At 50.0% G+C, this 106194-nt stretch overlaps 7 protein-coding genes across 10 annotated transcripts in view; 3 read left to right on the forward strand and 4 right to left on the reverse strand.

Moving 5' to 3' along the window:
- Nucleotides 1–1307, reverse strand: part of Alkbh6 (alkB homolog 6) — a 5057-nt gene extending 3750 nt beyond the window's left edge. Inside the window, exons 1-2 of one of the 3 annotated variants that reach the window (XM_036184117.1) lie at nucleotides 1235–1307; nucleotides 453–531 (exon numbers count right to left, since the gene is read on the reverse strand). In XM_036184117.1, the coding sequence (XP_036040010.1) occupies nucleotides 453–531; nucleotides 1235–1275 (120 nt within the window). In that variant the 5' untranslated portion in view covers nucleotides 1276–1307. The remainder of the gene's footprint in view (nucleotides 1–452; nucleotides 532–1234) is intronic. The other 2 variants (XM_036184207.1, XM_036184280.1) reach the window with 2 other exon arrangements.
- A 384-nt stretch (nucleotides 1308–1691) lies between these two features.
- Clip3 (CAP-Gly domain containing linker protein 3) lies at nucleotides 1692–17263 on the reverse strand. Its single transcript, XM_036179441.1, has 14 exons — nucleotides 17113–17263; nucleotides 16608–16819; nucleotides 12183–12322; nucleotides 12003–12096; nucleotides 11670–11831; nucleotides 11210–11328; nucleotides 10192–10428; nucleotides 6756–6891; nucleotides 6472–6600; nucleotides 5479–5616; nucleotides 5256–5379; nucleotides 5009–5073; nucleotides 3982–4054; nucleotides 1692–3205 (listed from the first exon to the last, which is right to left on the reverse strand). The coding sequence occupies exons 2-14, from the start codon at nucleotides 16771–16773 to the stop codon at nucleotides 3151–3153; spliced, it is 1638 nt and encodes a 545-aa protein (XP_036035334.1). The 5' UTR covers nucleotides 16774–16819; nucleotides 17113–17263; the 3' UTR covers nucleotides 1692–3150.
- Nucleotides 17264–19191: 1928 nt separating this feature from the next.
- Nucleotides 19192–29160, reverse strand: Thap8 (THAP domain containing 8). The gene is given in 6 exon segments (XM_036202344.1): nucleotides 19192–19307; nucleotides 20361–20469; nucleotides 20750–21051; nucleotides 21054–21205; nucleotides 21393–21590; nucleotides 29084–29160. Coding segments are annotated over 5 exon segments (831 nt in total). The 5' UTR covers nucleotides 21545–21590; nucleotides 29084–29160.
- Nucleotides 29161–29588: 428 nt separating this feature from the next.
- Nucleotides 29589–70974, forward strand: Wdr62 (WD repeat domain 62). The gene is made up of 32 exons (XM_036188099.1): nucleotides 29589–29942; nucleotides 34965–35056; nucleotides 36186–36248; nucleotides 37357–37414; nucleotides 37646–37816; nucleotides 37895–38032; nucleotides 38538–38720; nucleotides 41401–41561; nucleotides 44099–44288; nucleotides 46950–47087; nucleotides 49107–49285; nucleotides 51867–51958; nucleotides 53813–53938; nucleotides 56287–56354; nucleotides 56426–56547; nucleotides 58073–58148; nucleotides 58828–58939; nucleotides 59023–59086; nucleotides 59499–59621; nucleotides 61112–61245; nucleotides 63511–63563; nucleotides 65695–65913; nucleotides 67129–67256; nucleotides 67547–67650; nucleotides 67933–68043; nucleotides 68231–68362; nucleotides 68635–68749; nucleotides 68867–68996; nucleotides 69077–69128; nucleotides 69263–69859; nucleotides 70397–70560; nucleotides 70653–70974. The coding sequence occupies exons 1-32, from the start codon at nucleotides 29763–29765 to the stop codon at nucleotides 70914–70916; spliced, it is 4539 nt and encodes a 1512-aa protein (XP_036043992.1). The 5' UTR covers nucleotides 29589–29762; the 3' UTR covers nucleotides 70917–70974.
- Nucleotides 70975–75859: 4885 nt separating this feature from the next.
- On the forward strand, nucleotides 75860–78218 carry Ovol3 (ovo like zinc finger 3). The gene is made up of 4 exons (XM_036185784.1): nucleotides 75860–75967; nucleotides 76042–76106; nucleotides 77012–77213; nucleotides 78010–78218. The coding sequence occupies exons 1-4, from the start codon at nucleotides 75874–75876 to the stop codon at nucleotides 78216–78218; spliced, it is 570 nt and encodes a 189-aa protein (XP_036041677.1). The 5' UTR covers nucleotides 75860–75873.
- Nucleotides 78219–78271: 53 nt separating this feature from the next.
- Polr2i (RNA polymerase II subunit I) lies at nucleotides 78272–79548 on the reverse strand. The gene is made up of 6 exons (XM_036186134.1): nucleotides 79183–79548; nucleotides 79051–79105; nucleotides 78783–78856; nucleotides 78622–78696; nucleotides 78496–78547; nucleotides 78272–78383 (listed from the first exon to the last, which is right to left on the reverse strand). Exons 1-6 carry the CDS (start codon nucleotides 79239–79241, stop codon nucleotides 78321–78323), a joined length of 378 nt encoding a protein of 125 aa, XP_036042027.1. The 5' UTR covers nucleotides 79242–79548; the 3' UTR covers nucleotides 78272–78320.
- Nucleotides 79549–79581: 33 nt separating this feature from the next.
- Tbcb (tubulin folding cofactor B) lies at nucleotides 79582–85740 on the forward strand. Of its 2 annotated transcripts, none has more exons than XM_036184833.1 (6): nucleotides 79582–80000; nucleotides 80295–80438; nucleotides 83951–84047; nucleotides 84594–84785; nucleotides 85296–85368; nucleotides 85478–85740. In XM_036184833.1, the coding sequence occupies exons 1-6, from the start codon at nucleotides 79887–79889 to the stop codon at nucleotides 85590–85592; spliced, it is 735 nt and encodes a 244-aa protein (XP_036040726.1). In that variant the 5' UTR covers nucleotides 79582–79886; the 3' UTR covers nucleotides 85593–85740. The 2 variants fall into 2 exon arrangements, with proteins under 2 accessions (XP_036040726.1, XP_036040813.1); XM_036184920.1 differs by having other exon boundaries at nucleotides 80000–80060.
- Nucleotides 85741–106194: the final 20454 nt, after the last annotated feature.

The raw sequence follows: 106194 nt of genomic DNA on the forward strand, positions 1-106194 counted from the left end.
ACCCCTTGGGGTCAAATGACCCTTTCCCAGTGATCACCAAAGACCACAGGAAAACACAGATATTTACATTATGATTCACAACAGTAGCAAAATTACAGTTATGAAGTAGCAATGACATAATTTTCTGGGTGGGGGTCACCACAGCATGAAGAACTGTACTAAAGGATTGCATCATTAGGAATGTTGAGAACCACTGCCTTAGGATGCGGCGATTTGCCCAACACGACCCTATCATGACTGAGTAACCTTTCCTTTTGGACTTGGCGTGGCCTCAGAGAGTCCAGGACTTCAATTCAAGGAGCCTGTGACCCTGGGGGTTGGAGGTGGGCATAGAGCTAGACTCTGAGGAGAGATGGCGCAGTCCCAACCAACAGACCCGGGAGTCTGTCACTCCACCCACCTCACACCCTTCTGTCCCCACATTCCTCCTCTAGAGCCCCAGTCCTGACAACCTGCTCCACCCTGAATGGCTCCAGTGCGGGGACCCTGGCGTCCTGCTCCTCCATGGTTACCAACTCCTTGTGTGCCGTCCTGTGGGGAGGGGTGGACACCCTTAAGTCCCTAAGCCTCCTATGTGTGACCAGCCTTCCTTCCACTTCATCAGGGGCTAGACCCTACCCTCAGACCTCCTATATACTTTAGTCTTCAAAACTAGAGTCCTCAGTTTCCCAAAGCCACCCAGTGAGCACTGCCCCCGAATCCCAGCCCTGCTATCCGCAGGCAGCCTACTCCTCCAAGACTCTGTGCACAGATGCCCACCCAACCATACGTGAATCTTCCCAAGCCTCACAGAGAACATTCTCTGTGCCCACACGTGAAGCCTTTCTCAAAAACTCCACCCGGGCCCGGAACTCTGCGACTGAGAGCATAGGTACCCTCGAGTGCAAGGACCCTCCTCTCACCTCAGCCCCTTGGGCTCTCTCTGAACACCCCTGCTCCCCTACTCTGAGCTTTCTCAAATTGTCGACTCCCGGCCTCCTCCGCCTCTCCACTCGGGACCCTCTCTGACCCCTTTGCCGAGCGCCCCCTTCACTTCAGCACCCCCGGACCTGAGCCAGACTGCCAAGGCGTCTTCCCCCGCAGAACCTCTCAGCCCCAGTCTCTGCGTGCTAGGATTCCACACTCTGAGCTCCCTGAGATCCCCACTTTCAGCCCTTTGGACACTCACTTCTACAGACCCTGACACCCCCAGCGCCCCCCCGCCAAAAGAAAACCCCAAACAAAAAAACCTGACCGTCCAGGATCTCCTCCAATTTCCAGACTCAACACCCTCATCCTCGCCCGCCCCCCAGCCACTTCCGCCCCGTAATACTGACGCAGGAGGCTTTAGACCACTGAGCACACTCAAAGCACCTACGGGCCCGCCCTCCAGCCAATCGACGCTCTCACTCGGTATCTGCCACCCTCGCTCGGGGATAGGCTGCGTCCTGCACTCAGGGGCGGGACTTCGTCTGGTTCCTACTAATTAGGACTCCAGAACCGAACAGACGCACAGAGCCGACCCTGATGAGAACCACAGTGAGGGAGACCCCAGGGAAGGAACCAGAAGCGCTTGTCTCCTGCATGTCAAGCTGTCGCTCCTATGCCATTAACGCAGGGAAACTACGTTCAAGAAAGGCCTTCTTCCCGCATCCTTCCCCAGCAAGGGCACAGGGTCAATGCAGCGAGCCCCCAGTGACCTGACACAAGAAGGCCATAGAAACGTCTTTATTGAAGAGGACAGGAGTCATGCTGAATTTGGGGGCATGCAGTGAAGGGGCAGTCGTGAGCTGTCCTTGGTGATCAGGGCCCCAGGTCTGCTCGGGACCGCTGGGGCCTTCAGGTTCTCCCTCAGGCTGTTGGTCTGGCCCAGGTGCTGTGAGGTCCTTTGGGGCCAATGACTCAGATGTAGTATCTTGGACCTGTGACCGGAAGGTAGATTGAGATAGGGACTCCAAGACTTGGGGTCCTGTCAGAGCACTGGGGCCCTGCACAAATTAGAAATCAGAGATTTGGGACTTGGGGGTTCCCTTGAGGCTGGGGCCCGTGGAATTTGGAGTTTGGGAGATCAGAAGATCCATGGACTAAGGGCATTGGAGTCCTCTATTCTTGTTTCAAGATGGGACTTCCTGTTTGAGTTCTCCTGGAGCCTGGGAGTCAGGTTAGAGATGTCCTGGAAGCCTGGGATGTTCTCCTAGGAACAGGTTCTTTCCTCCCAGTCCTAAGGACCTTGTGGTTGGGGTTTCCTGAGTTTGGGATGGGGGTCTTAAATTTGGGATTCCCTGGGGATTTGAAGATTCTGTGACTTGGGTAGGGGGAATCCTGGGAATTAGAAATTTGGGGGTTCCTAGGGATTGTAGGATTTGGAGGCATTGGGAATTGGGGATATATCTATATATATATTCTCTGTAATTTGAACTCCCCGGAGTTCTAGAATGGGGGTCTCCAAATTTGGGGATTCCCCCAAAGGGGGAAGTTATTACTTTTAAAAAATAGAGAATTTTCTGGGAGCCTTGGCCAGCACAGGGACTGTGGGCCATGTGGGGTGGGCTTCATACAAGGCACTGGGGGTTTTCCAGGGTGCAGAGGGCAGGAAGACTTGGGTCCTGTAACCCATGCTTCCAGGACTGTTTTGGTGTTTGTAAATTGGGGGTGACTGGGCTGATTCAGTGGTGTCTTCTTCAGGGGTGATAACAGGGTCTTGTGAATGGAGGGAGTCTCTGATAAGGAGAATAGCATAGAAGGGCTTTCAGGTGACCTCGGGGTCACAACATCTTGAGGAGACTGATGTTAAATGGGGTGTGGTCGGCTGCTCTGGAGGTGTGACCTGTGTTTAAGGGGGAGGGGGAGGGACTCAAGAATGTCCTGTGTGGAGAGGGCCAGCATCACTTGGGTGACGTGGAAATCTGTTTATTGGGGGAAGTCTGCTCGGAGGGGTAGGGGCAGGGACTAGCCTGAAGGTGCTACTCGGGAATCTCTTTTGGGGTAACATGAGGTCTGTATTTGGGGAGTTGTCATGGGAGATCTGTTAACAACGGGACCTCAGTAATCGAGGGCTGGCTAACGGGGTTTCTATTCTGGAGGTGTCACCGGGAGTCTCTATTTGGGGTAACTGGGGGCTCCTTGTGTCAGGAGATGCTAGAGGGGACTCTGTCTCTTGGTTGGTATCCTCTAGGACTGCATCTCCGCCCTCAGCATCCAGGGAAACCAGCAGCAGAAGAGTAATCTGGAAGAGGGACAGGGTCACAGGTCACACAGGGACACAGGGTTGGGGACACCTGCCTCCCCCGCCCACTCCTGTGTCTGGCATTCTGCCTCTAACTGGGCCTTTTTAGGCTTGTTCTGTGTGTGTGTGTGTGTATGTGTACATGGGGAGGTCTCTGCTTCCTTCAGCTGAAGTCTCAGAAGTCAGTCAAGCCCTCCATTCTAAAGATGGCCTCTCTTTCTCTCTCTCTCTCCTCACCCCTGGCTCTGCCTTCATTGTTTTTGTGAGACAGGGTCTCAATGTGTACCCTAGGCTGGTCTCAAACAGAGGGCAATCTTTCTGCCTCAACCTCCTCACTGCTGCATGCACTCTGCAAAGCTGGCATGGTGTTGGGTTTTGTTTGTTTGTTTGTTTGTTTGATTTTTGTTTTTTCAAGACAGGGTTTCTCTGTGTAGCCCTGACTGTCCTGGAACTCGCTCTGTAGACCAGGCTGGCTTCAAACTTACAGAGATCCACCTGCCTCTGCCTCTCTAGTGCTCAGATTAGAGGCGTTCGACACCACCGTTTGACATTCTTTTTTTTTTTAAGTAGGTTTTATGAGGCAGTGTCTAACTGTAGCCCAGGGTGGCGTGGAATTCCCGCCCCTGCCCTCTGGGTGCTGGGATTAGAGGCATGCATTACCACACCCAGTTTACTCACAACTTAACTTCCATTTCCAACCCAAATAGGGCCTTGGACACCTGTGGCCAATGGCCTTGTAGATGTCTCTAGCCTCTGCTAGATGGCTTGCCACGCACCTGGAGATGGAGTTCTCTGATGCAATGTCCTTTGGGGTCCGGACTGTTGTGAAGGTGCGTTTGGGCTGTGTCACTAGAGGAAAGCAAGGTCTCAAGTGAAATGACAGTAGGCATGTGTGTGTCATCAGCACACACACCCCACTCTGTCTTATCTATCAGTGGCTCCAGGCTTTGCCTGGATTCCTTCATTTTCAATGTGCATCTGGACCTCTTATCATTAATATTTGGCCCCCACCAATAATTATCCATGCCTCCAATATGCCCATTGAATCCCACACTTCCCAACAACTGCCTTAGGCTTTCTGAAATGGCCTCGCTGTAGTTGATGTGGTCTTAAACTCACAACCCTTCTATCTCAACACCATGAATGTTGGTCTTACAGATTTTTTCCTTTGCATTGGCACTTTGCCTGCATGTATGTCTGTGTCGGGTCCCCTGGAACTGGAGCTGTGGACAGTTGTGAGCTGCCATGTGGGTGCTAGGAATTGAACCCAGGTCCTCTGGAAGAGCAGCCAGTGCTCTTCACCACTGGGCCCCCCAGATAGTTTTGTTTTCTCAGTGCTAAGGATGGAACCCAGGGCCTTATGCATGCTGAGCCATACCCCACCCCCAGCCCCTCACTGGGAGCTTCTAAGCAATTGCTGTGTCACTGAGCCACACCCCAGCCCCTCACTGGGGGATTCTAGGCAGGGGCTCTACCACTGAGCCACACCCCAGCCCCTCACTGGGGGATTCTAGACAGGGGCTCTACCACTGAGCCACACCCCACCCCTCACTGGGGGATTCTAGGCAGGGGCTCTACCACTGAGCACACCCCAGCCCCTCACTGGGGGACTAAACTATATTCCAAACCCTCATAGCCTTGTTAACCTCCCTGTATCTACCCTACCTATCTTCCTTGGGACCCTGTCTTATATTTTTCTGGGCCACATATATCAAATTGAATGCTAGAGATCGTCACTAACATAAACCTGAGAACCTACAGCCCTTCTCCCATCCTCTCCCTGCATACCAGCCCCCAACTCACTTGTTACTTGATGCACTTTTCTGGCTCCCACACTGTCTCCAGGGGGATCGGTGGATCCACCAATCCTGGGGAGACACACAGAAAATTCAGAGCCATGAAGGGCTAGGAGCTGAACCCCGGGGAACCCACAGAAAAGAGCTACAGTGTGAGAATCCGCCATGTTGTCCTGCCGGTCCAAGATGAGGCCATCTGAGGGCAGACATGGGCTCAGGTGGCTTCCTGAGTTGAGGGGCAGAGTGAGGCTCACCTCTGGATGCGAGAGGCTGGCGCAAAGACCCCATGTCGTGGGGCACAGGTAAAGTACCGGACACCAAACACAGAGCCGTCATGTTTGCCTGTGGGCTGCTCCAGCTCGATGCCATACCAGTAACCTGCAGCAGGGTGCATTCAGGAGGCCTCAGCCTGTGCGAGGATGGAGCCCAGAACCTTACTCATCTGAGCCACACCCCAGCCCATGCTCCCACCCTCACCTGGAGCAAAGTCAGTCTTCCCGTAGAAGCGCACAATCCCCTGCTTCTGGCCTGCCACAAGGACTTGGTCTCCAACTTCAGCCTTGGCCCCTTCACGCTGGCTACCCAGAGACGGGGAAGACGGGGACTTCTTCTTCCCTATTCAGACCAAAGGAAAACCTGAGGCAGAAGTCAGGAGCCCCCAAATTTTCCTTTGACTATGCAGGGAAGGGAGCTGGAGGTGCGGCTCAGGAGAACACCACTTGCTTAGCATATACCAAGTCCTGAATGCAATTCTCAGCACCACCAAAAACTAAGAGGAGTTAAGGCATCCTTTCGAAGGATGTGTACATCTATGGTCCCAGGACTCAGGAGACTGATGCAAGGCTACTTGAGTCAACGTGTTTGAGGCCAGCCTATACAACCCAGTAGGATCTCAGCTCAAGTATGAAAATGTGAATTTGGATCCCCAGCACCCATGTGAAAAGCCAGGAGCATGTGTGCTGGCCAGCACAGCCAAATACATGATCTTCAGGTTCACTGAAGAGAGAATGTGGAAGCCGGGCTGTACATGTCTCTAATCCCAGCACTCAGGAGGCAGAGGCAGGCAGATTTCCACACAAGCATGCATACATGTATGAGAGCACCTGCCAACACTTTATGTATGTATGTGCACACACACACCAGATGAAGTTGAATTTTAGTCTGAGAGTACCTCTATTCACAAAAGCCAGAAAGTTCTGGAGCAGTAACCCCTAGAGACAAGTTCTCCCTTAAAATTGGGCCTTTGGGCCTGAGAGGAACCTAAGTCTCAGGAGGCTGGGAACCACAGAGGTCCTCTCAAAAGCTGGGTTGGGCCAGTGGTGAGCCAAAGGAGAAACCACGTCACTGAAGTGGGGAGTCAGCTCATTCTCTACAGCTGGAGTTGAGGAAGAACAGAATCACAGAGCTGAGCCCCCCACGTGATGTCCCCAAGGCTAGCTCTTCCCACTCCTGTGACTACCCACTTCTGACCTTTGTGTTCCCTCCGGCCTTTGCCAGTTACACGGGAGAAGTCCATCCGGGGAGTCCGGGGTGTGGAGGTAACAGATGACGGGGGTGCGTCCACTGCCTTGGAGATCTTGGACACAGAAGCAAAGAGACCTGGGGAGGAGGCAGAGCCTGGGTCTGGCACTGTCCAAGCCAAAGGAGACCCTCTCCCTTGGCTGTGTCCCCACCCCACCCCTTTCCCCGGGCAGCATCATCCCAAGAACTAAGCATACCCCACCCGCCGTCCCAGGCCCCCATTAGACACTGACCCTGCTTGGGAGGGCAGATGAAGTACCGGACACCCCCAACACTGCCATCGTTCTTGCCCTCCGGCTCATCTAGCTCCACACCCACCCACTGGCCGCTGGCGAACTCCGTGGTCCCGCAGAAGCGCAGTGTGCCAGTCTGGGGAGACAAGGGTGGCATGGCTTGGACAGGGGCTTCAGAGACCATAATGAACTACTTACATATGGACAGCATGGCAGGGTGGATGCAGGAAGCCAGGTTCAGTTCTCAGTTCTGACACCGCCACCACCAGCTACATAACTGCGTCTCTTCATGCCTCGGTGTCCTTCTCCACCAAAGGGAAACAAAGAGTTGTATCCACTTGATAAAGACGCTAGGGGGATTGGGATACAGAACCCAATGGTGGAGTGCCTGCCTACTGGGTTTCCTCCCCGGCACCATAAGCAAAAAATTCTGTCATATAACTGTCCTGCCCCAGTTTCAAGTCAAAACGGATGCCAGGTCTGACTCGTGCCTGCAGCCCCAGCCCTTGAGGCTGAGGTGGAGGAAGAGCAGCAAGTTCCAGTCCAGCCGAGGCTACAGTGAGACCCTGACTCAGTTGAGGTGTCGTCCCCCACACACCTTGAGCTAGGGCTGGACCTCTTGATCCTCCTGCCTTGGGCTCCCCCAGTGCTGGGACTTCAGGCACAAGACAGCACACCCGGCTAGGGCGCAGGGGAGGGAGCATGAACACAGAAGGATGCTGGAGAAACGGCTCAGTGGTCAAGAGCACTGGCTCTTCTTTCAGATGGCAGTTTGGTTCCCAGCACCCATATCAGGAGGCTCGAAACCACCTATGACTCTAACTCCAGAGAAGCCAACACCCTCTTCTGAACTCTTTGGGCACTGCACTCATGTGTCCACACTTCAAAACATACCTATACACATCATTTTTAAAAACTGCTTAGCTGTAGGAGTTCTCAGTGACATGTGGTCTCTGTAATCCTGTGAGGGTCCCTTCTTTTCACACACTTTGTATCTGTCTCTGAGTCATGGTTTCATGCAGCCCAGGCTGGCCTTGCCCTTCGAACTTCCCTGCTTTTGCCTTCTGAGAGCTAGGGTGGCAGGCATGTGCCACCACACACAGCCCTTCATTTTCTCTCCGTAGTGCCCATGCGTGTGGAGCAAGCACTCTACCACTAGCTTAGCCCTCACTCCTGCAACCTTATCCCTCACTCCTAGCCATGAGTTCCTTGTCTACAGAATAGGCTAAATAAAGTGGAGGTACAGCCGGGCGTGGTGGTGCACACCTTTAATGCCAACACTTAGGAGGCAGAGGCAGCGGATCTCTGTGAGTGCAAGGCCAACCTGATCTACAGAGTGAGTTCCAGGACTGCCAGGGCTACACAGAGAAACCCTGTCTCAAAAACCAAAAAGTAAAACCAAACAAACCAAACCAAACAAACCAAAAAAGCGGATATGCTGCTCAGTGAAAGCATGCTTGCCTAGCATATAAGAAGTGCTGGTCCTAACAGCACCATAAACAGACAGATAAACAGAGGGACAGAGCAACCCAGTTAACTCTGCTAACTTGGGAGCTTGATATGGGGACTGGGACTATGCTTGGCACACCAAGAACACTTGGTATACAGCAGGCTCTCAGGCTTTCTGATGCCCACCCCAATCTCCCTGAAGTGGGCACTATCACCTCATTTATAGGTGCAGAAACTGACAAGCAGAGAGGAATCACCGTTGCAGGGCCCATTCATGGTGATTGAAGCTGACCTGGACCTGGGCAAGCTGCTAAGCCTAAGCTAGCTGCTTCTCTAAGGGACAGTACTGGGTATCCCGTGTCTAATGACAAAGGTCTGAATCTTTTAGACCCTCTTGCAGTCTTCTGGGGTATAAAATGGGAAGAATTCAGTCATCCCCTCAAACTGTCCAGTGAGTTTGATTAGATCATATACAGGAAGTTTTCTGGATGGGGCACAGTGAGCTCTTTTAAAATGTTATTATCATAAAAAAAAAAAAATGTTATCAGCTAGGCATGATGCTGTAAACCTTTAACCCCAGGGCTAGGGAAGCAAAAACAGGTGGATCTCTGGGAGTTTGAAGCCAGACTATCTCACTGGTAATTACTAACCAGCCAAGGCTACACAGTGAGACTCTGTCTCAAAAAAAAAAAAAAAAAAAAAAAAAAGACCAGGCATGGTCATACACGTCTATAATCCCAGCACTTGGGAGGCAGAGGCAAACAGATCTCTGTGAGTTTGAGGCCAGTCAGTCTATGTGGAGACTTCTTGGACAGTCGGGGCTATAGAGAGAGACCATGTCTCAAAAACTAAATAGTGGTAGCAGCAGCAGCAGCAGCAGCAGTGTATGAGAACATGCGTGTGTGTGCACATGCCTGTAGGCTTGTAAATGATGTCTTATGAGGGGTGCACATGCCATTTCACATGTGTGCAAGTCAGAAGGTCACTTCTTGGAGTCAGTTCTTCTACCTTTCAAGGATTCTGGGGTTTGAACTCAGGTTGCCAGGCTTACATGGCAAGCCTCTTTACCACCACCATTTCATGGCCCCAGGAGCTTTTGCTTGGGAAACAGAATGTGACTTACAGAGTTTCTTACTGAACAAAAGCAAAATCTCAGTTCCTTCCAGAGCCCCACAGGCCTGATGTGATCCGGCCCTTTGAGCTCTCTGGCCCGTAATTCCTCTGCTCTCACACTCTTCCTTCCTATCTCCTGGGTCATACTTGCTGTGAGCTTTCTCAGCTTGGACAACACCTCCTCCAGGAAGCCTTTTCAGAACAGTCCTGCTAAAACCTCTCTTGCCTCCAGCCAGAGACCGTTTCCTAAATCCAGGCATCAAATGTTCTCCACAGTCCTTGCTGCCACTGGAAATGGCCTTAACCACAACTTCACCGTCTCTATTCCATTGCCAACAGAACTCCACGAGACCAGAGCTGGAGTTGACACCGCTCTCTGTCCTCAAGAACAACTGGGCTCAGCAAGAGGAACACCAGGAAGATGGACAAAAGCTGAGATGCCTGGATGGAGGCAGGCTTCCTCTGCCTCTCCCCACCCTCACACCACATTTCTGCTTCTCTTCTCCCAGGCCACGTCTTCCAGGTAGACCTCACCCTGACGCTGTCTCCAGCCCACAAAGTACCAGTCAAAGCCTTGACTTTGCACCTGAGGGTGCAGTGGCCCACAAACCTTCCCAGGGGCGGGAGGAGCCGCAGGTGTGTGGAGCTATGTAATCACTGTTTCGGCTGTGACTGCACTGGGCTGTCACTGTCAGGGGACAGGTCTGTCACCTTGCCAGAGTCAGAGCTCAGCACAGAGTAGAGCACAAAGGGAGTTTGTGGACATCAACTTCTAGAATAAAGTGCAGTTTGACTGCCAGGCACAGTCTGTCTGTGGCCCATGCACTGGGCGATGAGGAAGCTAGCTCAACCCCTCCTCACTCAGCCCCCTGACCTTCTGGCCATCTAGCAGCACTCGGTCTCCTAGGCGCAGGCCCAGCGCACTGAGCATGAGATTGCCTGGGACGTTGTCATAGTTGGGTAGTGTGACTTTGGGAAGGGTGCAAGACAGTGGTACAGCCTCTTCCAGCAGTGTCCGCAGCTCCTTGGCCACCAGTGCCGCCTCTGCCTTGTCAAGGGACATGTCCATAGGGTCTGGGACCACTTCCGCCGGTACCTGTCCCTTTCGATTCTGTGGGTCAAAGAAAACAGAGGGAATGGGGACTAAATGGGACAAGCCCTCTTTGACATCACACTTCAGACCCCCTTGGGTAAAGCAGAAGTTATGCTAGGTTACACCTCAGGCCAACCTGGGAATAAGAAGAAATGTAAAGACACAGATGTGGCCTGGGTTTAGTGGTACACATCTTCCAGGTCTACAGAGGGAGTTCCAAAACTCAAAAAAAGAAAGAAAAAGACAGAGAGAGAGAGAGAGAGAGAGAGAGAGAGAGAGAGAGAAAGGAGGAGGAGGAGAAGGAAGAGGAGGGAAGGGAGGGAGGGAGGGAGGGGGGTGGAGGGAAGGAGGGAGGGAGGAAGAAATGTTAGGGGGAAGCACACCGTTATTCCCAGCACTTGTGAAGCAGAAGCAGGCAGATCTCTGAGAGTTTGAGGCCAGCCTGGTCTATAGAGAGCTCAGGGCAGCCTGGGCTACATAGTGAGCTCTACATAAAAAACAAACAAAGCCAAACAACAAAAAACAATACAGACTCAACCTCCAAGACTCCAGGACATGTTACATCATGGATTCTGGTCAACCAGACTGAAAGGAAAGAACAAGCCACCCTCTCCGCACAGCACATCCTGGGCAAATCTTTTGATCCCCACCTCAGATTCTCCATTGTAAAACAGGCTTATAATAGAGAAGTGACCCTTTCCATAATGAACATTACGTGGATGTTGGCTGTGATTTCATCTGTTAAATGTGAAGGGAAGAGGACGGCAGGAGGGAGGAGATAAAGGGGTGGCGGCAGTACCCTCAGCGCTGGGTTGGCACCATGCTCCAGTAAACATTTGGCGGCACCCAGGCACAGATTTGAGGCAGCGATGTGCAGAGCTGAGCCATGGTTGAAGTCACTGCACGTGGAGTTCACCACTAGGAAGTGGACAGGTGAGAGAGGGGTACTGAGTGAGGGACCTCCTGCAGCGTCTGCGTGGAGCCCCACCCCCAGCTCCTGGTCTCTAGGCAGCACTCACCTTGCCCACCCTGCCCTTCCACCCCCACCCAGGCACTCCCCAGTACCCTACCTCTCCCCTGCCTCCCGTACCCTTCTAGTCCTTGCTTTCTGTTTGAATCACTTCTTCCTTCAAGATCAGGCTTCAGTCCGTATCCTCCCATCTTGGGTCTTCTCCCCTTACTCAGATCCTGGCCCTCACACTCTCCAAACCCTAGGCACCCCAGGCCCCACCCCCTCCAGCCAGGCTCTGCCTCCTCACCCCTAGGCCTTGCCCCCTTCAGCAGCACACGCACAAGGTCTGGTACATCGAAATAGGCTGCATAGTGAAGCGCATTCATGTTGGTCCAGCGGCTGCGCAGGGTCACATCTGCGCCCAGCGCCAGCAGCTGCTGTGAGAGGCGCACGGCCGCTGCAGGGTCTCCTGCAAAAGAGCCAGGGTTGGCTTGGAAGCTATTCTCTAGCGCACCCACCGTGTGGGGAAGGACTCTGGGTTCAGCACTTCGGGTTCTTGGATTTGGGCTCCAGATGCGCTCTTAGGTGGTTTTGAGGGTATCAGCGCTGGGAGCTTAGGTTTTGGGGTCTGGGCTCTCACCGACTCCATGGGCCCCAGCTTTGCATGCATAATGGAGCAGTGTCATGTCAGTGAGCCCATCACGATCATTCACATGGCAGCCACGTCGCAGAATCTGTGAGCAACAGGTGAAAACATAAGATTACCCAAACATGGAGGAACCACATCTCCTCCCTCCCCAGTCTCTCAAAGTGTTCCTACCTCATTACCAATGACATCTATCTTGTGCTGCACTTGGGGCACCCACTGGCGAACGATGGCAAACAGCTCTGGAATGGTGGTCTTCGGATCAAACAGAATTTCCTGGCACGCAGGGTCATTGGGGTCAAAGAAGGTGAAAGCTAGAGAAAGAAACCCAGAGTCACCCCAGGCAAGCTGACTCCCTTTTGCACCCTGAGGGAAGGAGACTCTAGATCCAGAGTCTCAAAGCCACAGTTGGTAGCAACAGGCCATAGCCAACCTATCGGTGTTTGCTGGAAGACCAGCAGGTTTCAACATAAAGAGGGCACTAAATGATTAACATATAGACATCCAATGTCTTGAGAAATCGGACAATCGGGTAATTCCACCCTCTGAAACAAGAGAGTGGCTGCAGGTTCAGCCCTTTCATCATACCTGCATGTTCAAGGCTCTGGACCCTGAGTTACCCAGTCAAGCTATGGGCGCAGTGAGCTGGGTGAGGTAGCACATGCAGGGCATCTCAGCACTCAGCAATCGACAAAGTCGGAACGAATGGGAATCTGAGACCAACATGGACTGACTGACTACATGGAGAATTTCAGGTCAGCACCTGTCTCCAAAATGCAGCTGTTGGAGACACAGCTCAGTGGCAGGCTGCTTGCTTAGCATGCACAAGGCCCTGAATTCAGTCCTCACACTACATGCACAAATAGAATAGACACAGCCGAGCTGGAGAGGTGGCTCAGAGGTTAAGAGCACTGGCTGCTCTTCCAGAGGTCCTGAGTTCAATTCCCAGCACCCACATGGTGGTTCACAGCCATCTGTAATGAGATCTGGCGCCCTCTTCTGTGTACATAATAAATAATAATTAAGAAAAAGAATAGACACAGCCTAGTCAAATTTCCAGAGGAGGTAATTCTTCCTTTAAAAGCCAGGCCAGAGCTCATTGGTGGTGGCACATGCCTTTAGTCTCAGCACTTGGGAGGCAGAGGTGGCAGATCTCTGTAAATTCAAGGGGTGTTTTTATTTTTTTATTTTTAATTTTTATTTATTATTTTTTCTGAAACTCAAAATATCAGGTTCTGAGGCTGGGTAGATGACTCAATGGTTAAGACTGAATGCTGCTCTTGCAGAAGACTTGAGTTCAGTTCCCAGCACCCATGTCACATGGCTCATAACTGCCTGTCACTCTAGTGCACCTGCACTCATGTGTGTATACCCATACACAGACACCCATGCACATACATAATTTAAATAATAAGGCTGGGTGGTGGTGGCGCACGCCTTTTATCCCAGCAATCGGGAGGCAGAGGCAGGCGGATCTTTGTGAATTTGAGGCCACCTTGTCTACAAGGCAAGTTCCAGGACAGCCAGAGCTGTTAGACAGAGAAACCCTGTCTCAAAAAACCAAATAAGCCGGGTGGTGGTGGTGGTGGTGGTGGTGGTGGTGGTGGTGGCGGCGGCGGCGGCGGCGGCGGCGCACACCTTTAATCCCAGCACTCGGGAGGCAGAGCCAGGTGGATCTCTGTGAGTTCGAGGCCAGCCTGGGCTACAAAGTGAGTTCCAGGAAAGGCGCAAAGCTACACAGAGAAACCCTGTCTCGAAGGAAAAAAAAAAAAAAAAAAAACCACAAAATAATAAGAAGAACTACTAATAAAATAGTACACCTTTAAAAATGTAAGCTTGTGTAGCATAATAAAATGGAGCCATGAATGAACAGGCTCTATCTGAGGCCAGTCAGGGCAGTGCTAATGGGACCTCTGCCTTCCCACGTTGAGATGTTGAGACACTGGTAAGTGTTGCTCTTGGTGGCACCCTCAGCAGGGGCCTCAGCATGTGCTGAATGGATGAGGAAATGAAGACTGGATCCCACACAGCACAGAGAAGTGACCGTGGACAGTGAGTCAGGAATCCCTCCCCATTCACTAACGTCACAGCCTTTCCTGGCTCGGAACCTTTCTCTGGCTCCCATCCCGTTTACATCCCGTCCAAAGTCGGCCCTCCTCCCCTGCCCCCCCCCCCCCCCCGTGGTGCATAAGGCTCTGTGCAATCTGGCCCCTCTATTTTCTGCACCTTCCCTTTCCCTTAGTCCCCTTCAGCCAACTGACCTTCTGTCCCTCCAACGTGCCAAGCAAATTCCTGTCTCTCTGCACTTGCTGCTGTCCATCGGCCCTGCAGAAGGCTTTGCAAATCTTTGCAAATGTCACCTCCACAGAGAGGCCTGATCTACACCGCTACCCTACCCTCCTGGATGTGCTGTCTATTATGCCGTAGCGCAGCGCGCTCCCTGAACACGGTGTGTATGCTCCTGCCTCGATGTTTCTTCCCCTACCTTTTTCTCTTTCTCACTTTCTTCTTCCTTCGCCCCTCTGCTGAAAATGGAATCCAAGGTCCTGAGCTACGCAAGCACTGCGCCCCGACCACACCCCAGGCCCTTCTCGTCTGTTTTCTTTCTCTCCCATCTTCACTTGTCACTGTCACTGGGATGTAAACACAGGGTTTCTGTCCTGCTTTCCTTATGCCTCTGTCCCCACAGCCCGACCTGCCAACATTATGCCTACGGAACACAGCACCTAGCATGCAGGAAAGGCCTAACGGGTCTCTTTGGAAGTAATATATGAGCTAGACAAACAAATGCTCCTATAGCTTTCTCTCTGGAATAAGCCACATTTCCAGATCCCTTGTTCTAAGCAGGATTACTCTGACAGCCCAGCCTAGTCACCCCACTATACCCCAAACTCCCAGATAATAGTGTGTGTGTGTGTGTGTGTGTGTGTGTGTGTGTGTGTGTCTGCGTGTCTGCATGTGTCTGTGTACACACATATGGAAAGTGTGCGCTGTGGAAAACAGGTTGACAACGGGTACTTCCTCCGTTTGTCACCTTAGTTTTTAGATAGACAGGGTCTCTTATGGAACATGGATCTCACTGATTGTCTAGACAGGACAGTCATCCTGGGTATCCTCCTGCCTCTGTCTCCTCAGCACCAGGATTACAGACACCAGCAGCCATGCCCACCTTTGTATGTGTGTTGGGGACCCAGCTCCTCATGATTGCATGGCAAAGATTTCATCAACTGAGCCATCTCGCCAGCTAATATTCTCTTTGTTTTTCCAATTAGACTGACGTTTGTCCCCCTGATCTACCTCTGGCAGGTGACACATCCACAGGCAATCCCTCCTGCCCCATTCTGGCGCTGCCAACTCTGAACCCAGTACTAGTGTCTGGATCTCACAGCTGCTAGGAATTCCCAGCTAACACCAGCCCCGGCTGAGCCCCATCTCTCTAATCAGAAGCCAGAAGGATCTTTTAAGACTGCCAATCAAGAGCCAGTGAGATGGCTGTGCTGGTAAAGGCTGGAGCTTGTCACCAAGCCTGATGGCCTGCGTTCCATCCCTGGGACTCACGTGGTGGCAGGCGAGAACTGACTGCTGAAATGTGTCCCCTGGCTTCCACACACACCAAATCAATTAAAACGTAATGACAAGACTGTCCATTGAACCTATCACTGCTCACTTTTAGATTACACACACTGTTCTCTCCTTTCACACTCAAAATACAGGACAAGTCCTTGGTGTGGCCTTCCACACCAAGTCCCTTCCAGATCTGTTCCTTGGTAGTAGTTCACTTCCATTCTGATCGCCCCTAAATGCAGTTTCGTGGGCTTCCATTCCAAATCCACTCTGCCCCCGGGCCTTTGCACTCTTCTTGGACTGGGGCTATTTCTCCAGGTTGCTTACAGCTGATTCCTCCTCACTCTCTGGGCCTCAGCCTGCAACACATCACCAGAAAGACCCAGCCCAACCCCCGAGTCTCCTATGGAAGCCTCGGCCTTTCTGAAGGAATGTGTTGGAACTCTTTGAGAGCAAGGCTCATGCCTGGATCCTCATCATGAAGCCGGAGATATTCAGTCCTCCATGCCCGTCTACCTCTGATCCTTTACGCCTGTGCTTCATGCTCCAGCTGCCGCCTCCCCCCAACTCCAAACTGGGTCTTCCCCAGATGGTTCCTCCTAAGGGAACCTTGTCTCTAAAAGACCTTGCAGCACTCTGTTCTTGACAAAACCACTGTCTCCCGTAACTTCATATTTACTGTTTGTGTGGCTATCACGGGGCTGGGAGTTCTCTCAGCAAGCCTGAGGAGAACCATGCTCTGTGCTGCGGCCCCAGTTCCTGGCCTAAGTTAGGTTCGCAGGAGCTTTCATACAGTGTTTGCTGAATGACTAAATGATTGAGTTGGTATGTCATGAATGGAAGACTAGGATTTTTCTAACCCCATTCTCCAACAGACGAGTGTAGTTAGCGAAAGGGATTGCTCTTAAAGGCTCTGCAAGTAAGACTTCCGTGGGCCACCTTCAGCATGCTTCCACTATCACCATCAACACAGCGCAGCCAAGCCACCATCACCTGAAGCTCCATACCGGATTCCAGGGTGGGGACAGTGCTTACCATAGTCCTTGGGGAGTGGGGCAGGTGCTGAGGGGTGCACAACAGGCTTCTGTCGGCGCTCCTGGGTGGGGCTGGGGGGTTCTGGGACCTGCTCATCCTCTTCCTCCTCCTCTTCTTCCTCCCCTCGGGGTGGAGGGGCCATTGGGGCAGGATCTGTCTTAGTCATGGTCCTAGATAGCCCTGGGGGGCCTGAGCAAAGTTGGGAGGGTGGCCTGGAGGCAAATCGTGAAAATAGAGGTCAGCTAGAGATAGCGCCCCACAGCTCAGGGGGTCCAAGCCCACAGAAGCTCCAAGAATCCCGGGTGGCCCCCTAGTCTCCAGCTCTGGATTTGGCAGCCCGGGGACAAGCGCCTCAACGCCTGCCACCTCCCTCAGGCCCAGCCTCCCATTCTTCTCTTCGGGTGCCAGGCCCCTGGGTCGCGGCCGTCGCCTCCCGGGGTTTGTTTATCTAGGGATGCAGGATGCTTTGCCCCTCCCCTTCTCGCCAGCCGAGCTCGCATCTTACCTCGGACGGCGGGAGTTGGAGAGAAAGGCTGGGACTGGGGAGACTGCCGGAGTAACGGGGTGTCAGTGTCGGGGGACGAGATGGGGGAGGAGAGGGAGACAGAGAGAAGGGGACGAGGCCCAGACGCTGGTGGGGGGGGATGGGGGATACAGAAGGAGGGGCGCTGGCGGAGCATGCGCAGTGACTAGACGCGGGGTGGGGGGGGGAGGAGATGCTGGGAGACAGTCGAGGTGGAAGCTGCAGGCTGCAATGAGAAGGGGTTAGGCTCTCAGGACCTCCAAAGGAAGGGGAGATGGCTTCCTGGAAGGATGTGACAGGCATAGAAATTGGAGAGAGGCTGGAAAGAGATGGGTAAGAAGGCAGGCACGGGTGTTTTCCTCCACTCGGCAAACCAGGCCGGGTAGAGCCTTGAGTCTGATGCTGGGTGTTTCCGCTCTCTGGAATCCTAGTCTTAACTCCTTCAAGCTTGCCCCACGTCATTTTCTTTTTAAATCATCTTCGTCCTCACGCTCATCCTCATCACCCAGGACAGAACCGTTAGTAAGTCACTTGCTCAAGGGATTGTAGCAAGTCGTGCTGAAGCATGAGCCAAGTATGATGGCTGCAGTGGTGCTGAAGGTGCCCATCGGCTCTGGCTGGCACCTCTGAAAATGTGTATCGCTTCTAGCCTCACACTTGGGCTGGCCTTGCCTGCTGCACCCCAAATCACCCTGGCCTGGGCCACTGCCTTCCACCCCTCTTCCTCCTCTCTCAGCCTTCATCCAGGTCCATACTCCCACCTGGACTAGAGCGGCAGCTTCCTCTGTGCTCTGTCCCCAGCCTGGCTGAACTGTCCCTATTAATGTGTCCCACATCTGCTTGTCTGACATCAACCCTGGTGACCGGCAGTGTTAACAGGTATGGTACAGGCCTACGACCAGCACTTAGGATTCTGAAGAGGAAGGCCTGCAATTCAGTTCAACCTGGGCAACACATCAAGAACCACAATCCTTTCCTCTACTGCCACCACCAGGCATGCGCATGCATGCATGCATGCATGCACATTCATGCTCATGCTGGTCCACACTCTTTTTTTTTTTATTTTATTTTTTAATTTTTTTTTTTCCAGACAGGGTTTCTCTGTGTAGCTTTGCGCCTTTCCTGGATCTCACTCTGTAGACCAGACTGGCCTTGAACTCACAGAGATCGGCCTGGCTCTGCCTCCCGAGTGCTGGGATTAAAGGCGTGCACCACCACCGCCTGGCTGTCTGTCCCTTCTCCTACTTCACCTTCTCTCACTCTCCTTAGTTCACTTCACTGCAGCTATACCTGCATCCTCATGGTCCCCCCACACACACCTGTATGGTCCCCTCCCTTCCCTCTTAATATAACCCGCAGGCGCCTTCTCAGTAACATCTTGGCTCTTCTTATAAACACTGCACCACCCCCTTAGGTGTCCTCTAGGGCAATACAGCCTTCCTTACTCTGATGACCCAGAGGGTAGGGCCTCCGAATCATCGTTCTTACACTGGCCGGAGTGCCCTCTATACAGCCCCCTCTCCGCCCAGGTTCCATAGACCACTACCACCCCATCCCCATGCCCCTATCAATCATACCTCTTCAGTCTTGGGATGCCTTGTCAGTTTGAAACGATCTGGTTTATTAGTTTCCCAGTTCACTTTCTACTCAAGCAGACATGACTGCAAAGGCAGGCATGCTTTGAGGCTATGTCCACGGCTGTGTTCCCAACCCCACAGCAGGCTTGGCACAGCACACCAGGACTCTTCAGAACCAGGCACAGCATCCCTCGAGCGAGTGACCCTCCTCATTCTGCTCAGACTTTGTTTAACTGATTGCCAAGGGTTTGAATTGGGGATAGCAGGGGCTGGAAACACCAGAGGATGAGCATCCGAGGGGATGAGGGCTCCAGGGCAACTTGGTCCAAGGTTCCATTCAAGGTTCAAGTGGACGAGAGTGGGACCCAGTGCTGGGAGCATTGCTTTTCCCCAGGTATAGGCAACAGGGCCAGGCCAAAGCCAAGTGTGGTACCTCTTCTTCCACCTTCCATCTCTCTCTCTCTCAATCCTGTCACTCTGACCCTTACGCATGGGGCATCTGAGTGTCCAGGGGCTTGGGCTTAGCATCCAGGATGGCAGGTGTATGGCCTTGGGCAAGGGTCACAGCTATGTCAGGCCTTCCACAGATGATGGTGAATCCTCAGGTCCAGGCAGCTGAGTCATCCCAGCAAGAAGTGGTGGGAACAGGGTGACAGGCAGGCATACTGTGAGGAACAGGAAGGCCAGGGGTGTCGGAAACAAGATGTGAATGGAGAGATGTGGAGAGACAGGGCAGCAGATGTGAGGTCAGAGACAGTCATGGGGAGGGTGGGAAGATAAACGCAGGAACATATGACAAAGACATGGAAAGATACTGATGAAGAGTGGCATGGGAGTCGGGGACAGGTGGGGGGTAGCAAAATGGAGACAGAAATTCAGTGAATGTGGAGGAGATGGTGAGATAAGATGAATTAGTAGGGATGGCTCCGAGGTTAAGAACACTGGCTGCTCTTCCAGAGGTTCTGAGTTCAATTCCCAGCACCCACTTGGTGGCTCACAACCATCTAATTAAATGGGATCTGGTGCCCTCCTCTGGCCTGCAGGCACACACACAGATAGAGCACCCAACACATACAAAAGGGGGAAGATGGTTTAGTAGGAGGTAGAGACGAAACCGGGACAGGGATGTGGAGAGAGACAATGTCAGCCCAGGGACCCCAGCAAGCTCCACGGGAAGCTCCAGGCATCAGTTTGAGCTCTGTCCCAGCCCCACCACACAACTGGTGCCCAGGCCACAGTCTCAAGGCAACCACACTGCATCTCCAGCTGACCACTGTCACCTGGGAAAATGGACCCAGGGCTCTTTATCTTCTGGGTCACCACAAACCAACCATTCTAAAGCACTGTTGTGACCAAACAGTCTCGCCTGTAGGGTATGTCCAACCCACCAGCTGAAGACACCTCCGCTAGAGTACTACAGACTGAACCCAGGACCTCACACATGCTAAACAAGCACTTATCACTGAGCTAGAGCCCACCTTTACCACGGAGTCATAAGCAGAGAACAAATGTCAAGAATTGATTTATTTTACACCTCTCAAAAGACCAAACTCAGCAGTATAATACTGGAGTTGCCTAGTTGCTTTAGACAGCCTGACAGGGCTGCAAACACAAGCCCCATGGTGGTTCCTGGTTCTACAGTTCTATGCCTACCGCTTTGGTGAAAGTTAGGACTCTGTGCTTTTATATCTGGAGAACGCCACCAAAGCAGCATCATGATCATAGCAGTTTTCAGTAAGCTTCGGTCTGGCACGGACAACTCCTTAAACGTGTTTCTTAATTATGCCTTAGTTGAGCAGCCATCACTCAGCTCTGATTGATGATTGGCTGCTATTAACAGATTTGTAGTGTCTGCTTATTTCTGACAGGGTCACAGATAGCATAGGCTAGCTTTAAACTTGCTAGTTAGTCTAGCCTGGCCTTGAAGTTGCTGAGATTACAGGCCTGCACTGACACTCAAGGCCTGTTTTGTCTGGCTGGTGCTGGAAATGGAACCCAGATCCTGGCTCTTACTAGACAAGCACTCTGCTGTGAGGTCTCACCCACAACCCCAAAGGCATGAGAGCTTCTTCAGACACTGGACCCTGGTTTAAAGCAGAAACTGCAGTGTCCCAGGGGCATTCGCCCAACACAATGGACCCTTGTGTACAGGCCAGCAGGCTCTCCCCATGCAGCTGCTGTGCCAGCTGTTCCAAAGCTTGCAGCTGTGCCTGGTGTCACTCCTGGTGCCTCTGCAACCTGTGAACTATCTGTTGCAGTGCCCCAAGAGTAGCCTCCAACCCAGCCTGTGGGTGCTGGTCAGAGACTCCAGGCCCTGGCCCTGTGGAAGGAAGTGGGAGGGGCAAGGGGTCAGCAGCATGGTGGTCACAGTCTCGGGGTCTCCTGATGTGGGTCCCAGTACCAGGAAATGCACTGGGCCAGACGCCATGCTGCTGGGCTCCAGGCACACAGATGAAACCTCCTGCCCAGGCTTCTGGGTGCTTCTAGTTCTTGTCTGGCTCTAAAAGACAAGATGGGGGGTGGGGGCGGTTAAAGCATCAGAGATACTCCTTTAGGCCTAAGAGCAGGAGCAGTTCTTACAGAGATCTCCTTTAGAAGGGAAGGCTGAAGGACAGAATCAAAGAGGGATTTGCCTTAGGGGAAGAGAACTGGAGTCCAGATTTCCTAGGTGGCAAGGCTGGGGACCTCCTCACTTCAGTTGATACCCTGCAGAAGATGGAGGGCACTGCATCAGGCAGTAGGTAGTGAACTCCCCTTCGCCACTGGAAGCAGGAGAGTGTGAAATGCTCACTACTCAAGTATTGGTGGCAGCTGGGTACCCAGTGTTCACGGCTCATGTGCCACAGCCAGGCTTGCAGCCTGGGACCATCCTTCAGTGGGAACCTGCAACCTATTAGAGTCAGTGGAAGAGTGCCACAGGTCCCCATGCACCCTGACTGGAGGATAGTCACACCCAAGAACCCTGGGCTCCAAGATCACCTGGGCTGCCTCTCTCATGCTCACACCCTATTTGGGGCTCCAGCATCTTTCCTCTGCTGCTCTTCTCATCCCAGCTTGAGTCCCTCTTCTGCCAGCTGGGTTCTGCCATGGCTACCCACTGCCACCCTCCAACTCTGTCTGTTCATGTGCATGAATTTGAGGCAGGAGTTTATAAAATTGGATATTAGAATATGAGAGTCCAAGGGAAATATTCTTTATATCTATATACTAGGGATTCTTCCACAATAGATCTGTGTGTATATGTACATACATGTGCATGTGCACATCCAAGAAACATCCACCTATAACTGGATATGGTATAGCACATCTGTAATCCCAGCATTAGGGAAGCTGAGGCAGGAGAATTACCGTGCATTTGAAGCCAGCCTGAGCCACAGTAAGACCCCCCCCTTTGCCCCTCCCACCCCAGAAAAAGCCTGGGGATGTAGCTCATTGGGTAGGTAACTCAAACAAATCCCTGGGTTCATCCTCAGCACCATATAAACCAGGTGTGGTGGTGCATGCTTGTAATCCCAGCACTCAGGAGGTGGAGGCAGGAGGATCTCAAGTTCAATTTGAAGGTCATCTTTGGCTACATAGCAAGCTTGAGTCTCTGTCTCAAAAAAAAAAAAATAATTAAATAAAAAAGAGCCAGCAAGATAACACAGTGGGTAGAGAGGCTTCCCACCAAGCCTGATGACCTACATTCAACTCCCATGCCCCACATGGTGGCTAGAGAGAACTTACTCTTGTAACTTATCTTCTGATCTCCTCATATATACCACACACATATAAATAAAAAATAAATGTAATAAAAATTAAATCAAACAGTAACCCAAACGTAGGATATAGACCCCTACGGGCAATAAACCATCCACGAAAAACCCCATGTAAGACATCTGGAGAGCCAGGCAGTGGTAGCACACGCCTTTAATCCCAGCACTCGGGAGGCAAAGCCAGGTGAATCTCTCTCAGCCTGATCTACAGAGCAAGATCCAGGACAACACAGACAAACACTGTCTTGATAAACAAAAACAAAAGAAAAAAAGATGGCTCAATGCTTTCTGTACAAGCATGAGGACTTGGGTTTGGATCTCCAGCACCCACATAAGAGCCAGGCAATGGCAGAGTGTAGCTAGAACCCCGGTGCTGGAGGATGGAGACAGATGGAGCCATGAAGTTCTCTGGCTAGCCAGTGTAGCCAAAATGGTGAGCTCTAGACTCAGTGAGAGACCCTGTCTCAAAACAAACAAACAAACAAAACTAGATGGGAAGCAATAGGACTCCTGATGTTGACTCTGGCACCTGAACTTGCACACACACACACACCTCTCTAGCCCCCTCATGTTTAAATATTCATTAACAGTACATAAAAGAGAAATAACACCACAAATGGAAAACTAGTGCCAGGTTAATCTCAGCATGCAGGAAGCAGACACAGGCAGATTTCTTTGAGTTCACGGTCAGCTTGTTCTACATAACAAGTTCTAGGCCAGACAGGGCTACATAGTGAGATCCTGTCTAAAAGTGAACAGCAAACATAACTGACTGAGGAGCATTTGGAGAGATGTTTCAATGGTTAAGAGCACTTGCTGCTCTTACAGAGGACTGGAGTTCAGTTCCTAGCATCCACATCAGGTGGTTCACATATGTCTGTAACTCCAGTTCCAGGAGATTCTATGACACTTTTGCCCTCTGTGGGCACATGCACATATGTGGCATGTACACACACTGACACACAGATATACATGTATACATTTTTTAAAGTAATCAAAGAGAAATAGGAATATACATTCATGTTTGCTTATATCTACACAGAGAAACTGTAGGGAATGGGGCATGGTCACATGCAACTGTGACTCCAGAACTTGAGAGGCAAAAGCAGGAGGATTGCAAGCTTAAGGCTAGCCTAGGCTACACAGCAAGTTACAGGCCAGTATAGGCTATATAGGGAGACCCTGTCTGAAAAACTAACCCACCCAGGAGGAACTATGGAAAGGAAATGTGAAAAACTAAAGACTGCTGGTGAGGAAATAGTGGGATGGAGAGATGATGGAGCAAGACAGCTCAGCCAAAACTAGATAAAGTGGGGACTACAGGTAAAGAGGACAGAAGGGCCATTCAGACACTCTCACACACAAAGAGCTGAACTGCAGGGCGCACAGCCAGGGGGTCCGGATGTCGCAGGGAGTACCTTCAGCCTCCATCCGGGAGCTAAATGTCCTCACTAGCCCCATCCTTCCCGGACACAGACAGAGACCTACTGACGCAGCACCCTTCTCCTCGCTGCACACAGAGCCTGCCAGCTGACTACTCCAATATCCACCCTCTTGTTTCTCCTTCCTAATGAAAGTACAACTTTGAGCTCATTAGCATTTTCTGGAAAAAAGAGTATCCCAGGTGAGTCACGTACTATATGTTCTGGCTGGTATATGCTTTCCTGTAGTGTGGGATGTGTAAAGGAGAAAGCACACTCCAGCAGATCAGAATGCTTCAAAGAATACAGAAGGAAAGTGATTAGCATAACAAAACCTCTCCACAACTTGGCCTAGGCTTTTTCTCTTGTATCCCTCTAGATGGCAGCATTCACGATGGGCCCTCCCTCTAAACACCTGCATTAACTGGACAAGTGTTCACCTTTATTACCTGTGTGAGGCTGGCTGGTCATATTCAGAGGATGGGACAGCATGCTCTAAAAGGTCTTTTCTTTCTTAACATAACTAGTGATTTTTTTCAGGGTGGTTAACTGTATAGCTAGAAGACTACACTCTTACCAGCCTCCTTTGCAGTTGTGTGGGACCAATAATGACAAAGCTACCACTGAATGGGGTTCCTGGGAAGGCCTTGTAAAGGGACTAGGTCAGTTTAGCATTGAGACTTTTGTTTCCTCCCCTGTAGGAATGAATGGCAGGGCATGGTGGCTGGGGCACTGGCAGTTAGTTATCTTGGAGCCTCAGGCTAAGGATGATACAACAGGAGAAGACCCTCCTCTTGGACAATGATGGGGCTGCTATACCAATGCTGGTACGCCAACCTCTGCACTTGTTTGATAGAAGAGAAACATAGGGTACTGGAGATATGGCTCAATAGGTAAGAAAGCACTTTGTCCTTACAGAGGATCTGAGTTCAAGTTTGGCTTTGAGCACCCACATTGGGAAGCTCACAACTACCTGTAACTCCAGCTCTAGCAGGATCCACTGTCTCTGGTCTCTCCAGATACCTGCAATCGCATGTATATGCCACACAATTAAATCTTAAAGGGAACCAAAATCCCGTGGGGAGTTGTACTGTTCAAAACTTATGCTCTGTTCCATAGACAAGCTGCTCACTATATATAACTGCTATTTCTGAAGAATGTGAGTGTGGTACTACAGGCCACTCCTAAACACAAAATTTCCCAGGAACCACTGGGTAGATCTCTGCATTTTCTTTTCCTCCTTTCATAAGACCCAATGTTCCAAATAGGGACAGCTCCTCCAGGCTGAGTCCCCAACTAAAATACTGTAGAGCAGGGTTAGCAATTACCTGCAACAGACAGTGTGATCAAGGACTATACCCAAGCTGTAGTAAGCCTCTGAAACTGGGGAGTTTGTGACTACTGTGTAACTTAATGAAGCTGGTTCCATAGATGTTGGTTGTTTTACTCTTTTGCTTTTAACTCTTTGGGGGGGGACACCACCCAGCTCCCAAGTAAACACATGGAGACTTATAACTACTTACGAATGCCCAGCCTTAGCTTGGCTTATTTCTAGCCAGCTTTTCCTAACTTAAATTATTCCAGCTACATCTGGGCTTTTTCCTTTTCTTACTTTTGTATATCTTACTTTCACTGTTACTCTGTGGCTGGCCGTGTGGCCGTGTGGCTGGCCGTGTGGCTGGCCGTGTAGCTGGCCGTGTGGTTGTGTGGCTGGCCGTGTGGCTGGCCCCTATCATTGTCCTCCTTCTTTGATCCCTTGCTCCTCCTCCCAGGTTTCTCCTATTTATCCTCTCTGCCTGCCAGCCCCGCCTATCCTTTCTCCTGCCTCACTATTGGCTGTTCAGCTCTTTATTAGACCATCAGGTGTTTTAGACAGGCACAGTAACACAGCTTCACAGAGTTAAACAAATGCAATATAAAAGAATGCAGCACGTTTGCATCATTAAACAAATATTCCACAGCATAAACAAATATAATGTATCTTAAAATAATATCCTATGATAATGGACTTCATAACTTGCTTAAGCCACTGTTTGTTGAGGACTTTGCGATTGTTAAGATGTAACTTCTTAATAATAGGCCCCTAGAACAAAGCTCTAAAAGACCTAAAAAGGACTAATAAATGTTCTCTTTTGCTCTTGGCAGGCTTTCAACTTACTTCCCAGAAGCCATTTCTCACTGTTTCACCTCATTTCCTACTTGGCACCAAGCCTGCTCTTGAATCTCTTTGGGAAATATTCTTTTTTCCTTTCTTTTTCTTGGGGGTTGATGGTGATTGAGATAGGGTGTCCAGGCCCTGGCTGTCCTGCCTCTACCTCCTTCATACAGAGATTAGAGTGTACCACCACATCTGGGTTCTTCTTCACTTTTTAAATTTTTTCCTGGTTTTTTGTTTTGTTTTGTTTTGTTTTGAGACAGGCTTCTCTGTGTAACAGCCCTGGCTGTCCTGGAACTCACTCTGTAGACCAGGCTGGCGTTGAACTTAGAGATTCCCCTGGCTCTGCCTCCTGAGTGCTGAGATTAAAGGCGTGTGCCACCACCTGGCTCCCTTTTTAAAAATGTAATTAATATTAATATTGAGGAAGGTAGGTGGAAAGGCACATGTCACACATGTCCACATATGTGGAGGTCGGAGGACAACTTTCAGGAGTGAGCTCTTTTCTTCCACTGTGGATCCCAAGGATTGAACTCAGTCTATTAGGCTTGTACAGTTAACACTTCCATCCACTGAGCCATCTTGCCGGTCTTCATCTGACTCTTAAGTGTCTTCTTTTGCAAGGCCAACTCAATGAAGGCTCTGAGATGGAAATGGGCTAGCCTGTGTGATGAACAGAAGTCACTGGTAGGCACCAACTCAATGAAGGCTCTGAGATGGAAACGGGCTAGCCTGTGTGATGAACAGAAGTCACTGGTAGGCACCAACTCAATGAAGGCTCTGAGATGGAAACGGGCTAGCCTGTGTGATGAACAGAAGTCATTGGTAGGCACCAACTCAATGAAGGCTCTGAGATGGAAATGGGCTAGCCTGTGTGATGAACAGAAGTCACTGATAGGCACCAACTCAATGAAGGCTCTGAGATGGAAATGGGCTAGCCTGTGTGATGAACAGAAGTCATTGGTAGGCACCAACAAAGATGAGAAGCAGTTTGGTTTTTTTTTAAAGATTTTTTTATTTATTATTATTAATACAGAAGAGGGTGCCAGATCTCATTACAGATGGTTGTGAGCCACCATGTGGTTGCTGGGAATTGAACTCAGGACCTCTGGAAGAGCAGTCGGTGCTCTTAACCTCTGAGCTACTTCTCTAGCCCCGAGAAGCAGTTTTTAAACCAAGCATGGTAGTGCATGCTTGTAATCTTCAGATTGGGAGGTGGAAGCAGGATCAGAAGTTCAAAGTTGGGCTGGAGATGGCTCAGTGGTTACAAGCATGTACTGCTCTCGCAGAGGACCAGAGTTCAGTTCCCAGAACTCACTGCAGCAGCTCAAAACTACCTGTAACTGTAGCTCCAGGAGATCCAGTGCTCTCTTCTGGCCTCTGCCAACATCAATACTCATATGCACACCCCCTGCCATGCAATCATAAATAGTATTTTTAAAGAGCTTAAATTTATTTTTAATTTCATGAGTTCAAGGTCAGCCTGAGCTATGTAAGGCCTTATCTGAAAACATACAAGCAAAACAAAATGCCCTGGTTTTTACCAAGTTATCTGGCTGCTGCACAGAGCTGGTTGTCATTGTCCTCGGTACTATTACATGCCAGGCAGTGCCTGGCACATAAATGCTCTTCATGTATATTATTGTTGTAAGATGAGTTAGTGAGCAGCTATCTGTCACTGTGTCTAGGTAAGAGGTGATGAGTGGGGGTGACACAGATATAATGAGAAGCAGTTTGGGAATGTGCTTTCCCTCACCCCCAATTTCCTAATCATTTAGTTGAGATTTTTTCCATTTGCAATTATAACTTGTACAGGCCAAGTCTTAGTGATTTTGCTGTGAGTGTTGCTGGAGGGGAGTGTTTTGAAGGACATGCTAAAAGATGAGGTAATAGCCTAAACTGGGGCGGAGGTACTGACAAAAGAAAGGATTATTGATGTCCCCTGCCTGTGTATTCAGTTCATCAATGTTTGACCCTTTCACCTATGTGGTTTTGCTGTTTTTTAGACAAGTCTCCTGTAGTCCAGAACTTGCTATGTAGTCGAAGATGACCTTGAGCTCCTGAAGCCCTCCAACTTCCACCTCCTAGGAGTACAGGTGCACACCAAGCCCAGAGACCTGTCTATAAGATCTATCATAAACTGAGTGTAATGGTGCACTCTTTTAATCCCAGCATACATGAGAAAGAGGAAGGAGGATCTGTGAGTTCAAGGACAGCCAGGTCTACACAGAGAAATCCTGTCTCAATATAGAAAAGATTCCTCATAGCAGAAACAAGATTTCTCGGGACTTTTGTGTGCCACATTGATATTCATTTATTTAAAGTTTTTGGTTTTTGAGACAGACTCTCACGTAGCCCAGTTTGGCCTAAAACTCTTTTATGCAACCTTCAACTACGGATCCTCCTGCCTCCACCTCCCAAATCTTGGAATTATAAATGTGAACTACCACACCGAGCTTTCATTTTGGCTTTCTGAGGTAGGGAGTCTCCTGTAGCCCAAGCAAGTCTCTAATTGATTATGTAACTAAAGAGGACCTGATCCTCCTGCTTCTAAGTGCTGGGATTACACGTGTGTGCCAACATGCCCACAGTGACATGTCATCATAGTGTCAAAAAACATACCTAAACAAATCCATTGATTTAGATGTAAAGACTCCCCTGACCCTCTCTACCCTGCACAAAGTTTCCTCAAAGGAGAGCTGAGACACGGACAGCTGGGCTAAACTCAAATCCTTCCAACAAATATTTGGTAGACTAGAAACCTAGGACTAACAGGAAACAAGAGACCAAAATCCACTGGCTTCAGTGAGCTGGCTGACAATGTTGAATACCTCAAACATGTGATGCTCCAGATTAGAGGAAAAACAAAACAGGAGATGGACAAGGAGAATTGTGTGTCTACACATCCCTCTCGCTCGGATTGTAGCAGTGAACTAACTACATTATCTACACCTGCATCTTCCCAGCATCTTCCAGGACTGCAGCGGGACCAAGTGTCTGCCCAGCTGCATTTCCCCTTGAGCCCCACCCCGTGCTTGCGCTCACTGGTAGACGCTCGCAGGCTGGTAGTCTGCGCCTACTTGGCCCGCAGTGTTGGGGCAGTTTGGAGCCCTGCAGTACTTAGGCACAGCTATCCAACCCCGTCGAGTCCTGCCCAGTCAGCGACAGCACTTCGACCCATCAGCCGGCCTCACGTCAGCCCACGGGGGAGCGGGTGGGAGGTCTCAACGCGTGACGGGGAAACTGAGGGCGCAGACGTACAAGATGTTTCTCGTGCTCCCAGACGATGTCCCGTCCCTACCACGCGAAGGGAGAGCGACTGCATCCGCACAAAGCCAGCCCCTCACTTGCACAGAGCCTGCGCCAAGTCCAAGCTCTCTGGCTCCGCCCTATAGCTACATCCGGGAGACTGCTACAGCTTGACCAGTCGCCCTGGACTGTGGCAAAAGACCAGCTGCGGGCTTAGCCTCATAAAAGTTAGAAGCCCTACGTCTCTACGAGCGAAAAAACAAGCATTGGAGACAGGCCGTGGCTCCACCCCCAGCTCCGCCTCTTAGCTCCCATTGGTCAATGAGCCCGCCTGGCAGCCCCGCGATTGGCCGGACGGGCTGACGGCTGCGTCCAATGGGCGGCGGCGCCGGCTTTCCCGCGGCCATTCGCTATTCGAGTGGGTGCAGGCGACAGGCGGCTGTTAAGGGCGTAACGGACGCGGGTCTTTGACAGGATGATGGCGGCCTTAGCGGCCGGAGGCTACGCACGGAGTGATACGATAGAGAAGCTGCCCTCCGTTATGGCGGGAGTGCCGGCTCGGAGAAACCAGTCCTCCCCGCCTCCTGCCCCACCGCTCTGCCTCCGGCGGCGGACGCGACTCGCGGCGGCGCCTGAGGACACAGTGCAGAACCGGGTGAGAGTCCGCTCGCCCTGCTTAGCCTGCTCCGGGCTTCTCTGTGCCGCCTTGGCCCCCCTGAGGGCCTCGGCCTCCCATCACCCTTAGGTGTTGCTGCAGGCTGCCTCCGCTGGCCTGCCTGGTCCGGAAGGCCCGCCCCCTTAGCAAAGGCTCCTCCCATTTTCCTGCTGGCTTCAGCGTTGGGTGCCGCCCATCTTTCTGGCTCCACCCAGTGCTAGCACGTGGCGTTATTTTAGTTCCAACTTTTGGGAAATTGTTTGCATTTACAAGTCTTCCCTGGTCTCACTTTCCCGTTCTGTAACCTAAGCCACTTATCTGTTCTACTCCAATGTTTTCTTGTTTTTCTTTCTTTTTTCATGGAATAGGGCTGGGTGGGCCTTGCCCACCAGGTGTCTCTGTTGTGTAGCTCCGGCTATCCACAGCAGCAGCAAGAGAGGGCGGCTGTGGCTCGTGCCCTGCCTCCTCTGTGGCGCCCCATATTTTGTTGATGTCATTCCCCTGGGTCTTAAAGTCTCTACTTGCTTCCCTTACTTGCTTAACATTTCTGATCTACCTTTTTTCTCAGCTCCTGATTTCTTCCCTTTTCTTTCACTAGAAGGGATTCTTACTCTGTATTTACAGCTTACAATTATGGAGAATGAGAGTAATGATCTGTAAAATCTCAATAGTGCTGCCTGGGGAAGAGGGTGTACAGAACAGTTACCAAAAAAAAAAAAATTTTTTTTTTCAATACAGGATTTTTCTCTGTAACAGTCTTAGCTGTCCTAGAACTCCCTTTGTAGACCAGGCTGGGCTCTGCCTCCCAAGTGCTGGAATTAAAGGTGTATGCCACCTACGCCTGGCCAGTTCCACAAATGTTGAGACACAGAAATGACTTTAGGTAGAAGGAATGCTATTAGCAAAACATTTTTTTTTTTTTTAAATAGGCTACCCCCAATGCTGAGGTTACAGGCACATGCAGCCTTGCCCAGATTTTTACATGGGAGCTGGGGATTTGAACTCAGGTCCTCATACTTTCAGAAGCAAGCACTTCTTACTCACTGAGCCATCTCCCAAGTCCAGCAAAACATTTTTTAAATGATTTTTATTTATTTTACATGCACTGGTGTTTTGCCTGCATGTATATGTCTGTGGTGAGGATTCCAGACCCCTCAGAACTAGAGTTACAAACAGTTGTGAGCTGCCATGTGGGTGCTGGGAATTGAACTTGGGTCCTCTGCAAGAGCAGCCCATGCTCTTACCCTGGAAGCCATCTTTCCAGCCCCTGCCAGACATTTTTTTTTTTTTTTCCAGAGCTGAGGACTGAACCCAGGGCCTTGCACTTGCTAGGCAAGTGCTCTACCACTGAGCTAAATCCCCAACCCAATATTACACTTTTTTTATTGGGAGAGATGGATTTTGTACCTTGGTGCATGTGTAAATGTCTGAGGTCAACTTTTGAGATTAGACCCTCCTTGTGTGGGTTTTGGGGATTTGAACTCAAGTTGTCAGCTTTGGTCCCAAGAACATCTTTTACCTGCTGAGTTATTTACGGCTCTAGAGGTGGGACCTGGGAGAATGGAGCCAATAAATGAGTCAGACTAAAGTCTCGTGCAAGAGCCAGCTTTATTCAGAACATGAGACAGTTTCTACTCCGAGGGCTAAGAGGAGTCACCTGAGCAAAGTGTACACTCATAAGGACAGGCTGCACGTGGAAAAACATGTTTCTCTATAGAGGCACATGAACAAATCACAAAAGCCAGTTGTAATGAATAGTCTGAAGTCAACTCACTCCTGTCTGCTACACCTGGGAGGGCACAAAGGCATCATCCAAGAACAATTCTATGTTTTTGAAGAAACTGAGGTCATAAGACTCTTGTCTTGGTTTCTTGGAATTTTCTCACAAACACTCAGAATTCCCCCTCACATGACTCTATTCTTGGGTTCATGTTCTGACACTGAGCCACCTCTCTGACTCCAAGGCAATAGTTTCTTGTTTCTTTTTTTAAAGGCTTATTTATTCTTATTTTTTTTGGGGGGGGGGTTCTGTCTACGTTTATGTATATGCACCATGTGGGTGCAGGATCATCTGGAACTGGAGTCACAGATGGTTGTGGGTCCTTTGAGAGAGCAACAAGTGTACTCTTAACTGCTAAGACAGCTTTCCACTCCACCAGCAACACCGAGTGGCTCTTAAGGCCAGGCGGTGGTGGCGCACGCCTTTAATCCCAGTACTGGTGGGGGGGCAGAGCTAGGCAATCTCTGTGAGCTCGAGGCTAGCCTGGTCTACAAAGTGAGATCCAGGACAGGCTCCAAAGCTACACAGAGAAACCCTGTCTCAAAAAATAAAAATGAATAAAAAATAAAAAAAAAAAGAAAAAGAAAAAGACAAACAACAAAAAGAGTGGTTCTCCAGTCATTGCTGGGCACATAAATCTTTTTATAAAATGGAGACGACAGCCATACTATGGGATTGAAAGGAGATGAAATTGTGACTGTGCCCTTCTTGGCACACACAGTGTCCAAATAAAGGGTGGATCCATGGCAGCTGCTGGTGCTCTTTTCCCTCTCTGGTGAGTTTTTGATGTCTTAGAGAATGTGTCCCCTCCACCTAGACTGCTGGATTCTAGGCAAGTGGCCCTTGCCCACAAGGTCTTTCTGTTTTGTAGCTCTAGCTCTCCTGGAATTCATTATGTAGACCAGGCTGGCCTCGAATGCACAGAGATCTACTTGCCTCTATCCCTCAAGTGCTAGGATTAAAGGCATGAGCCACTATGCCCGGCCCTTGCTTACCATAGTGGCTGTACCTTCTTTTTGTTGTTTTGGTTTTTCAAGACAGGGTTTCTCTGTGTAGCTCTGGCTGTCCTGGAACTCACTCTGTAGACCAGGCTGGCCTCAAACTCAGAGATCTACCTGCTTCTGCCTCCTGAGGACTGGGATTAAAGGTGTACACCACTACCACCAGCTGGCTGTACCTTCCTTCTATGTCCTCCCTCTCACTGAGGTCCAGCCATACTGGCCTGCTTTCTGTTTTCCTGAAGTTGCAAGTTCTATTCTGCCTCTTGGACTTTGCAATTTGATGTTTGTGTGCCTGGGTGTTTGGCTGTAGTCTCTCTCTCTGGCTCCTTCCCATTCTTCAAGTCTCAGCCTGAATATTCCTGTCCAAAGTGGTGTTCTGGAATCCTAGTCTAGAGACACCCACTTTAACTCTCCCTCAGAGGGACCTTACATGCTCCCGAAAGTGCCTTGTAACGTGTTCTTAAGCTGTGTGGAGGATAATGATAGAAGCAAGTACAGAAAGGGCACAATAAGGTGGTCTGGCACAGCCTCTGGACTCCGACTGTGATCTTCAGTACTCTGTTTCTTGTAGCAGGTTAGGAAATTTGCCATGCCTCAGTCCCAGCTGTAAAACAAGAATGATGATGTAGAATCTCACATCAAACTAGCTTTTTGACTTAATTTGTTTTGTCTTTGATACAGGGTCTTATTATATAGCCCAGACTGGCCTCAAACTTATACTCCTCCTGCTTTCCAAGTACTGGAATCACAGATGTGTGCCACCTTACCCAGCCTCCTCATAGGGTACCTTTGAAATTCTGTGGGCACACATATCTTAAGCCTCAGAACACCTGGTAGGCACATTGCGGTACTCTACTAAATACTCTAAATACTCTTGTTATTGTGTTTGGGGTGATGTTATTTATTTATTTTCTCATTTGACAGCACATCACAGAGATCATCTGGCTTACAAAAGCTGTACTCTAAAAATGTCCAGTTACTCTAAAGCCCTATAAAACTAATGAGTGTGGAAGACCATTGAGTGCCATTGCTTGACTGACTGTGCCAGAATCCTGGCAGTGGCTCCTCCGCATGGGTGGCTGCTCTGGGGCTCTGCTCTGGATGACAGTAGTGATTGTGTCATAAGGTTGTCATGTGTGTTGAGGAGCTCCACTTAGAGGTGTGAGGACAGTGCCTGATTGTGATAAGAACTCAGAAATGTTAGCCCGTACACTCCTGTGTTTGCTTTTTAATTCTGAGGCCAGTGGCTGGGCTTGAGAGTGGGTTACTCTACTGTAATTAGAAACTAGTGTGTTTAAAATATGAAAGTACCACAATTCTCTTAGTCTGTAGTTTCTTATTTATTGTTTTAGCAACCATGATGGAATTCTGGCACATGTAATTTTTTGAGATTAAAAAAATTTTTTTTTCCTGGGCATGGTAGCATGTTCCTTTAAATCCCAGCACTCAGGAGGCAGAGGCAGGTGGATCTCTGTAAGCTTCAGGCCAGCCTGGTCTTCAGAGTGAGTTCCTGGCCAGCCAGGGCTACACAAATAGGCCCTGTCTCAAATAAATAAATAAATAAATGAATGAATGAATGAATATGAATGAATGAATAAATAAATAAATAAATAAATAAATAAATGGGTTTTTTTTTTCCAGTGCTGGGGCTCAAACCCAGTGCCTTATATGTGCTAGGCAAGCGTTCTGTTATTGGGCTTGGTCTTCAACCTGTTGAGATAATGTTTTTAGGGTGACTTGTTTCTCTCCTTGTTGAAAACTCTAGACTGCTTCTGCTCAGTGCTGTGCCCACTCAGTGCTGTGCCCACTCAGTGCTGTGCCCACCTGTGTGGCCTGAAGTGCTGGCATCGGAACCAGAGCACCCTGGTGTGCACTCCCTCAGTGCCACACACCAGCTGCAGGAGCTCATGACTAGTCTGTAAACAAGGGTGCTTGTGATCTTCTTCCTTACAGATTGTCAGGCCTTAGGTCTTTCATCCATGGTCACCCTTGGCACACTTCTGAGAGGCCATTTGTCACCGGCCGTCCCCCTCCCTACAGACCCGGTCCCTTCCCTGCTACTTCTTGTCTCCCTTGCAGCAGGCAAGGGAACGCTGCCAAGTCAAGTGCCAGCTGCTGGTGACCAGCATGACTTCAGGTGTTCAGGAGTGTGTGTGGAGGGCCCCTTAGACCATGACTGAGGCAGCTGTGCCATGTGGGGCCCTCTTGAGCATGTTTTTCTGACAGCCTCTTCATTTGCAGGTGACACTTGAGAAGGTGCTTGGCATCACAGCCCAGAACAGCAGTGGGCTAACCTGTGACCCTGGCACGGGCCATGTAGCCTACCTGGCAGGGTAAGCACATGGGTGGGCTTCAGCAGCTAGTCGCTGGTTAGGAATTGGAATTGAAATCATTGCATCTTTTTGGGCCTTGACTTCCCATCTGTAGAATATAGATAATGCTTCTCCCTCTGAGGGCTGTGGCAAGCTTGGTCTCCGTCCTCTCCACAAGCCCATCAGTGTCTAGAACAGTACCTGGCAAGTCAATGCTTGGAAAGCCTTTTAATCATGACTACAAATGTGAAGGTGGTAGCAATTATAGGAAACTCCAGTGGATGAAACCCAAATTCATGTCCAGCTCTTCTACATATGCCCTACTTAGAACCTCTGCTTCTACCTACTAACACTCCACTCCATTTGGGTAGCTGAGAGAATTGAAGGAGATTGGGTTTTGTCCAGAAATGCTGATCTAGCTTGGCCCTGCTTAGGCAGTGAAAGAGCCTTCCCCCTCCCCCCCAGCAAGATAGGGCTGAGTAGACTCCTAGTAACAAGCAGTATCTATTAATGAGACCTTGGGAAACAGTCCAGGATGGAGGACAGGCTGGGCTCTTAAATCCAGCTGGGGTACATTCACATCCGCACTCCATTTCTGACCTTCTGGGTGACTGTGCAAAGGACTTGCCCTCTTTGACCTTCATTCCTCTATATCAGATCTAAAGAACCCTTGGCCTAACCAGGCAACTGTGAAGATTTAAGGCTGTTATAGCCATAAGGTCTCTGTAAGCCTGAGGCCTGCCAGAATAGTCCCCAAAAGGAAGTGCTTGTTTCTGTTTAAGACTATATTAGTAATGACAGGTGCCCAAGATTTCTCAGCGTTACTATCTGGAGGAAGGGGGAACCTGAAAGAGGATCTTCTGCCTAGAGGGAGCCTTATAAAAGCTGGAGAGGTAATCAGAGGTAGAGTGCTTGCCTAGCTATTTAAGACCCTGGGTTCCATCCCTAGCACCACCAAAAACAAAAGCTCCTTGGCACAGGAGCCTAAGGCAGGAGGAGTTCAAAGCCAGCCTAGGCTGCATAATGAGACAAGGAAACAGAAAGAAAAGGAGCCATGTTAAGACATGGATTTTTCCTTGGCGAGGGAATCATCCCTGGACCCAGTGCTTCTCCCAACCCCCCAGTTGAGACATGTTTTCCTTTTCCCCAGCTGTGTGGTGGTGATCTTGAACCCCAAAGAGAACAAGCAGCAGCATATCTTTAACACTACCAGGTAGGCTGGGCCTGGGCATGGGGTGGGGTTGGGGGACCAGGGTGCTGTCCCAAATCCTTCCCCACAGAGCCTGGAGGTATTCATGGGGGTGACTCATTTACTCCGCAATGTTCACAGGGCCTGCTTTGTACTAGGTACTATTCTGGTACTGGCAACCTAGCAATGAGCAGAGACAAGAATCTACCCTCTAGAGCTGAAATAAAGGAGGAGCAACGTTATACAGTCTGGACATGGCCTTGCTTCTAAATGGCATGCCAGCTAGTCTGGCCTTCAGTCCATGTTCAGGCTAGTGCAGGGTAAGCGAGACAGGAGCTGGAGAGGCAGCTTACCTGGTCTGTGAAGTGTTTGCTGTGCAAGCATGGGGACCCAAATCCAGTCCCCAGGACCCACAGAAAGAGGTGTGGCTCTGGAGAGGCAGAGGCAGATAGATCTCTGAGTTCAAGGACAGCCTGGTCTACAGAACAAGTTCCAGAACAGCCAGGGATACATAGAGAAACCCTGTCTGGAAACCCCACCCCCACACCCCAAAAAAGTTAAGTGTGGCGACATGTGCTTATATTTCCAGTGTGGGGAAGGTAGAGTTCAGCAGCTAGTCTAGCCTAACTGGTGAGCCCTGTGTCCCTGTCTCAAGAAAATAAGGTAGAGAGCTCCTGAGGAGCCACACCCCCGAAAGTTGACCTCTGGCCCCCACACGCACATGTGCACACATGGAGTATCAGAAACATTTGGGTGTCAGGGGTTCTAGGTACTCAATGAGTATATCTGTGCCCTGTCTACCAGTGTCCTCCAATGAGCACCACTTCAAGTTAGGCCAAGTCTACTGGACCCTGCATTTGAGTTTCAGGGTCATGTTGGGGGGGGGGTCTTGGGAAGCTCGCTGGGGAAGAAAGCGGAATCTCTATCCTGGGTCTGCAGTGTTTGGTGCTGAGGGAGGAAGAGCCCTTTGCTTTTGTAATGTTTTCCTGAGTGCCACGCTGGCTATGTAGGAGCTGCTGGCACTCATTGCTCCGTCAAGCCTTTCCCCAGCCTTGGGGACCAGGAGTGGGCAGAATGCTGAGAGCGTAGTCACCCTTGGTGGAACCAGTGATGACTCTTTCCTTGTCCCTAGGAAGTCCCTGAGTGCTCTGGCCTTCTCCCCAGATGGGAAGTACATAGTGACAGGAGAGGTGAGTCTTGCCTGAGCAGGTAGGAAAGGTCTTGGAGCTATCTCTTCTGCTTCCAGCAGGTCTGGGAATCCCTTATTGGCTCCTGGTTTTAGAAAAGGCCTGTGGCAAATATGGGAGGTGGCTTTTGGGAACAAATTGTAGCAATGTCAACTTCAGCTTAAATAGCCCCTCTAACCCTGCCTGGCACACTGTTCAGCAGTAATAATACCTTACCCTACCACCCTACCACAGAATGGGCACAGGCCAGCTGTACGCATCTGGGATGTGGAGGAAAAAACTCAGGTGGCAGAGATGCTGGGGCACAAGTATGGTGTGGCTTGTGTGGCCTTCTCACCCAATATGAAGCACATCGTGTCCATGGGCTACCAACATGACATGGTCCTCAATGTCTGGGACTGGAAGGTGAGAACCCAGTGGTCCTGTGGGCATCTGGGCAGGCAGGGAGTCACCAGCATCCTCAGTCTGCACCCACTCTTTCAGAAAGACATTGTGGTGGCTTCCAACAAGGTGTCATGTAGAGTCATCGCCCTCTCCTTCTCTGAGGACAGCAGCTATTTTGTCACCGTTGGGAATCGGCATGTGAGGTTTTGGTTCTTAGAAGTCTCCACGGAAGCAAAGGTGAGTTTTTGTCCCCATTCCAGTCAGGTCCTGGAGAGTCACTCGCAGCAGCAGCCTAGGCTAGTCTACTTAGGACTTGGAAGTAGTGGTCTCAAAAGTCATCAAGCTTCTCAGATGTCCAGGTGCTGTAGTAAGCCCTGCTGGACTGTGCCCCAGGCCAGAGCTCACCACTGGACCACTGCCTCTTGGCCTCTATGCCCAAATGTGGGTTCTGCTCTTCTCCTCCACATGGAGACTTCTTAAAAGTCCTCCTGTCGGCCAGGTGGTGGTGGCGCACATCTTTAATCCCAGCACTCGGGAGGCAGAGCCAGGTGGATCTCTGAGTTTGAGGCCAGCCTGGGCTACAAAGCGAGTTTCAGGACAGCCAGGACTGTTACACAGAGAAACCCTGTCTCAAACAAACAAACAAAAGGCCTGTCTAAGCTGTGTCAGTAAGGGCTAGGTGAGCACAGCTGAGCACTAGGCAAGGGGGTATAGTCTCTAACATATCCTTCTGTGCTTACAGGTGACTGGCACAGTGCCCCTGGTAGGGCGCTCAGGCATCCTGGGTGAGCTACACAACAACATCTTCTGTGGTGTGGCCTGCGGCCGGGGCCGGATGGCAGGCAATACCTTCTGTGTGTCCTACTCTGGCCTCCTCTGCCAGTTCAATGAGAAGAGGATGCTGGAAAAGTGGATCAACCTGAAGGTACCCACCTCACTCTGCCAGCAGTTGCTGGGGAACTACTCTGTCCTTAGTGTATCCAGGGGTACTCCACTGTGCACTGCACCTGCTGGGGCTTTCGGGAGGGACTGAGGTGTTTCATGTTTTGTCATAGACAAGGTCTCCCCTTCCTTATGAAGTTGAGTCTGTCCTCAGGCTCATGATCCTCTTTCCTCTGCCTCCTGAGGGCTGGCATAGCAGGTGTGCACCCCCATACCCCAGCACTCGGGAGGCAAGGGCAGATGGATTTCTGCTGATTCAGGCCAGCCTGGGCTACAGCGTGAGTTCCAGGACAGCCAGGGCTACACGGAGAAACCTTGTCTCGAAAAACAAAAAAACAAACAAACAAAATTAAATGGAAATACCTTCCTCAGAGTTGACAAGGAAGTCACATGAGATAATAAGCAGGAGACTTTTTTTTTAAATATCTTGAGCCTACTATTTTTCTGTCAAAAAAGAAAAGACTCTGTAAAATAAAATTTTAGACTAAAGGTCAATGTTTTAATAAGGTGCAGAGTTTTGTTTTGTTTTGTTTTGTTTGTCCTAATGCCTGAGTTTGAGTCCATGAGATCACCCTGCTCCAAGCTCAGTCACCCATTGGCAGAGGGTGACAGAGATGGGCTGCTTGCTCCTTTTCCCAGCTGGCCTCTATGGCTGTCCCCAGAATTTGCCCTCAGGATTTACAACATGCGAAAGAGTTCCAAATCTTGTCTGTTTCTAGGAACTTAAGTGTCGCTTAAAAAAAAGATGACTTTATTTTTACTTGTGTGTATGTGTGTTTGTCTAAGTGAGTGCAGGTGCCCACAGAAGCCAGAAGAGGGCATTGTGTTCCCTGGAGCTCAAGTTTCAGACAGCTATGAACTGACCACTCTAGAGGCGGTGGGACCTGGGAGAATGAGGAAGACTAAAGCCTCATACAATAGCCAGCTTTGTTCAGAGCATCAGACAGTTTATACTCTGAGGGTTAAGCAAGGTCACCTGAGCAAAGTGTACAATCACAAGGGCAAACCTCAATGGCAGAAACATGTTTCTCCAGAGGCATATAAGCTAGTAACAAAAGCCAGTTGTAATGAATCATCTGAAGCAAACTCACTCCTGTCTGCCACACCTGGGAGGGTACAAAGGCATCATCCAAGATCAATTCCATGTGTTTGTTCGTTTGGTTCTGGATTTGGGTTTTTTGAGACAGGGTTTCTCTGTGTAGCCCTGGCTGTCCTGGAACTTGCCCTGTAGACCAGGATGGCCTTGAACTCACAGAGATCCACCTGCCTCTGCATCTTGAGTGCTAGGATTAAAGGCGAGTGCCACCACCTCTTGGTTTAAACCCATGTTTTTGAAGAAACAGATCACAAGACTCTTGTCTTGGTTTCTTGGAAGTTTCAAGTCCTCAGAAGTCTCCACACACTGCTCTGTTCTTGGACTGTGTTCTGACAGTCCTCTAAAGGAGCACTTCTAGCCACTGAATCATCTCTCTAGCCCCTCAACATCATTTAAAACAAAATATGCGTTTTATTTTTAATTGTTACACTGGTAGAATGGTGAGTGTGAGTGTAGGATGACTGTGTGTGTCTGTGTCTGCACACAGAAGTACAGGTGCTCATGGAGGCCAGAAGATGGTCTAGGACCCACTGGCCCTGGAATTGCAGGGGTTGTGAGCTGCCCGATGTGAGCACTGGGAAGTTCCCAATCCTCTTCAAGAGCAGTAAACACTTGTAACTGATAGGCCATCTCTTCAGCCCTGAACATCTTTTTTTTTTTTTTTTTTTTTAATTTTCTTTTAATCTTTCTGGAACTTAAGCAACGTTAAAGCGAATTAAAAGCTATTTTGTTTGTTTTTATTTAGATAAGGTCTCATTATGTAGTCCAGGCTGGCCTCAAACTTGTAATCCTTTACTTCAGTTTTTGTAGTTATACACCACCACTACTGGTGCAAGGAAAAACACCTTCTGTTTTGTAAAGTGTGGTGTTGTACTTGGTCCTCCAACTTGGAAGGCTGAGGCCAGAGGATTGCCAAAAATTCCAGTTTAGCCCCATAGTGAGACCCCATCTCAAAAAAATATATATATACAGAAAGACAGAGAGAGCGCACTTTGAGAGAGCACCAAATGACACCAAATGACTCATAAATTAAATTAAGCCCTGTAGAAAACTGGAGTCTGTCTAAAGTCTGGCACTTATAATCCCTTTTGTCTCTATGTTCTGGTCTAAACTTTAGCCCAGTTATACTGTCAGTGACCTGCCAAGTCACTGCTGTAAATGGACTCTTCACATTTATGACTTTTAGTTTATGTGTATGAGCATTCTGCCTGCATTTATGCATGTGCACCACTTGTGAGCCTGCTGCCTATGGGGGTGAGGCGAGGGCATTGGATCCCCTGGAACTGTAGTCCCCTGGAACTGTAGTTCTGGATAGTTGTGAGGCACCAAGTGGGTGTTAGTTGACTTTGGGTCTTCTTCAAGAACAAGTGCTCTTAACTACTGAGCCATCTTGCCATCCCTGACGAACTTTGTACATACAGTTAAGTTCCTCTGTGAATAGCAGTGACAGTTCTGCCCCAAGTCAGCCTCTTGTCTGCATGTTGACACATCTTCAGTGGTGACTGTTGCTCTGTTCTGATTTCAAAATACTGTAAAACACCAAATTCACTTGAGTATGTCCCCTCAGGTCTCCTTGTCTTCCTGCCTGTGTGTCAGTGAGGAACTCATCTTCTGTGGGTGCACAGATGGGATAGTCCGTATCTTCCAGGCCCATAGCCTGCAGTATCTCGCCAACCTGCCCAAGCCGCACTACCTGGGAGTAGACGTGGCACAGGGCCTGGACTCCAGGTACTGTCCTGCACTGGGGGAGGAAGGGTGTTGGGAGTCTATTTACTGGTGTCCATCTACCTGAGTGTCCACACTGTAAATACCAATGATCACTCTTAGCTCTGGGCAGTAATGGCAGTGAATAAGGCATAAAAGTCCTGTTCCAGAGGTATTTACTAAGCAGCTGCTCAGTGGCAGCCCAAGGCAGAAAGTAGGAATTCGAGCTAGCAAAATTTCTGTGGCATCCAGGTATCGTGACACACACCTTTAATCCCAGCCCTGGGGAGGCAGAGGCAGGCGGGTCTCTGAGTTTGAGGCGAGCCTGGTCTACAGAGTGAGTTCCAAAACAGCCAGGGCCCCACAGAAAAACCCTGTCTCAAAAAAAAAAAAAAAAAAAGAGGAGGAGGGGGCTGGAGAGATGGCTCAGAGGTTAAGAACACTGGCTGCTCTTCCAGAGGTCCTGAGTTCAATCCCCAGCAACCACATGGTGGCTCACAACCATCTGTAATGAGATCTGGTGCCTTCTTCTGGCCTGCAGGGATACATGTCGTATACATAATAAATAAATAAATCGTTTAAAAAAAATTAAAAAAAAAAAAAGAAGGAGGAGGGGAAGAAGAAGGAGAAATAGAGAAGAAAAGCAAACTAACAAACAAAAAGGAAATCGCTGCCTTGAAAATTTCTGTGCCAAGAAACCTCGGCACTGGGAGGGAGTTCCATGAAAAGTACCCAGATGAGAGAATGAAAGGAAGCAGTGACTTAGAAGCATCCTGGGCGGGGCTCTGGCCACTGAGTATCTGGTATGAGAGGCCAGCAGTGTTGACAGCAAGTTAAATGCCATGAAAGGACAGCATGCTGGATGTCGCATATTGCAGGAGTAGCAAAGGGCTGTGACACTGGGTGGCTGGAACGCCGATGGGAACCAGCTGGATGAGCCTGTCTCTTCGAGGTTTGAGGGTGGCCACAGGGGTTGCATGATAAGTCCTTGAATGCAGAATCATTTGACTGCCATGTCCAAAGTGGAGAGAAGGGCCAAGCTGTTCCCTTTGTCGTAAGTCTCACTTGGGGAAAGTGTCATGGGTATGGAACAATGGTGGGCTGCTTCTTTGTAGATTGTTCGCTCCTAGGCTTGCAGCTTCTCCAAGAGAAAGCTGGAGGGGTGACTTGCTGTGTGAGGAAAGAGAAAGTTGAGCAAGCCACAGATCATGGCATATTGCCTAGCTCCTCCACCTCCTATAAGGAGCTGTGTGGTCTCAGGCCGTCAGTGTGCCCTCTGCTTCCTCATCTGTAAGACGGAGTCACTTCTGGTAGTGGTGAAAAGTGGCTAGTGCACAGCAGGAAACCCAAGGTCTAGGGACTGCTCCTCAGCACTACCCTGCAGGTTTGGGTCAGTCCTTAATGAGGCCAGGCAGAAGAGAGCAGGCCTGAGGAATATGTGCATTTTCTGGACAGAAATGGACAGGATCTTGGGGTGAATGGAATGGGAATAGAAATGGTAGTCAGGCAGTAACTCAGCTGGTCATTGTGGCACACACCTGCAGCGGATCTTTGTAAGTTCAAGGCCATCCTGGTCTACACAGCAAGTTCCAGGCCAGCTATATAGTAAGATCCTATCTCAAAACAATAAAACAAGGAACTGTTGAGATGACTCAGTGGTTAAGAGCACTGGCTGCTCATCCAGAGGACCTGGGTTCTATTCCCAGCACCCACATGGAGGTTCATAATAGTCTAACTCCCAAAGGATCTGGTACCCTGTTCTGGCCTTTATGGGTCCCAAGCATACACATGATGCAGACATTCATTAAGGCAAAGCACCCCTGCACATAAAATAACAATAACAAACTCCCAGGATTTAAAAAAAGAGCAACTTGAAATGCCCTCTTCCTTTTTAGACTGAATTTTGTTAACCTGTGTCTGTAGAGACTTGAGACACCATTGATGGCTTCTACTTCCTGGCTGTAGTAGTAGCCAATTTTCTCTTGAATTTAGCCCCCACCCACCCCACCACACACAGGGCTTCTCTGTATCCCTGGCTATTCTTAAATTTTCTGTAGACCAGGCGACCTTAGAGATCCAATTGCATCCACCTCCCAGTGCTAAGATTAAAGATGTTCGCCACCATACTTAGCTTTGAATTTATTTTCAGTGTTCTCATTGGTGTGTAAATTCCAGATGGAAGGTGCTGTTGATTATCTCACCACTGGTGACCGTGAAGTGTGTGGTCCTTGCACTACCTACAGGACAAGCCAATTTTAATCGAACTACAGTGGATATCACCACTGTCTTGTGATCTCCATGAAGCTGCATGCTTTTGTAGCTTCTCACAGTCTTATTTTCATTTCTAATGTACCAATAAATAATAAATATAGTCATTATCATGAAAAAGAATGTGCTCTCGTGGCCAGCCCTAGGCACTTTCAGTTTGCAACTTACGTTAGAAGCAAAGCAAAAGAAAAGAGAGGACAGGGCATGGGAGTAGAACAGAAAGATGGCCAGCCACAGAGACGCAGGAATGGCTTGCTGGCATCGATGGTGACTAACCCATATGGCTTCGGTAGCTTCCTCTTCCACAGAAAAGCAGAAGCAGTCTATCCAGATACAGTGGCACTAACCTTTGACCCCATCCACGAATGGCTCTCCTGTGTCTATAAGGACCACAGCATCTATATCTGGGATGTCAAGGACATCAATGAAGTCAGCAAAATGTGGTCAGAGCTCTTCCATAGCTCCTTCGTCTGGAATGTGGAGGTGAGACCCCCTTTCCCTCCTTCTCTTTGTCCAGCTGTGTCTCTACTGGGGCTCAGCTCATGTATTCCCTAGAGCTTAGAGAACCCATGTAACCGTTGTGTCAAAGGACACAAATTGAGCTGGGTTTGGTACACACCTGTAATCCCAGCACTTGAAATGTAGAGGCAGGCAGATTAGGAGTTCAAGGTCCTCCTTGGCTGTACAGGATAGTCAGAGCCAATCTGGGGTACATGTGAACCTGTCTCAGAGAAAGAAAGGAAAAACTTGGACAGGATTGATGACCCAAGTGTGCTCTAATCCTGGTATTCTGAGGCTGAGGCTGCCAGATCTCTGTGAGTTCAAGGCCAGCCTAGTGTACGTAGCAAGTTGCAGACCAGCCAGGCTGTATGGAAAGTGAAACCCCGTGATAAAGAGAACAAAAGGAAGGAAAAGATGTTCAAAAGCTCAATTCAGAGACTGAACAGAGAGGGCTCAGTGGTTAAGAGCACTTGCTGCTGTTGCAGAGAACCTGGGTGTGAATGGTGGCTCATAATGGCCTGTAACTCCAGTTCCAGATCATCAGGGCCCTCTCCTGACCTCTGTGGGCATTGTATGCAAGTGGTATACAGGCAAAGTACTCATAAGCATAAAATTAAAATAAAGTTATTTTAAAGAATAAGAAAAAGCTGACTATTATTAGCAGATATTGAGATTCAATGCTCAGATCCATTTCTTATTTTTTTTTTAATTTATTTATTTTTGTTTTATGTACATTGGTGTTTTGCCTGCAGGTATGTCTGTATGAGGGTATCAGATCCCCTGGAACAGGAATTATAGACAGTTGTGAGCTGCCATGTGGGTGCTGGAAACTGAACCTGGGTCCTCTGGAAGAACAGTCTTAACCATTGAGCCATCTCTTCAGCCCCTCCATTTCATTTTTTTTGGGGGGCGGGTGGGGGGCTGAGGCTCGAACTCAGGGCCTTTTGCTTGCTAGGTAAGCACTCTACCACTGAGCTAAATCCCCAACCCTCCATTTCATTTTTTAAGACTTATTATATGTACAGTGTTCTGCTTACATGTATGCCTGCATGCCATAAGCAGGCACCAGATCTCATTACAGATGGCTGTGAGCCACCATGTGGTTGCTGGGAATTGAACTCAAGACCTCTGGAAGAGCAGCCAGTGCTCTTAACCTCTGAGCCATCTCTCCAGCCCCCAGATCCATTTCTTATTGAGTGGTTCACTATGGGATATTCTCATGCTATTGGTTCTCTTTATTAGTTGGCCCACTCACATTAATGAGTCTCTTCTTTTTCTGTAACATTTGGTCACTTGGTAGACACTTCATGCTGGATAATGGTTGATTCTTTCCCTTTACTTCCCATTCCCAAGACAACCAATTGGTTCTCTGCCTGCTGAACATACCTGGTTGTTTCAGTTCATAGCATTATATAAACTCATATGTTTCAATATATCAGATATATTTTTGTCTATCACCTTTAACATTGTTAGAGTTCAACTTATTCATTCTGGGTCAATGGGAGCTTCTTTACATTGGCTTCTGGGGTTGGAAGCCCCCTAGTAGTCTTTAGTAGCACCTTGCTGGTGGTGAAGACACTTCAGCTTCATCTCATACATTTCTTGTCCCAGGCCTGGACCCAGCCATTTTTTGAAAACCTCTGTTCATTTTTTCAGTGGGACTGGCATGAGTATTTTTGTTGTTGTTGTTGTTTAGATTTTGCTTTCATTTTTGCTACTGAGGACTGAACCCAGGGCTTTATCTATACTATGTAAGTCCCTACCATCAAGTATATCCCCATCCTGCCAGTTATTAAATCATTAAGGACACTAAGGTTTCTCCTAGTTGTCAAAGGCACAGGAAGTTACAGAATGAGAATGTCCTGTTACTCATTTGCTTTTTTCCACATCCTATATACCAGAGTTGAAGAGTAGCAGTTATTCAGTTCTGAAAATGGTCACATGTTTTGTTTTCTTTCTATTTTTGTTTCTATCTGGGACACGGACACACACACACATACACACACACACACACACACACACACACACACACACACACACACACACACACACACACTTTTAGACAGGGTCTCACTGTATGGCCCTAGCTGGCCTTGAACTCAAAGAGAGGCATCTGCTTCTGTCTCCCAAGTGCTAGCTTACACCACTGCTCCTGGCTTTTTTTGTTTGTTTGCTTGTTTTTGTTTTTGTTTTGAGGCAAGATCTTGTCAAGTAGTCCTCAAGATGTTTTTTCTTTCTTTTTCCCTTGCCTCCCACCCCCCAAAGACAAGGTTTCCCTGTGTGTCCCTGGCTGTCCTGGAATTCACTCTGTAAACCAGGCTGGCCTTGAACTCAGAGATCCACCTGCCTCTGCCCACACCCTCCCCACCAGTGCTGGAATTAGAGGCATGTGTCATCACTGCCTGGCTAGTTTTTCTTTCTTTCTATTTGAGACAAGGTCTCATGTAGCTCAGGCTAGTTTTGAACTCAGTATGTAGGTAAGTCTGAAATGAACTTCTGATCCTCCTGTCTCAGCTTCTGACTGCTGGGATTACAGGCAGGGTCCACCACCATCTCAAGCTTTACTTAGACTTTTGCCCACATGCCCACAGTACATGGTCATCATGCATCATTCCAGCACTGCCTTGTTCTCTGGAACTGCAGGTGTATCCTGAGTTTGAAGATCAGAGAGCCTGCCTGCCATCCGGGTCTTTTCTGACTTGTTCCTCAGACAACACCATCCGATTCTGGAATATGGGTAGCAGCTCTGACACTCAGTGGCAGAAAAACATCTTCAGTGACGTGAGTTGCTTCATTATAGTCTGGTTTCTAGGAGCAGGGAAGTCTTCCCTGTGGACCAAGATGTGAGGTTCCCCAGGGGCAGGAACCAGGAACCAAGATGGGGCACTCTTGTCCTTCTGTGTCTCTTTCTTCCTCCCTTCCTTTCTGTGGTGGTGGCGTGATCAGTCTTCTCTCTTTTCCACCTGACTTCTGCTGTGCGTGCGTGCGTGCGTGCGTGCGTGCGTGTGTGCGTGCGTGTCACTGAAAATGACCTTGCTTCCAAGTCTTGCGTCACAACTCGAGGAGAGTACAATGGGCAGAACCAGGCAGAGACTTGCCTCATCTGAGTAGCTGTCACACGGGAAGTCTCAGCTGCTGTGCTAGCGGGAGCCTGGGGAGCCTGGGGAGGCTGGGGAGGAATGGTCTGCTGAAGACATTTTGGTCAGTACTGCTAGGTCAGCAAGGGAGCTTTGCTGGGTTCTCGTTGCTGAGAACCGTCACTCTGTTTCTCGTGCTTTATGTTAAAACACCGCTCTGCTGTTGTGGCACCTCCAAGTCCAGTGAGAGGCCGACAGTGACTCAATCACTTGAAGTCATGTGCAGACACCAGGGCAGGAAGCACCCGAAAGAAAAGGACAGGATGCTGCTAACGTGTAACACTAGCCCGTGCCATCGCAAGAGCCTTCCTCTGGAAGAAGCACGTCAGCCACAGTACGGGAGGGACCAGTAAAAGAGGAGGGGCAGGCTCCACACCTGGGGAGTCACTGTGCAAAGGCCCGAGTGACACCAGACTTGGTGATGGGGAAAACCTTCAAAGGTCAGTGTGGCGGCAGTAATGCAGCCTTTAGTGCAGGAGATGCACGGAACTGCTCCTTTGTTACTTTCCCTCCCCAGCCAATAGTACTGTCTTCTTCATGAGAGAAAATGCAAAACTGGCCAGACGTGGTGTCACACACCTGTAATGAGAGGTAGGAGGGTCAGGAGTTTGAGGCCAGCCTGGGCTACATGAGGCCCTGTCTTAAAAACAGAATAACAACAACAGGAGAAGAACGCCCTACAACTCTTGAGAGTGTGGTTTTCTGATGCATAAAAGGGTTTGTATTTTTAAAAGGGTGGGGATGGAGCAATGGCTCAGCAGGTAGGAGCACTGGCTGCTCTTCCAGAGGAACCAGGTTCAATTCCCAGCAACCACATGACAGCTCGTAACTGCCTGTAACTCCAGTTTCAGGGGATCCGACTCCCCAACACAGACATACGTGCAGGCAAAGCACAAATGTGCACGAAATAAAAATAAATAAATGTGGGCTGGAGAGATGGCTCAGAGGTTAAAAGCACTGCTTGCTCTTCCAGAGGTCCTAAGTTCAATTCCCAGCACCCACATGGTGGCTCACAACCATCTGTAATGAGATCTGGCGCCCTCTTCTGTATACATAATAAATAAATAAATCATAAATAAATGAATGAATGAATGTTTTAAAAGTGGGACATAATAGGCTAGAGCAATGGCTCAGCAGTTAAGAGCACTTGTTGCTCTTAAAGAGAACCTGAGTCCTTTCCCAGCACTGTGAGAGTTAACAACCAGTTAACTCCAGTTCTAGAAGATTCAGTGACTGATCCTGGGCTCCTAAGGCATAGCACATGCATGGTACACATACTTACATGCAGACAGAACACTCATACACATGTTTAAAATAGAAGTCTGGAGGTAGCTTCTGCAGCTCCAGGAAGCTCTGAGACTGGATGCCTCCCGTCTCTTCCTTCTGTCATGTGAGAAGATAGCTGTCACCCTCAGGAGCCATTGTGTCAGCCCCATGCAGCCAAATGGGGGAAAGGCAACCGATGCCTTCTCACCTGCTCTCCTTCTCAGTGCCCAGAACCTGGTCTAGTTGCAAGGAAGTAGTGAGGAATGCAGTGACTGTTGAGTGGAGAAGCTCCCCGCTCCCAGCTTGAGTTGTTACTCAGGCCCCTGCCATGGGATGCACTGAACTCAGAGGTATTGTAAGCTCCGTGCAACACTGACCTTAATCTCTCTTCCCACAGACCCTGCTGAAGGTGGTATATGTGGAGAATGACATTCAACACCTGCAGGACATGTCTCACTTCCCAGACCGGGGCAGTGAGAATGGGACACCCATGGATGCGAAAGCTGGGGTTCGAGTCATGCAGGTCAGTCCTGATGGCCAGCACTTGGCTTCAGGCGACCGCAGTGGAAATCTGAGGCAAGTGGCCCTGGTGGTGGCTAGTGTTCACCTCCTGGCCCCAGCTGGGGGTCTCAAGACACTGGGGAGGAGTCCTGGTCTTGGCACCTCAGCTGCTGGTTGGGAATAGGGGACCATGAGTAGTAATCCAGTTACCAGCAGCACCCCAGGACTTCAGCTGGGAGGGGCTCCTGAAGGCCTGAGGTCATAGTGGCTGTCAGGACCTCAGCAGATGCATGGAATGGCCTCCTCCCTGGACAGGGAGATTCATAAAACACTCTCACAGCCATCAGGCATTGAGGCTGAAGTGTCAATGGGAAGAGGCAGCTGCAGGGGGTGGGTGCACTGAGAGGGTGCAGTGGAGTAGAACATAGCAGGCCCAGGTGGTTTGAGGTTGTGTGTGTGTGTGTGTGTGTGTGTGTGTGTGTGTGTGTGTGTGTCCGTCCGTCCGTCCGTCCGTCCGTCTCCGTCCTCGGAAGAGACTAAAAGCACGTCATGTCCCCTGGAGCTGAAGTTATAGGTAGTTGTGAGCCACTCAACATAGGTGTTGGGAAGCAAACTCAGGTCCTCTGGAAGAGCAGGCTGTGCTAGCTGCTGAGTCATCTCCCCAGCACTGGTATGGTGTTTTGAGACAGCCTGATATAGCAATTCTCCTAGTCCCACCTGAGTTCTGGGGTTACAGATGTGCACCACCATGTCCAGATTTGTCTTCATTTTTATTTTGTTATTTACTTGTTGGGGGGGGACATGTAGTATGGGGGGGCGTGCATGCTTGTGTATGGAGGCTAGAGGTCAAGACTGGATGTCTGCCTCTATCACTTGATTGTACTTATTTTTGAGACAGTCTCTCTCTGACTCAGAAGCTCACCAGTTTGGCTAGACTAGCTGCCAGCAAGCCCCAGGGACCCTTGTTAGAGCGCTAAGCACTGGAGTTAGAGGCACATTCTACACCGAACTCAGATCCTCGCACTTGCTCAGCAAGGGCTTTACCCACTGAGCTATCTCCCCAGCCCTGTTTTCATTTTTGAGACAGGGTCTCATACTGTAGGTATCCCAGAATGGCCTAGAACTTACTGTGTGGCCCTGTCTAGTCTTGAACTTGTGTCAGCCCTCCTGCCTCAGCCTCTAGCATGCTAGGATTATAGGATAGGCCATCATGCTTAGCTAGTGGGTGCTAGCAGAGCGTGAGCTCTGTCCAAGAGACCTAGTTTTTTGTTTGTTTCATTTTTTCCCTGTGGAATTCTGTGATTTTTAAATACTGGCAATTGTAATATCAGTCACACATTAAGCAAGGTGAGTATGTCATTAGGTTGCTCATGGTGACAGCTGTTCTGTGAATGGCAAACTTGCCTGGTGATGGCTGAGTACTGTGTTTACCTAGTGATTTAATCCCCTTGCAGAGCCTGCTGTATGTAAGCTGTTTTATTTCTCTTTTCTACATGGGTTAATTGAGATGGAAAGACCAGAAAAGGATGGGCTAAAACTCACACAATAGACAGCAGAGGAGCTGTGTGGTAAAAACAAGGGTAGCTACATTTGAGACATTGTTGTGAATGAGGCATGAGCCAGAGGTGGTGGCGGGCACGCCTTTAATCCCCACTGGGGTGGGGCAGAGGCAGGAGGATCTCTGAGTTCGAGGCCAGCCTGGGCTACAGAGAGAGTTCCAGGACAGCCAGGGCCACACAAAGAAACCCTATCTTTGAAAAAAAAAGAAAAGAATGGACAATGAATGAAGGATGATGGTGCATGCTCTATTGAAAGAAAATGAAGTGAAGAGCTGGACAGATGGCCTAGTAGTTAAAGGCGCCTACTGTTTTCACAGAGGACCAGAGTTTGGTCTCCAGTAGCAATGTCCAATATCTCATTACTGCCAGACTTTAACTATAGCTCTAGGAGATTTGCTGCCCTCTTCTGGCCTCTGCAGACAGACAGACAGACAGACAGACAGACAGACAGACACACACACACACACACACACACACACGTGCGTGTGCACATAAAAGATGAAAACATATATATATATATATATATATATATATATTGGTTTTTTGAGACAGGGTTTCTCTGTGTAGCTTATTTTTTAAGAAATAGGCACATGCCTTTAATCACAGCAGTTGGAAACAGGGACAGGTAGGTCTCTGTGAGCCTTGGGTCAGCCTGGTCTACATAGCCAGTACCAGGCCAGCTAGGACTAAATACTGAGGACTCCCTCCACTCCTCCAATCCATCCCCACCCCCACCAAAAAAGGGGATAAATAATCTTTTTTGTTTTTAAGAAAACAAAAGAGGTAAATCCATGAATATGGTCTCTGACCTTTTCCCTTTCCCTCAGACTGCCTATATGAAATTTAGCTTTGCAGAAATGTGCAGCACAGGACTATCCTCAGTCCCTGGGGTTATGTTTTGGCTTTCGAACTACAAGAGGTTCATAGCTGTGGTCTCCTTGTCCCTCCCTGCACTGCTTCCTTTACCACAGCCATGTTCTGGATGAGAGGCTGTGGTCGGGCATCTCAGACTACTTGACACAATAAGACTGCAGTACTGGCCTAGAGCCAGGCAAGGGGCTGTGGGCAGGGTACAGTTGGCAGTGTGTGTCTCCCAGGATCCACGAGCTGCACTTCATGGATGAGCTGATCAAGGTGGAAGCCCATGATGCTGAGGTGCTGTGCCTGGAGTACTCCAAGCCTGAGACAGGTGAGCCCACAGCACGCTGAGGTCAGGTGGACTGAGCCACAGAGAGCAGAACTGGTGAGGGTCTTCAGTAAGGGCCCTGCGGCTAGACCGGGCCAGGTTGGTATGGACTGCACAGAGCAAGACAGCTGCAGCTTCAGGCTGGTCCCAGGGCCTCTTCAAGGCCCCAGCTGAAGGGGTGAGTGAGGATGTGAATTATAAGCTCGTCATCTTCTGGATGGACAGGCTGTTGGGTGTTCCTTAAAAAGTTAAATACCCACAGAAAAACTGCAAGAATATGACAGCAAGTACTTAGAGACCTTTCATCTAGATCCAGGTTTTTAATCCAGTCTAACCCTTTGTCTATCTACATGACATCCTCTGTTTTCCTCTCTCCATTGCGCTGTGTATATGTGTATGCTACATGCAGGATAAAATAAGGGCGTACACATTTTGTGTTTTTGTTGGGTGATGTGAGAGTTCAGGCATGATGTCCTCTGACCCTCCAGTACCCTAAGAAGAGCATTTCTATTCACTCATAACTGTAGCGTGCTAGGGTGTAGCTCATTGGTGGAGCATTACCTAGCATTGTAGGTGCCCTGGGTCCCATCTTGGTCATGAACATGTGTATGTATCTGCTTATATATACACACGTATAAAACACTGCTGTACTTATCAAGTCTGTTTATTCCATTTTGATACCATGATGTTGTTTAGACAATGTTCCTTACTCAAATTTGTTAGTTCCCCAGTATTGTCTTTCATAGAACCTTTGTTTCTAATCTAGGTTCACGTTCTTAAGTGTCTTGGCTTTGTTATCATCTTTATTCTGGAGCACCTCCACAGTCTTAACTTGGTATTTGGACTTTGGCTTTCTGAAGAGAACAAGCCAGTCATGTAGAATTTTCCAGTTCTGAGTCTGTCTGACTCCTCCTCATTTGGTTCAGACAGTACACCTTTGGAATGTCCTTTCGGTACTGGTTGTTCTTGTGCTGTTATAATGAAACACCATGACCAAAAACAATTTCTACAAGAGTCTATTTTACCCTATGGTTCCAGAGGGATGGAGTCCATTAATGTCAGGGAAGGCGTGGCATGTGACAAGAACAGGAAGTTAGCTGAGGATTTTATCTTCACAGAGAGAGCAGGAAGTAGGGTGAGGCTATAACCCTCAGAGGTGGTCCCCAGTCACAAATGCTCTTCCTCCAGCAAGGCTCTGCCTCCTAGGGATCCATGACCTCCCAATACAGAACTAGCCCCTGGGAACCCACTGTTCAAATGCCTGAGCCAGTATGGAGCATTTTCATTCAAACAGACCATTAGCCAATCTAGGTGGAGGTACACCCTGACATGGCAGTGGCTTTCCATGCCATGCTTCATTCTTCCATCCTCCATACCCTCTGCCCATCAGAATTTCTTTGTTTCTTGACTCTTAGACTTTCTCTGAGCTCTCCTGGCTTCAGGCTGTGTTGTTAAAAACTCAGCCCTGCTAGGTGTCAGAGCAGGCATAGTCTTGAGGGTCCAGGAAGGGGAAAGGCCCAGTGAAAGGACGGTGGCAGAAAGTGGTCTGCAAAGCCTGGCTGAGGCCTAGAGCCAAGACTCAGAGCATGCCACACAGTAGGACTCACCAGGAAGGAACGTTGTGATGTGCAAACATGTCTACTACTGGTAAGCATGGCACATACCTCAAGAATTGCCTTTACTCAGCTGGCTCTGGGGAAAGACCCCCTTAGAGCCAAGGACTTGCCCCTTCTTGGTTTGGGGCCCACTTAGCTATAGCTCTGGATCCAAGGACTGTACATCTCAGTCTACCTGCTTATGTGGAAGGCAGAGCATCTAGGCAGCCTTTGGCAACCCACTGGTCCTCTCCACTCACAGGAGTGACTTTGCTGGCTTCAGCCAGTCGGGACCGGCTCATCCACGTGTTAAATGTGGAGAAGAACTACAACCTGGAGCAGACCCTGGATGACCACTCTTCCTCCATCACAGCCATTAAGTTTGCTGGTGAGCGCCTCCGTCCCTCTTGCTGAACCTCAGCAGACATCCCCTTTGTTAGCAGGGAGCCATGGCATGCCCTGTGGTATGCAGAGGCAGGATCTGAAGACTGGGCTTCTTGGTTTATTGATTGATGAAAATTGATGTCAGTAAGATTATTTTTGAAGTGAATAGGGGCGGGAGAGATGGCTCAGAGGTTGGGTGTTTTGTTTTGTTTTTGAGACAAGGTCTCACTATGTAGCTCTGACTGACCTGGAACATATCGAGATGGAACACCTGCCTCTGCCCCTCAAGTGCTGAGATGAAAAGTGTGAGCCACACCATGCCTGGCGTGACTCAGAGGCGAAGAGCTCTTGCTCTTTTTTGGTGTTTCTGAGACAGGCTTTCTCTGTGTGGTTTTGGTGCCTGTCTTGGATCTCTATAGCCCAGGCTGGCCTCAAACTCACAGAGATCCCGCCTGGCTCTGCCTCCCGAGTGCTGGGATTAAAGGCATGTGCCACCATCGCCCGGCTAAGCTCTTGCTCTTGGAGAGGACTGAGGCTTGGTTCTCAGCATCTACATGATGGCTTACAATCATCTGCAACTCCAGTTCCAGAGCACCCTGTTCTGACCTCTGTAAGCACTAAGCACACATTCGATACACATACATCCGTGCAGGCCAGCTCACATACACATAAAATAAATAAAAAGTGAATAAGCCAGTGCAGGGCTACACCTGTAGCTCCAGTGCTCCAGAGGCAAGAGAGTTGCCTGGGCTCAGGAATCCAAGACCAGCCTGGCAGCTTACTTTTCTTGTTTCTTTGACAAAGTACCTGGCAGAAACAACATACAAAGGGTTTGTTTTGGCTGACGGTTTAGGAGAAGATACAGTTCTTGGCAGGAATGTATGACTGCAGTAGGAGGCAGCATCCACAGTCAGGGTCAGAGAGAGGTGCATGCTGGGGCTTGTCCAAGACCCTAGTCTTTATGGTGCTACCGACATTGAGGGTAGGTCATCCCCCCTCAGTTACACCTCTACAGATTTCCTCACAGATGTGTCCAGTGGTGTGGTACTCAGGTGATTCCAATCTGAGTTGGCAGTGCAGATGGACTGATACAGAGGCTGAGGAGATGGCAGGCAAAATGCTTTCATGAAAGCATGGACCTGATCTGACCCCTGACACCCACACTAAAAGCCATCTATAACCCTAGTGTTGAGAGGTAGAGACATGAGGATCCTGGGGCTGTCTAGCTAATCAGTGAACTCCAGCTTTAGTGAGAGATGTCTCAGAAATTAAGGTAGAAGAGGCAGGCAAGATGGCTTAGCTGGAAAAGGTACTTGGCACCAAGCCCAGTGACTTGAGTTCAATCTCTGGAACCCACATACTGGGAGAAGAGAACCAGTTCCTGCAAGTTGTCCTCTGACTTCCACATGCTCGCCATACACTGTCTACACAATACATTAATAAACAAGGTAGAAAGTGACCGAGGAAGATACTGGATGCAGTAGTCTTTTTTTTTTTTTTTTTTCAAGACAGGGTTTCTCTGTAGCTTTCGAGCCTGTCCTGGACTAGCTTTGTAGACCAGGCTGGCCTTGAACTCACAGAGATCTGCCTGGCTCTGCCTCCCGAGTACTGGGATTACAGGCATGCTACCACCGCCCAGCTGGATGCAGTCTTTTAACCTTCTGTGAAATATATGTCCAGCCAGGTATAGTAGCATGGGTCTATAGTCCCAGTGCTTGGGAGGTGGAAATAGGTAGATCATTTAATACTGTCTTCAGCTATATAGCAAGACTCCAGAGTATAGCACACACTAGCCTCAAACTTACGATGGAGCTAAGGATGGCCTTGAGCTGATCTTCCCACCTTCATCTCCCACATGCTGGGATTACAGTCATGGGTCACACACATGGCTTTCATCTGTTATTGTTTTGTTTATCTTGCAGTACTGAAGCCATGAGCATACTAACCAAGGGCTGTACCACTAAGCATCATCTCTGGCCCTTAGTTGTTTGTGTTAGTTTTTTGAGACAGGATCTATAGCCAAACTGGCTTAGAACTTGAGTTCCTCCGGCCTCAGGCTCCCAAGTGCTGTATTACAGAGTGCTGGAATTGCTGACATTCACCACCCAACCCCACCCCAGCTCTCAAAATGCCGTCCCCTCTGCACCCCTGGTCTTTGTTTCCTGGTGTACCCCTGCCCTGCCCAGACCTACCCACACAGTTCATGTCTTAAGAGGCCTCCCCTCCACTTGGAACTGTTCTGATCCTAGCAGAATTGGTTGTTTGCCCTGAAGTGGGATTTCCTAGCTCCCCATTTTCCTTCCTGGGTAGCATAGGGCAGCCCTGTCCAACCCCTGCCTCCTTCTCCTCCAGGCACCAGAGACGTCCAGATGATCAGCTGTGGGGCCGACAAGAGCATCTACTTTCGTAGTGCCCAGCAGGTAAGTGGGGTGGCCTTCTTGGGACTAAGGTTTGTCAGGGTGTCCTCTGAAGTCTTTGCCTGCCCTGACAGACCTCGGATGGGCTGCACTTTGTCCGCACCCACCATGTAGCAGAGAAGACCACCTTGTATGACATGGATATTGACATCACGCAGAAGTACGTGGCCGTAGCCTGCCAGGATCGAAATGTGAGGTGAGGAGTTCCTTGGGCCTTTGTTGGCCTGGCCCCAGCTTGTTTCCAGCCTGGCTCAGTAAGGTCTTACTTAACTTGCTGGACTGTTTTCTCTCTGGCTGCCTGCTTCTTCTCCCTATTCATCTGGTCCCTGAAAAGTTGGTGAGACTGATGGACCCAGCATGTCTCTTAGAAGTCTGACTTCAAAGCAGGGCATGTGTTGTAACTACTGTAGTAGCAAGTTGGTAGAAAGGAAGCTAAGGGTGAGATCATCCTTCAAATGAGCTTTTTTAGGAGAGCCAAAGGCAGGCTGGAGGGATGGCTCAGTGGTTAAGAGCACTGGTTAATGCTCTTCCAGAGGATCTGAACTCAATTCCCAGCACCCACATGTGGCTCACAACCACCTGTATCTGTAGTCCCATGGAATCCAATACCCTCTTCTGGTGTGCAAATGTACATGCAGACAAAGCAGCCATACACATAAAGTACATAAATAAAAGGAGAGCCATAGGCTCTTGGCCATAGACAGCCATGATGAGGCCCTAAGGAAGAGCCACTATGTGTGATGTGACAGGGGTCCTGAAGGTAGAGGCAGACCTTCAGTCCCCAGAGCATTAGGAGAAGTGCAGCATCATAGGCAGCACTGAGGGGCCAAAGGAGAGATAGGTCTTCCAGGTCTGCAAGGCAAAGTAAGTTCTGGCTCAAGGAGATTCCCAGAGGGGCTCAGGATGGGAGGCTTCTTATGACCCAGAAGTCACAAGGCTCTATAACAGTGGTTATAATTCAAGGTTGTCTCCCAGCTGTATGGGGGAGAGAAAGAACTCAGCTCTGTGTTAGTTGCAAGGTCAGAGCAGCTCTCTGTAACTGAGAGACTGCAAAAGGAAGTGGCCTGATTTCAAGGGGAAGAGGATGTCATTTAGGTCTGTGATCCTCATCACAGCAGAGCATGCCTGTAATCCCAGCACTTGGGAGAAACATGAGAAGCTTAAGGCCAGTCTTAGCAAATTGGAAGTCACTCTAGCCTACATGAGACCCTGTCTCAAAAAAGGGAAGAGGAGGAGGAGGAGCTTCTCCACCAGGCTTAGCCACCAGCCCTACAAAAGACTTGTGGCTCTCCGGGGACTGTGTGGGGATGGAGAAGTCACGAACTCACAGCTCATTCACCTATCTTCCTTGGGCTGGAGAATGCTACTATCAGAGCAGTGGCCAAGGTAGCCCAGCCCTTCAAGAAGCTCACAGTCCATGAAAGGGATAGTGCACCTTGGTCCAGGCTGAGATGAAGGAAACCTTGGGAGCCAGCCTGGCCTGTGGAGGGTCAGGAGCTATCAGGGTTGGCCTGGGGCTTGTTCTCCGCTTCTTCCCTGGACTCCCTCCACCTGGGGCTAAGCCCTAACTTGCTGTGTGAAAGGGAACAGATGCCAATTCATCAGTACTCCAGGGCATAACCTCAGCTTGAGGTGGGGGTCCTACCCAGGAGCAGAGGGCAGCAGGGCCAGGAGGAAAGGGTGGTGTCTTCTGCTCCCTCATGATATTCCCACTTCCCCAGGGTCTACAACACAGTGAGTGGGAAACAGAAGAAGTGCTACAAGGGTTCCCAGGGAGATGAGGGGTCCCTGCTGAAGGTGAGTGTGAGACCACACAAACCCCAACACTGAGCCCCCTCTTGCCTCCTCAGATCTGTGTACTTAGTGTTTATTGAAATGGTCACACTGAACAGCACCCACCTAGGCCTGGCTAGCCACAGGTGCTTGAGTTGGAATGGAGGGAGGGTCCTCTATTCGCTGAGTGGGCTCTAGTTTGGATGGCAACAAGGTGTGATTGGAGGAGCAGACAGACCTTCACTCCTCCCACAGGACACAGGACAGGTGGACACTTCTCAGAGACTCTGGCCCAGGGGAGTTGTTCAGAGTTCAGGCTCCTTGATAGATCCCAGCTGTGCCTCAGGCTGACCGTGTGACCGTGGGCAGGTGTCTAAACCTGTTTCATCATCTGTCAAGTGCAATGGAAACAGCTTCCACCCTAGGGTTGTGCAGAGGGTCAAGTATGCAGTACTGAGCACTTTGCCCAGGGCATGCCACCATCATTTCTGCACTGGTGGCCATGACTTCTTCACCTGCAAAATGGGAGCAGGAGTCTCTGCCCTGTTGGGTGTCATGAGAGTGCCCTGAGTTGATTCCCTGAACCAAGTCAAGTGTCCAGCATAAAAGAGGTGGTCATCAGGAGGTGGTCCTGAGATGTTTGGCCCAGGCCTCCCGATAAGGATAAAGTAAGCAGCCTGAGGTGACATGTCTCTTTCCTCAGGTCCATGTGGACCCCTCAGGCACCTTCCTGGCCACAAGCTGCTCTGACAAGAGCATCTCGGTGATTGACTTTTACACAGGCGAGTGTGTTGCCAAGATGTTCGGCCATTCAGGTAGGTGTTCGGTGGCCTGAGCCACCTTCCCTGCTCCCACAGCCTGGCTCAGAGTAAGGATGGCCTCTCTCCTTTGCTTGTAGAAATTGTCACTGGCATGAAGTTCACCTATGACTGCCGTCACTTGATCACAGTATCTGGAGACAGGTGGGACAAGTGTGGAGGCTGCCCCTGCAAGGCCCCCCTCTAGGAGTAGGTGGGCATCATCCTGGGGAGGGGGCTCAGGCCGTGTGGGGAGTGCTTCGGAGCTCCCAGCCTCCCCTGGCTCTGGATAGTGTGCACCTTGAGTCGTATCCAGCCCTAAGCTCCACCCAGCTCTCTGGGCTTTTCTTGCGGTTGTCCTTTGATTTATCACAACTCTGCCCCCAGCGCTGTTTTTCTTGAGTCTCCAGGCCCCCAGTTTGCCGGGATGCCTGGACTCTGGGCCACAGTCCACAGCCTTTGAGCTGAGCTGACAGGGCACCTAGGGAGTGGGGTCTTGGCCATGATAGTACAGGGCTCCAAGCTCAGACACGGCTCCCACATACACTTCCTCTGCTTTCTGCCCTGGTCTTTGAAGCTGCGTGTTCATCTGGCACCTGGGCCCGGAGATCACCACCTGCATGAAGCAGCATTTGCTGGAGATCAATCACCAGGAGCAGCAGCGACCGCCCAAGCACCAGAAGTGGAGCAGCGCCCCCAGGTGCTGCCAGTCCCAAGACCAGTGAAGTGGCCGAGGCCAAGAAGCCCTGAGCCAGCCCTCCCTGTAGTCAGGCCCTAGAAACAAAGTTCCAGAGACACAATTTAAGAGAAGTTTTAAGCCAGGCAGTTGTGGTGCTCTCCTTTAATCCCAATACCTGGGGGGCAGAGGCAGGCAGATCTCTGTGAGTTCGAGGCCAGCCTGGTCTACAGAGGGAGTTCTAGAATAGCCAGGGCTACACAGAGACACCCAGTCTAAGAAAGGTTTTAAAGTGCAGAATCTTCATGCTTCATGAGCATGGTGATGGGGAAGCCCCAGGGCTTGGGGGAGAGAAGGACCTACCCACCCAGCAGCGGGGAAGGGTGCTCAGGAGGGGGACCAGTGGGGACGCCAGTGGCACTGTGTCCTCCTACCCTTCAGCACAGACCTGGTCTTTTGCTTACTCGAGTCCCCAAAGCACATGTCCTTTGTCATTATGCCTCTCTGAAACTATTTGGAGTGAACTCCGATGATGATTTTTGTAGGCAGAAGTTTCCTGTCCCAACCACCTACTCCCAATTAACTGACTCAGAGACTTAATATAAATTATAAATGCTTGGCCAATAACTCAGGCTTGTTAGTAGCTAACTCCTTTTTTTTTAATGAATGTTTTTTTTTTTTTTAAGATTTATTTATTTATTATGTATTCAGCATGTATGACTATAGGCCAGAAGAGGGCACTAGATCTCATTACAGATGGTTGTGAGCCACCATGTGGTTGCTGGAAATTGAACTCAGGACCTCTGGAAGAGCAAGCAGTGCTCTTAACCTCTGAGCCATCTCTCCAGCACCAGTAGCTAACTCTTACATATAAATTAACCCGTAGATCTTATCTATGCTTTGCCAAGTGGCTCATGGCTTGAACCTCCCTTTCTACACGTCCTCAGGTATGGCTGGCTGGCATCTCTCGTGACTCTGCCCTCTTTCCCATCATTCTCCTAGTTTGATTGTCCCACCTATAATCTCTGCCTGGCTGTCAGCCAATGAGCCTTTTATTAAACCAGCCCAAGTGACATCTTCACAGTATACAAAAGGATTATCCCACAACAGATTTTTTTTATAGTCTTGCTATCTGGCCCAGGCTGGTCTTGAACTCAGGGTAGTCCTCCTGCCTCAGCCCCCAAGTAAATATGGTAAAATATGAGTATAAGCCACAATGCCTGGCTCAGGTTCTGTTTTGAGATTGAAGATGTAAGAGGTTTTTCCGCTCACTCTGAAGCTTTGCCATGGCCTTGGTACAGGTTCCCAGGTACCTGTGAGGACTGGGCCCTGACCACAACCACTGGTCCTGAGGTGGCATTGGAGATATCAGGGACAGAGGCACCAAGGAAATATGCTCCTTTTGGGGTGGCTCTCCACAGAGTCATGGCAGAAGCTGTGGACAGGCCCAGCTCTAGGCAGGTCCTCACCTCACCCCATTCACCTAGGCTTTCTTTCCATTCTTCTTCCTAAAGCCAGGAGACATATGTATCCACACCAAGTGAGATCCGTTCCCTGAGCCCTGGAGAGCAGACAGAAGATGAGATGGAGGAGGATTGTGACCCAGAAGAGTCGCTGAAAACGCCATCCAAAGAGAGTTTGGATCCAGGTTAGGGAAAGGGCCAAAACTGGGAGTGTAACAGTTGGGCTAACCAGAAAGTAACTTGGTTGAAATAACTGAAAAGTCAAGAATACTCGTTTCAAGCTTTGTTGGGCCAGGGTCAGGTGACATCAAGAGGCCAGTACTCCCCATTGAGTGTTGTGTGCTCGCCTATTAACCCAGAATTCAGTTAGTTCCATAGCAAGGTGAGGCTAGCCTGCTCAACATGATACTTTAAAAAAAGGTATCAGGTAGGGTGTGGGGGTGTATGCCTTTAATTCCAAAAGCAGGAGGATCTCTGTGAGTTCAAGGTTAGCCTGGTCTACCTAGCAAGTTCTCTACATAGCAAGTTCCAGGACAGCTTGCACTACATCTCAAAACCAGAAAGAAAAGGAAGATCTTTTTCTCCGTCCTCTGGCTCTTTTCTTCACGTTGCCTTTGTGCTCAGGCAGAACTCTCCCTTTTTGAGGGGCGAAAAGGCCTCTATCAGCTGTAGGCATACAAAACTGCAGAGAAATGAGCACTCCTTCCTAATGCTCAAGCAGAGTTCTGGAGTTGTGACTCCTATTCCCGACATAAACTATGGCCCGGTTCAGAATCTGTTCCTGTGAGCTGAGGCTTAGTCAGCTCCACTTAGTGCCTGGCCAAGGTGGGACGTGGTAGAGGGGCTAAGGAAACCCCAGAGGGTTTCCCAGGGAAAGGTAGGGAGAGCTCTAGCTCCATTTGGTAAAAGGCTAGCTGTATGCCCGCTCCCCTGCATCTGCTCTCATGCTTGCAAGATGGCTGCTCATGTTCTAGGCATCAGAGCTGGCTGAAGAGGAGAGATAGCTGCACCTAAGTCTCCCTTAAAAGATGCTCCTAGCAAGGTCTATGGTACAGGCCTGTAGTCACAGGTAGATGCTCAGGAGGTTAAGGCAGGAGGATTGTAAGCTCAAGGCCAGACTGGTTTACAGAGTGAGTTCGAGGCCAGCCTGGGGACTTAGTGAGGCCCTATCTTAAAAGGCTGAGGAAGCAGCTCAGTGGTCGAGCATTTGCCTGGTGTGTGTGTAAGAGACTCTGGGTTCAGCCCTCAGGACCACACACAGAGGAGGCCTTGTCTCAGAAGTCACTTGCAGCCTTCCCATAGATCTCACTGGCCACCATGCCCTCCCTCCACAGGGACAGACCTGGGTGCCTATAGGGTGATGCTCCCTAAGGGACAAAAAGGGGCTTCTTGATACACAACAGCAGTGTGAGAATTCAGCTGGAGAAGCTGGAAAAGTTTGTTTCTAGAAGGGTTTCTCTGTGTAGCCCTGCCTGTCCTGGAACTTGCTCTGTAGACCAGGCTGGCCTTGAACTCTGCCTCCAAAGTGCTGGGACTAAAGGTGTGCAGGTGTTTGAGAGTAAACTAATTTTTCTTGTTCTCTCCCTCACTCCCAGTCCACTGTTCCATGCTGACCACTTTCACTAGGTTGGTGTAAGTCGGGCCTTTCCCTGAGCACTAGTGTTGTGTGTGTGTTGCAGCATGTCCTGTTATGTCAGTAAGTCTTGGCATCCCGGAGCTACTGTTCTTCCCTTCCCTCTCAGAAACAGCTTACCTGACTGTGAATGAGTAAAGCAGAAGCCCCGTCATTTACAGTATTGTAGTATAGTCATCCCCGTGCAAGTGGGCATTTAGATTTCTTTCTGATTTCATGCACATTGTTGCAGAAGCTGCACCTGCCTGTCCTGGGCCGACAGGTCAGTCAGTTGAGTATTTGTCCTGACCAGACACACTGGGTCCTGACATTAGTGTGTTTTTTTTATTTTAAAAGGAAACCTCAAGAGCGCTCCAAATTCAGATGGATGCCCTATCTGAAATGATGTGTGAGCCTACGCTCACTCCCCACCACTGTGCTAGGGACTGAACTCAGGGTCCTGCACATGGCAGACTAACAGGTCTACAGCTGAGCCCCATCCAAGTCTTGGTTTTGATTGTTTGAAACAGGCTGTCACTTTGTAGCCCAGACTGGCCTGGAGCTCTTGCTTCTGCCTCAGCCTCCTGAATGCTGGGATTACAGGCACACACCACTACACGCAGCACCGCCCTAATATTTAGACTTGGTCAGTCTTATGGGTTAAATAGTGTATTTATTATCTAAGTTTGTATTTCTCTGACAGTGAGTGAGTGAGGTTGAGCATCTTTTGAACTGTGGGTTCCCGTGCTACTCCTTTTGGAAATGCCTAGTAATAAGTATGGTCCATTCATCTCTGGGGTTGCTTGACCTCTCTTCATGTGTCTGTGTGTGTCTGCAGATCCTCAGTGCCTGCTGACCAATGGCAAGCTGCCACTCTGGGCAAAGCGGCTGGTGAGTCTACTGGAAGAATGGGAGACTCAGTGGCTGGCAGAGGAGGAGCCTCCCCCTCCCCCCGTTCCGGAAGTCCTTTTTTCTTTCTGTCTCCTTTCAGTCTCAGCTGAGGCAGCCTTGGTTCATGAAACAGTCTGCCCCATGCCTGCTGCTGTCCTGGCCATAGAGGTGGGGCAGGGAACAGTAACTAGATAAACCATGCCACGTGTGGGCTGATATATGCTAGAGAGGAAAAGAAGTACTGTCCAGGACGTCAGTTCAGCGCCAGCTGGCGTCTGCTGGTGTCTCTTGGGGCCTAAGAAGGGAGAGTGACAAGAAATAGGCCAAGGGAGAAGCAGGTGAGAGTCTGGAAGAGAGGCTGGGGCCTGGGTCAGAAGGAAGTGTGGACTCCAGCGGGGTTTCAAAGGTGGGGCCATCTAGTTGGGTATGAGGAAAAGAAACCACCAAGATGGTGTTAAAGGGGTTGTTGATGTGGATGAGGCTTGCAACAGGACCCTAACCTCTAGCCAGATCCTTGGTGACATAGACCTATAATCCCAGTGACTCAGGAGACTGAGCAGGAGGATCACAAGGTTTAAGGCCTTCATGGGCTGTAGAGTAAGGTAAAGACCATCCCAGGCAACTTAGTGAGACACTATGTCAAAATAAAAAAGTAAGGTGGGTACGCCTGGGAGGCGGGGGTGGTGGGGTGGGGAGGAGGATCAGGATCTGGAGTTTAAGACCAGCCTGGGCTATGTGAAGCTCTGCCTCTAAATAAACTAATCGGGTTGGGGATGCAGCTCATTTAGCACTCACGAAACCCTAGATTTGCTCCTCATCACCATCTAAACAGGTATGGTGATGTACATCTGCATTCCCAGCACCGGATGGCAAGGGCAGGATTAGGTCATCCTCTGTTACATAGCAAGTTCCAGGCCAGCCAGGGACACATGAGAACATGAGACCCTGTCTCAAAACCAAACCAAGTAATAATAGGTGAAAACAAAAAAAAGCCGGGAAGCTGGGGTCACACCTCACTGAGGCCTTGGGTTAATTCCCAGTACTACAAAAGGCGGAATGAAAGGCTTATTAGTTGGCTTCATCCCCAGGGCCATACCTAAGGTCAAGGCCTGGATGCCAGCCCCTGGCTTTGGGCTACAGGCCCCAGACTTCTCCTTGCCCGCACATTATGGTTACAATGATATTGAACAGACCTTGACAGTGTACTTACTCCATTCTAAGCTCTGCAGTCTCATTTTATTTCCACTTGTCTGGAAATAATTCGCTGTTATGTTCTATTATTGACCTATTTTACATTTTAATTTTCTGGAAAGTAATTGTGTTTTACATTGTGAAACCATAATAAAGTTACTTTTGTATTTAAAAACAAAAAACAAAAAAACTCCACTGAAGTAGGGGCTTTTCCTATCCCTGTTTCACAGCAGGAAACTTGAGGCCCAGAGAAATTAAGCTGTCTCACAGCTGGAAGTTAGAATGTGGAATTAGCAAAGTCACAAATGTACCCCTCCAGCCACAGCTTTGGTGGGAGGCACAGTTGGATACAGTAGGAATGGGGCCGTGCTTTGGGTGGTTTGAGTGGCAGAGCTAACAGAATTTGTTGGTGAAATACAAGTGAAGTATGAGGGACAGACTGAGGGGGAGGGGAATGATGCCACTGTTGGGGCCTAAGGGACTACAGTGAACCATTGCAGCCGCAGGGCTTTAGGAGGGCAAGTTAAGGGGAGTCCAGAGTAGAGTCCCCAACATAGTAACTTGGAGCACTCATGTGGCGAGGTGCCGCAGCCTCGATAGGACGTTCAGAACCCTGCCTGGTGGCTCACACCTATAATCCCAGCTCTTGAGAGGTAGAGTCAGAAAGACTGGATACATAGGAAGTTCCAGCCACCCTAGGCTATGGGGCCAATCTATCCGAAAGAAAGGAGGGAGGGATGGAAGGAGGGAGGGAGGGAGGGAGGGAAGGAGCGAGAGAAAAAGAAGGGATGGGAAAGGTAGATAGGTTCTGGGTGGAAGTACATTGTTTCCAGAAGCTGTTTCTTAGAGGTGTGAAGCCAGGAGGCTGGATAAGATCTGTATAGCCCTTGTTGGGCGTGCTGAACACATGGCTAGCTGACTACTGTCCCTGTCCCTCAAGCTAGGGGATGATGACGTGGCAGACAACTCGGCTTTCCGTGCCCACCGCAGCTACCAGCCGCATGGCCGTTGGGCAGAGCGGGCTGAGCAGGAACCCCTCAAGACCATCCTGGATACCTGGGCCCTGGATTCCTACTTTACACCCATGAAGTCTGAAAATTCAGAAGATTCTGTTCTGGAATCATTGGAGCCACAGAACCTGTCAGGCCTGCTTAGTGAGGTACAGCCTGCCCCCCAAGCCCACCAGCAGTCCCTACACTGTGGCTGCCCACTTGGGGGAAGACTGTCCCACTACAGGGGTGAGGAAAGAGGGTTACAGGAGATGGTGGAGGGCAGGAAGGTGAGCCCAGGCCCACTATACATCATGATTTTCAAGACAAACAAGCAATCTGTGGGAGAGGGTCATTTAGAGGTTAAAAGCTTGGATCCCCAGAACAGGCCTTTCTTCTAAGTGGGTAGAGCCTGGATGAGCCCCTCCTTGCCTCTGTGACCTGAGGTAAGAGGCTTGCCTCTCTCAGTCTTCCAGGAATGGCCTGTTGTGTTCCCTGTGTTGTTGTTGGTATTTTATTTCTTTTTGGGGGGCCTTCCACCCAGCTCCCAAATAAATCACACATGGAGGCTTATTCTTAATTAGGAATGTCCAGCCTTAGCTTGGCTTGTTTCTAGCCAGCTTTCCTTAACTTATCTCGTCTACCTTTTGCCTCTGGCTTTCCCTGTTCTCTTACTTCTGTAAATCTTACTCTTACTCCATGACCTGCAGTGTAACTGGATGGCTGGCTCCTGGGTCCTCCTCCTTCTCTGGCTGCTAGATTTTCCATCTCTCCTCCCAGATTTCTCCTCCTGTGTAGCCTCTCTGCTTGCCAGCCCCGCCTATCCTTTCTTTCTCCTGCCTCGCTATTGGCCAGTTCTTTATTAGACCAGTCAGGTGATTTAGACAGGCACAGTAACAGCTTCACAGAGTTAAACAAATACAACATGAACAAAGGTAACACACCTTAGAATAATATTCTACTATACCCTGCCCTGAAAGACTCACAGATCCAGAGCTCAGCCTGTTTTTGAGGCAGTCTCAGCCTGGAACTCAGCTAGGCTGGCCGTGAACTCAGAGACCATCTGCTTCAGCCTCCCAAGGGCTGGGTTTGAATATGTGTGCCATCGTCCACCAGCTAATGCTTTGCTTATTCTTGACTATCCTGTAACAGAGTTAGGCCTCTTCTGGTCTTAGGCTGAACCTATACCCTTATCTGTAAAGGGGCTGTTGATGCCTGGCTGGGGACAAGGTCTGACTCAGCAGTGCACATCACACTCTCCCTGACATGATGTCTGGCAGTGGGCTATCGGGTCATTCCTCTGTCACTTGTGGCAGAACAGCTGGCAGCCTTTGAGGGCCTGGGTGTCCTAGCCCCCTCAGAATGGCTCTGCTCTTCACCCCCAGTCAGAGAGTCCCCCAGGGGACAACCAAGGACACCCATCCTTCCTGACTCTACAGAGGGAGTCCACTGAGACAAGAGAACTCATCCTCTGCTCCTCAGAGGCCGAAGTGACAGTCACAGGGATGCACAGGTGAATGTCCTCTGCACCCAGGGGAGCCATAGTTACAGAGAGGGGGCCCCTTGGATAGGCCCAGCCTGGAAAAACTCTGCTCTTCCAGTAGCCTGTGGGAGTGGGCATGGGTGAGCATGGGTCAGACGGACTCAGCTGCAGCCTCAGTTTCCCTGGTCCCAGATTGGATGGGGGGTTCTTCTAGGAGGCAGGAGAAGCTGAGGTGTGGTCTAGGAGCAGGGTGTGGGCCTCCGGGTTCTGGGTAAGGGCCAGCTGTTAATTGCCAGCATCACCCCACCCCGATGGTACAGTGAGTACTACGAGAAGGAGGCAGACGCAGGACCTGAAGACCAGCAGGGCGACTCCTATCTCAGGGTCCCCTCCGTCAGTTCAAAGGACCAGAGCCCACCTGAGGGTGAGTGGGGGAGCAACTGGGACCCTGTGGCATGTGGTGCCCTTCTGGGCACTGGTAATAGCCTAGACCCAGTTCTCCAATGTCCATAATATCACAGAAGAGAAATGTGTTTCCTACCATCACCTGAGGATGCTCAGCACCCAGCTGTGCCACTCAGTCCATAAAAACGTGGGGCAGGACATATCACTGCCATCCCCAGATGGGGAAACAGAGCCCACAGCAGCTGAGTAATGTGCCTGTTTTACCTAGGGCAGGCTCCTGACCCCTACTCTATTCCTTCAGACTCCGGGGAGTCAGAGGCTGAATTGGAGTGCAGCTTTGCAGATGCCCGTTTCTCAGCTTCTCGGACTGACCCTGGCCCTCACCTCACTGTGACGATGCCCCATGAACCAGGTAAGTCAGGCATCTAGGCCCCCATCAGCCCTGAGCCTCAGTTTCTTCAGTGGAAAACTGGCATTTCCTTCTCGGCCTGGTGGCAATAGTTGTATGGCAGGCAAGTCTGGATTTCTCCACTGTTTCTCCATTTCGGCCATGACTCATAGTGCTGACAACTCCTCTCTCCACCCTGCCTCCCATCCAGAGAACCCAAGTACAGAAGAGCTTTCCCAGCCTGAAGTGCCAGGCTTGGCCAGCGGCTCCTTACCCCAGACCCCTGAGCAGGAGAAGTTCCTCCGCCAGCACTTTGAGACACTTACTGATACCCCTCCTGAAGGTAGGACCTGACCCTGCACCCAGATTGTATGTGCATGTATGGGGGTCCCGTGTGCGGCATAGTGTGGTGACTCCTATCTCAGGGTCTCCTCCGTCAGTTCAAAGGATCAGAGCCCACCTGAGGGTGAGTGGGGAGCAAGCGGGCACCCTTGTGATGGCCCCTGGTAGGGTGGTGAAGGCCAGGAGGGGTAGAGAGCAGACAGTCTGACTCTCACTTCCCACTTGAGCCATGAAGATGTGAGCAGGTCTGAGGCTCCAGGGGTGTCTTCCTAGAGCTCTTTCATGGGTCAGTGGCAGACATAAAGATCTCAGAGGCTGACAACCATTTCTTCAATCCCCGGCTGAGCATCTCCACCCAGTTTCTCTCACGCCTCCAGAAGCCCTCCAGGTAGAAACTAGTGACCCCCATGCTCCCCTCTTCCCAGCCCCAAGTGGAGCCATGCCCCTCAGTGACTCCAGGGTACATCTACATGAGCCTCTCTTTCCCACCTGGCTTCTTCCCCAGATTCCCTCCCCGGCTGCCCCTGTACCTTATGAAGTCTCCGGAGGTCAAGCCTACAGGGCAAGGGGGCAGCCAGCCCAAAGCAGGGCCTCTGAGAGCAGGTACTGGCTACATGTCCTCAGATGGGACCAATGTGAGTATTGGGGTCACTCTCTCAGGACACAGGGCTGCAAACCAGGAAGCCTTGTCCTTACCACAGAGCTGTGCTTACAGGTCCTCTCTGGGCAGAAGGCTGAAGAGACCCCAGAGGCCTTGTGCCTACCAAGTAAGTGTCCCCAGTCCCCGATGAACAGCCCTAGGTGCCCCGCTGAGCCATGGGAGGTATCCATTCAGACCATGAAGACTTCCTGGGGCAAGGCTTGAGACAAGTGTACAAGTGAGCATCTGCTTCCTTTACAGCTCCTTCCTTCACAGGCCTGGATCAGAGCGTCTGTGCCCTCTCTACATGTTCCTACCTGGAGACAACTAGTTCACATGCCAAGTTATCACATAGCATTTCTCTTGGGGACAGTGAGGGCCCTGTGACAGCTGAGCTCTCCAGGTCACTTCACAAACCCTTATCCATGGGAGAACTGACTTCCCTGGGCCAGGAACCTCAGGTCATCCCCACCACAGTGACACTCACTTCTAGAATCGAAGGTCAAGAGCCTGCCATGCCTTCCTGGGGCAACCATGAGGCCCGAGCCAGCCTGAAACTGTCCTTATCCAATGTCTGTGGCCAGCTCCTCTCTTCGCCACCACTGGAGCCACCCACCACATGTATGTGGTCTCAGGAACCTGCGGATGTCCAGCCTGATATGGCAGTCACAGTAGCCAGCTTCCCAGCACCCAGCCCTGTAGATGTGAGCACCTTGAGACTCCACAGCTCTATGTTTCTCCCAAAGACCTCAGCCTCTGGACCCCTCACCCCTCCTGGCCATCCCAACAACCTCCAACTTCTAGAGACCAGGTCTAGAATGCCTGGAAGCACTGCTGCTCTCCTGGAGCCCACCCCTGGTGAGTACTGCCTTGGGATGGGTAGAGCCTTGGCCCAGCCTCTGCACTAGTTGACTCATCTCCCAAGTGGGGTACTCAGCCTAGCCACGGGACCCTGCTGTTCATTCATTCATCCATTTATCCATTCATTCGTCCATTCATCCATCCATTCATTCATTCATTCATTCACTCCTTTATATAGTTAATGAGCACATGCTGGGCTTTGTTCTGGGTCCTGGGCTCATGAAACATGGTGGCAAACAAAAGGACAGAGTTGATTCCTATGTTAGGGGAGCTAGGCAGACCAGTTTAAGTCTCAGACGTATCACAAGGTGACACAAGCTACTGAGAAGTAAGAGAAGGGTCAGCAGTGTAGCTTCAGTCTTAGGATGGCAACGAAAAGGACATAGGAAGAAGTTTATAGCCAGCAGGACTCTGAGGAGGAGGAGCCTCGGGACCGAAGACAGTGGTCCCGGGCCAACAGTCATTACCCAGCCGCCTGACCTCTCTCAGGCCATCTAAAAGATGAAACTGTCTTGGCCATTCACTCTTCTCTAGCCCCAGATACACCCAGTGTGATCCCGGGCAGCCCTGGACACTGTGGGGAGCCTGGGCTGCCAGCTGAGGCCCTGCCCCCAGCACTCCTTGAGCTGGGCGGTGTGGGATCAGTCTTACACAGGCTGCAGACTGCCTTCCAAGAAGCCCTTGACCTTTACCGAATGGTAAGCTAAGGAGCCCAGGGCAGGGTAGGACAATGGGAAGGGCTCCCTGGCGGTACCTGGATGTCCCCTGACAAGCTTGCCATCCCTTACAGTTGGCCTCCAGCAACCAGCTGGGTGCTGAGCAACAGCAGGCACAGACTGAGCTGGCCTCCACCTTCCACTGGATCCACAGCCAGCTGGAAGCCAGCAACTGGATGGCTGCAGCTAACTCGGCTCCACCCCAGACACTGCCTAGCCCAGGTCTGCGGTCCCCACCTACACTATGTCCCCTGGCCAGCCCAAACCTGCAGGCCCTGCTGGAACACTACTCAGAGCTGCTGGTACAAGCTGTGAGGAGGAAGGCAAGGGGTGACTGAGGGCCTGCAGCCTACCAAAGCCCTGCTGCTCTGGAGAAGTAGACTTTTAAGCAAATAAACTGACTGAACTAAACAAAGTTGTTTCCTGGAACCTGACCTGTCTGCAAAGCCCTCCTTATTGGATGCAGAGAGAGGGTAGGGGTGCCCTGCTTTGCTTCAGCTCTAGGCCCTGTTCTGTAGGCCTGCTGACAGGGACCGCGGGACCAGCAGTAATGAGAATGCTTGGCCTGGCCCCCAGAGCCTGTCTCTAGCATACTGAGCTACTGCCGGAGTCGTGTGTGCTCTTTGCCCATTGGAGCCCAGCTGTACCCTAGGGAGGAGGTAGCCTTTGTGACCCTACAGGTGCTTCCACACCCACTGGGGCCACCCTGTCCTCAGTACAGACTTCTGCCTGACAGCCCTAAGCTAACTCCGCACTGGGTCCTGCAGGGTCTGGGTTGCTGATATCAGTTCTGCAACAAGGGAGACGAACATTACAATCTGCAGAGCAGCCCCAAGCCACCGGGTTGCTGGGCCCTGTGATGCCCTCATCAAGAAGAGGACTGCCCAGCTTTATTCCATGAGCCTGCAGCTCCCTCAGGCAATAGGCATGCAGACACATTCCTAAGAAGGCCACTCGTGACCACACACATCCTGTCCTAAGTCCCTATAAAAAGGAACCCAGCAGAGAGGTCTGAAGCACAGGGCCATCACCCAGCATCATCCCATCCACAGATCTGATCTTGTTGAAGGTCCCTTGTGGGTAGTCAGAGTAACTCTGATTACGGAGAGAACAGCCAGGCGGTGGTGGTGTACACCTTTAGTCCCAGCACTCAGGAAGCAGAGGCAGGTGGATCTCTGTGAGTTCGAGGCCAGCCTGGTCTCCAAAGCGAGTTCCAGGAAAGGCTCAAAGCTACAGAGAAACCCTGTCTCGAAACAACCCCCCCCCACACACACACACACAAAAAAAAAACCAAAAAAAACCCAGCCTTGTTAGACCAAAGGAATAGTGCTAATCAGCAGCTTGACTCTAGGTTTCTCTAGCAACAACATCTCAGGAGCCGTGGTAGTGGACATAGGGCACCTGAGAAGAAAACAGCTCTCCCCCATCGGTGAGTCAGCCCATCCTTTGCCACCACTGTCTGTGCTCCCCTGACATCAGGACAGTTCCTAGAGAGGGAGACACCAACCTACACAAGGAACATCAATCACAGTATGAAATCCAGTTGGTGTGACTTCACTTCAGCCCCATTTCTCAGCCAGGACAGCTGAAACTCAGCCTGCCCAGCCACTTCAGGGCTAACTGAGCACAACTTGTGTGTGTCCACCCTCGGCTGACCCCACACTGAGCATGTGATCTGTGGAGATCAACACACACTATAACAAGAAGACACTTTACAAGCAATTGCCAAATGAAGCTGAGTGTGGATGGCACTCACCTGTAATTCTGTTATTCCAGCACTTGGGAGGTGGAGACTGGAGAATCAGGAGTTCAAGGCCAGCCTGGGTTGCATGAGACTCAGCATTTAAAAAAAAGATTGAAGAGTTGGCTCTACCGTTAAGAGTACAAACTGCTCTTCCAGAGGACCTAAGTTTCATTCTCAACATCCACACATGTTCACAACCACCTGAAACTCCAGCTCCATTTTTTTTTTTTTTTTTTGATCTGAGACAGGGTTTCTCTGTGTAGCTTTGCGCCTTTCCTGGAACTCACTTGGTAGCCCAGGCTGGCCTCAAACTCACAGAGATCTGCCTGGCTCTGCCTCCCTAGTGCTGGGATTAAAGGTGTGTGCCACTGCCACCCTGCAGAAATGCTTCTTAAAAGCTTCTTGAGGTGACTTGCCCAGGTCCTACACTGTGGGACGTACAGAGAAAACATGGCAAAGCTCAGCATGCAGGTGAGGAGCAGGCTTTCTCCCTTGTACCTCTAGTGAATCCGAAAGACAGACTCCCATGTTAGCCACCTTCCCATGATTATGAAAGTACCTGAGAAACAGGAACAGTTTGTTTAGGCTTGTGATTTCCAGCTGTAGTTGGCTGCCATGTTGCTGTGGGCCTAAGGCAGAGCAGCAGAAGCTGGGGCAGGGAACTTTGTGGTGGCCAGCAACAGAGAGCCAGAGAGGTCTGGGGACAGAATGTATTCTTCACAGGCACATAATTCAGAGCCCCACTTCCTCCAACCAGGCTTCACCTCTTAGTTTCTACCATCTCAAGAATGCCATCAAATTATGAATCTGTCAATGGATTAACCCATTGGTGAGCTAGGAACCCTCATGACCTAATCAGCTCTTGGCTGGATTCACCAGCCAGAGTCCAACACATGAGTCTTTGGAGGAGATTCTTGTTTTGGTTTGGTTTGGTTTGTTTCTGAGACAGTTTCTCTGTGTTGCCTTGGCTGCCCTGGAACTCACTCTGTAGCCCAGGCTGGCCTTGAACTCACAGAGATCCACCTGCCTCTGCCTCCCAAGTGCTGGGACTAAAGGTCTGTGCCACCACTGCCCTGCTGGAGAACTTCATACTCAAATCATAATACAAGGAATGCAAAGACATCTTCCCTGCAGTGGGGATGTAATTCAATGGAGCACTGGCCTAGCCTAAACCACACCCTGGCCCTGGCTTCCATCCCTAGCACCAAATAGAATGAATGTGGTGGCACATGCCTGCCATCCCAGCACTTGAGAGGTTCAAGACCATCCTTGGCTACATAGTAAATTGGAAGCCAGCTTGGGATGTATAAGACCCTCTTTTGGCCAGGAAGTAGTGGCACACACCTTTAATCCCAGCACTTAGGAGGCAGAGGCAGGTGGATCTCTGTGAGTTCAAGGCCAGCCTGGTCTACAGAGCAAGTTCCAGGACAGGCTCCAAAATTTCACAGAGAAACCTTGTCTTAAAAAAGCAAAAAAAAAAAAAAAAAAAAAAAAAAGGCAGGGGGGAGGGGGGGGGGTGTTGGAGATTTAGCTCAGTGGCAGAGCGCTTGCCTAGCAAGCACAAGGCCCTGGGTTTGGTCCTCAGCTCTGGAAAAAAAAAAAAAAAATCATCCTCAGTGAGGTAACCCAAACCCAGATACAAAGCAAAGAACAATCAGACTACAACCCACAGAACCACGGAGAAACCCTGTCTCGAAAAAAAAAACAAAAACAAAAACCCACCAAGACCATAAACAACTTGGGGGAGGAAAGAGTTTATTTCACTTCCACATCACAGTCTCTCATCCAAGAGAGTCGGGGCAGGAACTGGGTGGCAAGAACTGACGCAAGGGCCACCAAAGAGTGCTGCTCCCTGACTTGCTCTTCATGGCTTGCTCAGCCTGCTTCTATAACTCCCAGGACCACCTGCCCAGGAGTAGCACCACCCAGTGATCTGGGCCCTCCCACATCAAGAAAATTGACCAGAAGTTTGCCCACTGATCAGTCTGGTGAGGGCATTTTCTCAGTTGAAGTTCCCTCTTCCCAATGACTGTTTTGTGCCAGGCTGACATAAAACTAGCCAGCACACCAACCACATAAAGTGGAAAGTGAACCAATTCCTAAGCTCCTCTGACTCTACACGTGTTGTGTATTGCCCCCTCCGCCATAATTTAAAAAAATGAAATGTACCTTTTCTTCCCGCCAAACCTTTGTAATGACATCCTCTTTGGCTGGAATTGGGGTTCAGTTTCATCCCCAGCTACATGGGCCAGCTTGGGTTACATGAGACCCTCTGTTGAGCAGGCAGGGGAATGAGATGGCTCAGAGTAAAGGCCCCCTTCTCTCGTGAACCCTACAGGAACCCCTAAGCTGGATTGGAACCTTCTCTTGGTTCCAAGAGTCCCCTCTCCAGTTTTGCCTATTCCAGCTGTTCCTGTCACTCTGTTCTTCACAGTTGACTATTCTGGATGTCGCTGCTGTCTCCCTCATGGCCTGGTGTGCTCATTTTCAGTGCTGAACTACCTATAGTACAAGTTCAAAAGATTGTTAGATAAATAAATCAGGGAAGGCCGGGTAGTGGTGGCACTCACCTTTAATCCTAGCACTTGGGAGGCAGAGGCTGGCAGATACCTGAGTTCAAGGCCAGCCTGATCTACAGAGAGAGTCCAGGACACCCAAGGCTATACAGAGAAACTTTTTCTCAAAATTAATTAAGTCAGAGAAATAACTGGGGAAAGAGTTCACAATTCCTGACTCCTACCTAGTTCAGACATCAGATAAGGACCAATCTAGAACAGAGTGTAGTGAGTTCCTGACAGCTCCAGGGATGGGAGGAGTCCCATGCACTCACCAGGAACTGGACTGTTGACAAACCAGAGTTTTAATGCCCTAAGCCTGAAAGATGCCATATCATCTTTGGAAACCTGAAAATGAGAGAGGGAGGGGGGGGAGGGAGGGAGTGAGGAAGAGAGAGAGGGAGGGAGTGAGGGAGACAGAGAGAGAGAGAGAGAGAGAGAGAGAGCGCTCTTCCTGACCGATCTTTAAACTTGCCACCCGCCGTCATCCTACACCAGTGGCACAGAACAATCACAGCTGTCCTGAATCCTTGGACAGCTGCCGTGATTTGAATAACCAGGCAGGCTGACGATGTGTGCGTGTGTATGGGGAACGGACAGGGGACTGATTTGCCTGGTAAACAGTCCCTGGAGTCCTTCGCCCTGCCAGGCCTGGAACCATTCTTTCTTCTCTCCATCCCCAGGAATACCTAAGCAATTCTTTCACTCAGGCCTCTCTGAGGGCCTCTAGTGTCTCAGCCCTTGAAGATTGCAGAGTTCCTTGGGAGCCTGGCCTAGGAGAGGAGCCCTAAGAGCAGGCCCCAGCGCAGTGGTAACTAGAGCCAGTTAAGGCTGCTCTCCCGGCTTGTCCCAAAATTTGCATGAAGAGAATGAGGCTCCTCCGTGGGTCTCCTGACCTCACCTAGTTCTGGACAGTTCTGGGGCTGAGGTCTGACAGGCAGTCAGACAGGCTGAGGAGGCAGTCCTGTGAGGAGCCATCCTACCATCCTAAAAGCAATGCCCCGGGTCTTCCTTGTGAGGAGTCGGCGTCCACAACCCCCTAATTGGAGCCATCTGCCTGACCAGCTCCGGGGAGATGCCTATATCCCAGGTATACATCTCACTGGGCCTGGAGGTGAAGGGCCAGGGAGACACGAGCTATCACCATCTGGCTTCTCTCCCCAGACTGCAGCAGCCTGGCAGTGCCACCAGCGCACAGATCTCCTGGTCTGCGAGACACTTGGGCAGTGGTGAGTCTGCAGCTGGCAGCTGAGACAGGGATGAATTTCCACTCGCACACAGGAAGCTGGCTGCCCCTTACTCCAGGTCCTTTTTCACACTTTCCAGCCCAGGACCTGTTGTTCTTCACGTGGCATGCTGCTCCTCTCCCAGCAGCCAGCCTCTGTCCAGTCAGTTAAGACCGGAATTCCTAGGGTGGGTGGGCAGTTGTAGGGCTGCTCCAGGGATCTGTGTCCAGTGAGTGCAAACTAAGAGGTGATTTATTTTTTATTTTTATTTATTTTGTTTTTCGAGACAGGGTTTCTCTGTGTATCTTTGGGCCTTTCCTGGAACTCACTTGGTAGCCCAGGCTGGCCTTGAACTCAGAGATCCACCTGCCTCTGCCTCCGAAGTGCTGGGATTAAAGGTGTGTGCACCACCACTGCCCAGCTTAAGAGGTGATTTATATCAGAACACTGGATAAGGTAACAGGGATGGGGATGGGACTCTGTTGCCTTAACCTCCCAGGAGAGGGTCAACTGTACTGTCTTTGAAAGTGCTAGTCAAAATGGAGTGTGCTTGAGGTCATCTCAGTACCGGAGAGGCAGGCACTGGTGGAGGTGCTGAGTACCCAGCAGAAGGGACGGAAATCACTTCCTCATGGAGCTGCTTCTTGGTGGGAGCTGGAGGCACAGGCAATAAAACTAGGAAAGCTCATATTAACAAAGTGTGTTCTTGGCAGTGGAGGGACATGAAGACCAGAGTGATGGGACTTGGTTAGGGATGGTCTTGTGGGGAGGGTGGTACCTGTCGCCCGACTCACAGACCCTCTTCTGGTGGTCCTTAGCTGTGGGCACACAGACAATTCTTGTTTGCAGAGTAGCAAAGCCTGGGCAGGTTCCAGCTGGCCAGGCTAACTCCTGTATCCCTCTGGCAGTCCTCACAGGGAACACTGACCTCTGCTCCCAGGGCCCCGGGAACACTTGGCTGCCCACTTTGCCCCAAGGCCTTCCCACTGCAGCGCATGCTGACTCGCCACCTCAAATGTCATAGCCCAGCACGGCGCCACGTGTGCCATTGCTGTGGTAAGGGCTTTCACGATGCCTTCGATCTCAAGCGCCACATGAGGACTCATACTGGTGAGTGACAGCGGAAGAGAGGGTCTTCCGGGCACCAGAAAGAACGGTGACGGAATGGAACAGAGGGAGAGGCACTGGATGTGGGGCATGTAGCAGGGACACAGGTAATGAGATACCTCGCAGGAGGTGAGTATAAGCTGGCAACAAGGAAGGAGTCTGGCAGAGGGTAGAGATGGGTGCTGGCTACAGAATTCAGGCTCTGGGGCCAGCAAGATTTCTCAGTGAGTTCAGACAATTGCTGGCAAGCCTGACGACCTGAGTTCAATCCTCAGGACTCAGGAGGTGTAAGAACAGACCGCAAGTTACCTCTGACTTGTACCATGGCATTCGTGCACATGCTCGCTCGCATGCACATACAAATACATACACACTAAACAAAACATAATTAAAAATTAAGCCAGGTTTGGTGGCACTTGCCTTTAATCCCAGCACTCGGGAGGCAGAGGCAGGCAGATTTCTGTGAATTCAAGGCCAGCCTGGTCTACAGAGCGAGATCCAGGACAGCCAGGGCTACACACAGAGACCCTGTCTCAAAACGAAAACAAAGTAAGTTTTCAGGATCCATATTCAGAGCGGTCAAGGGAACTTCCCAAGTTGCTGAGGGCTCCTCCCTTTCCCGGGAGCTTCCTGGTGAGGAACGGAGGAGACGAAAGGCTGGCTCATGTTGCTCTAGGTTAGCAGATGGCTGGTGGGCCATGAATGTAAGCGTCTGCCCTGCTTGGAATAAGGACAGGAAATGCAAGGTGGGAAGCCTAGGGTCCAGGACCGTTGCCCTCTCTGCCCATCATGCACACAGGAATACGGCCATTCCGCTGTGGAGCTTGTGGGAAAGCTTTCACGCAGCGCTGCTCCCTTGAAGCTCATCTTGCCAAGGTCCATGGGCAGCCGGCCAGCTACGCTTACCGGGAGCGCAGGGAAAAGCTGCACGTGTGTGAGGACTGCGGCTTCACCAGCTCTCGGCCTGATGCTTATGCACAACACCGCACGCTACACCGCACAACCTGATTCCCTACCGGCTGCTGCTATCCACAAGACAAATAAATAAGTTAACACTAGTATAGAAAACAGTATAGTAAACTGGCATTTATTATAGATGGGGGAAGGAAGTCATTCAGTCCAGCGGTGGCCGCAGTGTGGGGCAGTACATACATAGTACAAGCGCATGGCATCCTGGCAATAAAAATGTTCAGTTAGGAAGGGTCTGGACCCTGGAGAGAGTGGTGTGGGGAATCTCCACCCCCTGGGGAACCACCCAGCTACCCAGGGAGAAGTGGTCGCTCACCTCAGCTCGGGCACTGTGTGACTGGAAGAACACTGCCTCCTTGTGGCCACACCTAAGGGGATGGTTCAGTTACTAAAAGTTAAAGACCCTAGTTATCCCCCGGGGGACAGTCGGCTGCGCACTCACTTCTGGCATGGGTGGTCCTCCGTCCGCGGCAACGTGGGGTCCTGCGACACGTCTGCGATGATCTGGGTCAGTTCGCTACAGGGATGGGAAGTGAGTAATTACGGCTGCACTGGGAGTCCCAGGACCATACCCGTGCCCCAGGCCAGGGTCCCGCCACTCACTCCACTTCGTGCGTGATCTTGTTGACGTAGATGCAGCTGTTGTCGGCTTCCTGCTGGTAGTCGCAGTTCCGGCACTACCGGAGGGGGAAGAGTGGGGGAGAGGGGTCACAAAGAGATCAGACTGGATGGGAGGGAGGACGAACCCGGGGGGGGGGGGGATGATGGGAGAGGGTGTGTTGAGGGGCAGTCAAGAGGAAAACGCGTGGGAACCCAGGGCGCGGAGAGGAGGGGAGGCGCGAACCCGCTGGAGAGGGCGGCTGGTACTCACCGCGTACAGCAGAATGCGGTTCTCCTTGTCCTCCTTGGGGTACAGCATGTTATTACTGTGGGGAGAGGGAGGTCAGAGGTCAGGCCTGAGCCAATCCTCACTGCTTTTCCACACCGGCTGCCCAGGCCTCACCATTCCTGGCAGAATCGAATACCCACGAAGCCGGGCTCGTAGGTCCCATCGGGTTCCATAGCGAAGGGGCTTCCGAGTCTTCTGCGCTTGCGCCGCCGCGTTACGGACCGCGGGAAGGGTCATACCGCGTGGCTGCGCCAAAATTGGCCGGGGGTGCGTGCGCATGCAGGTTTTCACTATTGCGGGGGTCTGGCTGACGGCTTGCTGCAATCCTTTGATACCCTCTGGTAATCACTCCCGACTTCGCAACCTTGCTTCCCAATTTACGGAGCAGCACGGAGCTAGGACAAGGGCCGAGACTATGATGCGCAACGCCGTGCGCCAAGCTCTGAGCGTAAGCGGAAGAAGCCACCGCTCGCTTCTTGGCCCCAGGCCAGTGCACATGCGCCTACATACTCTTGGCGAACCAGGATAACTCTAGCCAGCCTTTCTTCTTGGTATCCGCCTCCTCCCGCCCTCCTGGGCGGCCTCCCTTGCAGCTATTGGAAGAACCCAAAGCCACGGGAGGCCTCTCGGGATTGGCTGAATCTGCCTGGCGGTGGAGAAAGGGCGATAGTGATTGGTCAACCATGTTTGTTGGGGCGCTTGCATTGGTCGTCTTCGGGACCGGGGGCGGGACTGATATCCCAGAAGGAGCGGCGGCCACTGCGGAGCCGGTGTGAGACGGCTGAACCGGACCGCGGGCCGCTGCAGGGCGCGGCGAGATGGAGGTGACGGGGATATCAGCGCCCACGGTGACGGTTTTCATCAGCAGCTCTCTCAACAGCTTCCGCTCGGAGAAGCGGTACAGTCGTAGCCTTACCATCGCAGAGCTCAAGGTGTGGCCATGGGGGCGGGGTCCGGAGGGCGGGCCCGAAGGCCAGTGGGCGGAGCTTGAGGTGAGGTTGCAGAGACTGGTGACCAGCCTCCGAGGCGTGGGAGCCCCAGGGAAGAGTCCACAGAGTAGGGGCGGGGCCCAGGAAAATGAGGTGCTCCGGAGAGCCGAGGGGGCGGGGCCCAGAAGGAACTGAGCTGGGTGGGTCCAGGGTCTTTGGGAACATCGTAGTTGTTGATACAAGCCAGAAAATGAGGCCCCCGACAGCCTTTCTCCTCATTCTGCCCCCTTGTCGCAGTGTAAACTACAACTGGTGGTGGGCAGTCCTGCTTCCTGCATGGAGCTGGAGCTGTATGGAGCTGATGACAAGTTCTACAGCAAGTTGGATCAAGAGGATGCACTGCTGGGCTCCTATCCTGTAGATGATGGCTGCCGCATCCATGTGAGACCACCCTTCACACCACATTCACACGCTTATTTAGTCAACAATACTGTGCTCTGCCCGTTGTGGTAACCAGTACAGGCCCTGTCCTCATGGAACCCCCAGTTAAGCCTGGTGAAAAGCAGATGTTCGTTAGACAGTGACAGACCAGAGCTGTCTGTCCTGAGTTAGGGGCAGTCCCGGGAGTGGTGGAACACCGAAGAGGCGCCTGACTTGACTTGGGGTATCTGAGAGGGCTTCCTGGAGGAATGGATGTTTGAGCTGATATCCTGAGTACATCGTGTGGAGGGAGAGAGAGTACGGAACTCCAAAGAACTGAGGTGAAGCACCCTGAGCAGGAAGGCTGGCCAGAATGGGAGAAGCGAGAACACTTTCCCACTGTTGGTTAGACATCCTGTTCTAGGCCCGCCTCCATCCCTTTCTGTCTTGTGTTGTATGCTCTGTCCAAATAGTTCACTTTTCTTATGCCCACATGGGAACCCTTCTAAGCGTAAGATGTTGCCTTCCAGCACTGGATATAGTGGGGCACACCTGTAATCTCAGCATTCAGGAGGACTTAGTAGGCAAGCCGAGGATAAGTGGTAGGACTCTGTTAAAAAACAAGCAAACAAATGAAGCGGGCAGTGGTGGCACACACCTCTAAACACACACACACACACACAGACACACACACACACAGACACACACACATAGACACATACACACAGACACACAGACACACACACATAGACACACATACACACAGACACACACACACAAACACACACACACACACACACACACACACACACACACACACACACACACACACACACACACACACACACAGACACACACACACAGACACACACACAGACTCACACACAGATACACACACAGACACACACACACAGACACACACACACAGACACACACACACACACTCACACACACACACACACACACACACACAGACACACACACTCACACACACAGACACACACATACTCACACACAGACACACACACACATAGACACACACTCACACACACACACAGACACACACACTCACACACACAGACACACACATACTCACACACAGACACACACACACATAGACACACACTCACACACACACACACTCACACACACACACACACACACACACACACACACACACACACAGACACACACGGACAGACACACACACACACACTGAAAACAGTGCAAGCTCCAGGTGTGGTGAAAGTACAAGGTCTAAGCTCATTTGTCAGCACAGGAAGAAAGGCCTCCACAGGAGTCAGTGACTGTGTTTAGTTTGCACGCAGGAGAATGGGGCAGCAGTGAGTTTCCTCTTTCTTCTGTGTGAGGGCCAGGTGTGCCAGCAGGAGCCATCTTGCTGAAACCATCCTATTCTCCCCCTTTTTGCTGTTTTGGTTTGTTTTTAGATTTATTTATTTTGTTTTATGTGTGTGTTATGAGTATTTTGCCTGTGTGTGTGTGTGTATGTGTGGAGGCCAGAAGCGGACATTGGATCCCTAGAACTGGAATTAGAAGTGTTGTGGGCTGCCATGTGGGTGCTGAGAACTGAACCTGGGTCTTCTGGAAGAGCAGCCAGGGCTCTGTTTTTTGTTTTTTTGTTTTTTGTTTTTTTTAAGATTTATTTATTTATTATGTACACAGAAGAGGGCATCGGATCTCATTACAGCTGGTTGTGAGCCACCATGTGGTTGCTGGGAATTGAACTCAGGACCTCTGGAAGAGCAGTCAGTGCTCTTAACTGCTGAGCCATCTCTCCAGCACCTCTTGGTTTTTTGAGATAGTTTCATGTAGTCCTGATTGGCCTCAAACTCCCTGTGTAGCCATGGCTAGCCCTCTATCCCTGGGCTTGTCTCCACCTCCCAAGTGGAATGATAGCCCAGAATAAAAATTTGATCTCTCTTTCTCCTTTTTTAAAACATAACTGAGGTTTTTCTTTGCTCTCAGTTGTTACCACGCTGCAGCATGTCATGGGACTTTCTCATTGGTCTGGTTATGTGTCTGTCTCCCTGACTAGAGTTCCAGGAGCACAGATGTTGTTCACTGCAGTTCATGGCTGTGTCCCGGCTACTGGGATGGGGCCTAGCACAGACAAGGTCCTCTGTAAATCTCTGAGTCACTGCTGATTTGTTGAACCCCCAGAATAACACAGGACTATGGTGACTTACCTCCATTTGTGGAAGAAAAAACTCAGCTTCAAGGATGGAGTTGTTGTTTTGTTCTATTTGTTGGTTGGTTGTTCTTACACAACTTTATTTCTCTCTCTCTCTCTCTCTCTCTCTCTCTCTCTCTCTGTGTGTGTGTGTGTGTGTGTGTGTGTGTGTGTGTGTGTGTGTGTTCCAGACTGTCCTTGTCCTTGAACTCATAGTCATCTTGCAGCCACCTCCAGAGTGCCAATATTACAGGCCTGGGCCGCCCTTCCCAACACTGGAATTTACTTTCTTTTTTGTTTGTTTGTTTGTTTGTTTTTGAGACAGGGTTTCTCTGTGTAGCTTTGGAGCCTGACCTGGAACTCACTCTGTAGCCCAGGCTGGCCTGGAACTCACAGAGATCCACCTGCCTCTGCCTCCTGAGTGCTGGGATTAAAGGCGTGCGCCACCACTGCCCGGCCTGGAATTACTTTCTTAAAGGTGAACTCTTGCTAGAATTTTGACCTGGGTCTGCCCTGACTCCAGAAGCCACTGTATTCTGTTACTGGTCCTTAGAACATATATGTTGGGTTGGGAGTAGTTGCAAGCCGTAACCCAGAAGGCCTGTGTTAGCCCTACCTAGTGTGTGTGGTGACATTCACTAAATGATCACAGAACCAGATAGGAAAAATCCGTGGGGATGAGGGCAGTGCAGGAGAGCTTGGCATCCTGTGTGTTGGGGAGGCTGGCCTTCAGTGAGCTCTGTGAGGACTTCCTGGAGCAGGTGCCGTGTGAACATCTCAAGAAGAGTTCATAGAAGAGGCAGGGGAGGACATGGCCTGGGAGAGCACTCTGAAGTGGGAGGGAGCACGGACTGCCGGGAGCTATCGGGAAGGATGTCGAAGCTGGGAGGGCGCTGAACATGAGGGATCTGCTGTGCTTCCGGTGTTTGTGGGCACCCTCAGGTTGTAGTTGGAAAGCCAGGTGGAGGGCAGAACAGGGAAGCCAGAAAGGAGGCTGTTATGACTCAGGTGATGCTGGTTCTGGAGTTGGGGCTACCCTAGGAACATCACAGGGGCGTGAGAGGAAAGATGTGAGCTCTACAGCCGGTTTAGGGACATGGGCACACATCAGTGGCGTTGACGCCAGTGTGTGGAGGCTAACTGGGGGCAGATGCGGTATCCAGAGGCTCAGATGGGCGTGAAGGGGCGTGGCCGCTGTCTCTTCTGCTGGGCTCCGGGGAGGAGAGAAGTGTGGCTTCTGCTAAAGTCTCCAGACCGTGCCAGTGTGTGACTTCATGCTAGCATCCCAGGTCTTCTCTACTGACCCTGGTCCCCACTGACTTCTTCCCTCTTCTTACCAAAGGTCATTGACCACAGTGGCATCCGGCTTGGAGAATATGAAGATGTGTCCAAGGTGGAGAAATATGAAATGTCATCAGAAGCTTATGACCGGAGGCAAAGTACAGAATGCATGGACTGGGCTGAAGGGGCGTGTGTGGTCCAGAAGGCTGGGAGACAGTGGGGCCATCACTGGCTAGGCAGCGGGGATGGGGCTCGGAGGACGGAAGCTGGTGGGGGGACCTACGGTAGGGACAGGGAGATGATGGAGTGGCATGGGAGGCAAGGAGGGGGGCTAGGCAGGCAGAGGGGCCTCGAAAGAAAGGGATTTGGTCGAGGGAGTGGTCATGGTAAAGCTGGCACGTGACGGGGCAGATGGGATGTGTACCGGGTAGTGCGGCATCTGAGGAAAGACTGGAATGTGTAGACAGGGCAGTGTTTGAGGAGTCGGACGAAGATGAATGTGAGACCAGAGGGATATAGGGTCAGCCGAGGGACTGTGAATTGCAGGCATGCAAACGGGAGGAGGGAGGAAAGCAGGGGAGAGGCCAGAGCGTGGAGAGAGGCTTGAGGGCATCTGGTGGTAGAGTTTCCCCATGAATGTGAGCCCTTTGTAGGACGGACAGGTTCTGAAGGGCAGGTTTGACCCATCCCTACCCTGCCCACAGACACAGTTCGATCCTTCATGAAGCGCAGCAAGGTAGGCCCATACAATGAGGAACTTCGGGCACAGCAGGAGGCGGAAGCCGCCCAGCGCCTCAGTGAGGAGAAGGCCCAAGCCAGTGCCATCTCTGTGGGTAGCCGTTGTGAGGTGCAGGCAGCTGGCCAGTCCCCGCGCCGGGGCACTGTCATGTATGTAGGTATGTGTCTTTCTGTCGCTGTGACTGGAATAGTGACAGACCTTAAGGAAAATGTCTTTTGGCTCGAGTTTCAGAAGGGGCAGTTGGTGGCCATCTGGCCCCACGCACTTGGCCACTCCATCGTGAAGGACAGGCTGGCCTCAAACTCAGAGACTGACCTGCCTCTGCCTCCCAAGTGCTGGGGTTAAAGGTGTGCGCCGCCGCCGCTGCCGCCCAGCTCACACCAAAGCTGTGTAGTCAGCCCCTAGCTTGAAACGAGGCTTGTCCATGGCCACGCTGCCACGGAAGCCTTTCTCTGTGGCAATACCCTGCTCTGGCGGGGGTCCTGCGGGATGGGGATAGAACAGAAGAGAAGAGACAGTGGCAAGCCTGCCGTCTTTGGGGAGGAGGTGGAATGTAAGCGGTGGAGGTAGGAATCTGTCTCTATGGCAGCATCTCTACTCCACCAAGGAGCAGGAACCAGGAGGGAGCTCCACATAGAGGTTTCACTGAGATGTCTCTCCTGGACAGGTCTCACAGATTTCAAGCCAGGCTACTGGGTCGGTGTCAGATATGATGAGCCGTTGGGGAAAAATGATGGCAGGTAACATAGTGCCGCTGATGTATGTGCTTGTGCATGTATGTGGGAGTCCACGTGTGCTGCTGGCTGGGAGTGTGGGAGCCCCTCACAACTCCTTCCGTCTGCCCTGCAGTGTGAATGGGAAACGCTACTTTGAATGCCAGGCCAAGTACGGGGCCTTTGTCAAGCCGGCGCTTGTCACCGTGGGAGAGTTCCCAGAGGAGGACTATGGGTTGGATGAGATGTGACACTGAATGAAGGCTGTCCCCGATCCGGCCCTGACGGAGCCCCCCTGTCTGTCTGCCTGTGGCCCTCTTCCTCTGATCCTGTTTATTTTATTCTCTTACCTGCCATTGGTTTTTGAGATTTGTGCATTAAATTAATCAGAATCCAGGAGGATGTGGGAGTCTCTTTTCGGGAAGATCTTGGTAAAGTAGCTCATGGTGGGGTGTGATGGTACACATCCTTCATCCCAGCACTCGGGAGGCAGAGGCAGGCGGATCTCTGAATTCGAGGCCAGCCTGGTCTACGGGGTGAGTTCCAAGACAGCAAGAAGTACATAAAAAAGACCCTGTCTCAATCAACCAAACACCTGGATGCCTCCAAGAGATGGCTTTACCCCTTTTTATTTAAGGTAATATCCTGAGTGCTGAAGAGTTGACTTGTGGGTAAGAGTGTTTACTGAGGGGCTGGAGAGATGGCTCAGCCATTAAGAACACTAAGTGCTCTTCCAGAGGATCTGGGTTCAGTTCCTAGCACCCACATTTCTAGCTCACAATTGTCTATAAACTCCAAGAACTGATACCCTCACACAGACATACATGTAGGCAAAACACCAGTGCATATAAGATTTTAAAGTGCTGCTTTCAGAGGACCAGAATCCATCCCAACATGCAGTGCATAAAGGTTAAGGTCAACTTCTTGCACACACAGTATACTTACCCATATAAATTTCTCTTAAAATAAAAATATTGTGCTGCTGTAACAGCCCAAAATAACGGAGTTTAAACAAGATGAAAGCTCGTCCTCCCCCCCCCCCCTTTTTTTGAGACAAGGTCTCACCATGTAGTTTGGCCTGGAGCTCACTGTGTAGGCCAGAGATCTTCTCCTTGCCTCCGTCTCCCTAAGTGCTAGGAATACAGGTATGTTCAAACACACCCTGCAGTTTAATACATTTTCTTTCTTTTTAAAAAATACATTTATTTATTTTTATATGCATTGGTGTTTTACTTGCATGTATGTCTGTATAAGGGAATCAGATCCCCTAGAACAGGAGTTGCAGACAGCTGTCAGCTGCCATTCAGGTGCTGGGAATTGAACATGGGTCCTCTGGAAGGGCAGCCAGAGCTCTTAACTGAGCCATCTCTCCAGCCTGATTGATTTCTTTTAGAGGCTCACATATTCCCCAGGATAAAATGATCTCTGTGTGTCAGCAGCCATCTCCATGTCTGTACACCTTGGTGTACTCCCACCCTCTCCTGACTCCCACCTCGCACTCCAGGAGAGAAGGAACAGGGGTAGTCTTTGTCCTTAAGAAAGCACCAAAACCAGGCGTGGTAGTTCACCATAGTCCTAGCATTCAGGAGGCGAGGGCAGAAGGCTAGCTTTGGTGATGTGGAGGACAACCAGCGTGGATTATGATGAATTCCAGACCCACCTGGGCTAGAATACAGACCTGGGAGAGGCTCAGGTCCAAACCCTAACGCTAACCCTAGAACTGGAGTTACTATTGTGAGCTGCCACGTGGATGCTGGGAATTGAACCCAGGTCCTCTGGAAAAGCAGCCAGTGCTCTGAACTGCCGTGCCATCTCTCCAGCCCCCACTGAGTATTTTAAGAAAGTAAACAGACCTGCCATCCTCCCTGTTCAGACAGGTCTGGGCCACTGAGTGAGTTGAAGGCCTGCCTGAACGATTAGTGAGACCCGGCCTCAAAAAGCACCAAGAAAGCTGGGCAGTGGTGGCACACGCCTTTAATCCCAACACTGGGAGACAGAGGCAGGTGGATCTCTGAATTCAAGGCCAGCCTGGTCTACAGAGTGAGTTCCAGTGGTACACAGAGAAACCCTGTCTTGAAAAACAAACAAGAAAGAAAAAAAGAAACGAAAAAGAGCACCCAGCCAACTTCAGCTACAATTCCAGCGCCCACCTGGTGGTTCACAACCGTCTGTAACTGTTCCAACGCCCTCTTCTGGCTGCTGAGAGTACTGCATGCATGTGGTGCACACATAAATGTGGAAAAAACACTCATACACAAATTTTTTTTTTTGTTTTTCGAGACAGGTTTTCTCTGTGTAGTTTTGGTACCTGTCCTGGAACTCACTCTGTAGACCAGGCTGGCCTCGAATTCACAGAGATCCACCTAGCTCTGCCTCTGGAGTGCTGGGATTAAAGGCGTGGGCGCCGCCACCGCCTGGCTCAATTTTTATTTATTTTTATTTTTTATTTTTTTTTAAGTAAAAAGAGGGATAGGAATATTGCTCAGGGGTACAGTGCTTGCCTGGCATTTGGTTCCATCCCAAGTAGAAAAATGAGCCAGTGAGCACTGGAAGCAGATAAGCAGCACAATGCTGTTCTTCATGGCATTGTGTAGCCTGGCAGAGAACACTGCCCTCCGGCTTATGATGTGCGTGCAGCCCGTGTGTTCTGGAGAGTGTGAGTCACTAGGCATGGACCTGCATGTAAAATAATAACCCTCATTAGCTCCTTCAAGGGATCTGGGTAGCATGGCTTTTTGGGAGATGGCTTAATTGTTGTAATTGTTTAATTATACCTCCGAAGACGGAGGAAGCAGTAACAGCAAGCAGATACGGTAGGAAGGAACTGGAACCCCTGAGAACTCTGGGGTCCCTGGCACACAGCTGGTGTCACCTACACCCACCAAAGAGCATGTGGACTCGCTCTGATGGACTCCCAGAGACGCAGGGCCAACCCCAAACATAGACACGAGACGTGGTGTGCAGAAACTGCCTACAGATTTGCACAAGCCACACACCTACCACACATACTGAGTACCACCATACATTACAAGAAATAGGTCCATAGAACATGCTGGCACATGACCCACCCACCCCCAAGTCAGCAAGCAAGAGGTATGCCCCAACTTTCCAACCAGCTTGTTGGGCAGCTTTCTGTTGTAACAAATACTTGAGATATTTTTTCCTTTTTGGTTTGTGTGTGTGTGCACACACGTGTATATGTGTGTATTCATATATGAAGGCATATTTGCATGTGTGGGCATACATGTGGGTATTGTGCATCTGTGTGTACGGGCGTGCATAGGAAGGTCTGAGGTTACTGTTGGGAATAACCCTCTGTTGCTGTTTCCCCTCATTCATCAAGGCAGCTCTCACTGAAACCCAGAGCTCACTGCCAATGGCTAATCTTGCTAGCCAGCTTGCTCAGGAGACCCTGTTTCCCGCTTCCAAGGCTAGAATTACAAGCAGGCCCACCATGCCCACCTGACATTTATGTTGGCATGCAAACTCCAGTCCTAGACTTGCAAACACTATCCCCCAGCCCAACCTGAGATAATGTACGGAGGAGAGGAGCCTGGCTGTAGCTCGGTGACCTGGAACTTGCCAAGCACACACAAGGTCCTGGATCCAACCCTTAGCATTCCAAACAGGGAAAGCAAGGAGAAGCTCATGGTTGCAGATTTCCATCTGTGGTTATCTGACCCTTGCTACAATTACCTCAGCCTGTGGTGAGACAGTGTCAAGGCGAGGAGCCTGCGGTAATGCTGCTCATCTCAGAGTGGCAGGGGAAGCAGAGGGAAAGGGGCCAGGATCCCACCATCCCTACAAGTGTGCATCACCATGGCTTCCCTTCCTTAAGGGTCCCCACTTCAAGGTCCCACTATGAATAGTGACACAGGCTGGTGACCAGTCTTCAGCCTACGAGCCTTTAGGGGACACGTAGGATCCAGTTAACACCTACCAGCCTGCATTCAGCAAGAGAGCTCATCCTGGAGCACCAAGGAACCGAGCTCATGTTATTTCATATGATGGGCTAAAGGGGCAAGGGGGGACTGTGTGCTCTCCACTGCTGCACCCTGGTAAGTCACACAAAGATCTGCCAAACGACTGCACGGAGTTTCTGGGAGTGCTCAGAAGCCTCCCAGGCAGGGCTGGAGAGACGGCCCAGTGGTTAAGAGCACTGACTGTCATTCCAGAGGATTCGGGTTTGATTCCCAGAACCCACAGGATTAGTCAAACACACCTGTAACTCCATGCATGTGGTGCACAGATATAAGTACAGCAAAACAGATGTTTTTTATTCTCAAAGAAATAAAAATGTTATCTGGACCATGCTGGCACACACCTTTAAACCCAGTACTGCAGAGGCAGAGGCAGACAGACCTCTGTGAGTTTGAGGCCAGCCTGGTCTATGAGTTCCAGGCTGTTACACAGAGGAACCCTGTCGGGGGGGGGGGCAGTTTTTTAAATAAAAGTCCTTTTAGAAAAAGACTCGTGGTTGTCTAGTAGTAAGCTCACAGTGGAAGGGCTAATCTGTGCGTGTGCGTGTGTGCGTGCCACGCGTGAATGCTGTTGCTAGCAGTGCAATGCAGCTCCTCAGGAGCGCTAAAGTCACCCCCATTCTCACGCCCCATTCTCACACGGCTGGGTTCTGCTCACACTCTACCGCTGAGCCACACCCCCAGCATCAGACTAGTCATTTTCTTATTCATACATTTAGCTGGTTTTGTTTGTTTGTTACAATGCTGGGTATTGAACTCAGGGCATTCTACCATTGAACCAAATTTTCAGCCCTTCTTGGTTTTTGTTTAAATTTTTTAATTAGCTGGGAGGCACACACCTTTAATTCCAGTGCTAGGGAGAAAGAGGCAGGTGGATCTCTGAGTTCAAGGTCAGAGTGAGTTCCTGAATAGCCAGGGCTACACAGAGGAACCCTGTCTTGGAAAAAAAACAAAAACAAATAAATGAATAAACAGATAAAAAATGTAAAATGTGTTTTCATGATTTTTATTGATGTGTATGTGTTTGTTTCTGTATGTGAGCACATGAGTACAGGCCCTCTCAGAGGCTAGAAGTATCCAGCTTGCTCCCTCCAAGGTCTCTCTATGTAATCCTGGCTTTAATCCCAGCACTTGAGAGGCAGAGGCAGGAGGATCTTTGAGTTCAAGGCCAGCCTGGTCTACAGAGTGAGTTCCAGGACAGCCAGGCCTACACAGAAACCTTGTCTGGGGGGTGGGGGAAGAAACCCAAGAAACAAACCCTCAAAATAGCTTCAGGAAGTCCCTGAAACTGACCAGATTCACTAGGCTCCTCCCAAGAGTATATTTAATTGGTAAAGCCTGCTGCACTTTGCTCTCAGACAAGCCCAACCTCCTACAAGAAACAGAGATCAGCCGAGCTGCCTGGAAGAGGCTCAGACCACCTGAGGCACCTGGAGAGGACACTCTGCAGCCTGCTGAGTGGCCTGCAGGATGTGCAGTGGGCTCCAGGTTCCAGCTGTGTGAGCTGTCACCCGTGCTGGGGTGGCTGTGGTGATGTGGCTGTCTGTGAGTCGTCTCTGCCCCTGTGAGTGACCCCTCACCCATATTCCTGTAAATAACCTAACAAAACTCATTGGTTCACCAAGTTGGACCTCAGTGGCACTGTACTTTGGTCTGTCATGAGCTCCCTATTTGGGGTGAGTAGACGTTTGCTCCTGTCTCCCCAGGAAAAGTCTGTCACACACCAGCTCTTCCCCACTGAGCCATGTCTTCTGTCATGTTCCACTATTAATACCATAGCTGTTGTGGTATTATATCTGAATTAATTAAGATCTGAAGAAGCGCTCCAGGTAAGCAGAGCTGGCAATGTGTGAAGAGGAAATTAAATAGCCAAATCTGCCAGAGGGTGTCATCAGCCAAGGAATGGGGGTCATGCTTGAATATGAGTGCCCTTAACAAAAGGGATGAATATTTCTGGGCCTCCAGCAATCCCTCCCATGATTCCTGATGACCAGGAACCTGCTGGCATCAACCAAACACACCAAGTGCAACCTGTGGGCCGGGGCGGAGCTCAATTTCCGATTTAAGGATTTACATGCTAATAGTGAATTGCCTTTTGTGCCAACTAAGAGCTTGGGATAATTAACTGGTTAAGAGAGGTGTAATCAATTCGCTTTAGTGTGAAAGAGTGTGGACTCTGAAGTCTGGCAGCCCAGGTTCAAATCCAGCTCTGGCCATTCTGATGAATGAGCTGCAGCCTCACTCCTTGGAAGCAGGGCTTACAGCAGGACCCACACACTGAGTGGCAGGCACTGACAGCTTCTGTTAGTGAGCCGCAGTCCACAGAAATGCTTGCTCGTTATTAGAAGCACAGAGAGGTATTATGCACAGCCAGAATAGGCCACGCTGGTGGCGGCCTTGCGCCTGGTTTTAAACCATCACTCCTTTGCCCCCTAATGCTCCTGTCGGTTTGTCCACTCTTTCCAGGAAGGATTCCCACAGCTTTCCAGGTTCCCTCATCTGCAGTGACCCTAGCCTGGACCTTAACCGCACAGCTTCCACCAGGGGGCAGCAGCGCACCCCTCCGCCGCTCTGGGCCCTGCAGTCCTACAGGACAGTAGTGCCCGCAAATTAAAAGGACGTCGTTTCCCAGAAAGCATCGCGACATCTCAGCCCCTCCTGTTGTCCCCAAGCAGAGGTAGTCGTCCTACCACCACTTCCACTCAGTTCCTACGATACCAGCGGTCGTACAGTGAGAGATCAGTGCTGGCACTGAAAACCCTCTCACTACGCAGCCCAGGCTAACCTGAACTCCAGTCAGTGTACAGGGTCCTGGGACTACAGGCCTGCACCATCAAGTCACACCTGATTCAGTTTGGTTAATTGTCATCATATGGCCATCTTGTTTTGTTTATTACACATCTCCCGCTGTCTTAGTAGATGTAGTAATTTACTTAGATTTGGAGACAGGGTCTTGCTATGTAGCTGGAACTAGCCTGGTAAATGCTAGGATTATAGACATGCGCATTCACGCCTGCCTCTCTCAGACAGTGTAACATCTTATACAGAAATGTTTTTGTACAGGTCTGTAAAAAAAAAAATAAGGCTTTCTATTAAATCCTTTAAGAAGTTTCATTAAGAGGGTGGAGAGATGGCTCAGAGGTTAAGAGCACTGGCTGCTCTTCCAGAGGACCAGATTCAATTCATAGCACCCACATGGTGGTTCACAACTGTCTAACTTTAGTTCCAAGGGATCTGGCATCCTCACACAGACATACATGCAGGCAAACCACAAATGCACATAAAATACAAATAAATGGATAATAAAAAAGAAAAGATTTATATAAAAAAAAAGAAGAAGAAGTTGCATTGGTTTTAAGATTTAACATTTGGTCATTATTCAGATATTTCTGATTGTTTCATAAATGTCTTTTTTACTGTTGATTTACATACATATATACATCACACTGCTGCATTCAGATCTCTCTCTCTCTCTCTCTCTCTCTCTCTCTCTCTCTCTCTCTCCTGAGACTGGGTTTCTCTGTGTAGCTTTGGATCCTGTTCTGGAACTTACTCTGTCAAATATCCGCTTGCCTCTGCCTCTCGAGTGCTGGGATTATAGGCATGCACCGCCATCACCACCCAGCTAGGATAGCTCTCTTAAGAACTTTGGAACAGTCCCACTCCAGCTCATTTTTCTGGGATTTCCCACAATCTAAACCACAGGTTTCCCACAGTCTAAATAATAAGAATTTAGCTGGTTGCATCTCTTGATGCCTTTTAATATGTTCTTTAAAAAACAAAAACAAAAATATTTTTTCAACGGTTATTTTATGTGTATGTGCTCCCTGGTGAGTCTGTGGAGGTCAGAGGACCACTGGAAAGATTCAGCTCTCTTCTACTATATGGATCCTAGGGATTATGGTTACTGGGGATGGAACTCAGGCGGTCAGTCTTTGCAGAAGTGACCTTGACCACAGAGCCCTCTCAACAGCCCTCGGGTGTTCTTCAGTTTCCAATTAGTCTACTGTAAATTGATTGAAAAGCTGCATCAGGATTCAATTTGGGGGTATGTGAGTGTTGAATTTCACCAGCAGCAAATTCAACAGGGTGCTTGCTTTTTCTCTTTCCTTTCTTGGGAAATGGGTTTTCCTTACATAGATCAGGCTGTCCTTGGACTTGTGGCAAGTGCTGAAATTACAGGTTTGAGGAAGCACCCCAGCTTTGGTTCTTTCTGTGATGTTAAGATCCAGTGCTGGCTGGTGCTGGAGAGAGGACTCAATGTTAACCACCTTCTGCTCTTCCAGAAGACCTGGGATTCAGTTTCCAGCACCCACAGGGCAGCTCACAACCTTATCTCTAGTTACAGGGGATCCAATGCCCTCTTCTGTCCTTCAAAGGCACCATGCACAAACATGGTACAAAGACATACATGCAAGACAAAACACCCATACACATAAATACAACTTAAAATAATTTTTTAAAAAGATCTAATCCTGATGGCTTATGCCTGCAATCCTAGCACTAGGGAGGCTGAGGCAGGAGGATTGTAAGCTCACAGTGTGTCTGGGGTACATACAGAGACTCTTGTCTTTAAAAGGAGGGTGAATTCTGGGGGTGTAAGACCCTTTTTGGTGTGCATGAGGTCCCTGGGTTTGATCCTCAGAAGAAAAGGAAACAGAGACAGACAGAGAGAGAGAGGGTTAGTGAGACTGCTCGGTAGTTAATAGTACTTGCTTGCTGCCAAGCCTAAGGACCCAAAACTTGACCCCTGGGTCGTGTGTGAAGGTAAACGAAGAAAACTGTGATCCCACGAGGCCTCTGACGTCCATGTGTTCATGCCCCAATGATAATAAATAACTATTGTTAAAGAGAAGAGATGTGGGGCAGGCACTCAGAAGCTGCCCACAATCCTGTGAACAACCTTACATAAACTGCTTTCTCCACAGCTAGACTTGAGTGGAAGTGTTCCTTCAGCCTGCTGGCAGTGCCCTGTTTGGGGTGAAGAGTCATTTGTTTGTTTTCCCAGGGTAAAAATGCACACAGCTCGTGCATGTGCCGCCACATCCAGCTGCTTGCTTGGTATTTATTGTTTTGTTGTTCTTTTTGAGACTGGGTCTCACTATGTAATCTTGACCGGCCTCAAACCCACAGAAATCTGACTGCCTCTGTCTCTCAAGCGCTGGGATTAAAAGAGTGCACCACCAGGCCTAGCTGTTTGGTGTTTTGTTCTGTTTGAGGCAGGGTCTAGGTATGGCCCTTAGGCTGGACTGGAACCCATGGCAAGCCTCCTGCCTTAGCTTCCTGAGTGCCACACAGAGTCCCAGTCCTGGTACATATTCTACATTTGACTACTTCAGAGTTAGAATTAGGACTGTTTGGTGGTTTTTGTTGTTGTTGTTGTTGTTTTGTTTTGTTTTGTTTTGTTTAAAAAAAAGATTTATTTATGTATTGTGTATATTCTGTCTGCATGTATTCCTACACCCCAGAAGAGGGCACCAGATCTCATTACAGATGGTTGTGAGCCACCATGTGGTTGGTGGGAATTGAACTCAGGACCTCTGGAAGAGCTGCCAGTGCTCTAAACCTCTGAACCATCTCTCCAGCCCTATTTGGTGGTTTTTATATCATAGTCAAGGAGGGCTGCAATGTAGCTCAGTTGGTAGAATGCTTGACTAGCATGCAAAGGCCCTGGGGTCCATCCCTAGCACCCTGTAAAAGGCACTGGTGGTGACAAGAGGATCAGGAGTTCAAGGTCATCCTCAGCTACTGAGAGCATTCAAGACCAGTTTGGGATACACAAGACCCTGTTTCAAAATAAACAAAGGCTGCTGAGATGGGTCCTGGGTAAAGTGTAGCCAAGACTGATGATCTGCTCAATTCTAAGCGCCCATATTATGGAGGGAACGTCCTGACTCTGCGAGCTGTTCTTTGACTCTCCAGCTTCCACGTCTGCACCATGGCACCCCCCAACTGAACAAATGTATAAAGATAAAATGTCCAAGGGCTGGAGAGTTGACAGCCTCAGCCCAGAACCCCGTCATAGCAAAAGATGATAATGAGTCTACCTAGTCCCCCAGTTCCTTGGTACTTAAGCCTAACTAGTCCCCCAGTTCCTTGGTACTTAAGTCTACCTAGTCCCCCAGTTCCTTGGTACTTAAGTCTACCTAGTCCCCCAGTTCCTTGGTACTTAAGTCTACCTAGTCCCCCAGTTCCTTGGTACTTAAGTCTACCTAGTCCCCCAGTTCCTTGGTACTCTCTTCTTTAAGAGCCTCCCCCCTCCCCCCAGCATGACAAGGCTGGATGTCTAAATGACTCAACAACTTGGCTGTAGTGATGCCGGATGCCGGCCGTGCCCTGGGGACCGTGACTAGGAGACCTCACACGGCCTTCCAGAGAGGCAGCCTCTGTGCAGGTGGGTTTTCAATCTGAAACCTCCACAGCCAGTGCTCTGAGACAAGCTTCCAGAAGCTGCATGGCCTTTTCAACACACCGTCAGGAGCCACACCTTGTCACCTGGACACAGTGTCACCACCTTCAGAAGCCACCCACCCTCACCACTGTCTTGATCAAAGTGCTCACAAGGGTACTCAGATGCAAGAGGAAGCCACAGAGACCCTGACTTTCTTCTTTCTTTCTCTTCTTTTCTTTTTCTTTTTTTCTGAGAGAGGGTCTCACTCTGTGTCTCTGGCTGGCCTCAGACTCACACTCTCCCAGCTCCTTATTTTTCAACAGTGTGGTGATATTTTCTTGTGCTCTAACAAATAAAGCCTGGAGATCAGAGTGCAGAGCTAGCCACTAGAGGCCAGGCAGTGGGGGCGCACACTTTAACCCCAGCACTTGGGATCTCAGGCCTTTGCTCCCAGTCCTGGGGAGGAGGAAACAGGAAGTGATATGGCTGGGCGGAGAGAGGAATATAAGGTGGGTGGAGACAGGAGCTTGGCCCCTTTGGGCTGAGGAGTTGTCAAGGTGAGAGATAGCTGTGGCTTGCTCCTTTGTCTCTCTGACCTTTCAGCATTTACCCCAATATCTGGCTCCGGGTTTTTATTATTAAGACTAATTAGGATTTGGTCTATAAAACAGCCCATACTGGAACCTGTGTCTTCCTGCCTCTGCCTGCCAAGTGCTGGGATTTACAGGCCTGCACCACCACACCAGCTGTTCCAGTTCTTAAGACAACCCCACTTTGCCACAGAGAACATTCTTTCTGTAGCCGGGCATAGTGCCTGGCACTCAGGAGGCAGAAGCAATGGGGTGGTTCAAGTTCCTAGCTAGCCTGGGCTACACAGAAAGGTTTAGACAAACTAGGTCTAAAGTGAGATTCAAACCACACACACACACAGGAAACAAAACGAACACAACAGAACCCCACACAAAACAACAAAAACCAACCAAAATTTCCATTTCCCTCTATTTGTGTGTGTGTGTGTGTGTGTGTGTGTGTGTGTGTGTGTGTCTGATCTCTATCCCAGAACCTTGTACATGCTAGGCAAGCATTCTACCCTTTTGAACAACCTCCCCACGCCCAAGAATTTTCTTTTCTTTTCTTCCTTTCTTTACTTTCTTTTTTATTTTATTTTAAGAAAAGTAGGGTGCTTCAAATTAAGCTGACTGAGTTGGTTGTTTCAACGATTTTTCTTCAAAGAAACCCTCTGCTGAGCAAACCACAAAAATTTAAGTCGTCATTTCTTGTTGGTGTCCTTTGTTTTGGAGACAGGGTCTCACTACTAGCCCCAGCTGGTGTGGAACTGTCTCTGTAGACCAGGCTGGCCTCGAACTCACAGAAATCCACCTGCCTCTGCCTCCCTAGTGCTGGGATTAAAGGTGTGCATTCAGCTTACTTATTTGTTTGTTTAATTTTGCTTGTATATGTGTATGCCTGTGTATATGTATGTATACCACCTGAGTGCTGAGGCCCATGGAGGTCAGAAGAGAGTTGTGAGCAACCATGTGGATGCTGGGAATAGAACCCAGGTCGTCTGCAAGAGCAGCAAGTACCCTTAACCACTGAGCCATCTCTCCAGCCCATACACTCAGCTTTTAAAAAGACTTTTATAGGGCTGGAGAGATGGCTCAGTAGTTAAGGGCAATAGCTGCTCTTCCAGAGGTCCTGAGTTCAATTCCCACCAACCACATGGTGGCTCACAACCACCTGTAATTAGACCTGGTGCCCTCTTCTGGTGTGCAGGCATTAAATAAGTCTTAAAAAAAAAAAAAAAAAAAAAAGACTTATAGTGTTCATTTGCATGCCATATAGGTGCAGAAGCCCATGGAGCCAGAAGAGAGGGTTGACCCGAGAAGCTGGAGCCACCGGCCGTGGCTGCTGTGACCCAAACTGCTCCTGCTCTTAACAGCAGCTGAGCTGCCTCTCCAGACCTCAGGAGATTTTTGTTTTGTTTTGTTTTTTAAATCATATGTTTATTGGTGTTTGCCTGCATGTATGTCTATGTGAGGGTGTCAGAAGCCCTGAAACTGGAATTACAGACAGATGTGAGCTGCTATATGGATGCTGGGAATTGAACCCAGGTCCTCTGGAAGAGCAGCCAGTGCTCTTAACCACTGAGCCATCTCTCCACCCCCCTCAGGGGTTTTCTTTCAGGCACAAACATGGGTCTTTTCTTGGCTTTTGTTGTATACATTCTCCTCTATCCCGAAGTCACCCACCACATGCTGATCTCAGTGTCTGTCAACCAGTAACAGTAAATCAGCGTGGGGAGGTTTGGACACAAAGTATCTGCTCCTATGATACAGGCCACAGTTCAGAGGCTACGCATAACTGCAAAGGAGGATGGGAAATGTAGTCTTGTGTAGATAAATTTCTAAACGGTCTTATTAAATAAGAAACACAGAGCCAAATACAGGGGTAATAGCCAAAGAGATCAGAGAACTTTCGAAAAGCCACCGACTAACCTTAGCTTACCACCTCACCATAGCTTCCCAAGAGAGATTCTTCCTGTCTAACCTGTGCCTTTACTGCCTTCCTGTTCTGCCTTCTCATTGGCTCTAAGCCCAGCCACATTACTTCCTTGTCACTGCCTGTCTATACAGACCTCTAGGACTCTGTGGTTGGGACTGGGATTAAAGGTCTGTGTAACCAAGATTGGTTGTGTCCTTGACCACACAGAGACTCTGCCTGCCATGTGATCGGATTAACAGCATGTGCTACCACCGCCTGACTTCTGATCTCCAGGTAAACTTTATTTATTAACATACAAATAAAATACCATATTTCAGCACAAAAAAAATCACCACAGTCTTGCTTAGGCAGCCCAAAGGTAAACAATCTTAGTGGATCATTTGTATAGATAACCAGAAAGACTCAAGACTTTCTCAGAGGCCCTGAAAAAAGGACAAAGAGAACTTCAGTTCTGCGTCCTTGTCCAGGAGTGGACTTGGCAAGGCTAGTCTAGAGCTGGAGTCTAGGCCTTGAAGGAGTCAAGTCTGCAGCTCCTAGAGGCCCAAGTGGGCTGTGGTTATCCGTTCTTAGGCAGCTGACACTGTCTGACTTAGCCCTCTGCTGATCTTGGCTGTTTTCCTCCCTGCAAATAGTATATGTGTGTTGTTGGACTTGTCTGTCGGGACTGTTGGCTCCCCATGATGACACAAGACTTATGATTACAAAAGCTCAGCCTTAGCTTAGGCTTGTTTCTAACTAGCTCTTACAACTTAAATTAACCCATGTCTGTTCATCTACGTGTCACCACGTGGCTCATGGCTTTTACCTCTCCTCCTGCATGTCTTGCTTCCTCCCTGCTCTTGGCTGGCGACTGCCTTCTTCCCAGTGTCCTCTCTGCCCTGAAACTCCTGCCTAGCTATTGGCCATTTAACTTTTTATTAAACCAGTCACAGTGATGTATCTTCACACAGTGTAAAGGAATATTCCACAACATATATGATGCAGCACTTTTTAATAAACTTGCTTGACATAAGTCATCAGTTCATGCAAGACCTCCTGGTCCCAGCTATTGCTTTTGCCTTTATTTATTTATTTAATTTATTTATTGTCTTCTTTATTTCTCATTCCTAGTCCTCCCACTCAACACTTCACGGTTTGGAACCCCTATTTTTGCCACTTGAGGTCACATTAGCCAGTCTCTACCATACATTTGTGACTGTGCTAGCTCTGAAAATCAGGAGGGACTGCACTGTTAGTGGTCTCTGTCTGCTCCTTGTCTCCCTCTGCTTACACAGAGGGTGTAGCCTTATGGCTGTGCTGGTTAGTTTTTTGTCAACTTGACACAAGCTAGGGATATCTGGGAAGAGTTCTGGACCTGTCAATTGAAGAGACAATGAAGAGGACAGAAAAGAGTCCAGAGTTCTGGGGGCTGGAGAGATGGCTCAGAGGTTAAGAGCACTGGCTGCTCTTCCAGAGGTCCTGAGTTCAACTCCCAGCAACCACATGGTGGCTCACAACCATCTGTAATGAGATCTGGCGCCCTCTTCTGGTCTGCAGGTTGAACACTCACTGTATACATAATAAAAAAATAAATCTTAAAAAAAAAAAAATAGAGTCCAGAGTTCTGCTGGTCAATGGCGGCAGCCCCGAGTTGATTTCCCAGCCAGCTTCTACACAGTCTTGAAGGACAGAGGTAGAACAATGCACAGCCCAGGCATTCAACCCCTATCTATCCTGCCTTGTGTCAAGGAGCAGGCAGTTTCTTTTTCTATCTCCATGTACCTCCGGCTGGCATCAGCAGCCTGTGTCTAGTTAGATAGTGTGTTCCTTCCTGTGGCTAATCAGGACTTTCTCACAGCCTTGGAACAAACACACTTGAACTCTATTGACTCAGAATAGACTTCAAATTCAAACTGGGAAACTGAGTCACTTGTGGGCTCCCACAATGCTTCCATCACATTGGCCTGTAAGCAAATCTGTGGGGTACATTTTCTTAATAAATGATTGATGTGGGAGCACCCAGTGCACTGTGGGCAGTACCGCCTCAGGCAGGTGGTCCTGAATTGTATAAAAAAGCAGGTTGAGTGAGGCATGGTGAGCTGCTGGTGAGCAGTGCTCCTCCATGGCCTCTGCTTCCATTCCTGCCTCCAGGGTCCTGCCTTGGCTTCCCTAGATAAACTGTGGCCACATAAACGCTTTCCCTCTCACATTGCCTTTTGGTCATGGTCTCCACCACAGCAGCAGAAAACAAACTAGATCAATGGATTCTGTTCATCACTGTATCATCATCGATCCCTGGAATTAGTCAGTACTCGACCAATACGTGTTCAAGGAATAAATGAAGGAAGCAAAAACTCTGCTGGCTTTTAGGTGATGGGATATTACACACACAGTGGAAATGATGTTTTTAGGACTGTGGGAAATTATCCAGGGTGTATCTAATGATCATTATAGGGTGGATAAGATTTATAACAAACCCGCGCAGCAGAATTCAGAACGACAGCCAAGTCAATACAATAGAATTCTACTCGCTTCCCCAGCAGCAAAAGCTTAAGCACTCTGGAACTGATGCTGAGGCCACTAGGTACCAAGTACTCAGACAGCTTCTACCTGTGGCCCTGCTACTCCTGAGGCAGCAGCCTGGCCTGTGACATCCACGATGGCTCTGCCACATCTGCGTGTTAGCCGGTGGGGGAAGAAAAGGGCAGAGACACCATCCTTGTTCCTCCTTCACAGCAAGCTGAAGAGAGACCAAGTCTTAGCCTTACTGTCTCGTTATTATGCTCAAATGACTGTGAGAGTCACTGGACACTTTCCAGGAGAAAAGTGGCTGAGGATCGCCAAGGTCTGGTCACAGGTGAGCCGTGACTACAGCTGCTCTTTCCGAGGTAATACATGCAAAAATGGGCAGAACAAACATTTGCATATTGAAGAGACCAGCCAGGTGGCTCAGTGGTGCCAGGCTGACAACCTGAGTTCAACCCTCAGATCTCCAACGGAGGAGGGAGGGAACTGACTCCTGAATTGTCCTCTGATCCCCACCAACAATCCTGCCACGTGCGCACCTGTACACACACAATAATAGTGTTTTAATTTGCAAATTTAAAATGGTCGGAAACATATAAAAATCGTCTCAGGAAAAAGTCAGAAGCAAAACAAAATAAGCAGAGGTTGGGGCTAGGGGTGGAGTCCTTTTGGTGCTGGAATCCTAACATTTCCCATCTCACAAACTGGGCAGAGTGGCACAGGCTTATACTCCCAGAACTGGGCAAGTAGAGGCAGGAGAACCAGAAGGGGCTGCGAGATAGCTCAGCAGGTAAATGAGCTTGCTGCCAAGCCTGATGACAAGTTTGATTCTCCAGGACCCACATGATGGAAGGAGAGAACCAACTCCTGCAAACTGTCTTTCCACTTCCACAAGCACACTGTGGCTGGTATGCATGCATGCATGCTTGAGCGCGCGCGCGCGAGCGCACACACACACACACACACACACACACACACACACACACACATTCACCAAGATAAACAAAATAAAATAAAAATTGTCTAAAGAGTATTATTGTATGTGTTTTGTCTGTGAGAATGTATGCCACTTGTGTACAGGTGCTTGAGGAGGCCAGAAGAGGGGTTTGAATGCCTTGGAACTAGAGTTAGAAGTGGTTGTGACCACCCAACGGGGGTGCTAGGGATCACTCAAGTCCTCTGGCAGAGCAGCAGACTCTCTGAGCCATCTCTCCAGCCCTCCCATTCCCCTTTGTGGCTTTTGAGATAAGGTTCTATTATGTAGCCCTGGCTGACCCAGAACTCAATATGTAGATCAGGCTCCTGACTGGATTAAAGACGTTAAAGCCACCACAACTTGCTTCCCCAAATCTTTTTAAAAAAGAAACTTAAGGTTGTCTTCTGATTCAAGGCCAGTCCGGGTGGGCTGCATGAGACCTTCAAGGATGCTGGAGACCAAGGCAGGCTTCTCATCCAGCCTGAGATAACCAGTGTGCATCCCTTCTCTGGGCGGAAAGTGTATTCCTTGCTCATACAAAGTCAGCTGTGAGCCGGGCAGTGGTGGCGCACGCCTTTAATCCCAGCACTCAGGAGGCAGAGGCAGGAGGATCTCTGTGAGTTCGAGGCCAGCCTGGTCTACAGAGCTAGTCCAGGACAGGCACTAAAGCTACAGAGAAACCCTGTCTTGAAAAAAACCAAAAAAAAAAACAAAAAAAAAGAAAGAAAGAAAGGAGAAGTCAGCTGTGAAAGGGCTGGGGGTACACCTTAGTGACAGCGCACTTGCTTGGCTCCCAGTCCTGAGACCTAGAGTCAGCCCAACACCGGTAGAAAAACGAAACACGATGCACGACTGTGAGCAAATCAGAAACCCCGTCTTCAGAGCGCTCCCCTTTGAATGCTGATGGCAGGAAGAAACTGTTTTGGTCAGTAACTAGACAGTGTGTTAGTGGGGTGTTGTAGGCTCCGAGGAAATGCTCAGGGAAGACCCAGACTCTACAGTATGCAAGAACAAAGAGCGTTTATTATGCCGCATGCATGTGGGTGATTGACCTGTACAAAATGATGATGACCTCGAGAGGGATGTGCAGGCTCCTTTTAAGCACTAAGGGAGTTTCAGAGTCAGCTACACAATTGGTTAAGCAGGCAGGGGTTACACTGGTATATTTGTAATTGGCTGAGGTTTAGTCTTACCATTCTTGGACACATCTGCACAAGCTTGGCCATGACTCAGAAGGGGGCTGCTGGGTTTGTCCTTGAGACACTGTGAGGCTGACTCTGTGTTTGTCCTCTCCCTCGACCCTGAATGTAAGGGACCTGTAAATACATAGCCCTTTGTTGGAAAAGACACCTGTTTGTCCTTCTCAGAGGACTGGAACTAATCCGCTGTGAATTCAGTTGTGACAGTGGGAGAGTTTAACCCCTTCAGTGTGAGTGCTAAAATGGGGTGGAGAGACCTGGTCTAGTGCACATATTTAATCCCAGCACTAGGGAGGCAGAGGCAGGAGAACCTCTGTGAGTTCGAGTCTAGCCTGGTCTACAGAGTGAGTTCTAGACTGGCCAGGGCTATATAATGAGATTGATTCATTAAAAAAAAAAAGTGGTGTGTGTGATGGAGGTTAATTAGAGATCCTCCTGCCTCTGCCTCCTGAGTGCAGGGATTAAAGGCAAGGGCCACCATGCCTGGCCTCTTGTAGTGTCTCAAAGGGTCAGGAGGTGACAGGATGGATCAGTAAGGACTTTTTGGTTTTGAGTGAAAAAAAAAAAAACACAAAAAACAAACAAACAAACAAAACCACAAAACCACAAAAAGACCTGGTGCTTCATGCATACTGGGCATGCGCTCTACCACTGAACTGCCCTCCCTGGGGAGAGATTCTTGACTTTTCTGGAATGAGGTATAGCAGGAACAGAATCTGAGTCAGAGGGCCCTGGCCCTGGCCTGAGCCATGTACACAGGCTTCCTTTGTTTGCAGTAACTGGGGGGAGTTGCTGAGATGAGGAGGGGACTGATTAAGGCTGTGGGGGTGTGGGGTGGGGACAGCATGGAGAGTCTGCAGAGGGAGCGGGTGGATTTGCTGACAGGCTGGAGCACTGGGGACATACGGAGACCAGAGTGGTGTGAAGCGTGACTGTAAAGAGCACTAGGACTCTTGTCTCACAGACAAACACCTGCAGGGGCTGGAGAGAGGCTCGGAGGCTAAGTGCACCTGCTGCTCTTGCAGAGGACCCAGGCTTGAATCCCAGAACACCATGGTAGGTATAGACATACATGCATAAACATGAAGTAACAATTTAAAATCTAAGAAACTAAAGAAAAACAAAAACTGGCCAGGCGGTGTTGGCGCACACCTTTAATCCCAGCACCCGGGAGGCAGAGGCAGGTGGATCTCTGTGAGTTCGAGGCCAGCCTGGTCTACCAAGTGAGTTCCAGGACAGCCAGGGCTACACAGAGAAACCCTGTCTCGGGGGAAAAAAAAAAAAAAGTGTGAGAGAGAAGTAAATTAAAAAGAAAAGCAAAAACAAACAAAGAAGGACGGAGCATAGGCAGAAGCTCAGGAAGGAAACACTTGAAGCCTTGAAAGCCCTTCCCCCATCCCTAAGGAGACTGTAACTAGGCAGGATGAAGGAGCCTTGAGCCTTGAGTTCCCGGCCTTGCCCAGGTTGAAGGCAAGGATCTGGGCCTGGAGCTGGAATGTAATACATGCAGGGCCAGGCACACACCTGAGGCACACACCTGCAACTCCGGGGCTTGGGAGGTGAGGGCAGGAAGATCAGTTCAAGGCATGCTCTGTTACACAAGTGATCTCGAGACCAGCCTGGGCTATAGGAGATCACCTAGCCTGGGCTATCAGAAACCACCTCACAAAATGTACACACAGGGGGAAAAACAGTCATTAAAAAGTGCCTCGGGGAGGTACCAAATGGCAGGGTGGGCTAGACAGAAGGAACAAGGTCTAAAGCTCACAATGCTGGGAGCTGAGACAGGTTTAGAGGTTAGGGACAGAGTCAGAGGACAACATGATTGATCACTTTGGGTAGTGAGTGCTATGAAGAAAAGTGGTTTTATTTATTTATTTGTTTGTTTGTTGTTTGTTTGTTTGGTTTTTCAAGACAGGGTTTCTCTGTGTAGGCCTGGCTGTCCTGGATCTCCCTCTGTAGACCAGGCTGGCCTCAGGCTCACAGAGATCCACCTGCCTCTGCTTCCCAAGTGCAGGGATTAAAGGCATGCGCCACCACACTGGGCTCCCTGAAAGCATTTTTTAACTGTTGTTTTGAGATAGGTGTCGCTCACCTGCCTTAGCCTTTTGAGCCCTAGGATTCTAGACATGTGTCAACACATCTACTACAAGGTTCTGAGAGCATGAAGCATGTGGCCTCACCAAGTCTTGGGTGGGTGTGAGGACAAAATTCCTAAATGAGAGACACTTGAGCTCCCATCCGAAGTGGAGGACATAGGCAAACAGACGAACAACCACGGAGTGTTTGTAGGTAGAGGACGAGGCTTGTGCAAAGTCTGCTAGGGAGTTGAGCCTGAGGTCAGGACGGAGAAGGGTGTGGCAGAGGGGTGTGGCAGGAAGGGAATCCACATTAGTCACCACCAAATGACTTACTGGCTAAGCCCAGGTTTAGACCTTGGTCACCACCTTCCGTGATCCTGCCTTTCAGAGCCTTCCAGTTTCACTCATGTTATATCTCGCCTCCCACACACAGGCCTGAGCAGCCATTGCCTGCCTTGGTCCCAGCATGCCCTTAGGTGACGTCAGGTGCAACTACAATTTTGTCTGCTGTGATCTTGTTATTTGAATGATTATCCTATTAATTAAATTATTGGAGACTCTTAGAGTAAGGGTGGCAGTGAAAGGAATAGGTGAGGTAGACTGGCTGTCCAAGCTTAACCTCAGTTTACTTATATGTGGAATGGGGATAATAAACAGCATCTATCCCACAGGGCTGCCACGAGGACACACAAGTTGATATATGCAAAGTACTTAGGAACTGTTTATAGTATAGACAGTTATCTGTCTATATTAATTAAGGATGAGCAAGAGTAAACGAGCTAGGAGATCCAGGTAGGCTCCTAGCTGAGGGAACAGTATGGAGACACGGAGAGTAATGTTAAGAGCTGCCATTTACTATGTATTTAATCACATAACTCTGATGGGCTACCCAGGGAGAACCTATGTCTAACTCCCTCCTCTTTTGAGACTGGGTCTCATGTAGCCCAAGCTGGCCACAAACTTGATATGTACTGAGAATGGCCTCCTGCCCCGACTCCCGGAATGTTGGTGTTACAGGTATGTGTGTCATCATCCCTGGCTACATTCCCATTTTACAGATGAGGAAATCATTGCTCTCAGACATCTGGTCACTGTTTTAGGGATGAGCAATAAAGACTCAAACTGAGGTTTATATAGTCCCCAGGGAGTGGCCAAGGGCCAGACAGCCAGACTGCCTAGAAGCCAAAAAGGGACCTGGGTTGGAGGCCCAAACCGA

This window comes from Onychomys torridus, chromosome 1, assembly GCF_903995425.1.
Source record: "Onychomys torridus chromosome 1, mOncTor1.1, whole genome shotgun sequence".
NCBI lineage: Eukaryota > Metazoa > Chordata > Mammalia > Rodentia > Cricetidae > Onychomys > Onychomys torridus.

Bases quoted from the DNA above. Each gene is read 5' to 3' on its own strand.
- Polr2i (XM_036186134.1), bottom strand. From the start codon at position 79,241: ATGGAACCCGATGGGACCTACGAGCCCGGCTTCGTGGGTATTCGATTC. The intron at 78,857-79,050 runs GTGAGTACCAGC...CCCCTCCGGTAG, and splicing joins ACCGCATTCTGCTGTACGCG to TGCCGGAACTGCGACTACCA. The intron at 78,548-78,621 runs GTGAGTGCGCAG...CCATCCCCTTAG, and splicing joins GAGGACCACCCATGCCAGAA to GTGTGGCCACAAGGAGGCAG.
- Clip3 (XM_036179441.1), bottom strand. From the start codon at position 16,773: ATGACTAAGACAGATCCTGCCCCAATGGCCCCTCCACCCCGAGGGGAG. The intron at 5,380-5,478 runs GTGAGGGTGGGA...ACCCTGCTGCAG, and splicing joins GAAGACTGACTTTGCTCCAG to GTTACTGGTATGGCATCGAG. The intron at 4,055-5,008 runs GTGAGTTGGGGG...GCTTTCCTCTAG, and splicing joins AAAAGTGCATCAAGTAACAA to TGACACAGCCCAAACGCACC.
- Tbcb (XM_036184833.1), top strand. From the start codon at position 79,887: ATGGAGGTGACGGGGATATCAGCGCCCACGGTGACGGTTTTCATCAGC. The intron at 84,048-84,593 runs GTACAGAATGCA...CCCTGCCCACAG, and splicing joins AGCTTATGACCGGAGGCAAA to ACACAGTTCGATCCTTCATG. The intron at 84,786-85,295 runs GTATGTGTCTTT...TCTCCTGGACAG, and splicing joins GGGCACTGTCATGTATGTAG to GTCTCACAGATTTCAAGCCA.
- Wdr62 (XM_036188099.1), top strand. From the start codon at position 29,763: ATGATGGCGGCCTTAGCGGCCGGAGGCTACGCACGGAGTGATACGATA. The intron at 49,286-51,866 runs GCAAGTGGCCCT...TGTGTCTCCCAG, and splicing joins GACCGCAGTGGAAATCTGAG to GATCCACGAGCTGCACTTCA. The intron at 65,914-67,128 runs GTACAGCCTGCC...CTTCACCCCCAG, and splicing joins TGTCAGGCCTGCTTAGTGAG to TCAGAGAGTCCCCCAGGGGA.
- Ovol3 (XM_036185784.1), top strand. From the start codon at position 75,874: ATGCCCCGGGTCTTCCTTGTGAGGAGTCGGCGTCCACAACCCCCTAAT. The intron at 76,107-77,011 runs GTGAGTCTGCAG...TCCCTCTGGCAG, and splicing joins TGCGAGACACTTGGGCAGTG to TCCTCACAGGGAACACTGAC. The intron at 77,214-78,009 runs GTGAGTGACAGC...TCATGCACACAG, and splicing joins CCACATGAGGACTCATACTG to GAATACGGCCATTCCGCTGT.